This window comes from Hesperophylax consimilis, chromosome 8 (genome assembly GCF_061612785.1).
Source record: "Hesperophylax consimilis isolate HC1 chromosome 8, BYU_Hcon_1.0, whole genome shotgun sequence".
Classification (NCBI taxonomy): domain Eukaryota; kingdom Metazoa; phylum Arthropoda; class Insecta; order Trichoptera; family Limnephilidae; genus Hesperophylax; species Hesperophylax consimilis.
This window is the reverse complement of record NC_142843.1, coordinates 31,437,935-31,582,113: the sequence shown is the minus strand read 5'-3', so window position 1 is coordinate 31,582,113 and position 144,179 is coordinate 31,437,935. Positions and strand designations below refer to the sequence as shown.

Here is a 144,179-nt window from a genome sequence, read left to right as displayed (position 1 = left end):
CGACGCAGGCCTAATCATAAATACCAAAAAAACCAAATTGATGCACATACGAACTCCACACGCTTCAGTTCTGAATAAGCCTAAAATAATATCCCACAATTTTGCATGTATTCATCAAAACATTTTACAGAACTGCAAATGCGATAGTATTGAACTTGTTAATGACTATGTTTATTTGGGAGTGACTGTTGATTGCAACTTTAAATGGGACTTGCAAATAAACATAATTTGTTAAAGGCTGAGGGCGATAGTGGGTTAACTGTACAAATTGAAATGTTTCGTTCCTGTGAATATTTTAAAAATAATTTACCTATCATTTGCAGAATCTACTTTACGATATGGAATAACCACATGGGGACACTCTTGGAAAACTAACTTAAATTACCTACAATTAGTACAAAATTCTATGATTAAATTACTAGTTCCAAAACAGATATTTTCACAGAGGCGAAACATATCATTATTGTATCGGAACTTGACTGTCTTACCGATACAGGCTTTATTATGGCACAAAATATTGATTCAGCATATGTCTGACTCTGAATATAAGAGGAAAGTCGAACATGAACATAATACTAGATTCACAAAAAATGAAGGAATGCTTGTACCAAAACATAACAATAAATACGGACAGCGAACCCTGGAATACAACGTGCCCAAAATATACAACGTGTCACCAAGCAATATAAAAAAAAAATGCGAATTACCTCAGAGATTCAGATATATGCTGAAAACATGGCTACTAAGCAGAGATACTCTGTATTAGTAATACTTTTGATTGTGGCAGTGGTTGGTGATAAATATGATGTATAAGTTGTATTGTAATAAGTAATAATATTATGAAAATATGTTATATTGTAATTGAACTTGAACATCCTGTTGAAAAACTGCTTAATTGCGGTTTAATAGGATTGTACTTTGAAGAACAATAAAATAAAAAAATAAAAAAATAATATAAATAACCCTTGTCCTACACATTTGTGCCTGTTAGAATGATGATATTTCCACATTTGCTTTTTTCTGGTGATTTCGTTTTCATTCTACTTCAGACCATACTTCTAAGAACGTATCCGAAATTTCAGTCCATTCTTCAATGTAGATCTTGAAAAAACAGCTTTAAAAGTCCGAACCCAAGTCTGAAATTTTTGCAAGTAAGAATGATGATATTTCCACAATTTAAATCCGAAATTTCAGTCCATTCTTCAATGTAGATCATGAGAAAACAGCTTTAAAAGTCCGAACCCAAGTCTATCATTTGTACCCGTAAGAATGATGATATTTCCACAATTGATTTTTACTGATGATTTTGTTATCGATTCTACTTCAGACCATAATTCTAAGAACATATTCAAAATTTAAGTGCATTCGGCCTGTTAGATTCTGAGAAAACGGCTGTAAAAGTCCGAACCCAAGTCTTACATTTGTACCCGTAAGAATGATGATATTTCCACTTTTGCTTTTTTCTGATGAGTTTTTTTTTTATTCTACTTCTGACCACAATTCTATGAACGTATCCGAAATTTCAGTCCATTCGGCCCGGTAGATCTTTAGGAAACGGCTTTAAAAGTCCGAATCCATGTCCTACATTTGTGCCCGTAAAAATGATGATATTTCCAAAATTGATTTTTTCTGATGATCTTGTTTTTGATTCTACTTCAGATCATAATTCTAAGAACGTATCCGAAATTTCAGTCCGTTCGGCCAGTTAGATCCTGAGAAAAAGGCTTTAAAAGTCTGAACCCAAGTACTTCATTTGTGCCCGTTAGAGTGATGATATTTCTACATTTGCTTTTTTCTGATGATTTTGTTTCTGATTCTACTTCACATTATAATTTTATGATTGTATCCAAAATTTCAGTCTATTCGGCCCCGTAGATCCTGAGAAAACGGCTTTAAAAGTCCGAACCCAATTCTAGCATTTGTGCCCGTAAGAATAATGATATTTCTGCTTTTGCTTTTTTCTGATGATTTTTTTTGATTCTACTTCAGATTATAATTCTATGAACGTATCCAAAATTTCAGTATTTTGGCCAGGTAGATCCTGAGAGAACGGCTTTAAAAGTCCGAACCCAAGTCTTACATTTGTTCCCGTAAGAATGATGATATTTCCACTTTTGCTTTTTTCTGATGATTTTTTTTTTGATTCTACTTCAGACCATAATTCTATGAACGCATCCACAATTTCAGTCCATTCGGCCCGGTAGATCCTGAGAAAACGGCTTTAAAAGTCCGAACCCAAGTACTCATTTTATGCCCATTAGAATGATGATATTTCTACTTTTGCTTTTTTCTGATGATTTTTTTTTATTCTACTTCAGATTATAATTCTATGAACGTATCCAAAATTTCAGTATTTCGGCCAGGTAGATCCTGAGAGAACGGCTTTAAAAGTCCGAACCCAAGTCCTTCATTTGTGCCCGTAAGAATGATGATATTTCCACAATTGCTTTTTTCTGATGATTTTGTTATTGATTCAACTTCAGACCATTATTCTTAGAACGTATCCAAGATTTCAATCCCGGCCCGGTAGATTCTGAGAAAACGGCTCTTAAAGTCCGAACTAATTTAAGAGGAATATGAAAGCCAAAAATATTTTTGTTCTTTCAACTTCCAAAATAATAATCGAGCTACTCATATCGTTAAGATTATTTGTGTTGTCTGCGCGAGGCAAGGAGTTTTAAAATAATGAGAAGCGCCATTCATTAGGTCCCTGCAATAGGTAGAAAGCGCCCGGCAGGATCTCCTTATATTGATACTTGCCGCACACTCGCCAAAACCCTTTTTAACTTGTGGACGCATACTACCGTAGTTTTTGTTCAGCAGTCGTGAAAGCGCTGATTTTCAAATGCCCATAATTTTTCAACTAAAGTTGTGAATACTAAATATACTAAAGATACTAAAGGGATCACTGATTAATATAATTACACGGTATAATTTTTATTTTTAATGTTTTTGGCAGATATATTTGATTATATTGAATAATTATTAAAAATAACAAGAGAATTACTAAAATTATATATATTTTAATTATGTATAATAACACACTTCAAGCACAAAATCCAATTCGAGTAAATCGATTTTGTTTTAAACAGCTATTTCTTTTAAAATAATACATATATTTATTGAGATTTTCTATATATTTGTCACCATGCCCCAACTTTAAATTTTTTATTTGAAAATAAAGCCTATTTTTGTAATAAGACTCCATAAACTGAAGTTAATTTCAGTGTTTAGCCGTTTAGTGATGTATTTTATTATTTATTTTCTTTCTTCATTTTCGCATAAATCATTACAAAACAAACAAACACTTCCAGTGGAAGCATGTGTTATCCGTTTTACGGGCTTACATACAGTTTCCTTTTCATAAAATATCCTTCCACACAAAGGACAAAAAGTTGTAGAGTTGGTTCTGTTGGAACCCTTATAAAGAGATTGATATTAGTATAAACTTATCGCTAATGCAATGCTTTTCTCTCCATTCGAATAGGACCGGCGTAAGAGGTAAAACTACCCTTCCCGCCGGAAGTGTTAGTAGTATAATTTTTTTTAAAGAAAGGCAAACATTCCCTGATTACAAAAAACCTGACAATATTTGAAAATATAACTAACATTATTTATAAACTACCGTACAGTAAACGGAAAATGTTGCTTGTGTCATGACGGAGGACTTAGCAAGCCGAGGAATTGAACTCACGACGCCGGTGACCAGCTTGCCACATTTCCATTGTAATTTTTCATGGAAAAATGTGTTGCAAAACCCCTTTGCGCGTTTAAAAAAGAATGTATGATATTATATTTAAACGCAACTTATGCATATACTTTTATAAAACTTACTTTACACTTACTCTACACGCACTTTACCGAATTTGCGTACTTATATCATTATAAAATCTTTTTTAAATGCAATTTCAAAAAACAATGCAACAAAAAATCTCAGCATTAGAAATCATCGAGGAACTACTCATAACCATATCATATGAACTGATAATTTTTCACTCAATCTGTCAATTTGTGGATCGACACAAATTAATATTTTTTTTTAAATTCAGGAAAAACGATATAATAAATGAACGCTCACACTCTTGTCTGAGAAAAAAACAACTTCTATCTCTAATAGATACCGAGATAAAGACATAAAAATGCGAACAACTTGATTACACGTCTACGTTTGGTTTTTCGTGAATTTCAGCGCAACTTTATAAAAAAATACTAAAAATCTTTAGTCGAGCAGTGATTTTTAATGTTTTTTTACCTATTAGTTTTAAAATTGAAATTGAGATAGGTAGGTATAGTATTTTAAACTTTCCTGGAATTTATTATTATTTATAGAAATTTTATATCTTGAAATTAGTAATGCTGGCGCAATGACAATAGGTATATATACAAATTTGGCCAGCAAAATTTCGTCTAATTAAATAACTAGTTAATAAAAACTAAACAAAACCGTAAATTGGATTACACACCTATTGTACTGCTCTAACCCGAGTCCACATTTCCTGAGAATATTTTTTCGTTTTCTTAGCTTGCTCACATTTGGATATTTGTATTTGTTTTTACTCCCCATTTTCAATTTTGGACCTATAAAAACTCATTTTTAGTAATTATAAATACAAACGGAAAGCATTTTTCCATTAGAAATATATCATTAACTCAGGTAAACACGGAAATAAAACCGATTAACAAGTCGTATTTTGAGATTTTGAAAATGAATCTGTAAGTCCCCAGGGACTGGAATCAACCACGCTAACAACTGAAATCCCAATTTATCAGGACTGTTAGTTAACTGTTGTAATATCGTCCAATTTTAGGTAAATGCGTATGTGTCGACTTCTGTGCCACCAAAATGCTTTATCATCGACAACGAGTCTATCTACCGAGTTTCAGCTGGATTGGATTTTGGGTAGTTCATACATTCTATCAAGAAAACGAAAGTGAATTTCAAATAGATGTATTAAAAAAGTATAATATTTTGGTCACGAAAAATAATAAAATCAGAAAAAACACAAGCTTACCCTGACGGTTTGAGAACTAAAAATGCTCCCAGCTAAAATTTTGGTAACAGGAAAGAAACCGTTAAAAATACTGGCACAGATATGACAATTCAATACAATTTTTCACTCAAAAAATTATTGATGTAAGCGCCAAAGTGGATATTAATTTTTTATGAATAATTTAATAAAAACGCACAAAAAAGTTGACCAAGTCAAGTGGTAGCAAATAATCATAGCCATAAAAAAAGTATTTTTTATAATTTTATTTTTTTCTTATACGAGTTCATCGTAAACTCTTGAAAAAGAAAACTATTTAGGAGTTTACGCTTCTATTTTTCATGACGTAACTAACAATTTTATTTTAATTCTGATCAAGTCCAGCTATAGAAAAATTTTCAATGTATTCATCGTATATTTTTGGTATTTATAACCTTTACCAATTCGTAGTAAAGATTAATCTAAGTAGTGTTTCACTTATTTATTTCACCTTAAGCAGCCACGTTTTGCCAAATACATTGAACCGAAATTTTGGTAGCATTTTTATTTTTATATCTACATCTAATTGAATTTCACTTTTGTTTTCGGTAATATAAAAATAATAGTAGCTTTATTATAATGACATCCCCTCTGGGATCTCCCGTGCTGAGGATTTCATTAAAATTCTTTTGAAATTTAGTAGTACGGCTAGTATATAGTAATTATAAATATGTTCAAAAGTGTTCAACCACTCAAGTGATTTTCGGCATAATATGCCGAGTTTGCCAAACGTCTTGAGTGATCGCACGCCATAATATGCCATTTTGATTATATACAAAAGAGATAATTTAAATTAATTATCAATAATTTTAATTAATATTTAAAATAATTTAAATATTTACATATTTCATAGTTAATTTTAAAAAAATCGGTATTTAACAAACTCGCAACATCATGAACGCGTACTACTTAAACCGTTTACATTATATTTAATGTCATTTCTGCGTACAGTTTCTAACATTATGTATATTTCTTTATGACCTTGTATACTACAACTGGTAAGGATGTACAATTGTTACCACCCTTGCTATCATCAAAACCACATTTCCATTTTCTTCAAGATTGGGTTCGTCGGCTTATATTTTAGTGAAATGGTTCCCTGGACCGGTGAATATTTGGTTTGAGATCGTGACGAACTTTTGTAGCACAGATTTGCTCGTCCACTGCCATGCGAGCTTCCTGGGGTGTGGATGATTTTTTTTAAATTCAGTGCGTTTATAATTGAATTGAATTCGTTAATAATACTCTTGAATTCCAAATTTCGGTTCACATCTTTCTTTACGTCACCTTTCCTGGTACAACACTAGTTCTTGTATCTACATTCGTACTGTGATACACTGCTTCCTCTCCACCACATCATTTTCCAGGTTGTCATACCTATTCCATTCTAAAATCGTCATTCAAGACATAATCCTCGTCATCTTCATGCTCTTCAAACATTTCTAAAAACTCTAATGGCTCTTGTTGAGATGCTTCGTGTTGAGATGCTGACGAGAATCTTTGTTCATTTTAGGCATCTCCCATAAAAATCAACGTCTGTGTCTCTATTTGTTTTAGCGTTATGTGGAGATATAAATAACTATGATTTTTCGCAAATAAACGTAAAATTTTTCGATACAGTTAACATTATTGCAGAATAAGATTTACTACAAAAGAATAATACAGTAAATTTGCAACACTGTGTAGCATAATTAATGCAAATAGCATAACCGTAGCTAAGTTTTGTATGTTAATAATTATGGAAAATTACTTACCTTATGCTATAAAAAAATATTTTATTAAAAATGTCTTCTTTTCACTTGCTTTCGTTGTCACAACAATAACCCCACGCCATATTGGTAGAAATGGGAAATCGACAAATTCAAACACTGATTGTGTACATATTAGAGTTTTTAGCGGTAATTAATACCTACACATAGAAATGGGTTGTAGCAGTATTGAAACAGTTTGAAGTAGGTTTGTAGCAAATTTGCTACAAGGTGAAATAAAGTATTAAATATGTGTCACTTATTTAAAACAAACACAGTTATGGTGGATATATTTTATTGAGACCTATTGGGAAAATAAAGTAATCAAATTACAATATTTCAGCATTAAGTAATTCTAATATTTCAGAAGTTTAGCTTTAAATTTGTGGAAGTAATTTAACGCAATGAGTGACGCAAGAAAGCAATGCTTGGAATAGTTTTCTTGGAAACTGCTTCATTAATAGAGAATGAATTTATCAAACCGTCTGCTTTGGGTTTTCTTTGGAAGTTGAATCGTAAATCCTAACGCCACGTGCAAGTCAAATCCATTATACTCACAAAAACATTAAATTATGCATCGATGAATTGAATAAGTTATGACTTCATTTTGTCTCCCTTACTTCCCCATCTTTTGGCTTCCTGTGAATCGGGAGGGTTTTAATTGAGCGAAATACCTAAATATTCTAATCAGCCTAATGGCAATCCCCAGGTACGTATTATATCTTAATAATTAATTATTATGAACGAATTTTTTTATGAGTGTTTATGATTTTTTTTTAAATATGGTAAGAAAGTATTCGAAGATAAAAGATCTAATATTTATACGCTCGGAAATCTGCATTGTTGCATAATTAGTTGGTTTGTTATAATGATTAATTCACAGATCCAAAAACCAATCTTTCGAGAATAAAGCATATATTTTATACAAAGAAAAAAGAATAATCTATGTATTCTATACTTTTATTCCATCGTGAAGTGCGCCGTACCGCTCGCGTTATTGATACTTCCAACCAGATAGTTATGCAGTTTTTCTATGTTGAATACAAAACAGGGTATTATTTCCAGCCAGATTCCGCCTGCAGCTGCATCCATAACTTTATGAATTTATTGGCTTTTGAAAGTCTCGGGAGAATGTAATGAAAACATTAAGCACCATACATAATACATAATAAATAATAAGGCAGGTTTTGTTTAAACTGAAAAGAATACTTTTGGGAAACTTAGCGTATCAAATATTTAATTGCAATTTGGTTTGAAAATCTGTAGAATGTTTTACAAAATGCAGGCATACTCCATACAATAGGTAACGAATGCGGAGATGTGCCAGATATTTTTTAATAGCACAGAAATAATTTACAAAAAAGCATTTCACGTTTTATTTATACAGTTATTTGCTTACATTTTGTTTCCTTCAGTATAATTGTGAATTTTAGTTAATGAATCTTATAAATATGTTAATACTATATAATTATTTTAAATTATTTTTAAAAAGAGATTTATTCTGAGAATTAAATCAAAACATGATAAATAAATAAATAAAATATTTCGAATTTATTATACGCAATAACTATTTGCCTGAAACACCCGTACAAATTGAAAAATCTCCGGAGAAATTGTAGATGCCACCGATGGGAATTAAATCCGATGCCTTCTAATTATCTGTCAGCTTCTCTAACCATTAAGCTACGCCAGCTTATTTCAAACCCGTCAAATAATTAAATATGTGCAAAAAAATATTGCTTATTACATTGTATTCACCTGCCAAACCAACTTTATTTTTTATGAAAGGCTTTGTCAGTGTTGAATTTCCCACTAGATCGAATCGAGACATATTATTTATTGGTGAAATACTTTGACTTGTCAAATATTATTATTTTTTAAATGACAAGGTTTTATGCGCAACACAAAGGATATATTCTATTCATAAAAAATCTTGTCTTATCATTTAAAAAATAGAAATAATATACACATATTGATTTTGAACTGGTCGCAATCCTTTTAATTATATTAAAAAATAATTATTACAAAAAATACAATATTACCAAAATATCAAAACATAAAATAATAAAACCTACACGTAACACACAAAACCAATATAAAACACACATCACTCACAAATACAAAACATATAATATAATTTTTTTTCTTTACCAACATTATAAATATATTCTTTAATCGTATTATGTATATTTAATATATTCTTTTATGTATTATTATAGTATTTATATGTTTATATATTAGTATATGTTATCCCACGGATAAGCCATATATACATTCTAACCTATGAATAGTGGGTTTATATCGGATAAGTTAGCCGAGTTTTCTACCTTTTGCGAGTATTTATATGTTTATATATTAGTATATGTTATCCCACGGATAAGCTATCAAGAGCATAGTGAAAAACTCGGGCGTGGAGGACATTACATGTATACAATTTCTTGAACAGTACAAATACGTTTCGTTGAACAAAAAAACAACTTAATTTAACCGAGTTAATCCTGCATTGTAGGAGATTTCAACACCCTTTTTTTCCAAACGAAAATATATTGTTACGAAGCGCACATTATTTACGCTTTGTTATCATTATTAACGGTGTATTAACATTTTCAAGCTTATAGCCCATAATTTAGTTATAATTATTATGCTGGCAGCTGAAAATAGCCTTACAGAAAAAAATCATACATATTTCATGCTGTCAGGACTCACTTATTTTCTTTGTCTGTGGGACTCCTTGTTGTCTTTGGTAAGACACACAAACGAGTATTCGGTACAGTTAATTTTTCTAATATTTGGAGTTTCAAAAATCAAGCCAATAAAGTCAAAAATATATTTTAATCCCACCAACAGATAATATTCATTTAAGATTTGTGGTTTTCAAAGAACCAAGGAACATGAATGTATGAGAGTGTTTTGGTTGCCACATACGTTTTATAAGTTTTAACCGTCTTTTTAAAATGAGTAATAATTTTTGATTTTTCAATGTGACTCAATTCTTTATAAAAATATCAACCTGTTTTCGAAACAACAAAATTTTTCAGAATCTGCTTTGAATACCATGTAAATACCATTCAGTGTCATTTTCATCAATAGAAAAGCCAACGTTTTGTGTAGAAAAGAGACCAGAAACTGATACACCTTTCCGCTGTGAGATTATTCTTAAACATTTAATAAACTGTGATTTTTTTATTATAGAATAATGTATCTACGTCAATTAAACAACACTACCATTATATTAACAATGCTTTGAAAATCGTGTAAAGGCTGATGCATCAAATGTAATATGGAAAGAATTTTGTATAAAAATGCTAATACTCTTGTTGCCGGTAAAACTAATAGTAAATTATTTTCTATTGAGGAATAATATTACTAAAAAGATGGTTGGAATATTTGGCGGGCTTTTACGTGGTGGTTTGACATCACAAAAGGTGTTTCAGCAGGTTGCGAATTGTCACCGTGGTAATTAATCTTTAAATGGATAATAAATTGTATGCAAGAATTGAAAGAAGATCACCAATTTTGTTCCGTTAAAATGGTAAATACACACTCGTATTTCACTTCCATACTCAGATTTCAACTTCGAATGCGCCGTAATCATTTGAAAAACTTCTTAACAGCGTTAACGTTGAATACTTTGAATTTTATTCGTAACTTCATAACATTCCAAATAATACATAATTCTAGGAACCTAAATTTAATAACGGAGCTTTCATTATGAATAGACCAGAAATACATATATTACTGAAATGTGAGTTACTTTAGAATGTCTTTAGAAATTAAATTAATATTCAACAGAGCCACTGATTTTCAAAAAAAAAATTGTGGAAAAAAATCCGATGAACCGTAATGAAATATTCTTTACAGCCAAACTTTTAAATACAAAACAAAGGAATAAACATTCAGAATTTAATGAAAAAAGTTGTTTTAAAAGTTTACAATTCCAAATTTCTGAGATAAATTTGAGTTCATTAACTATAAAAAGTTCGGGAGTTTCACATCCAATAAGTAAAATATGTACATTTATTATACAAAATTTCTACATAAATTGTGCAATTTGGAATAAATATGCATCTAGCGTCCCATTCTCGCTGTTGGTTTTTTGTGCAAATAGAGTATTTTGATGGAAAACGATTTCACGCGATTATTGCGTTGTGGAAAAGCGCTTGTGGCCAGGAATTGGTTCCATTCGGAATTTTGCCTTTGGCGCTTTTTTACACGACGTTATTTCCTGGCCGGGCACATGATGCATTCATGATGCACTGCACGTATTATGACGTCATAAGTGTAAGTTTTCCCGCTGGGTGGCTGGCCACAAAGGAACTTCAGAGCCTAGTGCAAGTGCTAGTGCGGAGTGTAAGCTGCCCGCTACCCGCTACCCGCTACCCGCTACCCGCTACCCGCTACCCGCTACCCGCTACCCGCTACCCGCTACCCACTATGCGCTACACGTCTCACGCTACCGCGGGCAGACGATTCATTATTCAAGAGAAAAATACCAACAAAGAGAGCGGCGAGCGGTTGTGGTGTTGGCGTACTTAAATATTGATGACTTTCTTCAATAAGAGGGATGTGAGCCGCCTGCCTTCATTCACAGATTCATTAGCAGGACAATCTCGCCGCTAAACTGCGGCCCACAATGGGCTGAAAATCGCCTTTTATAGACATAGAGACTTGAATTTTCAAGGGTATTTTTTTTGGCTAGAAATGGATTCTATATGCTATAAAATTTCGTACGAATCAATTGCGTGTACAAATGAAGGAGTTATCATTTTTTAAAGAAAAATTTGTATGGCACTGACATTAAAAATGAGGATATCTCTGGAATCATAAGGTTGGCCATTCTATCCTTACACACAGATATACTACTATTTATTTGTATTTTTTGACATACTTCGTATTGTGGCGCAACTTGCGATTTAAAAAAAAAAATCCTCATGATGAAAAAAAAACTTTTTTATGTTGATGATACATTTTAATGCTTAAATGCTTTACATATGAGTATGCTTTGTCTAGTTTACAATATTTTATTTACACTGCAAGCCAAAACACCGTGCGCGGCCTTTCTTAGGCCCATACCTCTTATGGGTTTCCTTTACGTACCCATCTTGTGAATGTCCGTAATTAGAGTTTTTTTTTGTATTTTTTCATTGTTTTTCATAAAACTTTTTTAATTGTTTAGTGCAAATTTTGCTTTTTCCCTTAAAATGATAGTTTACAATGGTAAATGACCTGATTAACTGTATAAAAATGTATTTCTAAAAGCTCTATCGCGTATTCAATTAAACAAAGACAAATTTCCAATTCTTCGATTACGATGGCACATGGGCAGCTATATTTTATGCTACAAATTACGATGAAATAAAATTTTAATCAACGATCTGATAATATTATCTGACGGATTCTCCCTTCACCGCTCTATCACACTCGAAAGATCATTTTGAAAATACAGCGCCAAAGAAAGATTTAATACATAAACCAAGAGATGATTTCGTGGTATCAAAAACACTAACAGCCTTACTAAAAAACTTTATTCAATTGATAAACGTCCGTGTATGTGAAAACCTTACCTATTTATAAACTGGCTTATAATAGTTCATGGAAAGATATATATGCATTGCTTATCCAGCGAAAGTAGGTTGTTTATCTGGTGTGTAAAATTCATATAATAATTTCTCATAAAATTTTGCAATTTTTGTAAGGTAATTTAAATGTTCTCTTTTTTAAGATGTCGTAAAAAATACTACCATAGAAACTAAATAAAATAACCTTTTCGATTTTTGTACTTGAAATATAATTTTATATTAAAAAATTGAACTATTTCAATTTCAAACATGAAAAAAGTTGAAAAAAAGCTTACCACAGACATTTTTAATTTAAACTTGAAAATTTTCAGATAATAAAAATTTGAAAAAACACATTCCTTTTATTTAAGGAGTTGCAAAAAATATGTCACTGACAAAGTATAAGAGAGTAACAAAAAATCTGACATTTTGGATTAATAAACATATTTTGTATAATTTGGATCATTTAAAAAACATATGTATGAAATAACCTCGATTTTTCTGATAAAACGAAATGAAATTTAAAGCTTAAAATTATTAATGCTTAAACTGACGAAAAAATAATAAATATATAATACTATCCATATAGAGAAAGGCAAAATTGTAGATGGGGACGAGAGTATATTTAGAAATTTCCAAATTACTAGTATGAAAAGGGATGAGGTTTATAAGTATTTAGGATACCCACAATCAAATAGATTAGACCATAGTAGTATTAAAAATGATATTAGGATTAAATTTCAAACTAGGATCAGGAAAATTTTAAAATGCAATCTATCTGCTAAAAATTTAGTAAAAGCAATAAATACTTGGGCAATACCTCTATTAACGTACTCATTTGGCATAATTAAATGGTCTAATACAGATTTAGATAACTTAGAAAGATTAATTAGAACTACGCTAACAAAGTTTAATTGCCTTCATCCAAATTCATCTATAGAACGAGTTAATTTACCTAGAAATTTAGGAGGTAGAGGTATAGTCAAAATAACTTCTTTGAAACATAATCAGGTAGAAATGCTAAGAACTTTTTTCCATAGGAAAGCTCATAGCTCAGAAATGCACAAAATAATTTGCAATGCAGATATAAATATTACACCTTTAAATTTATACGATGAGAATGCCAACAGTTTTATAAATCCCAACTAGGAATTATTAGATTCCTGTTCAAATAAAATTTTACACGCAAAACACTTCAATTATCTCAACCAAACGTATGTTGACAAAATTTCGTCAAACAAATGGTTGAGTATTGGAGAGTTGAGCGCAGAAATAGAAGGATTTATGCTTGCAATTCAGGATAGAGTCATTAATACTAAAAATTATAGAAAGCATATAATCAACACCGTCCGAGTATACATTTAGGCACAGTCAAATTTTAAAAATAATTTACCAAAATTTGGTAATTAAACATAATTTGATTGACTGCCGTAATGTAGTACCATATTATGAATACGAACCAAATTCATTTTTAGAAAACGAATTTTATAAAATATATTATGATAAAACTATACTAACAGACCGAGCGATTAGTCATTATAGACCCGATATAGTTTTACATGACAAAATTAAAAAAATAACTTATATCATTGATCTCGCTATTCCAAATTCCTGTAATATTCAAAAATCTGTTAGTGAAAAAATAAGAAAATACACAGATTTAGGAAATGAAATAAAAAGAATTTGGCATTCTCAGACTATAAAAATATTACCATTCGTTATTTCGGCTACTGGCATTATACCTAGCTCTCTAATTAAAAATTTAGGGGTATTAGATCTATCAAAAAAATTATGTATAAAGATGCAAAAGTCGGTCATTTTGAATACATGTAGGATAACAAAAGATTTTTTAAATATTTATGCTGAGGGATCAGTAGGATTTATAGGCCCTGCTAGAAGTTCTACCGAGCCGAACCCTCTGATATGAAAATATCTGGAGTCGGTGAATTATTTTTCCATTTGATCTCTGGTGAGTTGACGTGTTGTTCTTGTATTGTTTTGTATTTATTTTGCTTATATAATGCACTTACATAATGTTGATTGACTAGATGATCATTTGTGGAAAAGTGAGTGGAAGGGTTAAGTTTTTCCTTTGGGGAAGATTTAACCCGGACAACTAAATCGGAAGTTAAAAATAATATAACATAAAATGGTCACACGAATAGAAATTACGAACGAAAACATGATTTGAAACACACATCTTAAATCAGAAATCAAACTGTCAAACTGCTGGGAGCAAACAAATGATTATATAAAAATTATTGTAAGCAGAGGCACATGGCATATTGCACTACAAAATCAATAACATTTGTAACGGACGTACTGCTCCGGGATCGGACGCGGTCACCCATGTTAAGATCGCCCATGATATACATCATCTATCTATTAAATATACTGCTAATTAAATATACTGCCGAAATATAAAATGTAAATGTATGTAAAATTATGTGAAATTGTAATGTAAAACCTAAGAAATTGTTATAATAAATGAGACGTCGGAGCTTGGCTAGAGGTATACGGGCAGAGAAGTATTGTGAGAGCTGGTAAAATCATAATCATATTTAATTCGGGCACGATTGTTAGAACCGTGCCAAAACGTAGTGGAAAGCCGTGCCGTGCGCCATGCACCGTCATAGCGTCACAAATGACCGGTGGTACGCCGTCATTACGTCCCACGGGCACGGTTCTGAGGATCGTGCCCAAACAAAGGAAGGCCGTGGTCACGTTCGACCACGGCCCGAAACTACCGGCCGAGCGGCGGTAGACGACCCGGCGGGGCGCCGCGATAGCGTCGCAAACACGGCTCACGGATTCCAGGAATCAAAGAGAAAGTGGGCCCGTGTGCGCGTCGTGCGCCCGCTGGCGGCTATAAAACGGGCAACAGGCCCTCAAAACGTCAACTCCCACCCCTAACCACCCCATTCACGCCGAAAACGGTCTCGTCTTCGACGATCAAGACAAAGCGGAGGCGTTCGCTGACAGTCTTGAAAATCAATTCAGCCCCAGCTTCAAACACGCCGATCTAGATCACATTGCAAATGTCAACCGCAAAATCAATAATGTTTTAAATAATCTCCCCAATACAAACATACATTTTACTACCCCAGCCGAGGTTATCCGCGCTATAAAAAGCCGGAAAAATAAAAAAACCCCGATGGCGTCACAAATTTCGCTCTTAAAGCCCTCCCCCAAAAAGGAATACTAGCGATAGTAAATCTAATCAACACAGCCCTCAGACTGCGCTATTTCCCGAAAAACTGGAAACACGCGCACGTCATTCTCATCCCAAAACCGGGAAAAGACCCCCTCTTCTGCGAAAATCACCGTCCAATCAGCCTTCTATCAAATATTGGTAAAATCTACGAACAGATCCTTTTGACACGGCTCCTCAAGCACATTGACGAGGTTTCAACGTTACCTGAAGAGCAACACGGCTTTAGGTCAAATCACTCCACCCTCCATCAACTCCTCAGAGTCTCCGAAATTATTATCGGAGGCTTCAATACCAAGCGATCAACTGGCGCCATTTTCCTGGACATAGCCAAAGCTTTCGATAAAGTATGGATAAACGGCCTGCTTCTCAAACTCCACGAAACAGGCATCGATCCCCAACTACTCGGTGCCTTCAAATCATTTCTACGCCAACGTACTTTTCAAGTAAAATACGGTGGCGCTCTTTCAATAAAACGTTTCATGACAGCAGGGATCCCGCAGGGCTCTCTGCTTTCTCCAATCCTCTTCAATGTCTACACCCACGACATTCCCCTCTCTGAAAATTCAAATTCTCACAAAGCTCTGTACGCAGATGATACCACAGTTATGGTTAGATACTGTTCACCCAGAACGATTACATACCGACTCCAAAAAACATAGACTCACTCCAAGATTGGTACGATAAATGGCGTATAGACGTGAATCCCTCAAAGAGCGTGGCCGTCTTTTTCTCTCGTAGAAAGGGCGGCCGGGCTCCGCGAGAGGAAATAACGATGTACGGCCAAACTATACCATGGCAAAAATCGGCCAAATATCTTGGAGTTACACTTGACAGACGACTCACATGGACAAAACACATAAATAACACTCTCACAAAAGCTAAAAAAACATCCAACGCCCTTTACCCGTTGCTTCACTCAAACTCAAAAACTTCCATACAAAACAAACTACTCATCTACAAAACACAAATACGCCCTATCATGTCATACGCCTCACCCATTTGGGGCACTGGAAACACAAAACGTCTTGCCTCATTCCAGAATGTCACACTTAGAAGATATACCAAAAGCCCTTGGTTTGTACGAAATAGCATTATTAATTCAGGTACGAAAATCCCCCATTTTAAACACATGTGGTAGAATTAGCCAAATCATTCTATGCAAAACTTCCTATGCACACACACCCAAGCATAGCATGTCTCGGGCGCTTAAGTCCCGACGACAAACCCACCTATCCATTCCCAGTCTCTATTACCTCCCCCCCTTGATGAGTGGACTCAAATAAAAAATTAAATTGCAACCAGATATTCAAAAAATATAGTATAAATTTTACAAACACATTAATTTAAAATAATATATAAAAATCATAATAAAAAAAATCTTTTACAAAAAAATATAAATAAAATAAAAAAATACCTACAGACAAAAAAAAAATAAAAATACAAAAAAAATAGTATTACAGTCCTATAAGTTGCTATAGGCAGCCCACTCATCGGGTAGAAAAAAACCATCCCCCAGGTACTTTACACCCTCAGTTCACGAGACATGGAGAAAATATTCCCCGAACCTCGCAAATGCACAATAGATACCAAAAAACGTCAGATCTCCAGCAACCGCCACCAGCTCTACACCGCTCTCTCTGCTCTGCCCTCTACCTAGCTCCGACTTCTGACTCTGCTCGCCTTCTTTCACTCTGACCCCCGCCTCACCCTGGACCACGGACTTGCCTACCCCTTCGGACCAGACTCGGGATCAGCTCAAGAACAAGCGACAAGCGATCGGACCAGCTCTACAGCGGCTACAGAGACGGCCCCGTTCTACCCCTCCACGCCACTGAAGGACGACGCCTTCCGCCTCCACAGATTGGGATCACCGGCCTCTTTACAGTCTTGTGTGTCAAACGATTACGTCTGATACAACATTATTATTAAACATTCCATTGTATAAACAAAAAGGTTCAATCATAGATTGATAGATTTGTTTGACAGTTTGATTTAAAATATGAAATATATTTTAAATCAAACTGTCAATATAAGTGACAGATGCGCTGAAGACTTGCAAAGCAAAGGAGGATTATTTCCTTTGCAATACCCGTTGCAGCGCAAACAGTTGGCCGTTAATTTGCTGGGCCTGGCATAACTGATTCTACAACTGTCTCTAGGTGAAACGTAAATCTTGATTCACGCAAATGCAGTGCCAAGTGCTACCAAGTCACGAATTCAGGGTGCCACACTGACCAGATTATTTTCAAGTTAGTATTAATGATTATAATACTCCATTATTCGCATGACGCCCCACTAAAATCGCGAAATTTCTGGTCATAAAATTTGTGATGATGAATGTCTGTACCACTTTGAAGACGGGAAACATTTCTGTTGCCATAAAAAAACCCGAGACTTTGAAAACGTTTTTAAGATTTGTGGCTACTTACCCTAAATACTTGGCGGCGGGTTTACTTTTGAACTAAAAGCAGGAAAACTTCAAACATGTCTCGGGGCTCGGAAAACGTAACAACTTTCACAAATTAACATTGAAGTATCTCACAGTAGTTAAAAATTTTACTCGTTTATCTCTGAGGATATTAATGTTGGGAGGAAGTTTTTTCATGCGTAAATTACCCAGTGGTTCGGCGGGCAGGTATTTTGAGGGCATGAATCAGTTTTATTATAGGCCATTTAAATAAATAAATGGTTGATAGAATATTTATCTGCGGTGTTTTTTTTAATATTGGGAATAGCTCTATAACTCTGGTAAAAGTTGTGGGTGTGTGTTGCGTTTCAAAGTATGAAAGGTATGCTATTTTTCCCCACAAACTCTATGAATGCCTGTTAACTCAATGTGATGAAATATATGAACAGAAACGCATGGATATGGAGATAAATAATATAGGATGCCGAACTTTCTTGAGTTTGCTAAAAAAATTGCAAATAACAAATGGCAGGGCAAATTGATTTTCAATAGCTCCTGAGATGAACGAGATAAACGGTGATTATAAAGTTCAGTGGTAATAAGTGTCAGCGAAAAGTTAGACATTGGTTAAAGTAAAATAGCAAGATTAAGGTGAAGTTGTTTTTGAAAGTTTTTGAAACTGCAAGCAATTTAAAAATTGTACCAAACATTTGCAACCGTAAACTGCAGCAACGACGGAAAACAAATCCACAATTATAGCCTCTCTGAAGAGGTCAAATTGTATCACTTCACCTGTTTCTAAAAATGAGTAATAGTCACACCCAAAGCTCTTGACTAGTTAAGTTAAAATAATAAATAATAATAAAATCATATTCTCAATTAAAACCCGTATCGTAGAATGTGTATAGGTGTGGCTGGCTCTTCGTAGGTACCTATCTGAAATAAAATAAATAATGCGACATCATAAAAAAAAGGATTTTCATTTCTTTTTTTTTCACGTCAGCCAAATATGACATATTTTATTACCTTTACCGAATAAAACCTTACCACAGTGAAAGTGAAACGGTACAGAGAAGAAGTGACTTGATTTATTGTGCTGTAAATGTCCCTGGAGCATACACAAAGTGTCACGTGGAACCTCCTGCAGGCTTCGTGAAGGATTTATGGCCGCTCTTTGACGCACCTTACCATCAGTGTCCCGGTTTCATCTTAAATTAGTAAAACATTTATTATTTTGATCTAGATTTATCATTTTACACTCGTATAGGAAAAGTTTTCAAAATTAAATGCAAGTATTAAAGCTATTAATCCTTTTAATTTAATATAATAAAGAAGGATTTACAAAACTTATGCACTTGCTGAGCCAAATACCCACCACTTGTCATCTATGAGCCTTATAAATATATATATATATATATATATTATATATTACCGTTTAATCGGTAAGGCACATTTAACCATATTTATGCATTGGATTTAGCCTTTGGTGGCTACCTAACTATCAGTGATAATAACATTGTTCCATGGTGTAGTATGGTGTACTGTAGCAGAAAGTTAGCAACGGAAAACACCATTACTCTGTGATTACATTATTTTTCAATATCGATAAACCCAATTCTTTCCCTTCGGGTATACTTCCTAAAAGGGGTTTGCGTTTGATGCGTTACGGATTCCCATGAAATACAAATCGTGTTCGATTATTTTTCCATAATTTATATACCAATGTATAATATAGATACCACGAAAAGGGGCTGAATGGTTATTTTAGTAGAATTTGTACAGAGAGAAAGCGTACTGGCGTGAGAGGTTAGCTCACCAAATGCCGAAAATATGTAAATGGAATCCTTTCAGACAAAACAAATCTGCCCCGAAAACGTTTTCATATTTCAGCTGACACTTGGAAAAAGTGGAATTTTTCTTTGTGTTTTATTATATAAATTGTAGGCTCGTTCCCAGCAACGCAATAGCCCTTCAGCAACGTTATGAAAAGATTCCTTTATAGCGTTCACTGCGATGTGCCGGAAGGGTAATTAATGCAGATTCCAAAGATTGACTCAAACATATCCCTTTATCGCAAGAAAGTTTTGGTTATTGCAGTTTGCAATAATGTAATAATATTTTGTACGTTTGTATACAAAATCCAGTTTTGCAGACAAAAGACATTTAAAAAAATCTGTTGATAAATCTTAAATATATCATAAATTATCACATTTTTTTCGCCCTCTGAAGGCACTATCAAACTGGAAGACTTAATTTATTTTTTTAAGTATATCACTATTTATTTAGCTATATTTTTAATATGGGAAGGTAAACTGTACATAATACTTATATAACTTTATATAAACTTCGACTGTAAAACACAAAGTTTCTTAAACTATAGTAATACATGTAAATATAATCAATAATAATTAATGAATGTTTTAAAAATGTTGTAATATTTTGTTTATTTGATTTTGATTGAATCTTCCTCCCTAGGGACTTGCTCTTAATTTCTGTGAACATTTCAAATGTCTTTTAAAACCTTTTTTTTGGTTTTTCTGAGAATAGAACCCTCCCTCCCTGTGGACTGGAGTAACCACGCTATCATTTAAGCCAAATCCCGATTGGATAGTATCAAGATTTATGCTTTCAGTTAAATGTGTGTTTGTGCCCCTGTGTTTGTGTGAGTGCCACCAAAAGTTTTAAGAATGCATTTTCATCACAACGAGTCTATCTGCCAAGTGTCAGCTCGATCAGATGTCGGGGAGTGGGAAAATCTCAATCAATCAATCACTAATTTATTCATTCATTCAAGAAAACGAAGGTGACATTCAAACAGATGTTATTAAAAAAAAATTATATTTTGATAAAGTTGCGGTTTTGGTATGTTTATTTATGTTTTATATAATAATATAGTAATATTTGGTTTTTGCCCTGAATTAGTTCCATATGGTATCGAAATTAAATGTAAAATATAGCATGCGAAGAAATTATGGTTTCATTTGAAAATCTTTCAAAAAGTTACTTGATTCCAAAAAATGATTTTAGATTGTGCCTAAATGAGCTAAGCTACATAATACTTTTTTAAATTTATTATTTATTGAATTTTATTTATTTTTTTTATTGTTGATACATTATTTTACAATATTTCATATTCTAATTCAGTAATGTTGGCCTCACTGGGTTGTTTACCCGTGCTGAGGCCCCCATTTTATAATATAAGAATTTATACATTTAAAAAAAGAAAAACAAAGATAAATTTAAACTAAAAATAAAGATTAAAAACTAAAATATAATTATCACACTAAAAGAAAAATATTAAAAGAGAATGTAAATCGGCATTTATAATGATTTATGTGTTTGTGCGTGTTGCGTGTTTTATATATTTTTTTGTGTTGCGTGTATATGTTTTATTCTTTTATGTTATAAAATTTTGGTAATATTGTCTTTTTGTTCTTTAATCCATTTTTTTTATTTTGTGTTTGAATTTATTTTTATTTTCCTCAATTTTTGTTTCAAGTGGAAGACTGTTGAATGCTTTAATAGCGTGGTATTTATGGTGTCTTTGTCCAAAGGTAGTGTTTACCGTCGGAGTTTATATGTTAGACATGTAAATGATAAAGGTTACATTTAACTGTATATATAATTATATTTTTACAATAAGCATAAAAACTTTTTTAAATACGTTCTTCAGACTTTCAGGAATTTCATCACACACTTTTTTGTTTTTTTTTAAATAATTTTTTAAATTATTTGTCATAGATAGACAAAGAAATATTAATATGTCACTTTCTAACTTACTACAATATATAAGCTATATAATATTAATACATAACAACAAATACCTAATTAACACGACTGTATTACTTACATTTACTTGTATTTCATGTAATCGCCCTCTAGAGCGTAAATAAATAATACAATAACAATAAAAATTTTACACAATATAAAAAAATATGACTTCTTATCTTAAAAATCCCTCTACATTCAAGTACTTATTTGACTATCGATTTTCAGGCAATCGGGAAGGAAATTGTAAATGCGCGTACTCTCATGGCCTATGCTTATCTTACCACTTCCAGTCTTTACTGTATTAGTGTACAATTTATTATGTTGTCTTGTATAGTTTTCTTGTACTTGTGACGTTTTTATAATTGTTGTGTTCATATAAGTCCATTTTGTATTTTTTTGATTAAGGCATATGTTATATTCGCACAATGTTCAATAAGTTCATTTCTTGGCATAGTTTTTCAATGGGGGTATCTAGGTTATAATTGAAAAGTTTTGTGTAACTTTATTCTGTATTATTTGTAAATCGTTAAACATTAAGCAGTTCTGTGCGGCAAACTAATTCTAAGTAAATTTCTAGTTTCATAATTTTTATAAAAAAATTGTGTGATTTTTACTAAAAACAATTTCACCCTTAAAGTAATTTGGCATTTGATTTTTAATAAATATATGTATAAAAATGAACACATTATTATGGCAGTATCTTTTTTAATGCAATCCAATCTGGTTATTTTCACGTTTGATTAATTTAAGTATATTTGCCTTTCCTTGGTACACATCTCATTGTTCTGTTATGTATAATTTCTTGTTCGTTTAAGTTTCCATTTTTGGCAAAATAATATAGTAGAGATTAAATCTAAATATGTAGAAACTATAGTTTAAGCAATTAGCTCTGTAATAATTATATTTAGTTTATTTTGTATTACAGAGCTAATTGCTATATATGTAGCAATTATAGTTTTAGCAATTAGCTCTGTAATAATTATATTCAGTTTATTTTGCTATAACACAGCTAATTGCTAAATATGTAGTAACTATAGTTTTAGCAATTAGCTCTGTAATAATTATATTCAAGTTATTTTTTAGTCTGCTAAGAAAAAATATATTGATACCTTCTTTATCATATATTCAAAATTGTGTTAGTGAAAGTTAGTTTTGAATCCAATATTATTCCTAGATATTTGAATTTATTTACCTTTTCAACTATTTCACCAATAAATTTCAAATTTACCACCATGTTAATACCTATTTCCATTTGTTTACGTTTAGTTTCAATTTATTTTCAGCCATTATATTTTGTAGGTCTTCATTAATTCTACTTATTGCGTCTATGTACTCTACACAATAAATGTCTAAATGTCTGCATTATTTAAAATCAAAATAAATAAATTTCAAGGAAGTTTACAAAACAGTTACGCAAACTGTCAAATTTATTCAAAATTACCCTTTGAACGACAATACCGTCGTTCTGTTTTCTACATTTTAATAAAACTCAACAATAGTAAGACAGGTACTGAAATAACGCCGAACCGCTGTCTGGTTGGTTCGAAATTTACCCACGTATACACAAAACTGTGCTCTTCGAAATAAATAATTGGCAGCCGGGAACAGAAGACAGAGAACAGGGAACAGTCAGCTTAGTTAGTAGAGTCACGTAAGTAATAATAACAAGAAAATTAATTGATTTAATTTTGTCTCGCGGTTTGGTGAATTTCCGTTGTTCACAATAGAATAATAAAAATTTAAAGTAAAGCGTAATTTAATATTTTCAATTATTTTCACTTTTACGAAATTATTGAAGAAGTTCCTTGGGGATCTATGTAAATATTAAATTTTTTATTTATTTATTTTGTACTATCCTAAATAATCAAGATTTTATACTTCTCCTCGTTGCCACATTAAGTACAGTTTGTTCGAATACGAACAACAACAAATAACTGTGTTAGATTTCTGAAATTAGTTAAATTGTTCCTTTTTTCAAAACATTCTTACATTATAAAATGGGAGAAACATTAAGTTATGTTTTCCTTTTTGTCAATTTAAATGGAAAATATTCGCCGATCGATGGAGTTCACCCCACCCCATGTTTGTATACCTCTATTCTCCCGGATAAACACCTCACAAAAACATTTCTTCACTTTTCGCTTTTTTGGCTTTCACGTTCTCCAAGCCAAGTTAATGTTTTTTTTATAAACAATAAAAAGTGAAACAGAGATTAAAAACTAGAAAGCATAAAAACGGATACCTAGTTGTTGGCATGAGTGTATTTCACATTTCACGATTAAATACGATATTTTTTTATTCCTTGTGAGTTTAAATGTTTGTCTGATCATTATCGCCAAATAATGTACATTTTTTTTTTTTTTTTTTTTAGTGAATACTTCACAAGAGTCCCAACTGCTCCCGTCTGGAGCCAGTGAGACTATGGCATCCCCAATTGGGGGATGTTGTGAGGCTGAAGGTAAGTGGGGAAGGGAAAGAGGAAGGTGGGGAAGTACCTGGCTATTCAGATCTAGTCACTTAACACGGCTAAAGCCATTTGGAGCAACGTTTCAATTCTGAATGGTGGTCTTACACCAGGGCGATACTGGTAGTATCTTCCACTCTGGAACGTGCCGCAAATATACTATATATTATTTTAATTAATTAATTGTGAAATAACACAAATTAATCAAATAAAATTTATTGGCGCACGCCGGGTTCGAACCCGCGACCTTCGGAATGGCAGTCCAATGCGTTACCACTGGACTATGCCGGCCGTCGTACATGTACATAAAGAAACAGAAAAGAAGCTAACATTTTAACAAATATTTTTAAGGCGTACTGTCTGACTATAAATACGTTTTCTTAAAATTATTTACTAACAACACTGCGGAGCGCCGAGTTAAAAAAAATTACTTATTAAACGTTAAATCGGAAGTATTATATTGATGTCTAATATTTATAAAGCTGCTTAAATACCCATAACCAACGATCAATTAATATTTATGTCCATAACGAACAGTTTAAAATGGTACACCGTTGAAGAATACCACTGACCAGGGGATGTTTTCTGACATACTGAGAATGGTGAACTGATCGAAGGGGTAGGATAGGGAGGGGGAGAAGAGTAAAGAAACGTTGGAAGCATATGTGCGTGATACACGCTCATTCCAATTTTACTGGTTTATTTCAGAATGTTTATCTTATTTATTATAAGTGAATCTTGCTATTTAATTACGAGAAAATAGGATGTATTCTACCACGAAATGACACGAGTTCGATGATGTTATAAGGTTAGAAAATGATTAAGGGATATGCACTTTCACGGTTTGATACATAATGTATTAAGTTCGCAAAATTAACGATGTAATATCCCACGCTCATTAAGCGCACAACACACGAGAGCGAACGCAAATAATGAAACAAATACAGGGTAGAATGTCATTATTCGTGTGATTATTTATTACACCTCCATGGAAACGCATGTTCAAAGAGTTGGTTTTCCTCGGAATTCATATCTTCCGCGTAAAAAGCACCTTATGATATCTGTAATGAATCGCGATTCCGTTTTTCGCTTGGAGAGAGTAGAGAATACGAAAATTAATATCCCCGACTTATAAATATATTATAATTAATCATACTGATTTCGGCTGTCGGTGACATAAGTAAGTTGGTTAGAAATATTCCTGCGTAATGCGTAAAATTACTGAAATTTAAATAATTTTTAATTGAAAATTGAAACTATTTATCATATGAGTCAAGCCATAAAGTAAGTACTAGCAAGATTAATTTCACTATTAAATAATTCTTTATTATAATGTGTATTCCTTTATATTTAACACATTATGACTTAATAGAGCGAAGATTCGTAACTGAGGTAACGTGCATGATTTTAGTGAATTAGGTCGAATGGACATTCTTTAGCGGGCCGATATATGGCTATTTCATTAATACGCGCAAATTCTTTGAATGAATATCCTTTTCATAAGTGGTTCTTTTGTTCGATTGGTATTAATTATTATTTCTTTTAAGTAAGACAAACATTCTCGGGTTACAAATAACCTGACAATATTTGAAAATCTCCTACTTTCACCATAGTAAGCTGAAAATGCTTGAGTTGTAATGGAGGACTTATTCAGCCGAGGAACTGAACACACGACACCTGGGTGGAACCTAAACGCGATGTCAACTCAGCCATCGACCAGTCGAATAATATGTCTTGTATTTTTATAATGTCATTGAGTAGGTAATTCTTACTTAACCCTTTAAGCTAATTTGTTCTACTTTTGGGAACAACTCATATGTTGTCTCATAGAAATCTTTGTATCTCTCTTACTGTAGTTGTGAGAAATATGATCTAAGCGGTGTTAGATAAAGGAAACACTACACTTTATCTTGAATTGTAGAAATTAACCATAGAAGACTTAAAATTTGCATCTTTATGGAACCAAATGTTCTGAACGCAACTTCAAAAATATTTGAAACTTCGTGAATTTTTAATTTCATTCAAAATTGTAATTTTTCAAAATCATATTTTTATTTATATAAATCCAATTTAAAAGCGTTATTTATTACCTTTTTAAAACTGTTGTTATTTTTTGGAAATATTCTGGCCTTCTGTCAAAATATGGCAAAGACTTGAGGAGTTAATAATATTTTCAGATTCAAAACTTTACTTGCTGCCAATAAATAAAGTGTTATTGTTATTACAATGATTTTTCATTTTCAATAATGTGTTTTTAGATCCTAGGTATGTAATAATATTATTAACTATTAACCCCTTTTATGCCAGCAGATTTTCGTCCCGAGAAAATATAGTATTTTACTTATTTATTTATTGTTATTAAGTTTAATTTGTAGAACTCCATTTTATTTTTTTATTTTTTATATATACAATAATATTATTATTGGGTTTATAAAAACAGTTTATTTTTAAACAAGTTCTGCTGTGTAATTATTATTACGCGTGACAGCTGTTTCGCCCTCTGAAGGCATTATCAAACTGTACAGTTTGATAATGCCTTCAGAGGGCGAAACAGCTGTCACGCGTAATAATAATTACACAGCAGAACTTGTTTAAAAATAAACTGTTTTTATAAACCCAATAATAATATTATTGTATATATAAAAAATAAAAAAATAGTATTTTACATATATACTCGAAGACAGGAGCCCACCTGCCGCCAACCCAAATATAATTTAAGAAGAAAATAAAAAAAAGTAGCAAAGAAAAGAATTGGGTAGGTGAATTTCCCCTTTGGCATTAAATAAGGATGAATAAAACATTTGCGTTTGATCTTTAAAACCAGCAAATAATGCTCAGCGGCCGCACCGCCCATAGTTTCTTCTCTGGTAGACTTTTAACGTTTTTTTGTTTTTTTGTGATATTTTTCTTGATTAACATCCATAATATTTTTGATGTAGATAAATGTTAAAAAATAAAGTATATTTGGGTAAAATAAACTATATAAAAATATTATATGCGTTATAAAATATGTTAATACAATGATTAAAAAAAAAACAAAATAAAGAAAGAAAAACAACAAAATGAAAATGAGAAAAATATAATCATAATCAGCGTTTATTGCTTTACATATTTAAACTAAACAACAAATATTAAACATATAAAAAATAAAATAAAAACAATTTGAAATAATTTCTCCTCGTAAAAAGTAAAAAGTGAAAGTCCTCTCCTGGAGTAAAAAGATGTAAATAAATTTATATGCACATTTTGAAAATAATAATAAGATAGCTATGGCAATTCAACTCATTATCAAAGAGCTGTCCCATCGTGAATATGTGTTATATCTAGCCTAGTAGCGAACAATTAAACGTTTACCCCAAAAACTAGTTCCTTCAGAGTTACTGAAGTGAAAATAAATGAAAAAAAAAAGTTATATTTATTTTTGCTTGTTGAATATTGTCAACTATCATGATGTGTCCTAGACAACCGTGCCAGACGTAAAATATATAACAACTAATCTTTTCGATTGTATAACAAATAATTGTATAATGTCGTGTATGCATGGGAGCTTTTGAAAAAAATAATGCGACATTTCCAACAACGTAAAATTTGTTAACATGAAAATATGAACTTAGCAGATTGGTACGTACTTTCGGGTTCTTATTTTCTGTTTTGTTTATCGGAAAACCGTTTCGATGCGCAGAGCGTAGCCTTTATTTTATTTTTATGCATAAGCGTTGGATTATTTCAATATGAAAATATTGATCATGCTTCTGTAGCAAAACACCAATATACTGTGGAAAAGAACAAACACAAAATCTTCAAGTTAAATTCTAAAAACTTCGGCACTCTTCACTCGCAATCAATATCATGTAAAGTGTTGAGAAATGTATGATTAAATCAAAAAAGACTTGAGATGGAAGTTTTTTTTTAGATTTATATTTCTTTTGGAATATTATTTAAATATCTTACAAATTAACGTCTTAGCCGACCGAATGAGATAAGAAATATAGATGTTCATTGTAAGCCGTAATATCTCATTTTTATGTATAAAAATCACGTGTCACTGTGTTCGGACCCAATAGGTGGCGCTGTTATCGAAATCTAACTTTTTGTTTTTTTCAACGTATTTTGTGTTTTTTTTCAGCTTTTCATCCAAAAATATAAACAACCACAAATTTTAACATCTCTACACCCCCTCACCCCTCTCAATATTTTTAATGCGATATTAAAGATTTTTATGTGAACAAAGGGTCGTAATTCATTTTCAAAATGTGCAAGTTTTATCTATTCATATTGGTAAAAGACTGGCTAACAAAAAATATTGTTCACCAGATTGCACTGAATTCAATTTTAATTTTAATTTAATGTAGCGCGGTTCAATATTTTTTTAGCTAATTACATTTGGATTTAAGAAATTTTAACAATTATAACAATTAAATATGAGTTGAATAAAAAAAGAAAAAAATGCACAAATGGATATATAGTGTTTTCTATGGATCGTATTGGTACGGCAATCTGTCACACTGTGACAGACGTATATGAATATACGGTACCGGTCGCTTTTTTACTATCGTTCTGATCAATAATCACAAACTGCTGAAATGATCGATATCAAATGAAACGTCAAAACAATATCTACGATAGATATGACGATAATTCCGCCATGTATTCTGTGTATGTCAAATGCGTAAAATATCCAACAGATAAAAGACGGCATACATAAAATGCGGTCTACATAGAAAGTGGTCTGTGGTAGGACAACGTCTGCCCGGGCCCACTATATCATATCATTTAAAAGAGGAAATAAACAATACATATCTAAATAAAAATGTATTAAAATGATTATATTAGCAAAGTTGCCTTGTCGATTAATTTGGGGATTTGTTGTTTAAATAATATTATATGTAGTATATTAAAATTATATTAATGGAGGACTGAACGCAGTTGGCGATAACAAAAATTTGTCCTAAGAAGCGAAGATAGCAGTCCACAATGGAGTGCTGGTACCTACCCTGATGTATGAAAAGGATGAAAGTAAACTGAATGCTGTTGAAATGAGATCCCTGAGGCGTATTTGTGGTAAAACCATGATATGTGATCGTGTGAGGAATTTGGAGATCCGTAAAGAGTGCAAGGCTGGTGTAAGCGTAACGAGTAAGATTAAGAAAGGGACGCTTAGATGGCTTGGGCATGTAGAGCGAATGAGCAAAGAAATTAGTGTAAGGAGGATATTTGATGCAAACGCGAATGGTAGCAGAAGTCGGGGACGCCCGAGGAAGACATGGCACGATCAAGTGAATCAGATACTCGAGTCGGGCCATGTCTTGACAATAATAGAAGAGTCTTGAGTCAGAATAATAGAAGAGTGTGTATGAGACGATGTATGAATGTGAATGAGGCAAGAAGTGTGTACCAAGACCGAGTTGTTAGGCGGTCCATCCTCTCTGCCTACCCCGCGGGAAAACGGCTTGATGGTTAGTTATTTAGTTAGTTAAAATTATAATTCTATTTTGTAATCCTTTAACGTAGTTTTAATCGCTAGTGTGTAGAGTCGGTAAATGTCTTATTTATAACGCATTTTTTCCAACAAAAGATTTGTATCACTATGGATTTCATGTTTGAATGATAATATTTTTATTTTATTTTAGTTATTTCTATCATTAATCCTTTATAACTTGCATTAAATTACATTTCATCTTGCTTGATGTGGTTTTTACAATCTATTTTGAAATTATTAATTGAAGTTAGTTCTTCCGGTTTCTGGCTACGCATTATAATAATAATAATAAGAAGAATTTATTCAAGAATGTATGCAGGGGTATTGCAATGCAATACATTCAATATTTGAAATAATATACATAATAAGTAATAAAAATAATAATAATTATAATATTTCAACCCTTTGTATTAATCCTATATTACTAATAAACATGATTTGTTCCCAATTCCTTATCACGTTCTTTGGTTTCTTGGCGGTAAAAAATCTAATCAATTAAAACGGGTGTCACTTAATATTTAACCTTTAAAAATATCTTGCTTTCTCTGCACTAGAATTTGAAGAAAATTATTAAATATAAAAACATCGTAGATAAATATATAATCACAATAATACTTTCCTAGCGAACAGAGTCTTGAAGTACGTTTTTCGGATTACCCAACGAGGGGGAATTATTTTTATTTCGGTTCAGTAACAAAAAAATAAAGGAAAATGTCAGTGTCTACCCAACCGTTTCAGTTGCGAGAAGTTACTTTTTTGCAATGCAACAAGGGGTGGCCAATTAAATGGTTTTTGCCAGTCAATAGTGACTTATTTGTGTTCCATAAACTTTCTCGAAATATTCCTTAGCCAGCGTTTTAAGAAGCGAGTCGTCAGAAATGGATTATATAATAGAACCAAAGCATCGGTATAAGGATTATATAGCAATTTCGAGTAACGAATTTTCATGATGTATAAAAGAAGTAATGTCTAACTATAACCATCAAGTTATTTCCCTAAAAGGGTTGGCAAATAGAGTTTAACAATACACTACTTTATTTTGGTATACCTTTATTTACATTAGCTCCAGTTGAAAATAGTTTTCCTCGGGGCCTATGTCATCTTTGGGAATGCTGTGTTGGGGGTATCTTAAATGAAAAGAAGAAAAGGAAATAGGTATGAAGCGTTGGTAGGAATCTGGGGGACAGTAGGTCCAGGAACGACGGATGTATGAATCCATCTCTCTCACTGTGGCGCAAGGTGATGGGTCGAGAGAGTTCTGTTGGAGAAGTCAAATGGTTTCCCTTAACCAATTTCTCCCGATCCGGCTCGCCACGCAGTAAGTGGGCTGACAAATCTGACGCCGAGACCTAGAGATACCTCACCCCCTGCTAAGTCACCAAATTGTAGGCAAATGTTTTAGAAATTCACTCAATAGCACTATTCCTCTTGTCATGCTATGAGTAATGTGTTAGAACTTCTGTTCTGCCGTGTGGTATCTTGAACAGAATCGTGGTGACGACTACTGCCCTAAATTTTCAGGCAAGTAGTTTTTTACGTTTTAGGGAAAATCAAATATTCTCATGTTATTCCAACAAAATACCATACAAGAAAAGGTCATATTGCATATTTCACACTTTTCTACTATGTTTTTTTTTAACTCTGGTGAAGCCGGGGGTAGATCTTCTATAATTTGATAATTTAAATGGTTTATTATCTTCTGATATCCCAAAAAAGTCTCTGAACGCCACCACATATATAAAATATATGTATGTGTACATTTATAACGCCACAATACGTGCAGCAATTATTTCATCATCGATGATATAACACCTGAAAATGTTTAATTTAAGGACGAGTTTCTCAACCCTGACAACCGAAAGCCCAAGGCAAGCCCGGCCAGAGAAAGGGTAGTTCCGGAGCAGGTATTCGCTGCTTTTTTCGTTAATTAATTGCAAACGACAGCATGGAGGCTGCTCTAACTGATTTCGGACAATTTGCCGGAGATTTACGACGGCAACCAATTATTATTGTTTTCGCCCGTAGCAGTAAATGAAAAGTATAAAAATAATCTGACGTGATCATTATTGTTTTTTTTTTGGCCAGATTGCTTTTCAGACGACAGTTGTCACTATTTTTATATCAAAATCTCCACGATACTTGTTAAATGAAATTCATCAATTATTGTAAATCGGGGTTGTATTGTGTATCAAAGTTTTGTTTATTTCGGTCTAATGAACCTTTGACGAAAAAAAATCTGCAAAGTCAAAAACTATAATCAATATAGTTACCAAAAAATATCAAGTGTGAGAATGGCGTACGACAGGTAGGTAGTTTTAGCGGGTTTTAGGTAGCTGTTTTCCATCAAATTCCCTTGACATTGAAACCATTCAACACGCAATTTAATCTAAATTTAAATGCTTCTAAGTCGGGAACACCTTTCTTCTGAGTGAAGAAAGGTGTTGCCTGTTAGCGAAAAAAACCTGCATTTAAATACCGGTCGCTATCATATCCATTTGTCTTGTATATGACCACTACAATATTTTAAATGTGTTATTAGAGATAATAAAGAAATTTTTGAATTAGTTAATACTACCCCTGCTTACATAAAGATCAAATACCTTTGATTTAATAAGTTGTATTTTTCAGTAGTTAATGTAATAAATGATTTACTTGTAGTACACATTTCAGAAACAAAACTTGTAATAAAAAACGTCTTGAGCCCTGCCGCAGACGCGATTAAACGCGCGTGCCGCAATCTCCCTCCAGGACGCTGTGTTGTAAGATGTGTTATGAGTGATACGAAATGAGAGTGGGAGGAGAATGTGTCAGTGTCCCAGCGAGTAACTGGATCAGTTATTCTATTACGTTTCACTTAAATAAAGTCAGGAACCCGCTGGGGGAAATGACAAATCGTTTTTCTTACTAGCTACTCGGAAAACCACTCCAGAAAACATACAATTATTGTGATATCTAGGAAAAAAGGTTAACATTGATTTAGAAAGGTATATAAATAATTAAAATAACTTGATGATTGACATGTAAAATTGACCTAGAGAAGCTGCATGGCACATGATGGAAGCATTTTTGGGTGGTGAAAACAGTAAGATTACTTAAGCCTAAAAAATATCAGCTCAGTTTATCGTTCAACAGAATTTTCGTAGATTTTCCGGGTGGCACGACCTACTTGAATGGATGTTTATATTGAATTCCATTGTTGCCGAATTCCGAATCCTGCCAGGACTAAAAATGTCACATACACGGCTTTTCAAGGAATGTTTCCCAAGGCTTAAGAGATCTGAATATCATTGTGTATACTTATTACAGAATTTTAGGCCTTTCGATTATTATGTTCTGAGTGGCCTCGTTGTGGAATTTAATGGATTTTACGAGAACAGTCTTTTGAACATTTTGAATGGTATGGCATTAGTATGGTATGGCATTGGTATGGTATTAGTAGTTTCTTAAAACAATATGAGTGATGGTTTGAATGGTATGGTATTAGTAGTATCTTAAATCAATATGAGTGATGGTTTGAATGGTATGGCATTGGTATGGTTTAAAAGCGATGGTTTAAAATCCTTCAAGCCTTTTGCTATTCAATAATAACTATAATTATTGATTTTTTTTTTTTTTATAGTGAATACCTCACAAGAGTCCCAACTGCTCCCGTCTGGAGCCAGTGAGACTATGGCATCCCCAATTGGGGGATGTTGTGAGGCTGAAGGTAAGTGGGGAAGGGAAAGAGGAAGGTGGGGAAGTACCTGGCTATTCAGATCTAGTCACTAAACACGGCTAAAGCCATTTGGAGCAACGTTTCAATTCTGAATGGTGGTCTTACACCAGGGCGATACTGGTAGTATCTTCCACTCTGGAACGTGCCGCAAATATACTATATATTATTTTAATTAATTAATTGTGAAATAACACAAATTAATCAGATAAAATTTATTTGCGCACGCCGGGTTCGAACCCGCGACCTTCGGAATGGCAGTCCAATGCGTTACCACTGGACTATGCCGGCCGTCTTTATGATTAATAGATTTTATGTTTAGTTTATTGAGAGCCACGAATATTTTTTTCATAATTGTGGAAGCCTGCAATGTTATTTTTTATTAAATCACGTGATGCTATGATACCAATTTTGTAAAAGTCGATTAGAATAATTTTCTGTTAAAATAATATATTATAGCTTGTCTAAATTTTTAGCAAGCAATTCCGATTTTGAAAAAAAACTATTGAGTTAAATCCAAAGGATATCCGAGTTCTAGAATTCATTTAACCGGAGCTACAGACGCCCTACCAAAATTAGTATTTTTGAAATTGTACTCTAGAGCTTTTTTAATACCGATGTTTTTTTTAAATATTTCTGTTACTAACAAAACTATTTTGTAAGTTTTCAATTATTAAATTATAATTAAGTCGCAATCTGAGCAACACGCTGCACAATTTGAGAAGCGGGTATGGATACCGCCGCCCCGTGAACAATTTATTGGAAAACGAACACCTCTGCCATAGGTCACCCCAAGTGGTTCGCCGCGTTTGGTGACCAGGGGTGCCCGGGTTCATGGGGTGAGGTTTGTATAGGTCTTGGTGGCGGATGCATTTTTCCACCTACTGCTTGGCGGGCCGGATCTGGAGAGACTGGTGAGGGAGACCTTTTGACCTTTCTAGTCAGACTCTCTTGACCAATCATTTTGCACCGCAGTGGGAGAGATGGATCCATACGTCCGTCACTCCTGAACACATTGATCCCCAGATTCCTACCCAACCCTTATAGCTTTTCCTTCCCAGAACTTCTCCTCTCCTTCCTTCCTCTTAAAAGAACCTCCACACAGCATACCCAAAGATGACATAGACCATGAGGGAAAAAATCCTTAGGGCGTCCTGTGTGGAGCTAATGTAAAAAAATAGTAATCCAAGCGCCTAGAGTCTTAAGAGAAACTCATTGTAACGAAATTTTTCATCGTTTTTCATTGCATCTGTTAACTAAAACAATCGGTAATAGGGAACATAATTTGTAATATTTTTTGTATTACTTCGTGAATATCATCTTCTCGGTTTTCTGTCTATGTTTTTACGATGAAACCAAATCGTGTTTCGGTTAATTCGTTTTTGCGAATCACCCTTCTCCATGGGAGTGCCCACTACCTCCCTACTTCTTACCCGTTCGAGCTCACAGGGACCATAAAGTTCAATCAGAATCGCATTAGCCTACTTTTAGAGAAAGGGTGTATCGTAAATGTTTGTTCTTCCTGGTCAAATGCTCGTGTCATTGAAGGTAGAATGATAATATTTATGAGGTAAAACTTTCCTATAATTAATTTTATACAACAGTGTAATGTGTCTCTTCGATGTGGAGTTTTAATGTAAAGATTAAAATTTCCATGCGATAACCATACTTTTTTTGGTTTTTTTTAGTAAATAATGTCCCCTTGGAGACATATATTATAACCTTTTTAGGATTGCAGAATTCGTGGAATTATAGTTAGTGGACGGGAAAGTACCGTTTCTGTATCATTCTTTTTCATGCTTATAACGCATAACGTTTGAAACAAATCAGAAAACTTTTGTATTTTTAAATATCGACACTAAAATTTTCATAAAAATTAACGAAACCCATAAGAAAATATAAAAAGAGTTCAGCACAAATTTCTTGGGTACGTAAATTTTAAGCTCAGAATTCCAATTGAATACATTAATTATGTCGGTTTGATGCATCAATTGGATCTAATAACATTGTCTGATAGGAGATCATTATGCCAGACCTGGCGTATTAGACAGAGTCATTAATAACTTAATTGACAGTCCTGCCATCATTGCCACTATTAAATTCCATATGCCGACTAGAACTTAATTGACAGTCCTTCCATCAATGTCACTATTAAATTCCATGTGCAGACTAGGAATTCAAAACAAAATATAACATTATTATCCAATACATACACAACAAACTATCAGACACACTCACTAACTAATAGGATGCATGATCTAGGCAAAAAGTATGGGGGTACTATTGATATATTGATTACATCAATGATTGATTGACTCCATTTATAGAACTTTGTTGAATCCTACAAATTAAAGTAACGTTGGTAACGTAGTTTTAGCCATTTGTATCATATATAGTATTCTCCTAGTTTCTATATTATTTTATGTTATTGTTACATCTTACTAATATTGTTATGTGTTATGTAATTTTCGATAGCTCGCTAGGTATATTTTGTTAAAATCCATGTAAAAGCCGCGCTGGGTGTAAAACCAAATAAAACGAAATAAATATTTGTATTGAAGGCCATTGGACCACGTGATTTAAAGCAACTCCGTTGTTGGTAGAAATCTGATAGTTATTTTTCGGAATAACTTTATTGAGTAAAACCTCAAATTGTAATATTTAAATATTGAAGACAATATTAGTGATTTCTAAACGAAAATCTGAAACAGAAAAATCAGAAAAGGATACGGTTACATCTAGGACTCGAACCCAGGACCCTTGTCTTTCCGTGACACTGCTCTACCAACTGAGCTAATGGAACCCTATCTATATTATTCGAAGTATGATACAGTTAAAAGTGACCGAAGGGAACACTCAACACGGCGGCCGTCAATTACACTGTGCTCACTATTTTTCAATATTTTGGCCGAAACGTCGCTAGGCCTGGCAGGAGTTCAATATATCAAATGGTAAAAAAAACTAACCCACAATACTTACAATACTAGAACTTACGATCAAACTGAATATTACTCAGTTTTGTAGGTATGTAAAAAAAATGAATAAAAAATCTGATAGCTATTCTAGACAAGAGATTTTCAGATAAGAATTTCCCCACAATATTTTCTTATCCATGGGAGGAGGGGGGTAGCTAGAGAATTTCGGAAAAAAATCCTCAGAATATTTTTAAAATTTAAAATTCAAATTTGCCATTTCCGCATGAGGCCCGATTGCTTTCCACACGGCTCACTTGGCTAAATAAAATAATATTATTAATTACAAGAAATTTTATGATGATATGCAAAAAATGGAGTTCGACGTATTCAACGGTTTCTGTTCTATTATGTAAGAGGGTTTAGCAGAAAAACAGCCGCTCAAAATAATAATCTTTTTAACATATTCTAACCGCGAGACCTTAATTGTAGTAATTTGTTTACCCTCGCAGAGCTGCGCTTTTTTAGTGCATTTTGCATGCAATATTCATCAACCTAGCACTTGAAAGCTTGTGTAAGTAGAAACATGAGATAACTTTTATAAAATTTAATTTATAAAATATTTTAAACTTCTGTCGATTTAACTTTCGCAAGCTTAATTATATTTCTAACCAATAACATGACATTAATCTTTGAGAGTGAAGCATGAGTTAATATACTAATTTTTGCTTTCACTAGCAGTCTCTTCAACGGTTAAATTTAGCAAAGAAAAAGTTCTTACTTAACTTAAGCCCTCAGTTTTTTTTCTGTGTCACAAGACTATTGCGGTGTCATAATTTACACTTTTTAACCTTTTTACGTATACGCCATACAGACAGCTTAGCATAAAGTTTATGCCATAATTTTATTAAGAAATATGGGTACGACGAAACAACATGGAGAAAATTTACTAATATAAAAGATGGTTAATTTTATAAAAATATGCCAAATAATATTTTTCCTGTTAAAAACGGGACAGGAGGCTTATGACGAATGATTCGACAAATTTCATAACAAATCAGTTCTTGAAAATAATAATATTTTCGCATTTCTTCAATTATATTTATTCGAACAAAGCCACCTGCGTGAACACGTGTTCAGATATATTCTGAATGACAAATATTTTACTAGAAAATGCTCATGCCGTCATATTTTTAACAGTATCTTGATAAAAACGCCGTACTTATTTTTCTCCGTGTAGAAAATAATATTTTTTGTGAGCTTTCCATTTAAAAAAAATTGTTTATGATTTCACAAAAATTATGATAGTTGGTAATATTTTGTTAGTTAAATAAGTATAGGTACGTTAAAATCCCTAAAGCCTCTGCCATTTGAATTTATGAGAAATTTCAGAATACAGAAATTTCGCATTACATATTTGATTCAAGATAAAATCACTGTTTTTGAAATTATTTCCAAATATAATATTTTTCGTGAAAGCAGATGAGAGACTGCCTCGGGTTTTCATATTACAAATCGATAGGTGGAAATAATAAATTCCAATTTTGGACGCAAAAAAATATAAACTTTTTAATGTCGATTACCGATGGCGAACTATAATAATAATAATTTGCCTAATTTATATGGCGCCGTTTTCATGAAAAATCACCTCAAGGGTACTGAAATTACTACTAATTACTACTCTTCACTGAACTAAAAAATCACAGTCATAATAAAAGTTAATATCACTTAATTTTTTTTCGTTCAATATATAAATATTTACTAAAAAATGTGCCAACCTTGACAAATATTTTTCAAAAACGTTGCTTCATAGAATTATTTATTTTTTTTTGGGAGCATTCATGATATTTTTTAATACAAACTGAAAGCTCGGTATTCTGTGCTTAAATTATATTCCTCACCATAGTAAAAAATGAGATAGTAAAACTTTTATGAGACCGTATCAGGCCGGGGAATATATTTCCCAAAAAGACTCTACGGTTGTTTGTTGTCCAGGGGGTTAACATGACAATACTTTGGCAATATTATTTCTATTGGCATAGAGCAAATACTCGGTTAAACACGATCTACACCTACCTACCCTAGAAGTGGTAAAATTATATTATAAAATCTCTGATGAAGTGTATCCATAAGGAGCGCTTACCATGTCCTAATATTACAGATGTTGATTATTTTCCACAGATTCTTATTCTTTTCCTTCTTGCTCAATCATCGTTTATTATCATATATTAATCTATTATCGCACGTGTTAATGGAGCTGTGAGCAACGAAGCAATTAGTTATTACCTTTTGTTATGTGTAGCCTTTTAATTCAGCAAGTCACTAATGAATTCCTAATTACCCTACCCGACGAATACATCCCAAATGCCTGCAGTAAAAATATAGTCTTTCTTCGGTGAAATTTGATGATGAAGATTTTACGGAAGTTTTCAAAAAGTTAGTTGAAGAAATAAGTGAATAGAGATGACGTGATGGATGGTAAAATCGACTGCTGAATTTGGAGGATGTAGAGAAAAGGTCCCCAGACTTTTTTTCCCGTAGACCACGTTCGTTTTTTCTGTTTTCGTAATATTGATTTTTTGACCGAAGTTTTGAGAATTTTCCTACAATTTTACCTCTTCGTCAACATTTAAGAAATTTCCTATTTATCAAACCACTGTTGTACTTTGAAAACTATTCCATATGAATCCACAAAAATGTGACATTTCCAAAAATTGTGTCTTGAATGAGATTCACTCCATTTACATCTCATCCACCTTCATTTTTTTTCATTAACATGGACCCCCTGCAGGTCGAAATCGACCCCTGGGGGTCGATAGTCGAAATGGACTAGGAGTGGATAATTAAATGGTTCGACATTTAAATATTTGGTTAGCAAGAGAAAAAACATCTATTCAATGATTTTTAACCGAATCTTTTCAATCCGAATGTTTCGTTTGAGAGTTGTTAATATTGTCTTCGACGATTAAATATTACGATTTGAAGTTTTACGAAATAAGTTATTCCACTATAAAAATATAATGATTCCTGATTCACGCAGCTATATTTATAATCGTTCCGAGTCGTGTTACTGATGGAATAATATTGTAAAATAAGTGTTATTATGCAGCGTGTTTGGATAACTACTATACTATGCAATCTTGTCTTCCAAAATATAAGCACGTACTTCAGATCGAAGGGAGAATAGGGGACCACAATCGAAAATGCATGACCAAAAGCAGTCCCCGAGAGTAAACTCATTAATAAACTTACCACCTCTTCATTGAAATAGTTTTCGCAGTCAGTTTTAATATTCACCAACTTCTATCAGATTTACCCTTCTGAGGTGAATGTTTTTTTTAATTATTCAAAGTCGTTCTGAACAAAACGCTTTTCTCGAAGCACTTAAAACTTTCAATAACGCCAGAACTCTGTTTCTTATTCGAGCGGAAAGTTTTTGCTTGTGCTTAATTAATAATATAATGAAGTGAATTTTTAAAGTTCCGTGGAGAAAACAAACATAATGCACGCGGCTTCACACTCCATTCGCTTTTTCATTCCAATTAATGAAGTTTTAAGTACTTCTTCGGGATTTTACTTTCGGATAATATTCGAGTTTACTGAAGTTCTTTAAAAATATGTTTACGAGGAAAATAATAACCCTTCTACTGTGAAATTACGGGAAGGTTTAACATTAAAAATACCCAGAATCTGATCCCCTTTAAAAAAGGATTGTATTATTGAAATAATAGAAGGACAGATTATTTGGCATGTGCGTAATCCCCTTTACGTAGATTTAAACGTAAGTTACATATAAGTAAGTAATGTAAGTTATATGTATATATCTCCCTTAGACTAATTAAAATAAGACGTTCTCTTTTCAACTTTAAAAGCATCCATTTGTGGCACATACTCCTTGTCTCATTCACATTCATACATCGTATCATACATACCCTTTTGTTATTCCAATTCTTGGCCCGACTTAAGTATCTGGTTCACTCGACTGAGAAAAGTACATTTAAAAAAATAAAACTGTTGAAATTATCCCAATGTTTTCTTCACTGGCAAGACTACAGTAAATACCTTTCTCATGTGCCGTCAAAAGCCAGGGGAACCATATCGCCACCTGGTTGGGCAGTGTTGTTAAGGTGGGAGCTCTTGGAAGCAGTTTATTAATGTGGGTCTTGACTCTTCAATGTTCGGGTTATTAAAACAGATATCGGTAGCTCGTTCCACATGCGAGCCAACTTACGCAAAAATCAGTCGAAGAAACGACACGTTTTCTTGAAGCCAACATAAAATTTTAACGGGAATTCTGCTCGTGTCCATCGAGTTTCGCGTACTCAGCGCTGCACATGGAATCAATGATGCCAGCTCTTTTGAGCAGGCTCTATCGAAATACCTCATACTGCAATGGCAATCGGTCTGTTAACTATGGATTGTAAATCAGACGAACCGTCCTTCTTCGCTCAGAATCAAGTAGATTAATCGAGGATGTTGGGGCTCCAGCCGAGAGGTGGCTCCCGAAATTCAATTATTGGTTAGCATCTGGCTACTATTGAAGAATCTACTCGCCCTGTACAAGACGCCCAGATTCTCAGAAGTCAGACTTACCTCACTTGAAAGTTTTGAAATTAAAATAAGCTAAACGAATGCAAGATATTTATTATTGAAGTACCTTGTAGTTAAAACAAAGTAATTTATTAACATGAAATATAACGAGATGGTTTTTTTTATCCAGATTAAAATGAATGTCAGGAAAAAAAGGGGTAGAGTGAGTTTTTAGGGTTGTAGGAGGTTGTGGATTCCATCAATATTTAACTTCTACCAAGTTGATAAAAAAAACTAATACTACTTACTACTCAAAATACTTCATACAGAACATAAAAGAGAATAATATAACCCATTACTTCAAATAAACAATAGCTTTGTCAAGTTATTAATTAAAGTTAAATTTATAAAATTATTTGATTGTTCCCTGATATTTTTATAGCCCTTAGCAATAATTATTCGGAATCTCTTCCCTTCTAAATAGCAATAATCCCTTCTAAATAGCAATAATTATTCGGAATTTGCTAACCTTCTAATTGAATTCAACCATTCATTTGACATAAATACTGGTTTTAAAATTTTACACACTAATGTTAGTGGTTTTCAGTTAGACCTTTTAGAAATATTAGAAATTAGGAAAAATGTCAATAGAAATTTAAATATTATTAAAAATAAACTAATTTTGTGAATAACCCTGTCTTAAACATATTTCCATTGTAATTTTTTGTCTTTGATCTTCTAAGCATCTCCCCTTTCCACCTCTCACCCCTCCCCTCAACCCCCCCCCCACACTACTTCCATTTCTACCCACACCTGTCTCTATATACTTGACAATTTAGTTTTTAGTACATTAATTGTCCTGATGAAGAGAACATCGTTCTCGAAACATGTTGACTTTATAAAAAAAAATAAAGATTATCGTGGTAAAAACAAAGTGTTTTAATTATTTTATTAATATTATTATAAATTTAAATATATATTTTTTTTATCTGTATATATTAATACATATATAATAACGACAGTTTATTTACTGTTCCTGTTGAAGCTGGACAGTAATAAACTCCTACCTCCTTACTCATGATAGATACTACGGAGGGATAAGAACATGTCAGTAGAAAAGGTTACATCACGAGCATGAGTACTTCGTATACCGGCCGTAACACCGCAGTATTAGTGGCTGACAGATTTTCAAACCACCCGACCCCCAGGATTAGGGACGTATTACTATCGTATTAGTTTGTTAACAATCTGGTTGATTTGACAAATGCCCATCGGTCGCGCAATTAAAATGTAAAAAAGCAGTAATACCCATTGGCAGCACTATCAGAAGAATATTTTAAGGAAAGGAAATACGGAACCCATAGTCAAAATTGGCCAAATTTATATGCAAACCCCCTAAATTCGAACTTGGCTATTATAGGGTTTGTGGATTTCTCTTCTTCTTTGTGGAACTCTAATAAAATAAAAACTTATGCTGGTAGAACCCAGAATATTCATAACATATTATTAAAGTGCATAACAACTGCAAAACTGAATGATTTTAGTCAACGCAATAAATATTTAACTTAACAGATGGTAATTCATAAGTTATATTTCTGTTAACATTATGTTTGCATTAATTTAATAACGGGGAGGCTTGAATTTCCACTTTAATCAGACAGTTTACTTCAAAACGGCGGAACTCCAAATAAACTGCAAAGTCAAAATAGTAAAGTTTGGTTCCAACACTCGGTTAACCGGCTGCTTCTTCCCAACAACCCACACAAGTCCGGGGACTTGGTCTGCTTTCATAGTAACTCTCATAGTAGTAATAATAACTCTCCTTCTGTCTGTTGGCCAACTTCGTATTCCAACTGCACCATCTATTAGCGCATTCGTCTTGACCAACTAACTGCTGGATGCGCCGTAAAGGTTCGGTATGGCCGAACACTAAAGTGGCCTCTGGGATTGCTGTTTTTTTGTTTCAGCAAGTTCTGCAAATATGTACTTATTGAGAATGTAATACTACACTTTTGGGAGAAATTCCAAACCTTTTGTACAAAATAAATAATGTTATTTAGATATTTCATTTATTTCCGAAAGCATTGTGATATAAATAAAAATGTTAATGTTTATTTGTTCAAATTCTTACATCTCCGAAGGTTCTTCATCGATTGGTTTCAAATTTTGACACAAGGTTGCATTCAAATGTGCGTGTATTTTTATACACCAATATTATATAGATGTCACCTGTGATAGGTAGAAACAAGTTTTTTTTTAAACCGCTATCTGTAAGTGGACGTAAAAGGAAAACGCTCTCTTGTTTATATATCAGCACAGACAGACGGAGCCACAGCAAAGCATAATAATTTTAAAAAGCGTGACATTATCAATTTACCAACACGAATCCATTGTTGGTTATTCTAATATTTTATCGGTAGAAGGCGTCGAGATATACCAGGAAGGCATTGCATCAAGTTAACCAAACGCTTGTGTCGGGTCATGGCAATATTTATTAGAAGACTGAGCATGAGAATTAAAAAAATATGTATGTAAAAGGAAACCTAGGAGCATAGGCCAAGACAGATATGTGTTCCATCTTCTCTGCCAAATGCCGCAGTGAAATAGTGTGATTGTTAGTTAGTTCATTATTATCAATAGACAAAAAAAAAAATTGATTCATAGACATATGAATATTAGTAGACCTGCCCTAAGTGATTAAAAGCGTATTATCCCCACTCCCCATACCGGTTCCATTGGAGCCGGCTGGGCTCGCGTATGGCCTCAAGTGATATTTGAAAACGTGACGTCATCATTATTGTGCGAACTATGGTCGAGGCATCATCGGTTCATTTTAGGAAATAACACGGCAAAATGTTGACTTGTGCTATGAAAACTTGTAAAAATAGATGTGAAAAAGAGAATAAACCCAATTGTCGTATTACATTCCATATATACCTAAGCATTATTTTACTTTATTTTAAGCATATTCACATCGTATAATATGGATCAGTTGTAGAAACATATACTATCACATCGAGAAACGTATGGACGCGAAACACAAAGCTGGTTGGTTGCTGGGAAGTAAATTATGAACATTTATAAAAGTGTCTTAACTAAATACTTAAACGAAATATTCTACTCTGAAAATAGAAGAAATTTTTTTCCGAATTTGGACTTCGCAAATTTGTTCATAACGTGGCGAGTAATTTGCGCTCCCATGTAAAAATGTCTATTCATTCAAAAGCAGATTTTACTTTTAAGAACTAAATGGTGATATTATAATGCGAGATGCCTATTTACTGTCAGATTGATTTATTGACGAATCACAGTCAGCTTTACCCCCTTCGTTCTTCAACAGTTGATTTTACCCCTCGCAATTATCTTCTCGTCTATTAATTCCCATGTCTGTGATTTGATTTCAACATTAAAAAATACGAGTATAATCAAATTTTTGTCATATTTAAAAGAAAATCTATGCGTTATCTAATTGAGTAGAAATATGAGTTCATAAAATTTGATCTTCAAGATCTAAGTATTACGAGATCTGGTTGCCTTGTAAAAGTTATGGTCCTGACCCAACTATAATAAGTTACGTAAAATGCCCTTACTATCCAGTTATTTTGCAAGGGTTTCTTTTCATTTCGAATAGAGCACATTCCAGCATAACACTCCCGAGCGGAAAACATTTATTTTTCATCGAGCCTTCAATAAAAAAAATATTTCAATTCTACAATATTCCACAGTCCATTCATATCTTAGCACGTCCCAGCATCCCCTTTTCCAAAGAATGCTCCTCATGGCTCATGGCGCTTCCGGGGAGAATTTCCACTGAAAATTGAAATTCTCCATAGAGCTCTGAGGCGCATTTCGTGAATAGGTTTTTTTTCATGATCCGTGACATGAAACTGTCGAGCGTTTTGTAGGGAATGTATATTTTAGAGCTGTTTAGAGAGAGTTACGAAATCCAGAAAAGGGTGCGAATATGAACACTCAACAAAGTGGAATTCTCTAGCTTGATTTTAGATGTATCCTCCAAAATTATTATAATATATCTATTTTAAATTCATATCCTCATTTTTTTATTACTTCTTAATCAAATTCTTGAAATCCATATTTTCTCTTCTTACCTAAAGTTTAACCAGGAAAAATATCAACTTTCATTTTCTCAAATCATCTTACATTTTCCACACAATGTTGTGTTCATTAATACTGTTGATGTTTGATTGTGCCTAACAAAAAATAAAGAAAGAAATAGCGAATTATATGTCAAAATACTTGGAAAAATCTTTGGATCTAAGCTAGAAAATGGATTATAAGGAATCAAAATAAACCAACTCGGAAATGTAATGAGCATGAAAAAATCGTATTAATTCTATATATTCTATAAACTTCGATGGTATTAAATATTACATAGTATACTCGTATTTGCGGCGCAGAGGCAGAGTTAGATACTCTGAGTATCGCCCTGGTGTAAAACCACCATTCAGAATTGAAACGGTGCTTTGAAATTACTTTGCCCGTGTTTAGCCAGCTACTTCTCGACCTTCTTATTTCCATCTCTTTTCCCTCCCCACTACTTTCAGTCTCACGACATACCTCCATCGAGAATGCTATAGTCTCACTGGCTGCAGACGGTTGGGAGCACTTGGGACTCTTGTGCAGTTTAACATTTAAAAAAATCTATAATATATCTTAAATCACGTGGAACCGTATTCTTAAACGCTAATCGCCGAAACTGCCCAACCGATTTCAATGAAATTTTGTGAATGTGTATGGTTGGTTCCAGCATGAAATAAAAGATATAACCCAGTAGGTGGTGTTGTTAGGAGATCTAAAAATAAAAAAATTCAACGATTTTTTTTCTTCAGATTTTCTTCCTAAAATACATACAACCACAAATTTTAATTTCCCCACATAAAAGGTTGCCTGTTGGTGTCTGTTATCTGTTGGTCGTCTGCCCGGGACCACTAGTATTATGTAGACGTCACCTGTGACATAGATAAAAACATGCTTTTTTTAAAAAAACAGCGCCGTGTGTTGGACGTAGAAGCAACATGCTCTATTGTTTCTCTATCTGCACAGACAGACTGAGCCACAGTAATGCGTGGTACAGCTTGTATATATTTATTTTTGTCCCTACAACTTTCCCAACGACGGTATAATAAAACTGATTGTTTACCTTATTCGTCGTACACAAAAATTTATTTTTTTCAAATAAAACGACGCTAAATTTAATTATGCACATTTTGAAAACAATGATAAGATAGTTTAACTCACAATCAGAGCAGTTTAACTCACAATCACAGGACTGTGCCAACATGAACATAAACATCGATATTTTTCATTTGTCCTTAGGTCAGTTTAATAAATTCATATCAGAGAAATATAAATTAAATTGTTAATTACTAACCCTCTACCCCTGCAGTGCGTAAGATATATAAGTTATTTTCTTATTTTCATTATGTTGTTCTCATATTTTTCTTTTTATTTATGATTTTTTCTGAATGTTATATGATTTTTACGTGAAGACGTTACTGGTTCATGCGTATCTATAACTGTTGATCCCAATAAAATAAAATAAAAATAAAAAAAATAATATGTTTTATATTTAGCCTGGTCGAACAAATCAAAAGCTTACCTCCTAAAACCTTCCTAATTCCAATTACAAATGTAAGTGCATTATATTATTATCAGTCGATACGCTTTAATTTATGGCTATGTCTTGATGATAGATAACCCGCGCATCGCACTGAACCGTTCCAAACTAGCATTTAAATAATTCAATTGAGCAGTCAACAGGAGAAAATAAAGGTGGAAATCAAATGATTTTATTATTATGAATTGCGTTTGAAAACTCGAGCTGTGTTATTGATTAAAAATTATTCCTCGCACCATGCATTTTCTTGCTAATTTATAAAAAAAGGAAAACGAATATTCTATCGTTCAAAAATCACTTCATACATTTCTTTGACCCTTTGCTGCAAACGTAAGCAGCTACTTTGGATACTAAATACTTCCTCTCTTCTCGATGTTCGCCGCTCGCCGGGCTGCCCGGATCGCGGCACGTTCACCGCCACGAGATAATAACTGAGAACTTCGCTTTGTCATTACGTTTTTTGACAAATTTTAACGTATTTACGAGAAGTACTTATAAGGTAACTGACAATAGCTCTTCCCCATCAGCCCCTGTATTGAGTACATGTGAGTGTAAGTGAGTTAAGGATAATGCAATTGTTTGTGACAGTAGGTACAATTCCCTTGAAACAGTCGCAATATTTGAGCTGAATATTCTCTAACTTTATTGAGCCGTTTGCCACTGACTTCCAAAGAAGAGAATAAATTCAATGTTAGCGTTGTTGGACGAGTGAGAAGTTTCGATCGAGGAAAATAAAAGGTACCATCTTATTTACAGAGGTGTTCCGTGATAATAATATTTCATTAGTACCTATGTGGGTAATCCGATGAGAACGACTTTAGTTGCGATGACGAAACTACTTGAAAAGTCTCGATTATGAGCAAAATCAAAAGCAAAAAATTGTGGAGATGATTAAAAAAGCGTCTTCTTTATGATTCGTAGGTGAAAAAAATATTTTTAAATGAATAATGTCAGAAATTACCTATTTTAAAATAGCAAATATTACCAAAATACCCAGAATTCGTAGAAAATTCTTCTGCCTAGGGATAGGTAAGGTAAGAACGAGGTAGGAAATCTGGAGGTAAGAACTCGTCAATAAACAGTTCGCTGAACTGCTTTGACGATTCTGAATTTATTGACAATCGACATTTTCAACGTCACTTGCAGAAAGTTCAGCAAATACGAGTATCTTTTGACGCATGTCACAAAATAGTAAAACTGCTAACATAACATTTTCTACTAACATATAACTCAAATTTATAATCATCTCCGCAATAAATTGCTGTCTTACCGTTTTACGGAGAACATGAAAAATAAATGAAAAAAACATTTTATATATATTTTTAAATAATTTGATCAAACCTTACACATATTAATAACAAAAATGACAGAGCTTTATTTTTCCAAAATACTGTGATTATCTTTATCTAGAAATGGAGATCCCAGTCAGATCTTTCGTGGTAAAAAAATGGTTAAGAATAATCGAAAAAGGTGAATATATGTATGTGAATAAAATATATCCATAATATACATATATATATATACATCCGTATGTGTGGTAAAACCATGTATGATCGTGTGAGATATGTGGAGATCTGCAGAGAGTGCGATAAAAAGTGAAGTAAACGAAATGAGTAAGATCAAGAAAGGGACGCTTAGATGGTTTGGGCATGCAGGGCGAATGAGCGAAGAAAGGAGTGTAAGGAGAATATATGATACACATGTGAATGGTAGCAGAAGTCGGGGACACCCGAGGAAGACATGGCACGACCAAGTGAATCAGATACTTGAGTCGGGCCATGTCAAGAGTCAGAATAATAGAAGAGTATGTATGAGACGATGTTTGAATGTGAACGAGGAAGGAGTGTGTGCCAAGACCGAGTTGTTTGGCGGTCCGTCCTCTCTGCCTACCCCTTCGGAGAAACGGCGCGATGGTTTGTTAGTTAGTTAGTTAGAAAAAAGGTGAAACCATTTACCTACCAAGTTTATAATTCAAATCATAAAAAAACAATCGTCATTTTTCAATTCATTTCAATATTCTCGCCTAGTTTCTGGCCGCTTTCTGAAAAAGGGGGTGTGCAAACAGCGCCAAACTGCTGACAGATATTGCGAATTATATTTCAAACCTAATCAATTTTCCTTTTTGTTTAGTGTATAGATCACAATGTTTTAATAATTTAATGTACTTCTGTCGATCTTTTTATCCAGTAATTTTATAATAATCACTTCCCATGGACTGCACTGCATCTTCCTGAAATAATTTCATACTTCGTAGGTACCCACAACTTTTATCTCCCACCACTAAGTTCTCCATGTACCGACAAACACTTGCGGTATTGTACTTGATGTATTGTACTGCCATGTTTGTGCCAATGTTGTCGGAAGTCAGTGATACGTAGCACCGCTTCAATAGCATTAATGTACCTATTATGTTTGATCCTTGCACAGGTAAAACTCAAACTACTCTCAGAAAAGCAGCTTGGTATTGGTTCGATAACGGCTAATGGTTAACGGATTTTCCAAAACCCAGATACGTCGCCACGGAGAAACCATCACCCACAATCTAACTAATGTTTAACTGTATGTATGTTTTAAGTAGTTATTATGAGCAAAATCGAAATGATACGGAAAATATAAAATATTCGCATACCATTCATAATTAATCTTTCGGACCCAAAATGATTTTTTTCTCAAAACCCACAAAATAGTCGAATATTTTGAATAATTTTTCTTCGACAATATGTAATAATAATAATAATACTTGGATGACTTGTATAGCGCCGTTTTTGGGCAAAAACACCTCAAGGGTGCTGAACAAGCTTATAATACATTTCTACAGTGATCTATGTTATTACTTAACTATTTATGGAGAAAATATACAGTACAATACTTACCTGGTAGGTCACTTGAGATTAACACTTAATTAACATTATCTAATTGTTTATTGGCGAAATTTAGATACAGGATTTAGAACTTAATTGAAAAATTTAATATAACTGGACTTTCTCTTAGGATTGGTATATTTAATTTAAGGGTACGACAGCTTAAAAAGGTAAGTTTTTAGTTTAGACCTGAATTCTGTTGGACTTGTTATGGATCTTAGTTCCGGAGGGAGTTTATTCCAAGCCTTCGGCCCAGATACTCCGAAAGCGCAATCACCAAACTTAGTATTTGGCTTGCGCATAGGTTCTATCAGTCTGCCTACAGCTGATGATGTTGCTGATCTAAGAGTTGACTGCCTCAGACCAGTGTTTTCCGGGAAGCATGGTTCAGAGATGTAGGGTGGGGCCATTTCATTGATGGATTTCAACACCATCCAGCACAGTTTGTACTGGATTCTTTCAGGGCACTTGAGCCAGTGAAGGTTACGAAGGTGTTCTGAAATGTGCGGATATTTTGAAACCCCGGTTATGAGCCGTGCTGCTGCATTAAACACTGATTGAAGTTTGTCAATTTGATATTTTGGAAGGCTGGCATAAATGCCGTTGCAGTAATCGAGACGTGAGACTACGTAAGAGTTGATAAGTAGTTTTGTTGCTTCTGAAGGAAGGTTTCTTCGGACAGACTTCAGTTGTATTATTGACATATTGATTATTTCCATCAGCGTTCCCATCCCAACCATCACCCATAATCAGCCAACGCTATTTATTTACCGCATTATTTGTGCTTTACGTTTGCTGTTTAAAAACTTTTGAGTGAGATATCCCTGTACTTATTAAAATTACGATGTAATTATCCTCTTTCGTAAGCGTCCTAAAGTGATCGGAGATGTCGTATTGAGACTGGATCCATTATTCAATGTTCATATATCCAGGTTCTCAAAACTTATGTATTGTAAAATATAAGTATGTGCTTCTAAATTCCCTTCTCTCCAGTGTATCCGTCTCTAAACATTTTTGCCACAAATCCGCTTAGTTGGAACACGTTGCGTATAAAGCTTACATTATAATAAATACCAAACCGTTAAAAAGGCTAACAAAACACATAGTACATCGTACTTTTAATAAGTGTAGGGATATCTTACACACATGTTTTTAAGTAGCAAACGTCGCACAAAAATGCTATAGAAAAATCGTTGTCTGCAATAAGTATTGTTTTGATGGTAGTTTTCACTGTATTCTCTTTGCTTTCTGCTTTCGCATATCAATAAAAAATTGATACTACAAAATCATCCACATTCATGGGTACTAACCCCTTGTTCTAAAATTAGAGGCAATCTGGAAAAGCAAATTGAAAGATTACGAACAGGAAAGAAACAAACAAATCGCAAACACATCAATTTGAAAATTGCAAAGTTGGCAAAACAATATCGGTATTGCAAAACAAATAACTCGCAAGACTCACATCCTGTTCTACCTGAGAGGAATGAAAGGAATGATATGAAAAGTTTTCTCGCAGCACAAGCGCTCGTCCGAGTTAAACTCCTTCAGCATTCCCTCTCCCTCTACATCGTTCACTTTTGCGTTTTCGTTAGATCGATTCCTTCTTGCTCCTTTCGCATCTCCTCATTTTCGCAGTTTCAAATTTCTCAAATCGTGTGTGAAGAGACAATCTCTTCTAAGCCAGTAGAAAGAAATCAGAAATACACTGTGTGATTGTTAGACCTCGGAATAGTCATTACCAAAAAAATATCACAATAAATAGAATTACTTTTACCAACTGTCTTTGCAATTGAGAAATATGAAATATACAACTTTTTTTCTTGCCGTTATATGGGTATTTTTAAACTTTTGTTGAACTGACATTCGCTAGCTGGAAAGAGATCTTCCAAAATAATCACAACAAAAAAACTCTGCAAACATCATGGTCCAGTGATTAAGCTGCTCATCATTTGCAGCTTTTTGATACTTCAGTACATAGATAATCTATTTTAAAGTTATATTTTGATAACTGTTTAGCATGTATTCTAAATTTGATGTGAATGTTAGTTTTGAATTCAATATTACACCAAGGTAATTGATTTCATTTACTTTTTCAAATTTTTCATGAAATTGTCAAATTTAACCTTGTGTTATGCCTTTTATTGCCTAATGCCATATATTGTGTTTGGTACACGTTCAGTTTCAATTATTGTGGTATGTATTTACGTCCCGCCGAATTCAAGCAATGAAGTATACAGGTGCCATAGTGAGTAAGTGGAACTTAAATTAAAAGGGAATCCTAATGCAACATTTCTGTTTGCAGGTGATTATAATCTTCCAAATGTGAACTGGGCGGACAGTGATAATACTATCAGTGTTAGTGATTCTGAACGTATTATTCTAGACATGATATTATCCCTGAGTTTGAATCAGGCAAATATTATACCAAATATAAATAATCGCATTCTAGACTTATGTTCTTCAAACTAGAGTCACTGAAGTAATAAAGAGTGGTAATTGAAGGAAGTAGTGAACCGCTTGTACCCATTGGTGCGTATAATCCTCCTCTCGAAGTTATTATTTCTAATGTACATGTTTATACTTGTAAGTTGTAAGAAAGTCTTTCAGTTACCAACATTTTTTCCATGTTGATTATGAGTAAGTTTGTAATTATCTTCACTCATATGATTGGTCATTGGTCATTGGATAAAAACTTTTTATAAACATTCAAATTTTCTATTCACTTTATATCAGGGGAAAGATGTTGTAAAGTTTTGTAGCAAAATAATTTTTTTTTTGTCCGCATCTGGTTTTATGACCCGGAATATTTATTATGTCATTGTGATTTGACCTTGTTTGATGAATACGCGGTATTGTAGAGGATTCAGTATTTTTGAATACTTCCAATGGTATATTTTTAGAATATACCTATTTGTTGTACAATTGGTAAATCAAAACTATTGAAAAATTCAATCGAAGGCGTTCTTATGGGTACTTTCAGTATGGTCTTTATGAATCATTTTCGAATTGTGTTCAGGTTATGTACGTACTTAGATACAGCAGATACCGATCCTATCATTTCATATTCAATACGTGAATGATATAAAGCGTAATAGATTTTTTTCAAATCCTTTTTATTCACCATATTTTTTAGATTTTTAAAGAAATATATAAGTTTTTCCGTGATACTTTTGATATGTAGGTTCCATCTAAGATTTTCATCAGTAGACCTCAGATATTTTCATCAATAGACCCCAGATATTTGCATCAATAGACCACAGATATTTTATGCTTTGTGATTTTTCTATAATTGGGCATTGACATAAACATATTTCTATGGCATTCGTGTAATTTTAGTTCGAGTGATTTTACTGGTTGGCCCTTAAGTTCATTGAAAATGTTATATATTTGCTTATATTTACGGTAGGTAAGTGAGTTAATTTTTTTTTTTTTTAAAAAGAAAGTCAAACATTCCCAGGTTAAGAATAACCTGACAATATTTGAAAATCTCCTACTACCACCACAGTAAGCTGAAAATGTTGCTTGTGTTGTGATGGGGGACTTAGCCAGCCGAGGAATTGAACACACTACGCTTGGGTGGGACCCAAACGCGATGTCAACTCGGCCACCGATATTTTCAGCCAATTTTGAAGTGTACTAAGCCCCTGTTCCAATTAAGATAAAAATTTATAACTAAACAAAATATACTTAAAAAAAAACCTTACCTATACTAACCTAACCTAACCTATAATAATCTAACCTAACCTAACCTTAACTAATCTATGATAACGTGACCTAACATAACCTATGCTTACCTAACGTAACCTATGCTTACCTAACCTAACCTAATATATACTAATCTAACCTATAATAGCCTAACCTATTAAAAAAAATTAATAAACATACCTTAATACCTTTATTTAATTTGGTTTCCGTCAAAATAGTTCCTACCCAATGTGTATAAAGTAAATGGTAATAACATCTCTTCTAGCCACTCGTATAGTATCAGGAATACCAACATAAGAAAATGTCATCAACAGAAATTATTTTGACTTTGTCGTCCCACACAATCCCATATAACTAAAGCGAATGTCCATTTTACGTAATTAAAAAATAAATGCTAAAATTAAAAATGCGAATTCCGAGTTTCCTTTTATAGTAATTAAGATAAATCAAAAGGTTTTATTTAAACAAAAATCGTATTAAGCGTGGCCAGCGATCACGAATAATAACAAATGGACTCGGAAATGGAGATGTTGTGGAAATTCTCATTTTGAAACCAGAAAAGCTTCGAATACGGGGCAACATATAAGCCTAGTTTTAGAGCTATCCAGAAGGATTTATATATTTAGGATCAAATAAAATTCTCCCAGTCAGAAACAAATTATGAAACAAGTGGAGTCATTAAGGGTTCACACCTTGGTCCAATATTGTTTATTTTGTTTATAAATGATATTTCATAATATTTCGTGTTTATTTTACTTTTTGCTGATTACCTCAAAATTTTAGAATAGTTCAAAATAGTCACCATTGTAATATTCTTCAATAAATTATTAATTTGGTGCAATGAAAACAGACATTACTTATCTCAAAATTTCGAATAGTCAGATTTTTGCCAATAAAAAATCCAGTGATATTTAATTACAACATTGATAATAATACTCTTGAGACATTAATACAAATTAAAGACTAAGAAATCACTTTTCAATCAAATGATTATTTTCTTAACCACATAACGGAAATCTACGGGCTTACAAATGTTGTGATTTATAACAAGGTTAACTAGAAATTTCAAACATATTAATTGTATTAAACTGTTATATTTTGCCTTTGTTAGAAGTCAAATTGAGTACAATACTCCCGTCTGGAACCCACACTACAATATTCATGTTCAAGCTATTGAAAGAACACATAATATTTTTTTACGTTTTCTATGTTTTAAAATGGGTATCCCATCAATTTTGTTGAACTAAAACGCAATTTAACTTCAATTGTAAATTGTTATCTACATAGATAGAAGTGGGGATTTATTTCAGTGAAGAAATTCTGGTTACTACTAAACTATCATATACTCGTATATTCCTCATCGCCCAGAAAACTTTTGGAGGGAAATAATTATACCGAGTCAGTGAACATATTTAAATTATCACTTAACAAATACAAAAGATTGTTACTGAGACAGTTTAGTTATGTATTATAAATATGGTTCCATGATAAATCAACCTAGTGACAATTCAACACACTTTTAAGAAGTGATATGAAGTCATTATAAACGATGAAAAAAAAAATTTAAACCCAACCTAACCTAACCTACTTAACCCAGTTAATAAAGTTTTTGTTACATCACTTTAAATGACTTTATATAACTTTTTAAAGATGTGATGAATTATCATTTTGATGATTTATCCTGTCACTTATAAATATATACTGAATTAATATATATTTTTAACTATTCATATGTGAAAACCCCTAAAAAGGGTGTTAATAAATACGTCCGTCACTCCTGGACACAACAACCCCCAAATTCCCACCCACCCATCATACCCTTTCCTTCCCAGAACTTTCTCTATTTCCTTTCCCTAAAAAGACCCTCCACACCGCATCCCCAAAGATAACATAGACTTTTTAACTGTATAAAGTAAGTATCTACCTAAATACTTTTAAAAATAATTAATTATATCCTAATTGTATATATAAATATGTTACATTTATCTAAGCTTACGTTTGTACGAAATGCGCCCTCATAATTTGGAATCGATTGCACATGTTAAGAAAAATATCACATTAAAAACCTTATTTGGAAATCCAAACAAGGGATTGAGTAAAGTATCTACCCGACATAATACAGATTTTACCTGTGGTGTTTGCAAATGAGGAGCGTGTACTTAAATTGTACATGTGTTTATTCGGGAACAGCAACAGAATTATTACAAAAGAGCACGAAACATGCATTCATCCTTTTATATAACATCTGCGAGCATTCCCTCTTGCTTGCACGCTATATTCTGAAGTGCAGAGATTACAACCAGACAGCAATTTTTATTATACAGGGTTTTCCAATAAGAGTTGTTATTTTGATATTCAATCGTAAAAGATCAATGGTTTCATTGCTTGAAAGTAAACGTTGTCCAGATCAATACCATCCAATTCCGGCCATAAAAAATCATTAATCATCTCTCGATAGCGCAATCCATTCACCGTAACTGTTGCTCCAGCCTCATTTTCGAAAAAGTAAGGTCCAATGACTCCGCCGGACCATAAACCGCACCAAACAGCCAAGCTTTGAGGATAGAGAGTGTAATGATCTGCCCTTTCTACTTCAAACTTTTCCTTCTCTTCTTTCTACGATACATTTTTCCTTAAGTCCCGTAGGTAACTTTTCCATAAGGCTTTGGTTATATATATATCCGGGGTAGGAAGGTCCTCCCTGCCGCCTTTTCTTTATTACACACCCCTTCAAGTGTGTACATCCTAGTTTGTCTACGTGACGTACGACCTTGAACGTACTCATTTCACGTGACGGTTCAGTATAAAAAGGCTTCACCGAACGTTGTGTTGGGTTTTTGTTTCTCGGTTTAGAAACCTAGTTATTTATGTTTTGTGTGGTATCCCTTGGTTCTTTTGAGATAGAGTGAGTTGAATCCATTACCGCTGTTTTTCAAAACCATTTTATAAACCTTATCTTCTAAGTCGCCTGCTCACCCCCCCCTAGCTACTCGATTCTACCTATCGTAGGGTAATGTGAATATAATAAAGTGTTAGATTTTATATATGTGATATACATACGATAAATTTATGGTGTTAGTTGTCGGCGCCATCCATGTATATATTTTGGGAGGGGAAGGAGAGGAAAGGAAATGAATTTTTTTCAAGTTAAGATTGGCTCCTCCGCTTACCAAACAAAACTGATGGATGATAATTTGAGCAAGGCGATCGATATCTGCGTGTCTGGATATCACAACCGGCCGGGTCTCCCCTTGTTCCAAATCGGCAACCTTCACGCCAGAATAAAGAAAAGCAGGTCTCTTCACCAATTTCAGAATTGCCCCAATCTCAAACACCTCCAGGATAACCTACTTTACTGAGTGTAGAAGGGGAAAGCCATGACATCCCTTGTCACGAATCTAGTCGCGAAAGTGTGACACGTAAGGTCCTAAGTTACGAGCCACCTCTAGAAAACATTGTAACTCCCACGTCGTCGGGGATTTACATCCCTTTCTAGGTCAATACATATATAACACACGACGATCTTGTCGACATTTTGCCCGCTTATTAACGATAGGTTGTGTGCCTACCCATTCAGCCAATTATCATGTGAGATATATGTAAGGTCTACTCGATATGCCAAATTTGGGATGAGGACTGTCTGTATTTTAATATTTGGTTCCAGTATTTATTTTATGAGGTTACTAGCATCCTCGTGTATTAGGTATGGGTAACTTCTACTGAATACCTATCCTCTCAGGTAAGGTATAAACGGATAATTGGTTTGATGTTTTGCATTTAATTTAAAGAGGCTGCCTACCTCTCGAAAGATACCTGTTGAGAAAAGTTGTTCGGTTGGTAGTTTTATTTCGGAGATTACCATCTCCCTCTTTCGACTTTAGATTTGTTTTCGTGCATCCCAATTCGTAACTTAGAAAGTCAAACAATAGATGAAAAGTATTAAATTAGAAAAGTCAAATAACAGAAGAAAAGTTTTCATTTTGTTCCGTCTGGTTGCATCCGAACGCTTTCAATTTGGGACGGCATACGCCAGCAAAACTTCCCCTTTGACTGACTGTACTCCGCGCCTCTCGGCCTATATATGAAAAGGTCGTTGACTCGTCTCTCGCTCACAGCAGATTGACAATGCGTCTAGCGTATCCCTTCTTATGGGAAGATTATTTGGGTTGCAGGCGTTGCAAACTCGGTTCCTATACCTCGGTTGTATCCTATTATTAAAAGGATCCTCTGAAATTTAATAAATAATATAAAAAAACTCACCCTGTTAGTCACCTCCAAATCCTCGTGTTAAACTTACCTGGTTACACTATATAGCTAAATCACTTTAATTTTCGACCTCCTCCCTACGCTTATAAAAGGGTAATTAAATATTCCTGTAAATAAAATTGTACCCCCCTAATCTGTTAGGATTCGAACCCACAGTTAATAATCTATTTGATTCTCTGGTTTTCGGTCTCCGTGGATAGAATGCCATCTCGCCAAATCAATAACTTAGCCCGATTTAACACTTCCTGCCTTTAAGTACATTCACTCTATTTTAAAACGCAATCAATATTTTTATTATTTTCATGTTTTTAAGACAAGCAATCTAGTTCGAACTGTATACGAAATCACGTTTTAAATCAACACAACTTTATAACACAATCGCGATTGCACAACACCCGGCGTCCCTGAGGTGGGTTTTTACAAAACGGCGCTCTACAAGTTATCCAATTATTATTATTGTCATTATTATTAATTGTTTTCCCACTGAGTCGAATCACTTTCACTTCACACAAACACCGGATCAATAATCTTTCACTTTAATTCAATATTCCGCAATATTCTCTAATACCATTTGAATTCAATAATTAACTGCAATTTCAAACAACACTTCTGATTTGTATCCCTTTCTCGGGGCTGTCAATCCACCCAAGTTCCAAACTCGACTGTCCTCCGGTCTCTCCTTTCCCGTGGGAATCTGTTTACTCAAGGCCTGTCTGTCAATAAATCTTCCGTCGTTGTTTAAACAAAAAATTTTTAGAGCACGTTATTTTATTATTTATCGTTTATTTTTGTGGATGTCCAAAACATCACAAGAGGCTTTTCAACAATAACTCTTGGGTTTTACGAGCCCCAGATGCGACAATTTTGCTTGTTGACGAAGCCACCGAGGTGGAAATGGGCCTCATCACTCAAGATGATTTGCATTTGATTCACTCAAGTGAATTTTAATAATTTCAATGCGTTGTTGAAGCGTGTATCGTTCCATTTTTATTAATGGCGTAGTTTCTACTTGTCAAATGTCAAAAAATGACAGCATCAAAAGTAACATTTACCGAAATTGCGGGTTATTCAAAATAACACCTCTTATTGGAAAACCCTGTATAACTAGCTGACGTGTACCCGGCGTTGTTCGGGGTTACGAATGGTTAGAGTAAAGTTTTGGGATTGTGAATTCTAGTGTACCTTAAAACTGGATCTATTTTTAAGGTGGGGATAAAATTATTCTAAAAAGTTGAAAGTTAACTTTTATAAATATTTTTTCACTTGTTCGTGCCACGTCTTCCTTGAGCGTGCCCGACTTCTATCATGCATACCACATTGGTATTGCTTGCACTCTCTAAACACCCCTGACAATAATAAGAAGTAACTTTGAAATATTCAGCGAAATCGGTTCAGTAGTTTTTGAGTCTATTGGAGATAAACAAACACACACCTTTGTAAATATAGAATGATAACAAAAATATTGAGAATAAGAATTCAGACTGTCCCCTACTAATGTAAAATATTTTTTAATACTGTCGAAACAAAATTTCTCAGTTTTCATGTTGGCAAATCAAGTGTATGTAATATGTTTGACATCTAGCGGTAGAAAAACCAAGCTGTTTCATTCACGAGTGCGCCTCTGCTAGAATTGTCACTCCTAAAAAAGAGAAGGATCGAATCTTATTTCATTTTGGTTCTGCTTCTGTACGCCAGGGCGGAGCGGTTTAGTATGGTGAAAATTTGTTCTCGTAATATCGAATTTGTCATACGCGGGATGTATGCTCTATCATCAATCAAGAACATAAAATAAAAATAAAATGTTCGTTTGTTCAAAATCTTTAATTTCCATTTACTTTATTTTTTTACCGATTGGTTTGAAATGTTGACACAACGCAACGTTGCATTTGAAAACGCGTGTGTTTTTGTGACAAATATTTTTTTTTAACGGCGCTATCTGTTGGACGCAAAGTAACACAATTGTTTGTATATCTGCACAGACAGACTGAGCCACAGCAACGCGTGGCGTTGTACAGCTAGTTTTAAATAAAATATAAAACTTTACATTAATATTTGGTACTCCACAACCGAAAGAATTTTAAATTTTTTAATATTGAAAATCCTTCAACAAAATCAATACCGTTTACGGAACCCAATATCTTCATTGTATTAAATTAATAAAACCATAATTAATTAGTAACATTCATCAAAGACCTTGGATTTATTTTAGACAGAAAACTTACAAGTTTTGATCGTTACTGCGACTCAATTTTCAATAAGGCCATGCAAATGTTAGGTTTCGTAATATTACGTAACACAAGTATTTTTCGTAATGTTTAGGCAATGAAGGCATTATTTTGTGTTACTGCTCCAGCAGGAAAATGCGTCTCCCACTTATACTTGGGACTTACACCGTTTGGTGAAAAAAAAGGAAGTTTCTTAGGTATATTTAATATTTGTTAGGACAACTGGTGATTGCTGTCTGTTATAAGTGGAGCAGTCCGCTGTGGGCGCCAACTTATTAAGGCGCCAAGGATCCAAGCCGATGATACTGCATAACACATAACACAGCGCCCTCGGGGTTTTACTAGCGCCAGGCGCCGTTTGGCTCAGGGGCGGCCCGCCTGTCCCTGTGCGACCGGTACACCGGAGCAGTGGCGTAGCTAGGTAACCAAGGGCCCTGGGGCAAATTAAAAAAATGGGGCCCCACTGCTATGTAAACTGATTAGGTTTTATCATATAAAAATATGAAATATACAGACACTTTAATAATGCTAAGCTACTTAAGCTCTTTTTTGTGCACTGCAGACTGCAGGGCAGGTAATAAAAATATTAAACAGTAATAACATAAATTACAATTAATACTTGGTGTAGGTTTGGCTAATAAAACGAAATAGAGAAGATTCAAGGGCTTATTATATAAAGGTCGGGCCTACCAACTGACAAAATAACAATTATATTTACAATTTTTTTCTAGCTTTAGTTTTCGCAAAAGTATCAATGACTTCGTTTAAATCCAGGCTTGATGCGGTTTTGTTTTCAATTGCTATTAGCGATAAATGTCGGAGTCGAGTTTGGCCCATCTTAATTCTTGAATAATTTTTTATTATTTTTAATTTGCTAAATGATCTTTCAGCTGCTGCAGAAGTAACAGGAATTGTAAAGAATAATAACATTGCTGTAAATACTTCCGTTAGGTCGCATTCTAGCACTCCATATTTGCTCATTATTTCCTCACATAATTGGTGAACAGTCCATGCTTGAGTTAGTTGAGGTAAAACTAGATGGTAAATATTAATAAATTGAAGTGAAAAACTAGGGCCTATTATATCTGAATATTTTCTTTGGAATTCGTCACACTTTTGTAATAAAGTTGCTTCATCAACATGTAATAAAAATGTTGGTGTTAGAAAATCGAATATATGACAGACTGCACTCATACCAATAAAACGTGTATCTAATTGAGATATTACTGTGTCTAGTACATTATTGAAAATCTCAATTTTAAATATTTTTTCTCGGTTTGGAAATCGATGATCAGCAGCTAATTCATCAAAATGTTTTTAAACCTTTTTTTTGCCTTTTTTCTTGAAAATGGGTATCAATACCATATTTTCTTGCAGTTTCACTGGCTTTGCACTTGAATAATTAGAAATCATTTCTATAAATGTGCAACTTTGCTTTGGTCTCTGCTAAAACTTTACTCGCTTCGCCCAAATTGATGTCGCATTTTTGTAAAGTTTTGGATGCATAATTGATGTCGTTCAATACACTGTGCATGAATTCGCAAAGCAACACGCACTCGAAATTTAGTACTCTCTGCTTCACTACGCTCATCTTTATTAGGACTCTTTAGAACTATTTCTGATAATGCTTTGATAATATCAAAATAACGAAGGTTTATAGCAGATATCGTATTGACCCTACTGGACCATCTAGTCGGATTTAGTTTTTTTAGAGTGGTGTCCGATTCGCCAGTGAATTTTGGCAGTAGATCCCAACGTTTGATGCTGTTTCCTGAATTTAGCTGAATTTAGGGGAATTCCCTAGGCATAACTTTTGAATTTCTCTCAACTTAGTTATCATGATTAAAGTGGGGTTGCAAGTTGCAACCTGTCATATTTATTTTGAAAATGGGATAAATTTCCAAAAGTTCAGTTTGATCGAGATTTCTGGTAAGGATTCGAGGGCCCCCTGAGCTTGAGGGCCCCGGGGCACTGCCCCGCGTAGCCCCTAGGTAGCTACGCCGCTGCACCGGAGGACACTGATTTATTATGACTTGGAACACAAGCTCTGAGGATGGGTAGGAGGTTGGAATTAAATCTACCGGTATTCATGGCAACCTAATTGTCTCTTCTTTCCTCTTCTTTTCTCTTCTCGCTTTGTCTTCAATCTTCTGGGTTCTTCCTTGAATATTTTAGTCTCTCCTACTGTGATTGAAATCTATTCTGTTAAAAAACATTAATGCCTATTCTAAAACTACTACTAATTTCTACCCGGAAAACGATTTATGATATTATTATATTTAAAATGTTAAATGTTAAAAATATTTGTGTACCTGTAAATATACTGGACTCTACCATCTTTTCCAGTGTGACAACCAAGGGTTACAACTTTCTACCTTAAGCTGAGAAATTAAATAGAAAGGAAACAAAATAAGACAAGTTGCCATTTTGTCCATTCCTTAGAATGCACGTTAAAACAAATACGACAGGGTCAGGGTCAAAAAACCGTCGGAAACAATGGAAAAAACTTTTGGAAAAACATGATAACAAGTGCGAACAAGAATCAAGTATTTAACAAGAATAGAAAGGGCGCAACATAATACTATTATAGTCACAAATAGTTTCATGCACTTTATTTTGAACTTTAAAACTGTATGGTGTACGGACAAGGCTAGTGAGCATTATTGGATATTTAGAACTGCATATTGCAAACTGCACGGCACATACGCACACCGCTCGAGATGATTTGCGGCGGCCATTAATGCAGTGCCGCCATTAATGCAGTCACTAGATACGTCACAATATCAGATGCAGGTCTATGTTGATTAAACACCGGCTATTTCATTTAGTTGCTGAAGCCCACGCTGTGCTGCTGATGAGAATGCATTACTGTCTGCCTGCACTGAACAGAATTAATTTAGGGGACAGCCACCCTATGTTGCCACCAAACTAATTATTGCGGACACTCTACGTCACAATATACGGAAAATAATGCCCAGGCTTGAGAGAGCTTCATAAAAGTACATCGTCTTCCACAAATAAAATTAAATATAAGGAAAAAAAAACTTTCATGGCAGAGCGGTGAACCCCTTTGTTATAACCTTTGACCTAGAGCTCCCAAGGTCTCGGCTTCAAACCCTGGGATGGTGTGCAAAAGCGCCGGCCTTGAGCCAAACCAACCACATATAAATCATAAAATACCAACTAAAAATCAATTGATTCCTTTCGTACGTTTAATTGAAAGTATGTCAAAGTTCGAATATAATTAAATAAAATCTCGATGAACTCGTTAGAATTACCATGATACTTGAAAAAAACGGATTTTGCATATTCCAAAAATATATTTTGTTTAAAAGATATGAGAAATGCTGCCAAATGCGTCCAATAGAATCCAACCAACGCGCACGACGCGCGACGTTTGAACAAAATAGTTACATCACTCTTTTACCCTTAGAAAAGACAACATGGCTTCTAAATACGCAAATAAGATCAGATATTTGCGATTTTTGTTATTCTGTCTGGAATCGTTCCGGGTTCCGAGTTTTGGGTTCCGGGTTCCTGGTGGATGGCACTGTATTTAATAAACAACGTTGCATCATTTTGCAATTATTTTTTATGTTTATGTTTCAAACTTATTTGTTTACATTGTATATTTCATTATTAACTTTTTTCTCGCACACAAAGGGGAGTTTGCTGGTGCAAGCGATGTCGTTGAGGAGTTTAGTCATTGTCAGGGAGCCGCAGTGCTCGTTGTTCCCGTAGTTGTCCGGCTGGCCCGGGGACCACAAGTTGAAGCCGGACTCCTCGGGCGTCTTCCCTGTAACAACGCCCATATCAACATTCTTTTTAATTTATGGATTATATGCTGAACAAATGCTTAAGATTAGGTTCTATTATACTTATATTTTATTCGCAAAATTCATTCAACATTCAACACTCCACCAGATGTGGACATTTTCTACTATTCCTTAAATTTAGATTTTATAAATCTGAAACCGCACAAGACTGCCAACTGTTCCCAACCGTCTAGTGCCAGCGAGACTTTGGCATCTTCAATTAGAGTATGTTGTGAGGATGAATGTAGTGGGAAGGGGAAGGAGATGGAAAAGAGGAAGTATTTGGCTATTCCTATCTGGTCACTACACACGGTTAAAGACATTTCAAGAAATGTTTCAATTCTGAATGGCGGTCTTACACCAGGGCAATACTGAGAGTATCTTTCACTCTGGAACGTGCCTAATTGTCAAATAGACACAAATAAATCCAATAAATATACTTGCGCAAGTTGCTATTTCAACCCACCACCTCCGGCTTGCGAGTCGAGAGCTTCATCCCTCGACCATAGATATAAATAAAAAATCAATCTGGGTGAATCAGTTTCTCGATGTCATTGACAAAAAAAAATCATCTAAGCTTGATACAGACATTTTATACATATACATATTTTTACTGTTTTCACTGTTCTTACGGTTTATTTGTTCTATTATTTTTCTTTTGTTTTTCTTTACATTGTAGTGTATACATCGAACGGGTATCATAGGGGTACGTGTGCGTAATTTTTTGTTTGTAAATTTAGTTGATTATTACTGCATTGACTTGGCAAGATGAAGTTAAACCTTACAGAATTGACTTGCCACGATGAAGTTTATTATTATGCCAAGATGAAAATCGAGCGATTTGGTTTTCATAAAATTTCAAATTTCAAATATTTAAAACGCATTTCAAATTTAGAAAAAAAGTCTGCTTGCTAAAGTTTCTGGTGGTGTAGCACTACACATACATCAAATCCAATTTTAAAACTGTCACACATTTAGGTAAGTAAGAAAAGTATTGTAAATCAAGTATATTGTTCAATTGTAAGCTCGAATATTAATTGTCCAAAAATATTTTTTCTTAATGAATTGCAAATACTATTCTGATAACAACACCGCATTCCACCGTGAAAATTCACTAATTCCCACTTTCCAATATGTCGACTTCATTGCCCAACAAATGAAAATGGGTAATTAGTAAAATTGTTGTTGTTTTTTGAGAATGCCACACAAGAGGCCCAACTTCTCCCACTGTCCAGTGCCGGTGCATTTAGGACTACGGCATCTCCAATTGGAATATGTTTTTATGCTGAATGGAGCGTGGAGGAGAACGAGATTAGGAAGAGAAAGGTTGGAAATTATATCCGGCGTTTCGGATCTGAACACGGCCAAATTCATTTCACGATAATCTTCACTAATAATAGGTAAATAATAAGGAACTCTAAGGTGAAAAATAATTTGACATAAAAAAATATATTCATATAGCTCGTCAAACGCCGATTGTATAAGTTTTATTACTTATACGAGGATTTAACATTTTTTGCCATCAGAAATCTGAGAATCTTATACAAAGCGTGGTGTCATCTCTTTCTAACACCACTTCAATCATATATCTCACCGTAATAAAATATAAAATAGAACGACCATGTTATAAGTTCGTCTCTCTTCTTCTTGTGTCATCACAAGACTTCCTGTGACGTCACATGTGTTTTAGCAGGTATTGAAAAATTAAAAATTAGAATATTGAAACAAACCATAAAAGCAAAAATAAATATTGATTAAATGATTTGAAATAAAAAAAGTTAGAACGTCATGATTAATAAAAAAAATGCACTGGAGTTCCATATTGTTCCTAATAATCTAATTAATGTTCTGAAACCCATTTTAAACATCATTGAAACATACTGTTCTCAATTCAGTACAATACGGATATTTTTCGTTCCGTTAATTCGATCGGTTCAAATTTTTTATTTAGATTTAGCATTATAGTATTTATTTATTTAGATACTAAAAATAAATTTACTGAATGACTATGACTGTCCAACTGAATTGATAGGTATTGACAATCGAAATGATAGGTTAAGTTTATTTGAAGTAGGTAATATAACACAAATACCTACATAACAATAATTTCGTATCATTGGAGAAATTACTTTTTACTTAACATTAAATTAATAACATTGTGGAAATATTCAATTATGTGTCATAATATATGTGTAAGAATAATTATTTTAGAACTTTCGGAACCTTGGAAAGCACATTTATATTTAAAATTTATTTTTGTTTATTCTAGCGGTACATTTTTTTTTATTCTAGTGGATGGTGCAATAATACCAAGTAAATACAGGATTTACCAATAAGAGGTATTATTTTATTATGTATATGAATTAAATTTTTATTAATTTTAATATACATAAACACACACTTGCCACAAACTACACATAACTTCTTATCACTTCTTTTATTTTATTATGTATTTAAATTAAAAATGACAGCTTCAAAAGTAACATCTACCGAAATAGCGGGCTATTCAAAATAACACCTCTTATTGGAAAACCCTATAGTTGCTTGGGGCTGTGCAAGTAAAGAATATATTGACACACTGTTTTAAGCTCAGCAGAACTTAATTTTTGATATTTTTTCATGATTTAAAAACCAAGTAAATATAGACGGATACAGAGAATTTTTTTGGTACACACCACCTCACTCGGCTGAGCCTGATCCGAGGAGGCAGAAAATTAATTAATTAATTACTCAGTATGTACTAATACAAACAACACAAACTATATTTTATTTAAGTCACTGCTGACTATCTATAAATACATTAACATCTCACAAAAAATACACACGCTTTGCACTCAAGCCCTGCAGATATCAGATTCTGTGTAATGACTAGGTAATTGTATATCTCTCTTTCCGGAATAAATAATAATACATAATTGGAAGAGTATTAACTAGTAGCTAATTTTAATTACTTACCATCGACTGTCTTATATTCTCCAGGAATTATCAAGTCGTTGAATCCAATGTGAATGTATTTTTTGTTGATTGTTTCCTTCGCAGGACGTAGGTTAAAAAGGTTAATGCAGAGTTCAGCTTCTTCAGCACTATTTATGATAACAAGTTGGGCTTGTTCAGAGGTGCAAGTATTGAAAGCATCGTGCCACGTTTTCGGCTTCGTGTGTAATTTGTGGCAATAATCTCCCATCGAAGGATATTTTTTGTAATCTGAAAGAAATATGATGCTTAATTTACTGAAGCAAAGTATGCGGTTTTAATATTGCAATTCTGCCTTAAAGAAAAGACACGCATTAAGTCTTAAGTCACACATTATAACTAATGCAATAAGTTATGGTTATACCCATCCAGAAATTAGCTACACTTGAATAAAGAAATGACAGATGTCACAATATATCAGTACCATTGGCACTTTTCGTAGGATATGTAAAAAATACGTGAAAAAAATAATGTTTTGTATGAGTAATATTATACGAAGGTAATAGTCACCTAAAGCAAACTTAAAAAGTAAAACCTCCAATTGTAATATTCATTTATTGAAGACAATATTAGCGATTATTAAACGAAAATTTGAATCGGAACAATAAGAAAAAGATATTAATCGCTAATATTGTCTTCAATAATTCGATCTGTATTTTTAACTGTATATTGTAAACCAATGTAACTTTAATTCTTGAACTGTATTTTAAATTTATTTTTTTCTTGTATTTTATATATTTTCCTACTTGACTAATGTAAAAATTTGCACACATCTAAATAAATATTCAAAATCAAACATAACCTTTCACAATCATGAAGTTTTTGAAATTACGTCCGGATCTCCAATTAAAAACCGACAGAAACCAAAGTTTTTTGTTAAAAAAATACTGAATTCGAATTTGTATTCCAAAGGAACACTGCAATGCCATATACAGAGTGTCCGGGGGTAAAGTGCGCTAACTTCCGGAGGTGATTCTACATGATGGTAGAAGTAAAAGAGATAAATAACCTTTTTCGAAATTCCCATAATAATATTAATAATATTTGGAGGATTTGTATAGCGCCGTTTTAGCGCGAAATCACCCTATTGTTCATTTTCCTATGAAAACATACATTTTCGTAGAAGAATATTTATTTTCCCACACAAACAATTATTTTTTTTACCTAAAAACTACCTTAAAATATTCAAATTTCGAAAAATAGTTACTTATTTTTTTTATTTCCAAAATCATTTAAATCACCCCCCGAAGTTAGCGCACTTTACCCAAGGACACCCTTCGAGATTTTTTTTGAAGTGAAACTTCTTTACGCGCGTTATGCATTTTCGAGGACCGGAGTAAAACCGACTCATGACCGTCACGAAAAACCGTGATCATTTCGCTATCGGAGCCTAGCTAATATTATATACCTAGTTTAGGTCACTCTCCAAACTTAGCTTCGCGGTCTAGAGGCAGAGCGCCCGACTGTCGTCGTGAAGAACCGAGGTTCGATCCCCGCTTTAACTATTTTTTTTTTTCTTTTTGTGATTTTTTTAATACGAGGAAAAGTGATAAAATGCTCTCGTGCTGCGACTTTTAGATATTTTGACCATATGATATTTCGGTCGAAATATAGCTAACAAATCGAGCCGGTAGAGTCGCTCGGAATTTTGATTAATTATTTTTATTTTGAATCATTAAAATTACTAATCAAGGCCGATTACGCAACTAATTTCCCTCGCAGACGTGCGTGACAAGTTTTTTTAGTAAAAAACACAGCTGTAAGTGAGTTTTTCAAAATTTGGAAATGTTTTTCAATATTTTTTTGTTTCTCATACAGGTATGAGACTGTTAAAACACGATAGATCTTTTCCAAAACGGACAAATATACGGAAATATTTTGAAAAACGACAGATATGACTTCACACTGCCGATATATCTTCGATTCGACCCTATATAAAGCGTTAACGAGACGTTATGTGATATTATTCATTTGCCCTGTTTTAAAACGAAAATTTGCGCGGGACAAATCAATTGAGGAGTACACGTTGTATAGGCGGTTCTCGTCGCGCGAGATACCTCTACTCGCGGTCTAGAGGCAGAGCGTTCGACACTCGTTATGCAGGACCCGGGTTCAAATCCCATATTTTTATAACTTTTAATTTTTTTATCACATGCTTTTTATAAATATGTCAATAGACAGAAAAAAAGAGAGAATGAAATGAAAAGAGAGAGAGAAGAATACTAAAAGTTTCACTTCCGTCGTGCGTAGGCTTGCCACACACTGTATTTTTTTTTTTACTAATATCATTACTTAGAGTAAAATGATTTATATGAGCCCGTGTGTAAGTATTCTGATGTAGTGCTAATAACACATTACCTTTATCGTACGTCCCACACTCGCAATTATAAGAGAGAGCGCTGCGGTCCGCCTTGCAGATGAACCTGTCGACGGTGTCGCAGTTCAAGTCCGTGTAGACGCCGGTGCGAGCCATCCTGACGCAGTCCCGGGCCGTGCCCCCCTGGTGGTAGCTGGGATGGTTCATGTACACGTTTGTCACAGGAAGCCCTATACAAAGAAACACTCGATTTATTATTCCATGTGCATTTGTTCATCCAATGAAAAACTTTTAGTGTGATAACAAAGCATATTTATTTTATTCCATTACTTATTTAGGGTGGGACCAGTTTCGCTTTGCTAGGTACATCAGGGTACTTTTCAAGGTTAAACATTAATGCAAAATTGATAAATGAGCCCGTAAAGCAGTTTACTTTGTTTTATGCTTAAGTCTTGCAACGACACTTTTGACAGGATTTGAGCAATAAATTCTGACAGACAGAATTGCAAGGCTATTGAGAAAGGAAAGTATCAAGACTGTCTGAGGTCTGCAAAGACTAAGTTTGCTCTGGAAACAGATGGAGTGTATAAACTCAGCTGTTCCGGATGTGACAAAGTCTATGTAGGCCAGACAGAGCGGACTATTTCCAAAAGGATTTCAGAAAACTTCAGAGCTTGTAAACTCGGCCACCCTGACAAATCGGCAATTGCCGAGCATTTGATTGACACCGGGCATTACTTTGGATTTGTTCCTGAAGTCCTGGGGAGACCCAAAACTTATAGAGCACGGCTGATTACGGAGGCCATTGAAATTCACAAAAATCTCGTAAATATTAATAGAGACGATGGAGATAAGCTCAATAGTTCTTGGTATCCGGTAATTGACGGCTACACCAGAGCTTAACGAAGAAAACCATTTTGATAAATAAATAAAAAAAATAACGTTAATGATAGCTCAGAGGGTTGGAGCTGGCAACACATCCTCATACATAAGCTCACATTTCACCACAACCTCAGATAACACATCTGCTCTGATGATGGACTCTGCAATACTGTCCGAAACGTTGGCTAAAGAAGGAGTTAGCGCAACACGGCATAACACCATAAAAACAACAAAAATAACTTTGTTATCTTTTTATATTGTAGGGAACTTGCATATATATTTATACTAGGCATCGGAATTCGATGGGGAGTTGTAATTTATTTATTTATTTATTAACGGACATCGTCCAAATTACAAAATAATAACACGAATACAGTAAAATGATAAATACAGGAGTAGACAAAGGTACATGAAAGCAAAGACATAAGGCAGATATAATATAAGAAAATAAAGTGATAAGTCGAATCAAGTCAAGACTACGCCGTGGGTCAGGACCACAGGACACTTATAATATTCCGTCACTTGTTTAGCGACTGGCAAAAATCATTCAGACTTATCCCAAAAAAGTTAAGGTTTTGACTTGAGTTGACCATTCTACACATTTTGGACAATGGTGAATAATATCCATAATTTGTCGAATGATGGTTGAGGAAGGGCAGTTCCTTATTTCTGAGTCTGTGCGAGGGGATATTGAAGGGAATGAGTTGCAGTAGAGCAGGTGAATCAATAATACCATTTTTAATTTTGAAGAAGCAAATGAGGTCATTTCTTTCCCGACGGACTTCCAAAGGATAATGCGTAATTAGGTACTCTTGCTGTGCTATTTTTGCAAATTTCAATTTAACTGACCAATTATTTTTTTATAACGATGATTAGATTAAATTAATGAAAAATATTCCTCCAAGGAATGGGTTCTTTTAAGTGGAAAACAAAAGCAATCATTCTCCTACCTTCAGCAGTCATATAATTCCTTTCGGCATAGAGGTCGTGGATGCCTAACCATACGTTGGCTGTGTTGTTGCCCATGAAGGTCAGCAGAACGTTCATCTCGTCCTCCGAGGCCGGCACCGCGAGCGTCGCACCTTCAAGGGAGCACGTCATCACGGCTTCTCTCCATCGCAGAATTTCTGTGTGTTCCTTGTAAAACATCTTCGTCACTTTAGAGTAGGTGTAATCATTTCGGAAAAATGGGTCCGACTCCTCCTTTGGTGGAACTAAAAAAGAAATTCATCTGAGCACATTATTTATTTGTATGCACATCCAAACGCCACAATCAGTTATAATAATATTGCATTTACTATTTGTTTTAAATGTTTACAGAAATTGGAAAAAGATCGGGAAAATGAAGATAACACCTAGATCTGGGTATAATAGTATGATCCTAGGATATACTGACAGATTTTACTGCTCCAGAACGAGTTGTTAATCTTCTATCATTTTAACGAGTGTATAGTAAGGCGTATTTTTTTCCTTTTTGATGAATATATCATAATAAGTAATAAAAATAATAGTTTTGATTCTTACCTTGTTTGGCCAAAGCTGTGACGCCGACACAAATACACAAACATAATACGCTCCAAGACATGATGTTTGTTCTTCACGACAAAAGTTGAATTCAATAAGATAATAAGATTGACGCGAATTTTGTGCACATATTTATGAAGCATATCTCCAGTGGCGCCGAACCGAGAAACATTATCTACTATATGTATTGAAAAAATTACGAAATAACTTTACATATTTAGCTTATCTTACGGCCTTAGGACTCCAGACTAGGCACAGGACAATACGTTAACAATGATTCACAAGCTTAAAAATAACATAATTTCTTTATTATTTTGTTTATTGTAGTCAACTTTTATTTGTAGAACTCCATTTTAGTGTTGGCTTTTTCTTTTAAATATTCAATAATATTGTTATTAAATTTACAAAAATGAGTTTATTTTTAAACAAGTTCTGCTACGTGGTAATTATTACGCGTGACAGCTGTTTCGCCCTTTCAAAGCACTATCAAACTGTGGTGATGCCACCTACAGACGGTATATTTATATTATTTTCATAAAATAAAAACATGCTTTCTAATTATCAGCAAACTAATATTATGTACCATGAAAATATAATTTTCCTACGAGAAGTTGCGATATTTGAGGGTTCCCAAAATAAAACGTATGTGCACAAAAGCAGCGGTTTATATAAAAGACAAAACAATATGATTGCCTAAGAAAAGCCTTAATAAAGGAAGCCACAAGTCTTGGCACTTTTCGTGCCGTCTGTTTTTTGCCACTTACGTGAAAAAATGTAATTGTATAAATATATATTTCCTTTACAATTTTTATTTTGTCCCACGGATCGGTAAGCAATCGACACAAACCGAGTGCAGTAAGAACCTGTGCAGAAAATTAAGATCGTTGTAGAAAGGTAACGGTCCGCAGCGCAGTTCAGTGTGGAACTTTTTTGCGCAGGGTCTTACAGCATTTGGTCTATGTTGATTGCTTATCGACCCTTGGGACGACGGGCTAACCATATTTCTTCAGGTATTTTTGTTTTGTCAATATTTGTTTTTCGTTCTTGCATGAATAAAATGCATGCACCTCGATAAAGATTCAAAATAAACAAACAAATAAATTACCGTACAGAGCCGGTTGAATCGACGTACCCAATACCTGCGCCAGGCTCTCTGAAATGCAATTTCGTTGTTTGATTGTGTGAATTTTCGGTCACAATTTTTAGAAAATTTAAGCCGTTGACTGATATCATTATAACATTTTTTGTTAACTGTTTGAATAAGAAAGGGGGCAGAATTTTTCAATTACAGGTGGCACTACATAATACGGTAGAGAGACGGTATGATTGATTTGTCCATGGCGTCTTAAGAAATGGTCTTATTGAGTCGTCAATGACAAAATAATAATTATATGCATTTACACATTTGAGGCAATCTGACATCATTAAAAAAATAAAAATAATTTTATTTTAAAATTGTAAGGTTATATATAGCCATCAATGAAATATATATCATCTAAGAAGAAGAAAATACAAATAAAATTGAAAGAAATATGATACAGAACAAGACACAGATAAATAAAAAGGTCACGGTCTCAACTAGGAATTGAACCCAGGATCTTCATAAATATTTGCTCAAAAGGTTAAAGCTTGTTGTAACTGAATGATTTTTGTGAAGGTAAACGTACAAAATGTTATCCATCGCCGTCAAAAAGCTCCAAGGTTATCTGTTGCTGATTATTCAGCGAATCTGTTATACTGACCTATCATGTCAGTAAAACACATTAAATCAACACTAAAAATATATTTTTACGACACCGGGGTTTCCCGTGAGATATATTTCATAAATACTCATATATGTTTTCAATAAATTAAATTCATCAAATTTAAGTAGTATTATAATAACTGTTCATATTTATTTATTTATTCAGTTGGCCCAAAGGATTTTTTTCTCAGGGCCTGTGTCATCTTTGAGGATGAAGTGTGGTGGGTAGTTTTAGGGAAAGGAAGGAGAGAAAGTTCTGGGAAGGAAAAATGTATGAGGGATGTGTACAAATCTGGGTATGGAATGTGTGTAAGTGCAAGCGAGATAGCATGTTTGCGAGAAGCAATAAAAGAGGATAGGCCCTCTTTTAATTGTTACTACAGCTCCCCCAAAAATACCAGCACAAGATCACAAATGATTACTGTGTGTGATTGGTTTATTTATGGTTACTACCTTCACACGCCACAATAAAGGCACGACAATACTCCATACAATACACTGACCTTATTAACTTGTGCAAAACATTGTTTTGAGAAAGTATAATCTCATGATTTGGAAAATGGCTGAAATTAGATTATTTGATCTTTCAGAGATGACGTTGCATTTACCGCCCAAACTTATGTGACGAGCTGTCACGTCAGTCGCGGACAAACTTGCTGATGTCATTGCATTTAACTTACATCAAATGGATAGTAATTTATGAATGCCGATAAGGTTTTTTTTCTATAAATTCCGCTGCATGCAAAGGCTTTTAAAAAAAAACACAACACTTCATATCAACTTAATTATCGAATGCAGACAACTATTTAAGTCGGGAGATTAAGTAAAAATGAACAAAGTAGGTTTTTACGGTCCGGTTTGGGTTATTTTAATGATTTGTGCGTATTTCCTCACCTACGTTTTTGTTTAAAGGCATTATAGTAGAAAATCATAGAATGTTGATAGTTATTATAACCATGGTTGCCAATGCATATGTTCTAAAATACCCACAATACAAATTCCCCACAAGTTCCTTTACCTCTAAAATTAAACAAAATTTCATGTTAGTTAGCATTTATTTTTTATTATCTAGTCATTTTAGGATTTTCTTTTCTTTCAGGCTTAAAAAATAAATTTGTTAAAAGTTTTTGCTGCCTAAGCAAACGAAATTAAAGTTTGTTCTTAGTTGTAATTGTTAACATTATGGTTGGATAGCTAGGAAATTCTATCGTAATCGGTATTAGTTACGTCAGTTCTCATATTGTAGATCCAAGCATTTTACCCACCTCAGATAATACCCAATCGTTTTAAATTCTCAGAAATTCCCCGCAATCTGGGGATATTTCGACGAATTCGCACCTTGTTTCTTACCAGCTGGCTTTATTTTGAAAATGATTTTGCTATTTGATAAGTAGAACACCGTTGGGACTTTAGATAACATGTGAGCATTCTAATACGAATCTTATTATAATAATTTGCGATGCGATTTTGACCTTGATGGTTCGAAAAGTGTATAAAAAAAACAAGATTAAACGAAAATGCACAGTGGCTTTTTTCTTAAACGAAAAAAAAATTATGCAAGTGGCCTATTGAGGTTTATAAAATTTCAAACAATTCAAGTTATATACCGTTATTTTCTTACTTGTTACAACTGGGTTATTGACATCTAGCGGTGGAAAAACAAAGTTATTCCGTTCGCGAATAAAACTCAAATCTTCTGAAATCTGATCAAATCTTATTTAATTTTGGTTCTGCTTGTGTACGCTAGGGCGGAGCGGTCTAGTATGGTGAAAATTTCTTTTCGTAATATCGAATTTGTCGTACGCGGGATAGGTGCTCTGTCATGTAAAATATTTAAAATATGTTTTAAAATTTAGTACTCCCCCAACCACTTTGAATTTTGATAAGAATATTGCACATACCTAGCCTTTAGCAAAATATAGAAGACAGACTTGTTAGCTGATGTGAAATAAACAATAATTCCTAAACGTTAAAAATGTATCCTAGTGTCTTTTTACCGTTCCAATATCTACATCGTATTCTATTAATGAAAGCCAAATTTTATTAGTAACATTCTTCAAAGACCTAGGAGTTATTTTCGACAAAAAACACAGACATTTTCAGTAAGGCAATGCAAAATTTTGGTTTCATAGTATTACGTAACACAAGGAGTGAGTGGTTTATTTATGGCTAGAACTTTTCATAAAGTTTAGGCAATGAAACTATTTTACTGTTCTATGCATATTCCTACTGCTGAAACAAACATCGAGGCAGGAATATGCATTTCCTGTATATTTATGCCTAAAACTTACACCGCTAGGATAAAGTACAAAGGAAGTTTCTTAGATATGTTCAATAAATGTTAGGACAACCGGTGATTGTGATGTCTGTTATATACATTACGAGACTCCTGTCTCCAGGGCTCTTCCGTGCAGGCGCAATTGGAGGAGTCAGTTCTGGGCCAAGGCGCACAAGAAGCCAAGGATTCAAGGCGCTGATAATACCTAACACATAACATAGCGCCTTCGAGGTTTTACTGGCGCCAGGCGCCCTTTGGCTCAGGGACGGCAATGCCTGTACCGGTTCGACAAGTTTACCAGAGGGCACTGATTTAGTACGATTTAGAACACATGTTCTGAGGATGGGAAGGAGGTTGGAATTAAATCGACCGGTATACATGGCAACCCAATTGTTTCTGCTTTCTTAATATTTTCTCTTCTCGTCTTGGTTTTTCTTGCGGAGTCTTGAATCTTCTGGGTTCTTCCTAGAATATTTCAGTCTCTCCTACTGTGATTGATATCTATTCTGTAACAAACCATTATTGCCTAATCTAAAACTACTACTTTCTACCCAGAAAACGGTTAGTGATATTATTATACTTTTTAAATTACTGAATTAATTCATTGACAGACGTTGTTAAATGTTAAAAACATCTGTGTCCCCTCTAAATCTACTGGACTCCACCATCTTTTTTACTGTGACAACCAAGGGTTACAACTTTCTACCCTAATCCGAACAGTTAAATAGAAAGCAAACAAAATAAGACAAGTTTCGATTTTGTTTGTTCCTTAATGCAAGTTAAAACAAATACAAGGAGTGTCAGGGTCAAAACACCGTTGGTAATCAACGGAAAAACTTTTAAAAAACATGATGTCAAGTGCGAACAAGTATCAAGTGTTTAACAATTATAGAAAGTGCGCAACATAATACGATTATAGTCACAAATAGTAACTTGCACTTTATTTTGAATTTTAAAACTGTATGGTCTATGGACAAGGCGGGTGAGCATTATTGGATATTTAGCACTGCATAATTCCGAGTACATGCATACTTCCCGGCACATACCGACACCGCTCGAGATGATTTGCTGCGGTCATCAATGCAGTGCCGCTATTAATGCAGTCACTAGGTACGTCACAATAACGGAAGCAGGTCTATGTTGATTAAACACCGACTATTTCATTTAGTTACTGAAGCCCACGCTGTGCTGCTGATGAGAATGCATTACTGTCTGCCTGCACTGAACAGATTTTATTTAGAAGACAGCCACCCTATGTTGCCACCAAACTAATTATTGCGGACGCTCCACGTCCCAATATAAGGAAAATAATGCCCAGGCTTGAGAGTGCTTCATAAATGTTCATCGTCTTCCACAACTTAAATTAAGTACAAGTAAAAAAAAACTTTCATGGTAGAGTAGTGAACCCCTTTGTAAGAACCTTTGGCCTAGAGCTCCCAAGGTCTTGAGGTCTCGGCTTCAAACCCTGGGATGGTGCGCAAAGGGCCGGCCTTGAGCCAAACGGCGCCCAGTGCGAGTAAAATTTTGGAGCCCCTTATCAAAACCAGTACCAACCACAAAGAGATCATAAAAGACTAAAAATCAATTGAATCCGTTCTTACGTTTAATTAAAAGTATGTCGAAGTTCGAATATTATTAAATAGAATCTCGATGAACTCGTTAGAATTACCTTGATACTTAAAAAACGGATTTGACATATTCCAAAAATATATTTTGTTTAATATATATGAGAAATGCTAACAAATGTGTCCAATAGAATCCGCGACGCGCGACGCTTGAACAAAATAGTTACATCAATCTTATCCTAGGAAAAGACAACACGGCTTCTAAATACGCAAATAAGATCAGATATTTGCTTTTTTTGGTATTCTGTCGGGAATCGTTCCGGGTTCCGAGTTTCGTGTTCCGGGTTCCGAGTTTCGTGTTCCGGGTTCCGGGTGGATGGCGCTGGGAAAATAACTTCGAGGGTTGACTAAAATATCTTTTAAATTATATACTTGTTTCATTGTATTATATATTGTAAACATCATTTTGAAAATATATTTTTTTAATTTTTATGTTTCAAACTTATGTGCTTACACTGTAGATTTCATTATTAACTTTTTTCTCGCACACAAAGACAAATTTTCTGGTGCAAGCGATGTCGTTGAGGAGTTTAGTCATGGTCAGGCAGCCGCAGTGCTCGTTGTTCCCGTAGTTGTCTGGCTGGCCCGGGGACCACAAGTTGAAGCCGGACTCCTCGGGCGTCTTCCCTGTAACAACGCCCATATCAACATTCTTTTTAAATTTATTGATTATATCCCAAAAAAATGCTTAAGATTATGTTGTATTATAATTATATTCTATTGGCAAAATTCATTAATGGAACAAACCATTCAATACCCCACGAGATGAAGACATTTTTAATGATAACTCTTAACCAACCCACGAGAAAATGTGTAGATTTTAGACTTCGGGAACCCAAAATAATCTCCATTTTAAAGGTTTTAAGATTTTTAATGAATTACCGAGAGATGTTAAAGAAGCTAAAAGCCTTGCTGCTTCTCGTGGGTTATGCCTAAATACTATAAAGAATACGTTTTGGATGTATTGTAAAGTGTCCTTAATGTAATAGAAATAGTTAAAAAGGTTTATTCTAGATAGAAAAATATAATTTTATAACAATCAACATTTTATTTGAATTTATGGATTATATCCCGAACAAATACTTAAGATTAGGTTCTATTAAAATTATATTAAATTCATTAATGGGACGTAGCAAAACATTCAACATAGTGATATTATGGCATCCCCAATTGGGGTATGTTGTTAGGCTGAAGTGGAAAGGGGGATAGGAAGGGAAGGGAAGGAAAGGAAAGGGAAGGGAAGGGAAGGGAAGGGAAGGGAAGGGAAGGGAAGGGAAGGGAAGGGAAGGGAAGGGAAGGGAAGGGAAGGGAAGGGAAGGGAAGGGAAGGGAAGGGAAGGGAAGGGAAGGGAAGGGACATAGTCACTTAACACGGTCAAAGCCATTTTAAGAAACGTTTCAATTCTGAATGGCGGTCTTACACCAGGACAATACTGAGAGTATATTCCACTCTGCAACATGCCGAAAACATACAGTGTATAATTTCTAATCAGTTAATTGTCAAATAGACACAAATTAATCAAATAAAATATACTTGTGCAAGTTGGGATTTCAACCCGCCACCTCCGGCCTGCTAGTCGAGAGCCTTATCCCTCGACCATCGTTATACATATAAAATCAAACTGGGTGAATCTGTTTTTCGATGCCATTGATTAAAATTCATCTTAGCTTGATACTAATTTTTTTCTATTTTCACAGTTCTTCTGGTTTATTTGTTCCATGGTTCATGTTTTTATATTGTTCATGTTTACATTTTTGTGTATTCATCGAAAAAATATCAATATATTTACTTAATTAATGGAATTTAATTGGTTTATCACAATTATAGTGTTTTTACATTGTAATTATCTGTAACTGTTCGATTCCGGAAAATATAAATAAAATTAAAATTCCATTGATAGGTTTCAGATGACGGTCTGACTTGTCATTATTTATCAAACTAGTTGTTACCTGTTAAGTATTAAGGAATTGACTTGCCAAGATTAAGTCAAATATTTCAGAATTGACTTGCACGGTGAAGTTAAATATTATGGATGACTTACCAAGATGAAAAATTGAGTTGCTAAGATGATGTTCAATATTACGGAATTGACTTGTTATGATGAAAATCGAGAGATTTAGTTTTCGCAGAATCAAAACATAATACACATTTCAAATTCAGAAAAAAATTCTGGATGCTAAATTTTCTGGTGGTTTTGCGCAACACATCAATACATATTTTAAACCTGTCACAAACGTGGGTAAGTAAAATATATTTTTTTATTTCTTCATATGAAGCGGTTACTTTGTGATGTGACATTATAATTTAAAATTAAACAATAACTTTGTAAACATCACTTATAGGTGATGTATAAGTGATGTTTACAAAGTTATTGTTTAATTTTATATTTTTTTAATTAATTGCAAGTACTATTTTGAGTAAGAATACCACATTCAAACGTGAAAATGCACTAATTCTAACGATCCAATATCTAGACTTCATTGCCCAACAGATGAATATGGGTAAATAATAAAATTGTTGCTGTTTTATGAGAATACCGCACAAGAGGCCCAACTGGGATTTGGGACTACGGCATCCCCAATTAGTATATGTTGTGAGGTTGAATGGAGCGGTGAGGGGAAGGAGATCACGAGGAGAAAGGTTGGGAATTATGACCAGCTTTTCTGATCTGATCACCAAACACGGCTAAATTCATTTCACGAATTTCTTCACCAATGATAGGTAAACAATTGGCACTTTGAATAAAATTTTAAAACTAACTATAAAAACAAAAATAAATATTCTGATATGAAATAAAAAAAGTTCCTTATTGTGTCTAATAATCTAATAAATGTTCTGAAAAACGTCATAAAAATCATTGAAATATACTGTCCTCAATTCAGTACAACACGATTATTTTTTATTTCGTTAAGTCGATCGGTTCAAATTACAATAATATTCAAGTCACATATATTTCTTGTTTGCGTGTTGGCATAAAGAATATTTTCCGAAGTTAATATATAAATTATCGGAAAGTGGAACCTCGTATGAATAACATTAATATTAACATTAGATCTCACCGGAAATAACGAAGAAAACGTTATTTATTTATACATTGAAAAATATTAAATTATTTGCTGATTATATTTATGGCCTTAGACCAAAGGTTATTGAGAATATTTACATACATAATTGTTATATTCAAATATTGTTAAGATAATGTCTCTGTAAAAGGTGCGAAAAAGATCACCTTTTGTGTGCATTTGGCCATGTTTGTTATGACCACGTCTTTCTTAATACTGGAAAACCTTCATGTAATATATTCAAAGAACTTTATGAACCTGAATTGGCTTTATGAACCTTGGAAAGCAAATTCGTTTGCCTTTTTTTTATTCTAACGGAACTGGGTGGATGGTTCAATACCGCGTAAATAATAGCTTGGGGCTGTGAAATTAAAGAATATGTTTACACGCTGTTTAAGCTCAGAGGAACCTCTTTCTTTATAATCTTTTTATGATTAAAAAACCAAGTAAACATAGATAGATACAGATACTTTTTTGGTACACACCACTCACTTGGCTAAACCTGTCCCGAAGCGGCAGAAAATTAATAAATGAAATACTTAGTAGGTACCAAAACAAACAACAATATTAAAAAAAAATTCAGTGCTGACTATCAATAAATACATTAACACCTTACAAAACATACACACGCTTTGCACTTAAACCCTACAGATATCAGACTCTTTGTGTGATGACTAGGTAATTGTAAATCTCTCTTATTGGAATAAATAATAAAAAACATTTGGAAGAGTATTAACTAGTAGTTAATACTAATTACTTACCATCGACTGTCTTATATTCTCCAGTAATTATCAAGTCGTTGAATCCAATGAAAATGCATTCCTTGTTGATGGTTTCCTTCGCAGGATATTGGTTAAAAAGCTTAATGCAGAGTTCAGCTTCTTCAGCACTATTTATGATGACGAGTTGTGCTTGTTCGGAGGTGCAAGTTTTGAAAGCATCGTGCCACATTTTCGGCTTCGTGTGTAATTTATGGCAATAATCCCCCATCGATGGATATTTTTTGTAATCTGAAAGAAATATGATACTTGATTTACAGAATTAAAGTATGCCGTTTTAATATTGAGACTCTTCCATAAAGCAAAAACAAGCATTGAGTCTTAAGTCACACATTATAAATTATAACTAATGCCATAAGTTATAATTGTAAAGTTACCCACTCAGAACGGACTCGCAATAATAAAAAATCCTGATTAAAGTCTCTTCCACTGCAATACATAGTAAACCCGTTTACTTATGCTGGAGCCTGTAAACAGCCCCGAACAAGGCGGGCATTCTGACCTTAGATCTAAGCATATAATGTGAACTGAAAAACAGTAGCAACAAACGAAGAGAATTGTGGATACCAAGCTATAAATTAGCTACACTTGAATAAAGCAATGACAGATGGCACAATTCATCAATCAGTACCATTAGCACCTTTCGTAGCATATGTGCTATATAAGTCAGAACAGAATTACGATTTGTATGAGTAATAGTATACGAAGGTACTAGTCACCTTAAACGAAATTAATGAGTCAACCTCCAATTGTAATATTAATTTATTGAACACAATATTAGCGATTCTTAAACGAAAATTGTAACATTCAATTGAACAGAAAAATGTACGGATGTACTTCTTTCGCATCGTATCTTTTTCTGATTTTTATCTTTCAAATTTTTGTTTAAGAATCGCTAATATTGTGTTCAATAATTCAACCTATGTTCTTTAATGGTATATTGTAAACCTATGTAACTTTCATTCTTGATCAGATTTTTTTTTGTATTTTATAAATCTTACTACTTGATGGATGCAAAAATTTGCACACATCTAAATAAATATTCAAAATCAAACAAAACTTTCACAAACATGAAGTTTTGAAAGTACGTCTGGATCTCCAAGTAGAACCCAACGGAAACCAAATTCTTAGTGAATTTCAGATTTTTGAAATTTAAAAATATGTTCATGCAACCAAACTTATTTCGAATTAATTTTCCAAAGGAACACTGCAATGCCATATACAGAGTGTCCGGGGGGTAAAGTGCACTGACTTTGGGAGGTGATTCTACATGATTGTAGAATTAGAAAAGAAAAATAATTTTTACCAACCTTCCGATGTTCATTCTCCTAAATAAACATATTTTTTAGTAGAAGAATATTAATTTTCCCATTCAGACAATTATTTTTTTTACCTAAAACTACCATAAATAATCTTAAAAACTTACGTATTTTTTTACTTATAAAATCATTTAGAATCACCACCGAATTTAGCACACTTTACCCCCGGACACCCGTCGAGAAAAAAAAATGTAATTTGAAAATTTGTGTTGTGCGTTTTAGAAAGGATTAAGCAATTCGTTGCTCTTTTAAATATATAGAGGCAATACTATCCTTGAGAAATTAAGAAAAGATATTTTGTGATTTATAATAAATAAACTAAAACGAAAAAATAAATATATATCATTGTGCTGAACCACCGATTCTACATGATATATTGCCTATATCATTACTCATAGTAAAATTATTCATATGAGCCCGTGTGATCGTTGGTTAAGCATTCAGTTGCAGTGTTAATAACACTTTACCTTTGTCGTAGGTTCCACACTCGGTATTATAAGTGAGAGCGCTGAGGTCCGCCTTGCAGATGAACCTGTCGACGGTTTCGCAGGTCAAATCCGTGTAGACACCGGTGCGAGCCATCCTGACGCAGTCCCGGGCCGTGCCCCCATTGTGGTAGCTGGGATGGTTCATGTATACGTTTGTCGCAGGAAGCCCTATCCAAAGAAACACTCGATTTATTATTTATGCGCATTTGTTCATCCAATGAAAAACTTTTAGTGTGAAAACAAAGCATATTTATATTATTCCAGTACTTATTTAACCGTTGGGGTGCCAATCGTCGATTTTCGTCGATTCGTGTTTTAACGAAGATTGCCGATCGTCGATTTCCGTCGATTGCGTCAGTCGTGTTCTGATTCGCGCGTACGTCTGTACGTAATATTCTCATTTTTTCGAAACGCCTGGACTTCGGGATCCTCCTCGGCGTGATTCTAAACCTATATTCTTTAATAAAACACCGAAAAAATCATCGAAATCCTTGAAAATTCAAAGAATTTATGGGGTTTTAAAAAAATATATAGTTTCATAAAAAAATAATGTTTTTTTGGTGGCATTTTACAAGCAACTGTATGAATTTTTTTGGCACTCAAACGGTTAAGACAGGACCGATTTCGACTTGCTACTTAATCTTATATCGTTACACTCATGCAGAATTGATTAATGAGCCAGTGGAGCAGTTGGGATTTCTTTGTTTTATGCTGCCACTCTAGCGAATATAAATTCGAAATTAGAACATGGAAATCGACAGATAAATTATTTTACACCTAATTGTAGCAGAGCTAAAAATATTTACCATTTATTTCGTCATAATAATGAATCATATTCATTTTCACGCGTTACTTTTTCGTTAATTTTGTCTGACGGGCAAACAATTAACGAACGGCGTTAACGATACCAAACAAGAAAACAAAATCAAGATTTGTTGTTGTTGTTGTTTTCAAATAATATATATATAAATGTTGCAGCTTTTTTCATAGATGTAGTACATAGTACATAATAGAATATGGTTAGTGACTAAGCAGTTTCAAAAAATATTACATGTCATATATATAATATTCTGATTGGGCTACGAGCTACGAAACGAGTGATCTAATTATCGGTTCAATGATAACTCCTCAAAATGACAATTCAACACACCTTTAAAAGATGATGTAAAGTCATTAAAATTGATGAAACAAAAATTAGGTTTAATAGTTACATATTTAACCAATTTAACCTAGTTTTTGTTTCATCACTTTTCATAACTTTATAACACTTTTTATAGGTGTGTTGAATTGGCATTTTGATGAGTTATCCGGTCACCCTAATTATTGATGCTATTAAATGGAAAACAGAAGCTAATTCTCCTACCTTCAGCAGTCATATAAATTGTCTCTGCGTAGAGGTCGTGGATGCCTAACCATACGTTGGGTGTGTTGTTGCCCATGAAGGTCAGCAGAACGTTCATCTCGTCCTCCGAGGCCGGCACCGCGAGCGCCGCACCCTCGAGGGAGCACGCCATTACGGCATCTCTCCACCGCAGCAACTCCGTGTGTTCCTTGTAAAACATCTTCGACACTTTAGAGTAGGTGTAATCATTTCGGAAAAATGGGTCCGGCTCCTCCTTTGGTGGGACTAAAAAAGAAATTCATATGAGTAATTTTTTTTATTTGTATGCATATGAAAACGCACAGAATCAGTTATAATATTACATCTATTATTATATTCAAATGTCCACGACAATTCCAAGAAGATCCGCAAAAAGAAGATAATAACTCGATCTGAGAATAATATTATGATCCTAGAGGATATACTGACAGATTTTACTGCTTCAGAACGAGTTGTTAATCTTTTAAATTTTTTACGAGTTTATGTTTTTTTTTTCATTGAATATAATATCTGTTACCGGCCATATTTTATATTAAATGCCATCCCGAACTTTGCAGATTTTCTGCGCGCCAATACTCGGTCCTCGAGTAATGTTCGGGATGGGCAGAGCATGAAACTGTCGCCAAGGCATGGGCACACAAAGGATTACAGGTTCTACTGATTGTAGTGAAATGAAAGCAGTAGTTTTGTTTTTGCACATTATAAAACATGGAGAATATATTTAAGTAAACATGTTACATATTATGACTCGGCACTTACCCCCAGGGATCAAAAATTGGTTCTTAATTCTATCTAAAACTGATTAACCACTTAATTACGGAAAGTGAGCGGGGAGCTTCCATACGGCCGGCGGTGGTCTGTCCCAGACAGATCGAGCTGGCACCATCAGGGCTTTGGTCCAGGAGACGGGTCCAGCGTCTCCGACAAGGTGGCTGATAAGCGGTTCTGGAGCGTATCGGGTCTATCGTTTATGTAACATTAATGGAGCGAATCCATCCATTGAGCTGATCGGCAGATTACTTGAGCGGGTGCCGTCCGGGCTTGTGATTTTATTATCCGTATCTTATTAAGAAAAATACGGCTTGTATCGCGCCACTTGAGGTGAATGCTTCATTTCCCGGAGTCCGCGGAATAACGATTTGCAAGGGATCGCGTATATAAACTTCAGTAGAACATTATTTGTGATCTTCACGAACACACACACGGTCATCCATTATACGGACGTTTATTTAATAGAGCCTGCACCGACTTGGTTTTTGTAAAAAAGAACCGAATAACCCGCATCAGGAATACTGATGTACACTTTTTTAATACGATCGCCCATCCAGGGTAAAAATGAATTATAATCTAATTGACTGTGCGATCATTACACGGCCGTCCCGCTCGTGTAACAATTCCAGAGTACCCAGCGAAAGGAAACGGAAACAAACAATAGACTGCCCGGCGGTCTATTTGTTGCCAGACCGTGCTCTCTATAATTTTAATCAAAATTAATGCTATGAATGGTACTTGTTCTGAAGAGGTGTTTTAAATAATTACTTTTAAATAAGACTTAACACCGCTTCATAACATTACCCCCCGCGCCACACAAATGTTTGTCCCCAAACATTAATACAACTCTAAAAAAAAACTACAACTGCAATAACTAAGCTTGAAAAGATCCTCTGGGTTTCTAAAAAAACAATCAACAATTATACATGAGCATCATAATTTGTAAGATAAGTAAGGAATAAGACAAAATCTACGATTTGGATAGCAAAACTTATGATGAATGGGTGTGCCGCAGCTTCAATCGCACCCATCGAGCGTGCAGCCGGATGGTTGAGCCTGCGATTCATCCATTCTAGAACTTAAAGATAACTTAAGATTAATGTAACTTAATTACAAATTTTAGAAGATATTACGTGAACGGAGTCTGCAAGCACCCACAGTATCGGAATACCGGGTGATGATAAATTGACGATTGTCGAAGACTGCCGTTAGCGTTACATCTGTGACGGAAAATATTCTTAAACAAAATTGTAGGTAAACCTGTAGGTATATAAAAAAATATTATTGTTCTTCTCAACACATCTAAACAACTTAAGCGTTAAAGCTTCACTGGCCCTTTAATAGGGCGATAAGCCACTCAGGCAACACTTTTTTTTTAGGGAGGTAAACCAACCCTCACTTTTCACTGAGTCTACTTCTCCGTTGGAGATAAAACACACTTCGAAGAAATTCTATCTACTCTACCTGACCTGGTTATTGGGTAAGTCTTTCGAAGAGAATTTATACAATAAGACAAAATAATCATCCTTGGAAAGCATTATTTCGTAATAGTAGAAAAAACTTTTAACCTTTACACACACGCAGGTGTGTAAGGTGGTTTAATCGAGTGGAACTGTCAACAACCAATCTTATAGATGTGGTGCAATTAGTAGTAGTATACATCCATTGTTGTAAATGGAGTCATTGGTCGAAGATTGTATACATCCATTGTTGTAAATGGAGCCATTGGTCGAAAATTGTATACATCCATTGTTGTAAATGGTGCAATTGGTAGAAAATTGTATTATTGTACTAATTTATAGATAAAACTTACTTTTACTAAATATAACTAAAGTTATAGAAGGAATTTAAGGAAAAGACATATGCTGAACCAGCTCTTATAATTGTATCATTTATTACTATGAAATTATTAAACAAAATATCAAGAGTACTAACATAAGTATACCATTTCCAAACATGACAAGATAATTATAATAAACTAAACAAAAATATATTTGGTAAAATTCAATTCTTAATAATAAAATTTTAAAAACTGCTTAGAAAACAAAGATGTACTGGACCGGTACATCTTCACTTTCTAAGTAACGGGCGAACGTATACAATATGCACATAAGTATATATTAAGAAACCTAGAATATACGGGGATAGTGGGAAAGTATCACCGTGCATTCCAAGATTTGGGCAGTTTATATATCCCATGCTACCTAACTTTCACTTGTTTAGTCAAAGCCATATTTCACGTCGTTTTTTTTTTTTTTTTTTTAATTATTGTCTTATAAGCTTATCTGAACAACATCATTGTCGTGTAACAAACTCGAGTAGGATACTAGAGTGTTATACTAAATTTATTATGTTTCTTTCTATTATTTACCGATTATACTAACCATTTTACGTAATTTCTATATTTTCTAAAAGAAAATTAACTAGGACAGGACTAAGGACTGTCATAATGCTGGGTCGCTCCAACTCGGGTGATCAAGCCGCTTTGTGCTCCCGTGCATTGAAAAATATTTGAAATATTAATTAATTGAGAGTACTTGGTAGGGTGGCCAGACCCACCAAAGCACTATCAGAAACATATTAATCCGGTATATTTTCTGACTTGACGATGTCTTTCACGTGAAAGTTACCAGTTTCCTTACCTTTGAGGTCTGCTAATGTATAGATTAAGTCTGATTTTTTCTTCACGACTATATTTTGCACAAAGCGTGGAGCTAGTTTCTGTGCAAAGTAATTTAAAGCGTTTGATTGGACGAAATTTCTACGCCAAACCCTGTCTCCGACTTGAAAACTAACATGTTTTCTCCGCAGGTTATAATGGTTTGCTCCTTTTTGGTAAGCTTTTAGTAAAGCATCTGAGACTTGCTCATAAACTGATGACAGTTCTTCTAATTTTTGTGCGTAGGTTCTCTGACTAGTACAATTTTGTGAATTAGATTCCGTATCAGCTATAGGGTTACGATGCAAATCACCGTCTAATATTTGCTCCCGACCATGCATTAGAAAATAAGGTGTAAAACCCGTAGCGCAATTTACGGAATTGTTCATAGCTGATTGTATTTGTGGTAAAAATTTTGACCAATTACGGTGGTCTGATTCAACTAATATCGATAATGCGGTGCCCAAAGTTTGGTTATATCTCTCTACCACATTATTTTGAGGGGTATAATAAGAGTTATAAAACGGAGGAGGTATATTATAATTATTTAATAAGTCCTTAAATTCTTTGGATACAAACTGACGGCCGTTATCACAAACAATGGTGCGCGGTACGCCATGTACAAGAAAGATACATTCTTCTAAACTCTTCACAATGCTTCGCGCGGTACCTTTGCGCAACGGGAACAGCCAGGTAAACTTTGAAAAAACATCGACACAGGATAAAATAACGGTAAAACCAGAGTAACTTCTCGGTAATGGACCTACCAAATCCAACGATAACATTTGCATTGGACGTGTAACTTTTTTTGGATGTGATGAAATACCGTTAGGTGAGGCCGTACTGATTTTGTGGGCCTTACAGACCGTACAGCGATTTACAAATTGTTTAATGTCTCTGTACATATTTGGCCAAAAATACCGTAATTGTGCTTTTTTATAAGTTTTAAAAACGCCGGGGTGACAAGATCGAATAGACTCGTGAACACTACTTAAAATGTCTAATCTTTTTTCTTGAGGAATTACTTTTTTCCACGCAGTGTCTTCACACAGTGCTAAACGAGTTTTCGTGTGACGAAATAGTTCGTTTTCCCGAATTTGGAAGTTCTGAAAACGTTGGGGAAATTCTTGACAACCCTTCCAAATATTTTGATACCACTCATCTTGAATATTTCCTGAATCTATAATGGAGATTTCGGCAAGATCCATTCGCGAAAGGACATCTGGGACTATGTGTTGAGTACCTTTACGATGGATTACGTCAAACGAGAATTGGGATAGGCGTGAACTCCAACGCGCGAGACGACCGCTGGGGTTGGACAGAGAACCTAACCATTTTAGGCTTGAGTGGTCGGTTACAACTGTAAAATGAGTTCCTTCAATGTATGGTCTAAAGTGTGTAACGGAGTCTAGTACGGCTAAAAGTTCGCGCTCAGTTATTCCATAATTACGTTCGTGAACGTTTAAGCATCTCGAAAAATAAGCAATAGGGTGCTCCTGTCCATCTATAGTTTGAATTAATACCCCCCCAATGCCTACGGAGCTTGCGTCACAGTGTATAGCGAAGGGTTTCGAAAAATCTGGACAACTTAAGACTGGGGCAGAAGTAAGTGCTTGCTTTAGTGCAATAAATGCGGATTCAGCTTCCGGTGACCATTTAAAATTACTAATTCCCTTATTTGAACCAGTAATACTTGTTAAAGGAGCTGCAATGCTTGAAAATCCCTTGATAAACCGTCTAAAGTAACCGCACAGGCCAACAAATGCCCGAATTTGTTTAGCATTTTTCGGTATAGGAAAATCTTTAATACTATCTATCTTACTTGGATCAGTGCGAAGTCCCTGGGAATCCACCATATAGCCCAAGTATTTAAGCTCGGCTTTACAAAATTCTGACTTTTTTAAGTTAATGGTGAGACCCGCGTCTCGTAGACGTTCGTACACCCGATTTAACAAGTTTAAATGTGATTTCAAGTCTTCCGATACTAATATAAGGTCATCTAAATAGCAAAAAACATTATCATCGAAATCAGGTCCAAACAATGCATCCGCTAGTCTTTGTAATTCGCTAGGAGCATTTTTCAAACCAAACGGCATGCGAGTGAACTCAAAGAGGCCCCGCCCAGGAACAACAAATGCTGTCTTTTCACATGATTTTTTGTCCAAGGCTATTTGCCAAAATGCCTTGGAGAGGTCAATCGAGGAAACATATCTGGCACCGCCCAGTTTATCTAGGATACGCGCAATATAGGGAAGAGGGTAACTATCACGTACCGTGACGTTATTAATTTTTCGAGAATCAAGGCAGAATCTAGCTGTTCCGTCTTTTTTTGTTACAATTATTACTGGACTGGACCATGGTGAACGAGAAGGTTGAATAACCCCTAATTTTAGCATTTCATCAACTTCTGTTTCTAATTGTTTCTGCCGTGCGGGTGAAAGAGGGTAATACCGCTGTTTGATGGGTGGTCCTGTTGTAATTATTTTGTGTTTAACTAAGTGTGTTAGACCTAACCCCTTTTTTTCAAAAGAAATTGACTCGAATTTTTTAACTATTTCAGAGAGTTCCCTGTTCTCTTCAATAGTTAGGGATGAGGCTGGCCGAATAGCCCGCAACCCACTAATATTTCCTTCCGAAACAGGAAGAGTAGCTTTCGAAAACAGTTCCGGTGCGATGTGGAACTCCTTCCAAAAGTTAACTCCTAGAATAATTGAAGGCGACAATGTCGGGATGACGTAGAAAAGAATTTCCTTTGTGGATGATTTATACGTGACCGGCAATGACATTGTCCCTAAGACTGGTTGGTTTGAACCGTCCGCTGTATAAACACTAAACTTAACTTTAACTAACTTAATACCTAATTCCTTAAAAATTTTATAACTATTGCCTCCTAGACATGACAATGAAGCGCCGCTGTCTAGCATTCCACTGTAGAAATTATTTATAATATGTACATAAGTATAAGGACGGTTATCATTTTCAATAGCCATCTCCCGTGGCAGCGGGCCCACTGTTCCGGTTGATGGGGATGAAAGAAATTTATCAACTATTCGGAGCCAACTCTCCCACTCGCTTTTCCTCTGCGCCAAGGACGGCTTGTAGCAAGAGAGACTCCGACCTAGTTTTTTGACTTTTTATGAGCTTTGTCATTGATAGCTCCCACTTTAGGATTGTTAGACCTTGAATTTTTCTTCCTGCAATCTTCTATAACGTGTCCCGATAGTTTACAATATGAACAGAATGGTTTATTGTAAAACGTTCTAGAATTTTCGTGTTCAGTTTTTATATATGTGTTAGAAGTAGAAGAAGACGGTTTATTGTATTTATAATTATTATCTCTGTTTCCAAGACTAACTTTAGTATAGTTGTTGGAATAATTGTTGTTATTTGGTTTTCTGTACTGATTTTGGTTATAACCTTGGTGTCTATGCATATTATTATTATTAAAATTAGGTGTTTGTCTAGCAGTACTATCAAATTTCTCCGGTTTATTAGTGACAGGTAAGTCTACTTTTGGTTGAGAAACGTTGAAAGATACGAAATCATCCGACAGTGATGCATAAGATTCCAAGTTGCCTGCATGAGTAGTCAATTGCTCGAATGTCGATATATCTCTTGAGACTAGTAAATTTGTATACATAGGCAATAAAGCTTTTTTTGCCAACCGCAAAAGTTCTAATTCCGGTAGTTTAGCTTCAAGCATATTGTTTAATGACTTCATTCTGAGAGTGAATTCTAGCACTGACATACCTTTAGGTTGTGTCATGTTAAATAGTTTTACCTTAAGATCTGTTTGAAGGTCGTTTGCTTCAAATTGTCTTATCAAAAGTTTTGAAAGATCGTCCCATTTCAAATCCTGAGTGTAAATAGACCTGAACCACAGGAGTGCTAAACCTTCTAAAAGATCAGGAAAAACGCGTACAAGATGATCCTGGTTAAAATTTTTTGTCCTACATTTCTCCTCAATTAATAGTAAGAATTCCCTTACACTACTTTTTCCGTCATATTTCAGTTTCCAACCGTCTACGTTATTTGAGTGTGAGTCCCTATAAATAATCTTCGTTTGTTTAATTATGTGGGCTTTCTTAATGGTTGTGTCGTCTAATTCAGAATCCGATGATTCAGAATTCACTTCACTTATAGCAGGTATTTTAATCTCTTTATTATAAGCGCGCGCCTGTAAACGTAACTCATGAGAAGTCGACGATGGATCAATATTCCTGTCTTTAAGTTCTTTAATGAGAACCTCCTTCGAAGCCCCATTGATATTTGGTATTGGTATTGGTGAAGACATGATTACGTTCTTTGATGTTCAGATAGAAAGAAAGAAGTAAAAGAAGAGAAAAATAAATATTTAATTTTTTTTGTTTATAAAACAAAAGAAACTCTTCATTGACGGCTGTAGTATCATTAGACGTAATATTAGCTCAACTTCTATTGTACAATTGTGAAAAAAAACAAAAAAAAATTGTTAAAAAAAATATGCTCCACCCTAATGAGAATTGCGAAAAATGGACCACCCTATTATATTGTGAAACGTTATTAAACGTCGGCCTAATGTAATTGTCAATCAAAGATATCATTTAATTTGGGCGAAAAAAAATGACGTAGGTATGTATATAAATAATATTGAGTGTTTGTTGACTTACGAGTAATTAAAACGCATATCGATTGTAATGTGGACTTACAATTTGTATTGTAGAACGCCGACATAAATGTTTTTAATATTATGTATATTAGCGTAAAAATCTAATAATATTATAAAACGCAAATATGCCTTGATCAAACAAGTGAATGACATCGTAAAATAATCGTAAATAATTATGAATTAGACAGTTTGACATAACCTCCCATATAATCATCTTGTTTACCAATTAGTGTTGACATAAAATTTGACAGCTACAAAAGCATAGATAAATCATAGATTTCATGAAAGATGAAAGTTTACGCAAGATTTTACCATAGAATAACGCAAATTATGAATTATCGTTACAAGAATACTGAGTGTATTTGAGGTTATGAAACAATATTCAAATCACTTGACATATGTGATACAATATTATGTCAATTAATCATGAAACATTTCACCAAAATCAGCACAACATGCAATCACCACGAGCCAAAACACGTTGAGGCGCCAATTGTTACCGGCCATATTTTATATTAAATGCCATCCCGAACTTTGCAGATTTTCTGCGCGCCAATACTCGGTCCTCGAGTAATGTTCGGGATGGGCAGAGCATGAAACTGTCGCCAAGGCATGGGCACACAAAGGATTACAGGTTCTACTGATTGTAGTGAAATGAAAGCAGTAGTTTTGTTTTTGCACATTATAAAACATGGAGAATATATTTAAGTAAACATGTTACATATTATGACTCGGCACTTACCCCCAGGGATCAAAAATTGGTTCTTAATTCTATCTAAAACTGATTCACCTCGTATGCCGGGCCCGCATATGCGCGGCCCATACAAATTTAAAAAAAAAAAAAAAAAAAAAAATTTATATGCGATTTTAACCCTAATGTACAAAGAATTTGTATGGAGAACAAGGTCTTAATCGCTTGAGCTATTCTCGTTCTTTACGCATCATATTTCAGAAACACTTGAAGCTTCTTCCACATCTAATTTTAAATTTTTCTGTGGGATGCCAACTCAACCAAAAATAACGGTCAAAGCAGGTCAAAGTGAAACATCGCGGTTCTATTTTAAAGTGCCAAAACGAAGTAATTTATCAATAAAACGTAAGTAATGTTTTTTTTATACATAGTTTATTGTTCACGGCATGTGTTTCGGTAAATTTAAAATACGAAAACTCAAAATAACCGACAAAATATTACGTCAAAGTATACGCCATGTCTTCGTGATAAAAATGTTCGTTTTATTTCTAGCTATGTTCCATCATATATTGTGTGATTTGCTTTGTTTCGTATCTCATTTTGCAGATAAATCAATTGAGAACATATATCACAGCCTTTGATTTGTCCATATTTAGTTAATATTTTACAAAAAATAATATTCTAATGTCCTCCGCGCTAAAAAAGTGTCCGAGAAATTTTTTGACGTTTCTCCATCAATATTCACGTAAATATTGCCTAATCTTATAAGGATTGTACATTATTATGTAAAGAAAACTACTGAGATTGTGTATAAAAGCCCTAGTTTCGTCAATATTTAGTTAATATTTTTTAATTAAATAAATACGAGACATCGGAAACCTGCACAAATACACGTGAACTGTTTATATGTATGTGTGAGAGGCCATCTTGAAATCATATCCGCGCCTGCGTAAAACGCACTTCGATCTGCGCGCGCAAATATGAACGATTTTTACAAATTCAAATTTTGTATGGGAGCTACAGGGTTCTTACAAAATACATGATTTATTAGAAATATTTATTTCTAATAATATTTATTAGAAATATTATTTTTTATTTATAAAAATGGTAATAAATATCACAAAATTAGATCAGTTATATAGGGTGTGCAAAAAAGTACTAACAAACTTTTTTTTTGTTTAGGTATAAAATATTTATTCGCGTATTGATTTTTTTTCTTTTCTTTCTGTCTATAGGAAACCGACCACGTCGTTGCGGAGTTCTACGGATTCACTGATAGCGAGGATGAATCCCTCGCCGGTGATGTAGAACTTCCGTCAATGGTGGAAATGGATGTTATGGATGGAGGATGAGTTGGAGCCTTTGGAGGAGGGGGAGGAGGAGAATCCAGAGGAGCAGACCTTCACCTGGTCCGAGGATTTCTCCACCTTCACGGGTCAGCGTGAGCATTATGCCGTCCTACAGCCTGGCCCATCACCCGACGTGTTCCCTCCGACAGTCGCTACATCTCCATATGACGTCTTCTTATGTGTTGTTGTTTATGGTTTTGGTTATTTGTTGAATGTGTGTTATCATTTGTTACTTGGATTTTGTTATCTGTGATTGTAATTTGGTACTGGTTGTTGTTATTTATGGTTTTAATTATTTATTGAATGGGTGTATTTGTGCATTATTTGAATAAAAATGTTTACTGAAACAAGTGCATTGTGCATCTTTGCATTGTTTGAATTTTCGTTTCCATTCATTGTATCTTCCACTTTTGAGGAGGACAGAAACAGTGTCTAAAAATTTGAATATTATAATAATAAATTTATGTATGTGAAAAATGATTTTTTTCGCAGTCTCTCGACCAAAGATTAAAAAAACGTGTTTCATGTACCTGTTCTAAAACTGAAATAAATATGATGAAATTTTTTTCTTATTTATTTTTGAACCACACAGTATCTGAATTTAAAAAACGCATTTAAATAAATAAATAAATATTAATAAAAAAAATATTAGAAAATTTTATTTTTATTCCCCGAGTCATGATTTTTTTGTCACCCTGTTCTTTCAAACACATCTGTATACATGGGCTGGCCGCCATTGAATTCAGAGCAATGCAAAAAGATCGCGAATTCTTCTAAGGTAAACTCTTACTTCTTTCATTATTTTTGATATAAATTGATTGTGGACATAATAGATTTGAGGTATCATCAGAAAGATAGTTTTATCTACATTATTTTGATGTAATTTTTATAATATTTCACCCAAGAAAAGTGATGAAAATTTACTTCGTAAGAAATGTCAAAATTTTTACGTCCTAATGAATAGTTTTATTATTAGCATTATTTATTTACAGGTTTCTTGTACAAAATAATATTATTAGTAACAACAGTTGTATAAACTACCGAAATCTGGAAGAATTGTTATCATATACTTATAAAATACGACACAAAAAAATTTTAAGTGGACACTTGACGTTTGATTTTTTTTTTGAATAAATGAAAATATTTTACATTTTCAAAGAAGTGTCAATGGCATTACTTCTTCGAAAAAACCTTTGGATTATTTTTTTTCACGAGGGGTGTCTATTCAGGTTTGTGTAGAAATAAAAAAATCAGTTAATTTTCTTATGAATATATTTTTTTTACATTTGTTTGCCGAATGGGAAAATTTTTACACATTTTTTTTGTTAAAGTTAGCTATTCTGGGAAAACTTGTAACAATATTATCATGTAATATATATGAATAATAAGATACATTATCTGATAAACAGAAAACAATCGCAAAATAAACAATTTCTTTGTTTTTAAACGGATGTTTGACCAAAAGGCAGGAGAGTAATTTGCGCGCGGTTTTTTTCAAAAAAGCTTGGAATTTCCGAGCATACAACAGGTTAACCACTTAATTACGGAAAGTGAGCGGGGAGCTTCCATACGGCCGGCGGTGGTCTGTCCCAGACAGATCGAGCTGGCACCATCAGGGCTTTGGTCCAGGAGACGGGTCCAGCGTCTCCGACAAGGTGGCTGATAAGCGGTTCTGGAGCGTATCGGGTCTATCGTTTATGTAACATTAATGGAGCGAATCCATCCATTGAGCTGATCGGCAGATTACTTGAGCGGGTGCCGTCCGGGCTTGTGATTTTATTATCCGTATCTTATTAAGAAAAATACGGCTTGTATCGCGCCACTTGAGGTGAATGCTTCATTTCCCGGAGTCCGCGGAATAACGATTTGCAAGGGATCGCGTATATAAACTTCAGTAGAACATTATTTGTGATCTTCACGAACACACACACGGTCATCCATTATACGGACGTTTATTTAATAGAGCCTGCACCGACTTGGTTTTTGTAAAAAAGAACCGAATAACCCGCATCAGGAATACTGATGTACACTTTTTTAATACGATCGCCCATCCAGGGTAAAAATGAATTATAATCTAATTGACTGTGCGATCATTACACGGCCGTCCCGCTCGTGTAACAATTCCAGAGTACCCAGCGAAAGGAAACGGAAACAAACAATAGACTGCCCGGCGGTCTATTTGTTGCCAGACCGTGCTCTCTATAATTTTAATCAAAATTAATGCTATGAATGGTACTTGTTCTGAAGAGGTGTTTTAAATAATTACTTTTAAATAAGACTTAACACCGCTTCATAACATATCTTATATGTTTAAAGTAAATATGCCGTATATTCTTACCTTGTTTGGCGAAAGCTGTGACACATACACAAATACACAAACATAATACGCTCCAAGACATGATGTTTGTTCGTCAGGACAAAAGTTGAATTCAATATTGGAATAAGATTGACGCGAATGTTATGCACATATTTATGGAGCATCTCTCCAGTGGCGCCGAACCAAGAAACATTAAAAAAATGAGTATTAAAACAACTCAATACTTTACATATGTTACTTATCTCAGTACCTTATGACTACAGACAAGGCACAAGAAATCACCATTTTGATTAATATTTATAACGAATTGGTGTACATTATGAATACCAAAAAATATGCTTTAGATAAATTGAATGTTTTCCTATCGTTTCGCTTGAGTAGAATGCAAATAAAAAATAAATTACTCAGTAAGAAATATTAATATAAACTACCAAAAAATATATTTTTCAATAGAAATGTATGAACGCATACAGGAAACAACTTTAAAAAAAAACAGTATTATAGCTAAGATTATCTGTGACAGTTTCACTTGATTAACTTTTTTGCGGTGTTATGAGTAAAATACGAATAAAAAATTGAATTAGGTACTCAATAAAAAATAAAAGTACGTTATTAAAAAAAACATTTTTTCAATAGAAATATATGGACGCATAAAAGAAACAACTTAATAATATATATTATAGCTAAGATTATCTGTGACAGTTTCACTTGATTAACTTTTTTGCTGTGTTATAAAATTATAAGAAAAAAATAAAGTAGGTATCTAGTTTCTCAAGCAATTTTAATGCCTATTACCTACAATATAAGGTATACCAAGAATACACACATTTTTAGCTTGTAGCTTCCACTTATAATGGATCCACAAGCTTAACAATAAAATGCTACAATTTTTATTTTATTTTTATTGTTATCTAGTTCAATTTGTAGAACTCTATTTTAATTATACGTACTTATAAAAACAGTTTATTTGTAAACAAGTTCTGCTGTGTTGTTATTATTATGCGTGAGTCAGCTGTTTCGCCCTCGTGAGCACTATTAAACTGTGGTGAAGCCACTCACAGATGGAATATTTATATTATTTTGCAATGAAAAGTAAATAGATTTAATTTATATTACCTACGCCATTATTAGTTTTCAAGTAAATATCGGAAAATATTAACACTAAAATGGGTAATAATCATGATTAACATATTTTAAATTATAAAGAATAAGAAGATAATAACCATTAATAATTTCCGATATATAGGTGCGTATATGAAAATAATATTTGAAAATAAAGTCTGCAAGTGGCATCATCACAGTTTGATAATACCTTCAGGGGGCGAAACAGCTGTCACGCGTAATAATAATTACACACCAGAACTTGTATAAAAACAAACTGTTTTTTGTAAATTTACTAATAATATTTTTGAATAAATTAAGAAACCCCCAAAAACATGCTTCCTAATTACCCGTACACTAATATTATTTACCATGAGAATGTTTACAATTATTCAACGAGAAGTTGCGAGATTTTAGGCTTCCCAAAAAGTCTTGGCACTTTTCGTAGACTGTGTACCATTTACGTGAAAAAAAATTGATTTTATTAATATATATTTACTTACTACCAATTTTAGCCCGTTGACCCACGGATCAGTGTGGAATTTTTCTTCGCAGGGTATTACAGCATTTAGTTTATGTTGATTGCTTACCGACCCTCGAGACGACGGGCTAATAGTATTTCTTCAAATGTAGTTTTATTATGTTTATTATGTGTTTTTGCTTCTAGTTGTACGAAAAAACGCATGCATCTAAATAAAAATTAAAAAAACAAACAAATAAATGACCGTACAAAGGCGGTTAAATATATGTACCTACCCAAAACCTGCGCCAGGCTCTGAGCTGCACTTTCGTTTGCTTGATTGTGTGAATTTTCGGTAACAATTTTCAGAAAATTTAAGCCGCTGACTGATATCATTATAACACTTTTTGTTTATCGTACGCTTCAATGGAATGGTCATTTTTTTGTTACCTGTTTAAATGAGAAATGGGGCAGAATTTTTCAATTACGGGGGGCACTACGTAATAGTTACATCGTCGGTATGGTTGATTTGGCCACGGTGTCAAGAAATGTTCTTACTGAGTAGTCATAGACAAAATAATACTTATATATGCATATATATTTGCAATCCGACATCGATAAACAAATATAAATGTTTTATTTATTTTATTTACTTTTCAGGTTATACCCATCAATGTAATATATCATAAGAAGAAGATAATACAAATAAATCTGAACGAAACATGAAATAGAACAAGACAGAGATAAATAAAAAAGGTAACGGTCTCAACTAGGAATCGAACTCAAGATCTTCATAAGTATTTGCTCAAAAGGTTAAAGCTTATTGTAACTGAATGATTTTTGTGAAAGTAAACATAAAAAAAATGTTATTCATCGCTGTCAAAAAGCCCCAAGGTTATCTGTTGCTGATAACTTCCCCGATTCTGTTATACTGACCTCTAATGTCAACACAACACATTAAATCTACACAAAAAAACATTTTCACGATACAGGGGTTTTCCGTCAGATATTAATAATGATAATAATAATTTTTATTCCAGGATGTGGGGAGCTTAAACTGCAATGAAATGTTCTTCTAAAAGTCTTGGCAATTTCCTCCGTGTGTGTGGACCCATCAGTTTGGCTAGCGATTCGAGTTTTGGTTTGAACAGGTTATTGCTTTTCTTCCAGAATTGGGCGAACTGCTTTGTGTCAAGAGATTTTACGATATCATGCATCTTTGTTTGTTTTAGAGCTATTTGAACTCCTTCCTTTTTCTTTCATCCTCAAGGAGACCAAGTAATGGTCTCCGATTTTTTTTCCACTTTGATATACGAGTATTACAAATACTCATATAGGTATAAAATCAAGTAATATTTATAATTGTGCAAATTTTTAATTTATTCAGAAGGCCCAGAGGATTTTTCCTAAGTACCGATTTTATCTTTGGGGATGCTCTGTGGAGGGTATTTTAGGGAAAGGAAGGAGAGAAAGTTCTGGGAAGGAAAAAGGTATGAGGGGTATGTAGGAATCTGGGGCGGGGGTCATTGTGTCCAGGAAAGACGGACGTATGAATCTATTTCTCCTACTGCAGTGCAAACCGATGGGGCACTCGATCGAGAATCGCACTCAAACCTCGCTCATGAACCCAAGCATCCCTGCTAAGACACTAAACGAAACAAACCACTTGGGGTGACATATGGCAATGCTGTTGGTTTTCCAATAAATGGTTCCCAGGGGGCGGTACAATCAATAAATTAGTTATTTCTTATAAAAAAATACCAAATATGTGCGGATTTGTGATATGTATTTTAAATTTTAGTTATCGCAGGTTCATATTTTTAGGTATCAGGGTCATATTTTTTAGGGATCACGGTCATTTTTTGTCACTCTCACTGTATAGTTACCACGACACCCTATTTGCGTATTTTGCAAGCAATGATTAAAGACAGGTCCATGCATTTTTGCAAGCAGATTATTTTGACACAGTGTGGAACTATTATTCGAAAGTTAAAAATCTGTTATGGTATAATTATGTAGCTAGTAAGGCAGCCACGTAGGGACCATTTAATTTGTCAATGAGTGTTGGTGTTGCATTTGCTGTAAATAATAGACTGTTAAACAACACCTTTTAATTTTGTTTTTCAAGTGTGAAATAAATTAAATTAAAAGCATTAAGAATCTGACCCGGTCTGGCGGCAATGGTTTGTTTTGTGCCGCTATTTTGGTCTTGATTTAATCTTTACTAAATAAAGTTTAGAGTCAACATTTATAACGACAAGAAAAGGGACGGAAATGATGAAAAAACCTTTATTAAGAAAAAATATTTATATTTAAATCAATTAATTGTTACAGAATCAATTCATTTATTCAATTATGTATACTAGTGAGATAATGAAGGTTACACAGAAAATTTGAAAATATTGAAATAATTTTTTTTTTAGTAATAAAATAAATAAATCCGATTATTTACCTTGTGACGTCACAACGTCAAATAACCCGTCTCGGTATATTTTTTATAAAATTCCTGGCTGATTTTAATTTTAAATATAGCATTACTGTATTCCGTTGCTTTTGACATTTAAGTAAATATATTTTACATTTGACATTACGTGACATGTATGACATACATCGTGAGTGGCTTATTTATGTTGACCTTATTAACATATTAACTTCACTTGTGCAAAAGTTGTTTTGAGTAAGTATAATCTTATGATTTGAAAAATTACTGAAATAAGATGATTTGATTTTTCAGAGATGACGCTGCATTTACCGCCCAAACTTGTGTTAGGAGCTGTCACGTCAGTCGCGGACAGTCGCGGACAAACTTGTGTTAGGAGCTGTCACGTCAGTCGCGGACAGTCGCGGACAAACTTGTGTTAGGAGCTGTCACGTCAGTCGCGGACAGTCGCGGACAAACTTGCCCATGTCATTGCATTTAACTTACATTCGATTAAAAGGATAGTAATTTATGAACGCCGTTAAGGTTTTTTCCTATGAATTCCGCTGCTTGCAAAGGCCGTTTAAAAAAACAACACTTAACTTAATCATTGAATGGAGACAACTATTTAAGTCGGGGGTTTAAAAGTAAACATGAAAAAATAGGTTTTTAGTGTTCAGTTAGTATAGTTTTTTCTTACTTGCAATTGTTAACATTAATTTTCAATATGGTTGGATAACTAGTAAACTCTATCGTAATCGGTATTAGTTACCTCAGTTCCCATATTGTGGAATTCTTGAATTTTACCCACATCACAAAATACCCAATCAGTTTAAATTCTCAGCAATTTCCCGCAATCTGGGGATATTCCCACGAATTGTTCCGTACCTTCTGGTTTTTTTTCAAATGATTTTTGGATATTTAATCAGTGGAACGCAGTTGGGTCTCTGGATAACATTCGAGTTTTCTAATATGATCCTTTTTGACCGCGATTTTGACCTTAATACTTCGAAAAAATGTATGACAAACAAAATCAGCAACGTTTGGGCTAGTACCAAATTTTAACATGGTAAATTTTTTCAGCTCTAATAAATTATTTATTTTATTTTATTTATTTGATATTATAGAACCAAACAGTACATGAGTTACAGTGATGAAACAATTTACAGGAATTAGATATTTCATGTTGGGTACCTATGATGTTTCCTTGAAATGTCTTGAAAAGTGGTATGTATATTCCTTAATTACCAATTGACGTGTGTAGTACATAGATGTTATTATATCTCATCTTTCCGGCTTATAAAAATATGGTCCGATTTCGCGGATAGAAATTTTCAAAAAATTGAAATGGTTTCAAAAATACGATTAAAAAAAATTGATCATTTCTCAATACAAAAAAAAAAATTAAATGCAAGTGGCCTATATTACGTTTTAAAAATTTCAAACAATTCAAGTTACTTTATACTTGGAACTACTGCGTGATTGACATCTAGCGGTGAAAAAACAAAGTTATTCCGTTCGCCAATACGCCTATGCTAAAACTCTCTCGGATAGAATCTTATTTAATTTTGGTTCTGCTTGTGTACGCTAGAGCGGAGCGGTCTAGTATGAAGAAAATTAGTTTTCGTAATATCGAATTAGTCGTACACGGGATTTATGCTCTGTCATGTAAAGTATTTAAAATATGTATTTATATTTAGTAATCCACAACCACTTTGAATTTTGATAAAAATATGGAACACACTTACCCTTCAGCAAAATATAGAATACAGACTTTCTAGCTGATGCGAAATAAACAATAATTCCTAAACGTTATAAAATGTTTCCACATATTGTTTTACCGTTCACGGAATCCAATATCTACATCGTATTCAATTAATGATAGCCAAATTTTATAAGTAACATTCATCAAAGATCTAGGAGTTATTTTGGACTGTAAACTTACATTTTTTGATCGTCACTGCGACTTAATTTTCAGAAAGGCTATACAAAATTTAGGTTACGTAATATTACACAAGGAATGAGTGATTTATTTATTTGGACTTTTCGTATTATTTAGGCAATTAAACTATTTAACTGCTCCCTTGTGACATCGCAGCCATATCATGTATACTTATACTTGTAAATTACACCGCTAGGAGAAAGTACAAAGGAAGTTTCTTAGGTATGTTCAATAAATGGTGATGGACAACCGGTGATTGTGATGTCTGTTATATACATTACAATACTCCTGTCTCCAGGGTCCTTCTGTGCAGGCGCAATTGGAGCAGTCCGCTCTGGGCGCCGCACAGTGGGCTGAAAATCGCCTTTCATAGACATAGAGACTTGAATTTTCAAGGGTATTTTTTTGGCTAGAAATGGATTCTGCTGATCATTACTATGATATAAAATTTTGTACGAAGCAATTGGGTGTACAAATGAAGGAGTTATCATTTTTTTAAGAAAAAATTGTATGGCACTGACATTAAAAATGAGGTTATCTCTGGAATCATAAGGTTGACCATTATAACCTTACACACAGATATACTACTATTTATTTGTATTTTTTTGACATACTTCGTATTGTGGCGAAACTTGTGATTTTTTTTTTAATCCTCAAAGTTGAAAAAGAACTTTTTTATGTTGATGATTCATTTTAATGCTTAAATGCTTTTATAGCATATTAAATTTAGCATTATAGCATATGAAATTTTATAGCATAGTAATGATCAGCAGAATCCATTTCTAGCCAAAAAAAATACCCTTGAAAATTCAAGTCTCTATGTCTATGAAAGGCGATTTTCAGCCCACTGTGCGCCAACTTACCACGGCGCCAAGGAGCCATGAATGCAAGGCGCTGATAATACCTAACACATAACACAGCGCCCTTGAGGTTTTACTAGCGCCAAGCGCCGTTTGGCTCATGGTCGGCCCCGCTTTTCCCGATGCGACCGGCACACCAGAGGGCACTGATTTATTTGGACTTGGAACACATGCTCAGAGGATGGGAAGGAGGTTGGAGTTAAATCAACCGGTATACATAGCAACCTAGCAGAAAAAAACAACGAACTCTAAAATTTAATAGCAGAGCGGTGAAGCCCTTGTTGGAACCTTAGGCCCAGAGCTCCCAAGGTCTCTGTTATGGAGCGCGCAGGGTCGGCGCTGAGCCAAACGGCGCTTGGTGCGAGTAAAATTTTCAGTTCGCCCTCTTGTCAAAACTAGTATTGTCAATTAAATAGAATCTCGACGAACCTGATAGAAGTACGGCGATCCTAAAAAAAACGGAATTTTCATATTCCGAATATATGATATATGGTTTAAAAGATCCTTTGTTTTAGGGACAAAAAATGCTTCCAAATGTGTCCAATAGAATCTAAAGGATGCGACACGACGCGTGACGTTTGAATTTTTACTCTACGAAAAGACAACATGGCTTCAAAATTACGTAAAGAAGACATTCAAGTATTTGCGATTTAAAAAAACATATTTTATAATAAACCGCACAAGAGTCCCAACTGTTCCGAACCATCTGGAGCCAGTTAGACTATGACATCCCCAATTAGGGTATGTTGTAAGGCTAAATGTAGTGGGGAGGGGAAGGAGAAAAATAAGTTGAGGATGTGCTTGGCTATTCAGATCTGATCACTAAACACGGCCAAAACCATTTCAAGCAACGTTTCAATTCTGAATGGTGGTCTTACACCAGGGCGATACTCAGAGTATCTTCTACTTGGGAAAGTGCTGCAAATATAATTATTATATATTATTTTAACTGAGTAATTTGTGAAATAACACAAATTAAAAAATATATATTTCTAGAGCCTTTCCCTCGAATACGGAGGCCGTCCATTAAAAAGTAGAAATCGATAGAAACATTTATTTATGTGTTAGGGTGGCAGATTTGCATTTCGTATTTTTTAACGATTTATAGCTAAGCGAATTATTCGATTTATTACGTAATAAATGTATGTCAATTTCACCGTTAGCGAGAAGGGCAGTCATATTAAAATGAAGAATAAAACGGAGAGTCTATTCAAATTGTACATTACCAGTAACTGTTAAACAAAACAAACAAAGTTATTACTTTTTTAATGAATTTATGAGTAAAACCTCAACATTCCAAAAAAATATATTCAACCTAGACTTGCAGAAAAGTCAATAGATGCCCCACATAAAAAAAAGGATATGTTTATCCAAGACACAACTGTCTGTGTTTAGTTTACCTACCTTGATTATGTATATATATATATATATAAATGTTTACCAAATTATTTTTAGTGTTTTGGATTATGTACAAAAAGAGAAGTAAGTTACTCGTATCTGTAGAATTCTCAATATCATCCATAAGTTTTATTCCTAATATACATAACCATTGTATTACTTAATCATTTTTTGACACCATCGGTTTGTAATATTGCATCACCAATATCATTTGTAGAACTCCATTAGTTTAAAACATGGAACTAGGATTTCCATACTTTTTGGTTTAAAAAAAAGTAATATATTATTTTTAACAATAAATATTTTTATCTACATAAATTAAAAGAAGTATTTAAAACGGTTAACCTTCAAATATTTACAAAACAGCCTATAATTATATTTAGTATTGTAATAAAAATGATCAGCAAGTTTTTATATGATAACATATATGTTAACGAACAAGCATGATTATAATCATGCTTGTTCGTTAACATTTCATAATTATCCCTATTATATACAGTGTACCCGATGCTATCCGGTACGTACCCGATAAATTTTAACCAGTGATTCGTTGAAAATATTTTGCTGTGCGATGATATTTTTTCAAATTATTATTTTTTTCTATTATTCGTCGTCTCTTATCACACTGCTTAATATCACGACGGGTTTAAATGATTCGCTCTCTGTCTCTTCGATTACCGTGTTCGAGTTGCTGGAACGAGATGGGCTTATCGGCTGCTCAGTTGTGACGTGATTAAATTATTTTTTCTTCTTATTAATTGAAAATAGATATATCGTTGGACCTGCATTTTTACTCCAAATATTCTCAGGAATCACTGGTTAAAATCCTCCGGTTTAATCATCCTAACGTGCCTTTACACCCTGCATATAATGTGGTAATTAATTAATGGGTCAGTTATCAAACTGCACAGTTTGATAATGCCTTCAGAAGGCGAAACAGCTGTCACGCGTAATAATAACTACACAGCAGAACTCGTTTAAAAATAAACTGTTTTTATAAACCCAATAACAATATTATTGAATATATAAAAAATAAAAAAATCAATGTAGTTAATCACCTGGATAATATTTTTTTTTTATGTGCACAAGGCATGGGCAGCATGGATACTGCAAACATTCTTTTTTATTAAAGTAATTATTGTAGTTGTTAATTAAGTATTAGTTCGGTAAATGATGATTCAAAGCTTGCAAATAATTTTCTTTATATTCAAACTAAAATACTATGCTCTCCGGAATAATATTAAAACTTTGTTGGTCACCAATAAATTAAATCAATAACAGAGATAATATCAACAATTCTCAATGAAAATATGAACCAAGCACACGGTATATAAAAAGGTAACAGTCGCAAGTGGGATTGTATGTTTCATCATTTCATTGAGAGATGTTGATATAATTTTCGTCAATGATTAAATATTATAATGAGGTTTATAAGCTTCAAAAAGTTATACCCTAATACAATTGAACAACTAAAATTTCTTTAAATTTTATTCTCAGCAAATTTGACAAGACTTTCCGTAGAAGTTCTTTAAAATAACCATCAATATGTTTTGAGACTTGCCGTAGAAGCTCTTGGTCTGTCGGGAATCATTCTGGGTTCTGGATTCTTGCTGGATGGAGCTGGGAGAATATCTTCAAGGGTTGGCTGACATATCTTTTAAATCGTGTACTTGTTTCTTTATTTAATAAATAACGTGGCATAATTTTTCAAATATTTTTTTAATTTTTAAGTTTGAAACTTATGTGTTTACACTGTAGATTTCATCGTTAATTTTTTTCTCGCACACGAAGAGGAGTTTTGTGTTGCATGGGACGACGCTGAGGAGTTTGGTCATAGTCAGGGAGCCACAGTTTTGGTAGTTCTGGCCCGGGGACCACAAGTTGAAGCCGGACTCCTCGGGCGTCTTCCCTGTAACAACGCCAATATCATTATATTTTTCATTTATGGACTATATCCTGAACAAATGATGAAGCTTATGTTCTATTACAATTATATTCTCTTCGCAAAATTCATTAATGGGACGTGTTAAAATATTCAACATTCCACGAGATGTCATTTTCTTTAGTTGTGATTTTTTTTAAATGTGAAGCAGTATGGCATACCCAATTGGGGTATTTTTGAGGCTGATGGTAGTGAGGAGGGGAAGTAGTTGGGGAAGAGGAAGGTGGGTAGGTATTTGTCTATTCTGATTTGGTCACCAAACACGGTCAAAGCCATTTCAAGCAACGTTTCAATTCTGAATGGCAGTCTTACACCAGGGCGTATGAGAGGGCGTAGCTTCCACTCTGGGAAGTGCCGCAAATATACTCTTTATTATTTTGTATTGGTAAATTGTGAAATAATACATAAAAATCAAATAAAATTGAAGGGATTTGAACCCGTGACCTCCGGCTTGCTACTTTCACTGTTCTGATTGTACAAATATCGATGAGTACCTATGTATAATTTGGTTATTTAATGGAACTTAATTGGTGTATCATATTTGGAGTGATTTTACACGGTAATTATCTTATAAATAACTGTTCGATTCCTGAAAATAATATAAAATATATTTTATCAATAAATAATATTTTGGTGACGACTAGGTATTTGTAAATCTCTCCTGTGGGAAGAAATAATAATGGAAACGAATTAGATAGAAGCAAATTCCTTACCATCGATTGTTTTGTATTCTCCAGTAATTATCAAGTCGTTGAATCCAACGTGAATGTTTCCCTTCGGATCATACTGGGTGAAAAGGTCAACGCAGAGTTCAGCTTCTTCAGCACTATTGATGATGACGAGTTGGGCTTGTTCGGCATCGCAAGTTTTGAAAGCATCGTGCCACATTTTCGGCTTCTTGTGTAGTTTGTGGCAGTAATCCCCCATCGATGGATATTTTTTGTAATCTGAAAGAAATATGATAATTGATTTACTGACGCAAAGTCTGACGTTTTAAGTTACACATTTTAACCAACGAAATAAATAAAGTATTAAAAAGTTTTTTCCACCGTAACACACGATAAATGTTTAATGCGTGTAAATAGCCCCGAACAACTTTCTACCCTTAGAAGTAAGTGATGCCTTCCTTCAAATAGAAAGGCTCGTTCACATCTATATACAGGGTTTTCCAATAAGAGGTGTTATTTTGATATTCAATCGTAAAAGATCAATGGTTTCGTTGCCTGTGTGGCGTAAAAGTAAACGTTGTCCAGATCAATACCATCCAATTCCGGTCATAAAAAATCATTAATCATCTCTCGATAGCGATCCATTCACCGTAACTATTGCTCTAGCCTCATTTTCGAAAAAGTAAGGTCCAATGACTCCGCCGGACCATAAACCGCACCAAACAGTCACACGTTAAGGATAGAGAGGCTTTTCAACAATAACGCTAGGGTTTTTCGAGCCCCAGATGCGACAATTTTACTTGTTGACGAAGCCACCGAGGTGGAAATCTTCATCACTCAAGATGATTTTCGTTTGATTCACTCAAGTGAATTTTAATTATTTCAATTCGTTGTTGAAGCGTGTATCGTTCCATTTTTATTAATGGCGTAGTTTATACTTGCCAAATGTCAAAAAATGACAGCTTCAAAAGTAACATCTACCGAAATGGCGGACTATTCAAAATAACACCTCTTATTGGAAAACCTGTAGTTGGCAGATCAATCCATTACAACCATGGGTACCTTTTACAATTATGAAGGATTTTTTAAAGTAAATCTCGATCACCAACTAGACCATACGGAAATCAAATTCACGAAATTCATGCAACAATAACGATTTTGACTTTTGAAGTTCTTTGTCCAAAGGAACGCTGCAATGCGATATATTATCAATTTCAACAAGGACAACATATGTGAGTGCTCCTTTAACTACATAGAGGCATGAAACAATCCTTATAACAAAGATATTTTGTGATTTATAATAAACTAACCCAAAAATATATATAGCTCATGCGTTCGTTGGCTTAGTATTCACACTTTACCTTTATAGTAGGTACCACACTCGCTATTATAAGTGAAAGCACTGCGGTCCGCCTTGCAGATGAACCTGTCGACACCGTCGCAGTTCATGTCCGTATAGACGCCGGTGCGAGCCATCTTCACGCAATCCCGGGTCACGCCCCCATTGTGATGGCCCTGGTGGTTCATGTACACCTCTGTCGCAGGAAGCCCTGTCCAAAGAGATACTCGATTTATATTTCCATGTGTCTTTGTTCATTTAATGAAAAACTTCTAGTCTGAAAACTGAGCACATTTAATTTATTCCAATGCCTTTTCCAAGACTGGTCCGGTTTTGCCTTACGACGTACATCTTATGACCTCTTGGTCACGGTTCAACAATCACACAGATTCGATCAATATTTTATGATATGCCTAAACTAAAGTGTACCGGTATGAACGATTATTGAACTATTTGCTAGCTGTGCTTACTCCCCTGGCTTATACCTAGCCTCCGAGAATTGTTCATTTTGTTTTCACCTTTGAAAGCTTACCCATAAGCTACATCTTTTAGAAATGGTTTTTACATCAACTGCTGGGAATTTGCGTGGTGACTGCGAATAGATTTTTTGTTTTGTTCTGCCACTTTAACGAATATAAATTCCAAATTAGAACATAGAAATCGATAGAAAGATTATTTTACATTAGGATAGCAGAGCTACATTTAAGATTTTTAAACGATTAATGCTTTGATTCGATTTAATCATATTCATCATCGCACACAGCACTTTACTTCGTTGTGAATTTGGTATGAACGGTACACAAACAACGAACGATACCAAACAACGAAACAAAATGAATATGCTCCAATATCGATAGTTTTTTTGGAATAATAGTACATAAGTACCTAGGTCTATAATATAAAGTTCTTAAGATAACAATAGAAGTTTATATAATATAACATTCCAAATAGGATAATTATGGGATATGGTACAAGAGATCTAATTAGTTTAACACTGCGGTGAAATCCGTTTAGTTAGATATGATAGAATTAGAACGTTAGGAGCATGGACCAAGTATTTCAAATCATGGTGTGTACCTTTATATTGTAAGAAACTTTAATTTACAATTAGGTTTTCGAAGCGAGAAAACGGTTTTCGATGGCGAGTTGTAGTAAAAAATTTAACTTAAGTGGTGTAATTTTTAAATTGAAATTAGGTGTGAGAGGGCTAACCTATTATTATATATGATTAGATGAAATGATGTGATTCATTCCTCCAAGGAATTGATGCTATTAAATGGAAAACAGAAGCTAATTCTCCTACCTTCAGCGGTCATATAATGCATCTCGGCATAGAGGTCGTGGATGCCTAACCATACATTGTGTGTGTTGTTGCCCATGAAGGTCAGTATAACGTTCATCTCGTCCTCCGAGGCCGGCACCGCGAGCGTGGCACCCTCAAGGGAGCACGCCATCACGGCATCTTTCCATCGCAGTATTTCCGAGTGTTCCTTGTAAAACTTCTTCGACACTTTAGAGTAGGTGTAATCATTTCGGAAAAATGGGTCCGGATCCTCATTTGGTGGGACTAAGAAAGAAATTCATCTGAGTACATTATATATTTGTATGCAAATCCAAACGCACATAAACAGTTATATAATATTACATTTACTATTTGTTTTAAATGTTCACAGCAATTGGTAGAAGATAGGGAAAAGGAAGATAACACCTCAACGTGAGTATAATATTATGATCCTAGGATATACCGACAGATTTTACTGCTCCTAATAAGTAATACAAATAATATAATTTTGATTCTTACCTTGTTTGGCAAAAGCTGTGACGCACACACAAATACACAAACATAATACGCTCCAAGACATGATGTTTGTTCTTCACGACAAAAATTGAATTTAATATAAGAATAAGTGACGCAAATGTAATGCACATATTTACGAACCATCTCTCCAGTGGCGCCGAACCAAGAAACATTATCTACTATACGTATTGAAAAAATTACAAAGTAACATTAAAATCTTTAGCTTGTCTCAGGACCTTGTCCTTGTCCAGCTGGGCATATGAAAATTCGTTTTAGCTTAAAAATAACATATTCCTATATTTTATTTGTTTTATTGTTTTCAGGTTTAATTTGTAGAACGCCATTTTAATTTTTGGTTTATCTTTTATATAGTCAATAATATTGGCATTATTTACAAATGTGCGTTTATTTTTACATACGGTCTGCTGTGTAATTATTATTATGCGTGATAGCTGTTTCGCTCTCTGAAGGCATTATCAAACTGTAGTTAAGCCACTTACAGACGGTATATTTATATTATTTTCATATAATAAAATGTTTTCTAATTATCTGCAAACTAATATTATGTACTATAAAAATGTTTACAATTATCAAAAAGGTAACAAGGTCCCAAAATAAAACATAAGCACTCAAAACAGCTTAAAATATAAAAGACAAAGCTTTATAATAACTTACGAAAATCCTTAAAAGAAGCCACAAGTCTTGGCACTTTTCGTAGACTATGTGACATTAAAAAAACGTGATTGTTTAAATATACCAAAGAACGGGGTACCCCACTAAGGACACTTTCTTTCTAATAAATGTCAAAAATTATTAAAAAAAAAAATATATATATGTATATATATTTAATAACTTATTACTTTTATACCATTTCTAGCCCGTTGTCCGACGGATCGGTAAGCAATCGACACAAACCGGGTGCCGTAAGAATCTGCGCAGAAAATTAAGATCTTTATAGTGAGCAGGGCAGTTTTGTGTGGAACCTTTCTTGACAGGGTCAGCATTTGGTTTATGTCGATTGCTTGCCAACCCTTGGGACGACGGGTTAACCGTATTTCTTCAAATGTATTTTTATTATGTATTATATGTGTTTTTCCCACTAGTTGTATGAAAAAATGCATGCGTCTAAATGAAGATTGAAAAACAAATAAGTGACCGTACGAGGGCGGTTTAATCGATGTACGCGATACCTGCCCCAGGCTTTGAAATGCACTCTCGTTTGCTTGATGGTGTGAATTTTTGACAGCAATTTTTAGAAAATTTAAGCCACTGACTGATATCATTATAACACTTTTTGTTTATCGTACACTTCAGTAGCATGCTCATTTTTTGTTATCTGTTTGAATAAGAAATGGGGCATTTTTCAATTACGGGGAACACTACATATTAGTTACAGACATAGACGGTATGGTTAATTTGTCCATGGTATCTTAAGAAAGGATCTTATTGGGTCGTCATAGACAAAGTAATAATTATATGTATTCATGTTTGAGGCAATCCGACATCAAAAAACATGTTTTCTTTTTATAACTTTTCAAGGTTATACTTATCAATGTAATATATAATTGAATAAGGAGATAATACAAATAAATCTGAACGAATCTTCTAAGTATATTTTAACTGAATGATTTTTGTGAATATAAACGTATAAAATGTTATCCATCGCTGTCAAAAAGCCCCAAGGTTATCTGTTGCTGATTATTCCCCGAATCTGTTATACTGACCCCTCATGTCAATACAACACATTAAATCTACACTAAAAAACATTTTCACGACACCGGGGTTTCCTGTGAGATGTTAATATTTTACCAATACTCATATAGGTTTACAATAAACCAATATTGATCAAATTTTCGTAGCATTATAATAATTGTGAATATTTTTTCATGAGACCTAGAGGATATGTCATCTTTTGGGATGCTATATGGAAAATATTTTTAGGTAAAGGAAGGAGGGGAAGTTCTTGGAAGGAAAAAAAGCATGAGGGGTGTGTATGAATCTGAACATCCTGGCATCCATAACAGGGGTTCCTGACATCTATTGAGGGAGACCTATTATTGATCTCCATCAGCCGGTACCTTGCGATCCGGCCCGCTACGCAGTAGGTGGTAAAACGCAACCGCCGCCAAGACCCAAATCTTACCCATGAACCCAGGCATCCCTGATAAGTAACCAAACGTAGCAAACCACTTGGAGTGCCCTATGGCAGAGGTGTTGGTTATCAAATAAATAGTTCCCGGGGCGGCCGTACCCATACCCGCCTCCCAAATTGCTAAAATCAATAAATTAGTGTATTCTTGTATACGTAAGTACTAATAAAAAAAACAAATACGTAGGGATTTTTGACAGGTATTTTAAATTTTATGTATCGGAGGTTCATATTTTTAGGTATCGGAGTCATATTTTTAGGAATAAGGGTTATATTTTTTATAATTTTTTTTAATGATAAACTAATGTTTATAAGACAAGGTTTAATGCATATCATAAAAGATAATAAATCATTATAAGCAATAATTAGTCGCCTGAAATATCAATACAAATTGATAATATCTCCCGAGTAAAAATAAATGCCGCCAACGGGAATTGAACCCGTGCCTTCTGATGTCCGGTCAGGTGCTCTGAAACCACGGAGCTGACATAGCTGTAGAATTTGTATGTTATATTTCAGGCGACTAATTATTGCTTATAATTATTTATACTTTTTAGGTATCAGGGTCATATTTTTTAGGCATCAGGGTAATTTTTTTTCACTCTCACTGATTACTTTCTGCAACATCGTATTTTGCAAGCAATGATTATGGACGGGTCCATAGATCAACATTTTTGCAAACAGATATTATGATATTTTGACACATTTTGGAACTATTCGTATGTTAATACGAATAGAATAAATCTGTTATCGTATAATTATGTAGCTAGTAATGCAGCCGCGTAGGGACCACTTTAATTGACGATGTGTGTTGATATTACATTTGCTGTAGACTGTTAAAAAACTGCTTAATTTACCTTTTCACGTGTGAATTGAATTAAATTAAACACATTTAGAATTACGGGTATAGGAAAAACAAAGCCGTGACACGGTCTTGCGGCAATGGTTTATTTGTTGTTTCGCTGTTTCGTTCTTTATTTTATTTTCAATAAATAAAAGTTAAGAATCAACATTTATAACGGCCAAAAAAGGATGGAAATAGTGAAGAAAACATTTATACAGAAAAAATATTTATATTTACATAAATTTATTTTACAGAATCAATTAATTCAATCACCTATGAATACTAGTGAGAGAATGAAGCAAAAATAACACGAAACAACACCAAGGACGGGTTGTTTCACAAAATTTGTACAATTCGTCAAATTTCATTCAGTTAATTTTCAAGTTATGTGAATGTTCTATTCATGTTCTGTTATTATATCGTCACGGGAGAGTTGATTCGCAAAACTGCTATAGTAACAGAACTTGAATAGAACATTCGCAGAACTTGAAAATTACAAAACCTTCCTAAAACTTTTTCCGATTTGATTTGGACTAATCCGTCTTATAACTTCCGGTTTTCTTAATCTCGATTGGTTTTCCCTTACGCTCATATCCCTGCAGCATCATCTTGGAGGCTCTTATTAGGGGAGACTCAAATGTCAATGAGAAAAAAATCGAGAATGCAAAACTTACGACCACTGCTCCAAGTCCGAACATAACCTGAAATCATATTAATAAAAATAAAATGCTCAAGTTTTTATTTTTACTTCACGCTAATTTAGGTTATTATGACAAATATATATAAACAAATGCACACCCTAATTTAAGAGACACACATTGCGTATTAGGTATGTCTGAATTAAGAACTATTATTTAACATTAGGAAGATGAGAATAAAAAAAATCACGATACGTTTGCTGTAAAATAACAAAAAATATTAATAAAAGAGATTAATTACAATTAATTATAAAACAAACAAAAGAAATGAGATATGCAGAACTATTGATTGAATTATCAGAAAATAGTTAAAATTGATTAATAATGTATTAGAGGTTTGCGTATTTTTATTAGTGACAGAATAACTCATCAATCTAACAATTCGATGCGCCTTTGAAAAGTGATAAAAATTGTGGAAAGTGAATAAACAAAAACTAGATTAAATAAGTTACGTTGGTTAGGTATATATGTTAGTTTTTTAATCGCTTTTAATGAATATGTATCACTTTTTAAATGTGTGTTGAATTATTATTAACATTGTTGAATCAATTCGCGATTTTTAGTACTGATGCCGTGTGATAATTAAATATAATAATTGAAAAACGTAGCTACGCGCCCAGTAACTTCTTACTGTGGGAAAATAGGGGACTGAGGGCGAGGGTTCCAAACTAGTTAGATACTATCGGTGTAAACAGAAATGCACATATTGCACATCTCTAAAATGATTTTATTTTGGATACTAAACCAATGAATGTAGAAAATGGTGACATTTGTTGAAATATGGAATATGGTTTCGCAGCCGGCCTCGGTTGAGGAGGTAGTTCAGTAGTTGGATACACCACTTGTGGGACAGGAAACTGTCCACGGCTCCTGAAATAGGGAATGCATGGTGTATGCACTTACCGTAGCGGATATTGCCGTCTCGCGGCCGGCCTCCAGGAATGACAAGGTGAGAATGATGAGCACAGGGTTGGTGAGGTAGTTGCAGTAAGTCACCCTTGCCAGCGGGATCCATCACTTTTGGGACAGGAAACTGTCCACGGCTCCTGAAATAGTGAATGCATGGTGTATGTACTTACCGTAGCGGGTATTGCCGTCTCGCGGCCGGCCTCCAGGAATGACAAGGTGAGAATGATGAGCACATGGTTGGTGAGGTAGTTACAGTAAGTCACCCTTGCCAGCGGGATCCACCACTTTTGGGACAGGAAACTGTCCACGGCTCCTGAAATAGGGAATGCATGGTGTATGCACTTACCGTAGTGGGTATTGCCGTCTCGCGGCCGGCCTCCAGGAATGACAAGGTGAGAATGATGAGCACAGGGTTGGTGAGGTAGTTGCAGTAAGTCACCCTTGCCAGCGGGATCCACCACTTTTGGGACAGGAAACTGTCCACGGCTCCTGAAATAGGGAATGCATGGTGTATGCACTTACCGTAGCGGGTATTGCCGTCTCGCGGCCGGCCTCCAGGAATGACAAGGTGAGAATGATGAGCACAGGGTTGGTGAGGTAGTTGCAGTAAGTCACCCTTGCCAGCGGGATCCACCACTTTTGGGACAGGAAACTGTCCACGGCTCCTGAAATAGGGAATGCATGGTGTATGCACTTACCGTAGCGGGTATTGCCGTCTCGCGGCCGGCCTCCAGGAATGACAAGGTGAGAATGATGAGCACAGGGTTGGTGAGGTAGTTGCAGTAAGTCACCCTTGCCAGCGGGATCCACCACTTTTGTGACAGGAAACTGTCCACGGCTCCTGAAATAGGGAATGCATGGTGTATGCACTTACGTAAGTCACCCTTGCCAGTGGGATCCACCACTTTTGGGACAGGAAACGGGCAACGGCTCCTGAAATAGGCCACCTTCATATTATAATAAGATTCGATTGCATAAAACCGTTCAAATCACTGAAGAAACATGAAAAAACAAATTTTATTTTATTTATTTAAACGCCCATTGGGCTTTTACATACATTGTTATTAGTGTTATTACATTAACTATGTGACATTTAAAAGTTTTCGTTCATATATAAATAAAATAGTTATTATATCTGTAGTACATAAATGTTTTACAAATAATACAGAATACCATTATGGAGAACAGTTTTTTTTTTTTTTTTTACTTAGAAAAATAAATGGATTGTAATTAATCAGCATTTATAGGGACTTAAAATCATATTCGAATTGTTATTTAAATTACAATATTCATTTTTAAAGTTAAAACATATATATTAAAGTTAAAAAGTCATAAAAGAAAAGAGTGAAAAAACAGAAGCTAAAAAATGGGTTTTTCACTATGGAGTGGATAAGTCATACATTTCAGCAAAGTGTTTATGTAGATTTCGTTTAAGCACTGCTACGGAATCTCTAAATATATCAACAACATTACCAAATTTATTACCAAAATTTTGTATTCGATTTAACGATATGTGCGCTTAATAATTAGATTTGAAATTGTCACAGAAAAAGGTGAAATTTTGTCTCGCATTTTTGGAAGGTACAAATAATTTTATTGTGGCAAGAATTTCAGGGCTGTCGATTCTATAATTAATAATTTTATTGTGGCAAGAATTTCAGGGCTGTCGATTCTATAATTAATAATTTTATTTAGTAGAACAAGGTCGGAGATAATTCGCCTATCTGACAGCGTAATCAAATTTAGTTGATGCATGAGTTGGATATAATTTATATTTTGGATTGGAATATTCAGTTTAAAGTTAATAAATCTTAAAAATTTGTGTTGTACCCTTTCAATATTGTTGGAATGTACTTTATAAAACGGGGACCAAATAGGCGAATTATACTCTACTTGACTTCTTACTAAAGATGTGTACAGTATGTTCAAACATTCTAGTGACTTGAAGTCACATGCGGTTCTACATATAAAACCAAGCATTTTTAGGGCTTTATTTGTGATTTCATTTATATGCGGATTGAATGTTAACTGTTCATCAAATATAACACCCAAGTCCCTGATTTGAGTGACAGCTGTCAATTTTACATTATTAAGCGAATATTCATAAATTGTATGATTTCGTATTTTACAAAAACGAATGACCTGACATTTTTTAATATTAAGAAACAGAGAGTTGATGATGCACCAACGATATAGTTTATTTAAATTAAGTTGCAAAGTATAACAATCGTCTAGACTGCGTATTGTTTTATATATTTTCAAATCATCTGCGAAAAGAAGAACTTCTACATCTTTAAATATGCTAACAATATCATTAATAAATAACAAAAAAAGAATTGGTCCCAGGTGAGACCCCTGAGGGACCCCACTTGTGGCTTCGAAAATGTAAGATTCCACAGATTTTATTTTGACACATAGCTCTCTTTTACCAAGATAACTATCAATCCAACTTAACAGATTACCCTTGATACCCAACATATTTAATTTTTGTACAAGGATATGTCGCCTAACTTTGTCAAAAGCTTTGGAAAAATCAGTATATATTGAATCCACTTGATGCTTCAAGGCAAGAGAATCAGTTATGTAATTTTCGTATATGATCAAGTTACTTAGGGTGGATTTACCTGTGATAAAGCCATGCTGGTTGGGTACAATAATATTATTAATTTGTTTACATATTACATCTAGGACTAACGATTCAAATAGTTTGGGAATAGCGGACAATATACATATTGGTCTGTAGTTTGATATATCGCTTTTATCTCCCTTTTTATGAATAGGCGTAAGATAGCTTTTCTTCCACTGTTTTGGAAAACACCCTGACGACAAAGACTTATTAAATAGTAAAAATAATGGATAAGTCAAACTGCGAACACTAGATTTTAAATATATTGGAGGGAAACCATCCGGTCCAGCGGATTTATTAGTATCTAATGCTTTTATAGCCTTTTCTATAGCGTTTATTTCAATAAAACAATGGTTTAGGTTAAGTGATTCTTCAAGTGATATATCATTTGGGATTTCATTATCAGTAATATTATCATCATAAACACTTTTGAATAAATCTGCAAAAAGATTGACAATGCCTTCGGTATTATCCGGACAATTGTTATTCAGATACATAATATTTGGTAAACTACAATCATTTTTTCGCTGAGCATTAGAAAAGTTCCACAATTTTTTGAACCTCCATTTCTATTAAACTAATATAATCATTATAACATTTTTTAGACAATTCTTTGCACTGCTTTCTTATGTTAGTAAACATTATATAATAATTGACGTTTCTAGATTGCTTATATATTCGGTGAGTTTGTTTTTTAGTATAAATCAATTATCAGAGTGGAAGATACTACCAGTATCGCCCTGGTGTAAGACCACCATTCAGAATCGAAACGTTGCTCCAAATGGCTTTAGCCGTGTTTAGTGACTAGATCTGAATAGCCAGGTACTTCCCCACCTTCCTCTTTCCCTTCCCCACTTACCTTCAGCCTCACAACATCCCCCAATTGGGGATGCCATAGTCTCACTGGCTCCAGACGGGAGCAGTTGGGACTCTTGTGAGGTATTCACTATAAAAAAAAAAAAAATTCTTTTAATTCTTTTGAAACCCATGTAGGGTAAAGGGATGCAATAAAATTAACTTTTGGAACATGACGTTCTTTTGAAGTGTTTAGGATTGAATAAAATTGTTGGACTTGATTCACAATATTGTTTTCATCTTCTAGAAATGACCAGTCTATATGGTCAAGATAATCAATTATATTTGGGTAGTCAGCTTTTTTAAAATTGTACGATGAAGTTTTTAATTTCTGCAATTTTCTAGACTCATTTGTGATAATAATATCTAACGCCGGATGGTGTTGGTCTAAAGGTAACAACAATTCATCCGATTGTTCTACCACTGTCCTTAAGTCACTAAAAAATACTAGGTCAAGCATTCGGTTATAAGAATTATGCACTTTATTTAACTGTTTTAGGCCTAGGAAAAAAGACATATCAAGCATTTCCTTAGATTTGACACATTGCACTTCTGTTTCTTTAATAATCACTTCATTGTTCTTATCGAAAGACCAGTCAATTTCCGGAAGATTGTAGTCGCCTACAATTATAAATTTGGCTTTAGGATATTTATATTTTAGTGTTTCTACATCCTCGATGTGGTTGTTGTATATTTGCAGATCTGACATTGGTGGAATATAAGTACAAGCGATAATGATTTTTGTGGATGAAATATTTAGCATTACAAACATCTGTTCAACGCTTTTGTGTTTAACTGGCAATTTTTTAGATGAAATGTTTTTAGATATGCACACCATTACACCTCCTCCTTTTGATTTGTTGCTTGTAATGGGGTTATGGTCAAGACGATAGATGTTGTATTTATTGAGACCTAATTCCGATGAATTGATGCCCTCATTTAACCATGTTTCTGTTAATAACAAAATATCATGTGGGAATGTGGGAGAAGTTATTTTGAGATGTTGTAATTTGGTTCTCATTCCGCGAACATTTTGGTAGTACCCAAACAATTTTAGGTGCTGTTTAAGTTTTTTGGCACGTTTTTTATTATTTTTGGAACAGAGTTTATGTACTTAATTGTTATGTTTGTTTCCCCATCCGCTTTTCTCGTTTCAAACTCTTTCCAAACATCCGTCATTTGTTTCCTTTGCAGCTCCGTGAGATCTTGTTTAACTTTGATGCCATTTTTCAGTTTATATTTATTTATGATTATTTGCTTAGCTTGATATGAATCTTGGAGTTCTACTTTTATGGGTCTGATCTTGTCAGTTTTTCTTACGCCAAGCCTATATATTTTAGAAATATTTATCTGTAATGTATCATCGATAATTTTTAACGTTGAACATACTTTGTTGTTGTCATCAGATATCCTGTTGGTTTGATTCTCGTCTCTATTTTCAGGTACGTTCAGCAGAATTAGATTTTTCGAACGTAAATTCCTTTCTGTTATCTCGGTAATTGCGTCACATATTTCCATTGAAGTAGATTGAGTAGTTCCAGTTATTGCAGGTTGGTTATTAATAATATTTTTGTATGCGGATAGTTCACCCTCCATAGTCCCCATTTTCACTGCCATCTGTCCCGCGACGCCCAGTAACTCGGTAGTTTTTGGCATTATTTTTGCAAGTTGTTCTTTATTGAACTTATTAGATGAGTCGGTAATTATTAAATGTATTTGGTTAATAATTTCCTGAGCCTTCGCCATACATTGATTAGCATCCATTTTTAGTTTAGAGGTTCGTAATATTAAGTTAGGAAGTGAGTGATGACCCTGCACCCTGCACACTCAACTGCGTATCGCGTAGCGAGTTGCAAGTGTCCGGAGTGTTTCTGCGCTGCTTGCACTTACGGGTGATAGTGACCTACTATGATGTCGCACCGCTCACACGCACTGGAATCAGTAATGTCTGATAATATTTTATAGAATTTAGTGAATAACCGATTGATACGTTTGGATCACTACGATTATGGTATAATTATATTTCACAGTGTTTAGAGGGATTTTTATAATGTGATTCACACAACCAATTGTTTAAATGATGCTTATAATAACTATTTTAACTGAAATTCGCAAGACAAATTCAAACGTTACTTGTCACTTTTAATATGTGTGTAATACACATATATATATGTGTGTAATTAAGAACTTTCTTCTTTTGAAAATTGAATTGACCTTGAAGCCTAGTATGTATATAATATTATTTTATTAACTCTACACAGGTCCTTAGGACCCAATAAAGTATTTTAGATTTTTATTATTTTAAATAAATGCATACATTCCCTGGCAACGAATACTCTGACACTATATGAATTCGTTTACTTCCATAACAATGGATATAACGAAAATTGAAAAATGTTGCTTGTTGCTTGTTGCTTGTTGAATGATGGAGGACATAGCTAGCAGAGGGCTAACACGCGACGGTGGGAACTCGACGCATTTGTCCACTCATCTTACATTCCCGTAAAAAAACAGTGAGGTTTCATGGCTATCCACTTTGTATTTGTTTTAAATAAAGAGATGTTTCATTTACGTAAAATTTACACCACTGCAATGGCACACAAATGTGTGTTTTTGAGGAATCCCTTTAACTAACAACCTACATTTGTAAACGTTCTAACACAAATTTTTATATACATATGGAACAAAGTATATTTTTTCCAACAATAAATCATAATTCGGATATAATATAATATTATCACGGATCTAAAACCGGAAAAAATATTGTGTCAAAGTTTGTTCGAGGTTTCATCACATGAAATGTTTTTTTGTTCTTTTTGAATGTTTGAAAAATATTATACCAATTAATGGGGTTTTGTATTTTCAGTACACAATATAATGGAAATTTCAAAAATCCTTACTTAAGATCAATATGTAAATTGCATTTTGGTTTCAGTGAGAAAGTTTAAGAGACTTTGCAAACTTCAGGGCGGTCGCGAGTTTTTGCTACCTCAAAGCAAAGGATTTTATATACTTAATATCAAATTTTTATACTATTTCTTTTAATTATCTCTTTCCAAAAATAGGTACAATTTACCTCCATGCCCCGCCGCACTGGCCATCAGGAACCACGTGGCCGCCAGGGACCACGCGGGCCGGGAGAGCGTCATGTACAGCATGCTTCCGATAGGCGAGTAGTTCCTGTCAGCTTTAGCAAACAGCAATGCAACCATGGTGGTTATCGACACACGCCAACATATCCTTATCGTCATCTGAAATACATATTCATTAGGTACGGTGTATTTACAAGGTAACAATTTTTATACAGAAATACTGTAGAAACCGCCTCCCTATGCGAGATCTGAGTATTACTTAGTTTGAATTATGTTTACAATCTAAAATCTCTGGATTATAATATTTTGTCATCAAATTTAATAACTAACTTGCCTATGCTTACGAAGAATAAGACCCACGTATATCGTGCGGTGCTCCAAAGTCTTCCCACTGCCGGACGATAGCCCTGACATGAAGACATGGCAATGCTTTGTTTTATCTCAAGAATTAGACCCGAGTACGTCGTGTGGTGCTCCGAAGTCTTCCCGTTGCTGGACGATAGCCCTGACATGAAGACATGGCAATGCTTTATTTTATCCAAAGAATAAGACTCGCATATGTCCTGCGGTGCTCCGAAGTCTTCACGTTGCCGGACGATAGCCCTGACATGAAGACATGGCAATACTTTATTTTATCGCAAGAATAGGACTCGATTATTTCATGCGGTGCTCCGCAGTCTTCCCATTGCCGGACGATAGCCCTAACACGGAGACATGGCTATGCTTTATTACCTCCCAAGAATAGGACCCACTTATGTCCTGCGGTGCTCCAAAGTCTTCCAGCGCCGGATGATAGCTCTCAACATGAACACTTGGCTATGCTTTATATTTTTCTATAATATTTTTTACACGAATAAGAAACAGAGATGGCAGTGAAAGGAGAGGATATATAAATAGTGAGCAATGAAAATATACATATAATATAAAAAGTTCAGATGGAAGACAATTACAAGTGTTACAAGACAATTAAAATTACAACACACGAAGAAGGTTTAAAGGGCTTATGTATCTTCCAGAATGCGACTATTACATATTGCTCAGTAAAATTTAACCTTCAGGCCAGTTCTCACAATTCGTATTTTTAAAGATAGTGTAGCTTCCCACATTTGCAGATTCGACCCTACAATAAAACAATTCTTTGGCCTGGTATTTTTATAAACATATTGTCTTGTTTGTATCATTTATGATTTAAGAATTCATTTTATTTCAAGCAGCGGCAGCTTTCAAATAGGGCTGTTCGCTTTATATTTTATGATCACCCTAGTTAAACCATTATGCCTAAAAATATTTGCCAATACCTTTCCCACCCCTGTCCCAAAGTAATAAAAACCCCAAATAAAGTTTCATCTCCCTTAAAATAATTCCTTTAAAATATTTGTATTGTTTAAGTCACGTTTGTATCATTAAGAATAGTTAAGTGCATTTTATTTATGTTAAGAATGTTGTTTGCCAACGAGCGGGTGGAACATCTTTATTTTGGTAAAATGTCCTTCAGAATTTAGTTTAAATACAGATACCTCCCAGAAAAAGAACAGTATTGCAGTGTTGCTATAACTGGTAGGTACATGTGTACCTAGGCAGTCAGTCGTGAGATAATTACTAGGTTTATGTAAACCTAGGGAAAACTGAAGAATAAAGGAAACTAGACCTTTATTTCTTTCAGTTTAAGTTTTAGCAGAGGAAAATAAGATCCTCTGCAATTATATTGTGAATTAATAAATTTATATGTCAAGAAGAAGAAGTGTTTTCCTGCATTCCATCTGACGGCGTGTTCTCGTACCACGATAGCAGAAACAGCTTACAAATTACACATTACTTATCGACTGTCGAAATTCATTTAGGCTAATACACCAAAAAATTCAATGCTTTGACTTGACGCTGAGTTTACAAGTCTCGACATTCTGGATAAAGGAGAATGGTAACCATAATTAGTGGAATGTTGATTGAGGAACAGCAATGAATTATTTCGGAGTCTACGGGAAGGGACTTTAAACTGTATGAGCCACAACAAAGCAGGTGTGTCAGTAATACCGTTGAAAATTTTGAATATGCAAATGAGATCAGAATTCTTTCTACGCTTTTCCAAAGAAGAAATGTTTAAAGTTTGTTCAATTTCATAATATGAGTACTCGCCTCTTTCAAGTTCCATCCTCGAAGCAATTCCTCGTAGGAAGCGATGTTGTACGGATTCGATGTGACAAATATGGACAGCATAGAAAGAAGACCAAATGACACTGGCATATTCAAAGTGAGGGCGAACCACCTAGCAGTAAAGAGTTTTAAGTTTACTTGTATGTTTAAAGTCAGAGGTTATTTTATGAATGAAGCCGAGTAGCTTAAGTGATTTGTTGACTATGTTGTTAATGTGGAAAGAAATTTTTCAGTCTATCTACATGCGGAAACATTTTTTTACGTTTAGGAATTATTGTTTATTTCACATCAGCTAGCAAATCCGTCTTCCATATTTTGGTGAAAGATAAGTGTGTTCAATATTTTTATCAAAATTCACAAATCATTCTGTTGTGTGAGTACTAACTATTAATATATTTTTCTAATATACAATTTTATTTAAAAATTGCTGTAAACTAGCGGCTCAGTTTGTCTGTACAGATAGAGAAACAATATCGCGTGTTTCTTTTGCTTCCAACAGATGGCGCTGTTTAAAAAAACATATTTATACAAGAAATGCGCTGTTTTTACAAAAAAAACCTGTGAGATCTATTTAATATATGTACAAAAACGCACGCATATTAGAATGCAACGTTGTGTCAAAAGTTCAAAGAAATCGATGAAGAACATTCGGAGATTTAGGTAATATTTTGCGAAACGAAAATTAACATTTTTATTTACACGAGACTGTACCAGTGATCTTAATTCGGCAAAAGCGACATTCAATAATTGAAATATGGTCTCGTGAATGATCACATTCCCATGAATACCCAGGAGTTTTGCATTACTACGACGAAAACCACGAGTGATAATAATGTTAATTAATTTATTTAAGTTTTTAATCCAGCAGGGCTTCGAGGATAGTGCACTACTAGCCTGCAACATTACATGATATATGTAAAATTAAAGGATCGTCCTTCAGGGACGACTCCTCAAAAAAATGCACGGCTGACATAGGATTTCAAAAGATATTAAGAGAAATTAAAGTAGTTGAGATTGAGAAAGGGACACTTAGATGGCTTTGGCATCTACAGCTACAGCGGATGTACTCATAAATTAGTGTAAAAGGATTATAATATGACGTTGACGTAAATGGTATAAGAAGTCAAGGACCCCCGAGGAAGACATGGCATGATCAAGCAAACCAAATTCCGCAGTCGATTCATGTCAAAAGTCAAAATAACAGAAGAATGTGTATGAGGACGATGTATGAATGTGAATGAAGCAAGAAGTGTGTGCCGAGAAAGAGTTGTGTGGCGGTCTAGCCTCTCTGTTACCCCTTCGAGTCAATTGTTAGTTAATTTTTATTTTTACCTTCTGAAGCGGTAATTTTCCTTTAAAATGCTGAAGTAAATATCCGCCTGTCAAGCCGATGATATAGCCACTTAGTCGACACCATATAGGACTGTAAAACACCTCAAAATTTTTCCACATGCTATCCGCGCTAAAAATAAATAAAAAACATTGCATAATTAAAAAAAAAACATGTGAATTGAACTGGCGCTCCTACGGCTATTCATATTTGGTAACAAAACTATATTTCGGTTCTAAACGGCTAGCAAGGACACGGTATTACGCGTGTTGTGTGTTGGACAGGACATAGTACGATACATTTATTTTATTTATTGACGGCCCGTAGAACAAAATATAAATCGTAATTTATGTATTATTATGCGAAAACATAATAATACATCAATAAACCTAATACATATTGGTAGATACAATTATAAATATCCGAAATTAATCATCTTACAAATTTAGTACAGAAATAAATATTGGTTTCTTACCCAACTAAATATATGTATACAAATAGAACATCGAGGTGCCATTCTCCCCTGAGACGAGGGGTTTAAAAATCAAACCGTGAAAAAAAAAAGTTATTTTTATATCTAAATACAGCGTCAACTACGCTACCAATTAAGCCAAATCCCGATTGGATGATATTTATTTCGTTTGTACTATTGTAAATTTTTATTATGTAATCCTTTCCAAACCATGGGAAATGCGTGTGTATGGGTGTGTATTTATGAGAATGCAATGTTATCTACAGCGAGTTTCAGATATCGGGAAGTGGGGTAATTTTCAATTCATTCAATCGTTTATATTTTCATTCATTCAAGAAAACGAAGGTGAAATTCACATACATGTATTTAAAAGTTTTCGTATTGCGTTTATGAATAAAACTATCAACATAAAATGTTATTAGCGGTCAGGCGGTAACCGGATTTTTTCATTACACAGCTCTACCAAAGAGGCATGTTGCCAATAAAATACTAGCAAACTATAAAAACTTACTATGGTACAAAGTTCATATCGTTTGTCAGATGTGCTAGGTAAATACTAGTTGACAAGACAAGGCCTCCAAAAATTCCCACAGCCAGTTTGAAGTGCCTGTAATAAAAATAAAGAAAATATTGTGATACTTAGAAGTGGTTGACCATTAGACTGCAGACCTAACACTAGATTGTCGTATAGTGACAAAACATGTTTTTAATTAACACATTATTTATTTTGAAAACTGTTTGTTTGAATAGAATAACATAAGAACCGAAAGTCAATACCTAAAAGTAAAAGAAACAATCTTGTTTCGGTCAAAACGTCCTTAGGACGGGTTTTCAGGGAAATAGAACAATTCTTCAAATTTCAAAGTTTATTTTCAAGTTCTGTGAAAGTTATCTTCTAGTTTTGTTATTATTTCAATTATGTCAAGTAACTGCCCTATAATGATATAATAACAGAACTTTAATAGGACTTTTACAGAAGCCGAAAATGAACGTTGAAATTTGATGAATTGTTCAAATTCCATGAAACAAAAATTAATAGGATTATGAATAAACAGTACCAATGTTCTCTCAATGACTTTTTAGTTATTATAAACACTTAAAGCACGTTTGATTGCTAGAAATACTTAATAAGAAAGACAATTTTTTCAAACCTATGATCAATTAATTTACCAAAACTTTACAAAATCATTCAAATTTATTAAATATTTAAACATAATGTTGATCGTGTAAAATTACCTCATAGCATGTTTTTACCCAACTAAGACTCAAAATTTCGTAAAAAATTGAAAAAATTCCAAATCTTTAGAAATGGATAACATAGAATTTACGACATAAAAAAAACATTAACTATTCTAGGACCACTTATTACGCACTTAGTGAATAGACTTATTACATAAGGTAAAATGCATGATGACCTTAAATGTGCTACTATTTGACCAGTATATAAAGGAGGAAAGCATTCAGAAAATGGAATCTTAGGAGCAATTGGAATCAGAGGAAACGTAGTGATTTTTTTTTAAATATTTTTTTTTTCTAAAAGAGTGGGAGAAAAAAAAATTGTACTGGTGTCTCTCAGGGATCAATTTTGGAACCGACGCTTTATGTTATATTTGGATTAGAACAATTTACGGAGCGCCTGTCATCTGTCAAGGTGACGGAACCATTCAAATAAATGATATTTTGCGGCAGTATCCCAATTGATCTGATCCCCTCTATGAGGAAGATTATAGCGTAGTGTGGCACCTCAGCACATAATACGTGTGGGCCAGGCCCAAATTATGCGTTATGCGTATAGCGTAATGTGTCTAAGGCTTTACTGTGGGACTAAATACACTCAGCATATATCTGACTCTGAATATAAGAGAAAAGTGGAATATGATCACAACACTGTTATTTATGTTCTTAAAGAAAGACGGCCGGCGTGGTCTAGTGGTATACGCTTTTGACTACAGATCGGGAGGTCGCGGGTTCGAACCCGGCGTGCGCAAATAAATTTTATTTGATTAATTTGTGTTATTTCACAATTAATTAATTTAAAATAATATATAGTATATTTGCGGCACGTTCCAGAGTGGAAGATACTCTCAGTATCGCCCTGGTGTAAGACCACCATTCAGAATTGAAACGTTGCTTGAAATGGCTTTAGCCGTGTTTGGTGACCAGATCTGAATAGCCAGGTACTTCCCCACCTTCCTCCTCCCCATCTCCCTCCCTTCCACAATACCCTCAGCCTCACAACATACCCCAATTGGGGATGCCATAGTCTCACTGGCTCCAGACGGGAGCAGTTGGGACTCTTGTGCGGTAATACTGTAAAAAAAAAAAAAAAAAACATGCTTTTTCCAAAACATAACAATAACGTGTCCAAAATATTCAACATGTTACTAATTAATGTCAAAAATTGCTAATTACTAAATAGATTCAGAAAAAACATGGCCTCTAAGAAGAGCTACTTATAATACTCAATAGTCACTTTCAATCAATAGTTGTGGTTAGCGTGTAGATTTAATATCATTTTAGATTGTGTGCGTCAATAATAATTTTATGTATATATATTTACATTGTAATTGAATATTTATTACAGATCCTGTTGGCAAACTGATTCATTATAGTTTAACGGGATAATACTTTGCAGAACAATAAATATAACATTATTACGGTTCTTTCAAACCGCATTTAAAGTTACAATTGTGAATTTGAAAAAGACATAGAAATTTAAAAATATTAGTTTGTTACCACGACTCAAACCCGGGACCCTGCATTGTGTGTAACGTCTGGAGAAGATTTCAAAAACGATTATGTTTTTTATTAGTATTTGTTTTTTTTCCAACATAAACTATCAAGTAATGTATAATGGAAAAAAAATAGTTTATCTTGGTTTTTGTTTTTTAATATTAGTGAATATTTATTGGATTAACATTCACACAAAAATATTCATTTTCTAAGCTAGAAGTCTGTTTTCTTACGCCCTGAAACGATGAGCTACGCATCATCAAATTCGCACATTTTTTATCTGTAGGAACGAGTATTGGCAAACGATTTAAAAACTGATATGCCAGGTTTTGTGAATCTGAGAATCAAATGCGCAACAGATTAATGTGTTGCCATTGTATTTATATTTTCCCCGCTGTTTATTAAATTAATGATATAAGAGGAATGGGTGGTGCTAACCAAATTTACTGTCTAAAGTCGGTAGATCTCTTCTAGATGTGGCAGTGAAATGTCAACAGGTATTAATTAAATTTTAATTAATAATTGCAGGAAGTATTTTTTAAATGCTTACGAAGTTGACAGCACAAGGAGGCACATACTGACGATGAACATCTGCATGTCCGTGCACACGAACCAGCTCCATGTCATGCACATCTCCTTCTTGGGGAACAGATTGTTGATGAAGAGGAGGTTCCTCCACCAGAACTCCTCGCAGTAGACGTCGTTCCTCTCAGTGCTCCACAGAATGGTCTCGCGGTATCTCCACTTGGCCGTGAACTCAGCGACACCGATGGCGACTGCATAGGCTGGAACTAATCTGAATACAAAGTTAAAGTATCTACAGTCCAGGAGTCAACGTATTTTGAACGCATGCAAGCACTTGTGCAATATGTTAAAAAAACTCAAATATTGGGCGGTGACTTTGAAAACAGAGTATTTAAATACCTTATAAATCTTCGTAAAATTCCCGGGAGTAATAAAGAACTTCTCTTCAACGCGGAGTCCTTTCCTCCCGCTGTTCTTTTTTCCATATCCAAGAACGTGTAACCCAATAGAAAACCACTGAAAATCATTAGTTTCTTCCGTTAAAACCGTATACATGTGATGCCTTAAAAAAAAACCTTGAAAAAGCTAACGGGTTAATGAAAACCTCGACAATAAGGATTTTAATTTAATTCGGTCTTATTACAAAAATATGCTGTTAAACAAAAGATGTATCGTTCAGAATTCTGTGAGTTTTGCACTCCATCCGGCCAGCCTAGTGTGCACCCACAGGGACTGAATCTTATAAAGATATTATATATTTTTTAATAAATATTTAAATTAAATAGTTTTTAGTACCTCATTGTTATAAAAGTTTCCACAAAATAGGTGGCGTTAACAAATATTTGCATGTATGTGTAACCAGTTAAGTAGAAGCTAAAGCCTCTATCGTGGGTGATGTCCGCAGAGTAGAACGCCACGCGGTTCACTATAATCCAGCTCTCCATTAGAACTCTGAAAATAAATACTTGCTTCAGAACTCAGTTAATCATTTGGGTGCGATATATTGATGTTCATCAAACTAACCAAATCAAGACGTGTCGGAATCGGTTATTTATATTATAAATTAATACATGTATGTAAATTTATTGAAATTTTGCCTATCCAAAACTAAAAAATACAAATAATTGGACGAGTCGCTTGAATTAATTGACCTTAAATAGTCGGAAGAATGAATAAGATTATATATTTTTTTATTAATCGACGAGATTTACCGTGAATTGTTACGTATTTGTGTAAACGTCCAGACCAGATTGTATCAATAAATCGTTTAGGGTACAATCGCCTTTTGTGAATTTCAATCTTGATTTTTTAAGAAATGAAACTATTTTTTGACGAATTTCAACTCGGCCCAGCAGGCGATATTTGGTTTGGCTTCATCTAATTTAGTAAAGTTCCTAGTAGTAGTAATAGTTTTGGCACTTTTTTATGCAAAAAATTATTTTTCACACAATCCATGAATGTGAATATAGAAGCCGTAATTATTTCTCTCGCTGTTGACAGTTTAGTAGGCGGAAGCTAGTGTTAAATTCTACGAACATCGCCATCATCTATGAAGGTGGCTGGGACTTATTTTTGATGTGCGCGTCAAAATAAGATGTGATTTATGAGAGTATTATGCAGTAGAATGGATGAAAGTCAATTTCGGACGTTTTTACGTGTGAGCAAACACTGCATCGGATCATAGAGGGCACCACTTCCGTTGGTTTCAGTCCGAGGTACGAAGTATTTAATCCTTTCAATACCAGAGTTCCTCCTGCGGAACATGAAAATAAATAATATCTCTTGATTTTATCAAATATTTTTATATTAAAAGTATTTTGCGTATCGCTTGTGAAGGATATTCCTCAAGCGCGTCTATTTTTATTCTATGTTGCAACATTTATTCCAGTGACAAATACTGTAAATATAATTACAGATTCCCGTTTTGGCTTTTTTGCTTGGACTGGATTCATTATCATTATTTTATCTTTCAATATCTTTTATTATTTTATCTTTCATTTTTATCAATGTAATTTTTTTTTTTAAATCTAATCAATTGTTTTTGAGATATACATTTCATTACTAATAAAAAATTACCCTTTAAGACCTAATATTAATAAAAATCAAATTAGAAAAAACTAAATCACTGAACAAAAACGAATTACATTCCAAATTTTTTCAAATAATTATTTAAGGCGTTATCAAGCTTAAAATGTGTTCTATATTTAGAAATAAAAGTTCGGTACTGAAAGGGTTAGGCGTAATAATACCGTGAGTTACAAAGCTAGATACTTCTACTCACAATCGAGGCATGAGGTCTTATGGAGTTACATTTTTTTTAAATTTTTTATTTATTAATTTTTATTATTTTTTTATTTCAATTTACATAGTAAGAACATATTTCAAATAAAAGTTAACATGATTTCCTTTACAAGAGTCAAAAACTCGTATGTAAAGGGAAAAAAATAAAAAATTAACATACATAAGAATAGAATAATGATAGAAAAAAATGATAAAAACATATCAAGTGAAGAGATTTTTGTTTTTTTTAAATAATAATATATAATGTAATATAGTGAGATGTCATCGTCATTCTAATTCTCTAAATTATTTAAGGTAGTGAAGTTTATTTTATTTTTGAATTTATTATAGTCCGGTTCTAACCTTATTTCTGTCGTTGAAAGTCTTTGAAAAGTTGTGAGGTTGGGTAGTCTGATGTTTTGTTTATTAAAATTTTTATTAACAGCCTTTGAGTGATTTCCAGCGGTAAAAGTGATGATTTGTAAGCTCCCCCCTATGCAACGATACCATACTGTATTATTGAATAAGAGCGTAGTAAATATTTTTAAGAATTTTTAAGTTAAGTATATTTCTTAGACTAATAAATATGTAAATGAGTTTTCTTAATCTATTTATGATATTGTTTATGTGAGTTTTCCACTTAAGGTTACTATCTATTATTACACCTAAATATTTCATTTCATTTTTATTTGCTATGCATAAACAGTCATTATTTTGGCAAGTAAATTTTTTTAATGTAATAATAATTAGTAGGTAGGTATTGAAATAGTCCAAGAAACAGTTGTTAAATAATTCCATTGGCAAATGCTTATGATGGAAATGGAAAAGCATAAAATCTGAGTAATAATATAACTGTACCTAATCTAAAAACCATTTAATATAATATTTATAATTACGTAAAATTATACAATGAAATAACACTCTTACCGAAGTCCGAAAAATGGCATACACATTTTGTCGTCTTCTTTGATATCTGTATCAAACAATAATTCGGTGTTACTTTTATAACTAAAGCAGAGGAGTAGCTTTTTGTAAACGGGATAGTTTTCTTGCGTTTTCTTCAATAAAACAATGTCATTGATATAATTTTCTTGTTGGACTCCATCTCCTGAAAATAAACACAGCTTACAAAATATTATTGTCACTGGCCGATTTCAATATCGAACGCCATGTCAGGTATAATTTTATAACAAACCATTTTTAGATATTTCTGCTGTCGAATTCCCAACGTTTTGTTTGACTGTGTCTTCATCCATAACTGGCTTACTAGATATTTGGATATCATAAACCGTTCCCAAAATGCATAAAGCAATCGTCAGTGAAATAGCAAATCTACAAAATAAATCTTATTTTTATTACTTTAGGAAAAATTCCGTAACAAGATATTTTAAAATATAATATTGTTTTAAAAAATGAATTAGTTAAAATATAAAGTTTGAGAAACTGCAAAACATTGGCTTTAAATATGGTGATTTTATGGTTCATTTAAATAATCGAAAGGAGTGTTTGGAATTAATTATGCATATTTTTTTTCCGGAAAGACACCAACACATATTATGAAATAATTTAGACATAAGGTTTCCACTAAGAGATTTACATAAAGATATGTTTAAGTGACTTGCAAAAAATTTAAGAGGGTTTTTTTGGGGATTATTTATTTATTAGAGATTTGAAAGAAAATTACTGACGAGATTAATTATTTTAAATGTTAAACTTTCAAATTTTTAAGATATGTTAAACCAGTGCTCCGCAACCTTTTCTCACCTACGACACACCAAATTTCTTCCTAGAATTCCGCGGCACACCAAAAGCTTAAATATATAGATATTAAATTGATACACAAATTTTACAATAATTTCTTGTTTTTTATTTGAAAAGTATACATACGTACAAATAAATATAACATATTTATTTTTACGCAATCTTAACAATTATTATAAAATAATAATAAATTAATGAGCGATTAATTGTTAAATTAACCTGCGCTTGTTTCAATGAACACAAAAGTTTTATATTCGGCTCGATTTTTGACAGCGCAACCCGAAGTTCTTGGTCAAGACCTTTTAAGCATGACCGCTTATCATTTTTAATTAATACAAGCGTTGAAAAATTTTGCTCACATAAATATGTCGTTGAAAATGGAAGTAGTGTTAAGAATGCTTTGGCGGAAATGTGAGGATATTCTTTTTTAACGTAAATCCAGAAAACATCTAATTGATCTTCGGAGAAGTGAAGTTTTAATGTGATGTCATTATTTAAATCTGTAAATTCCACTCAAATTTGCAGAGGCAGTGCTTCCGTAGAATTTATTGCATTGGTTGCAAAAGGATTTCGAATCCAATCGTATTATTCCGTATTAATGGAATGAAAATATTGACCAAATTTCTGCTGAAGCATACTTAAATGATGTTGGGCCAGATCCACAGTTTTCAATTGTACTAACCTTGATCCTTTGGGCTAACTTTGGTACTAACTCTGTGATGTTTTGAATATCCACAAAAATAAACGATAAATAATAAACGAACGTGCTCAAAAAAAAATTTTTTGTTTAGACAACGACGGAAGATTTATTGACAGACAGGCCTGGAGTAAACAGATTCCCACGGGAAAGGAGAGACCGGAGGGACAGTCAGTTCTTGAACGTGGGTACGTTGGGAGCTCCAAGAAATGAATTCAAATCAGAAGTGTTGTGTGAAATTGCAGTTGATTAGTGAATTCAAATAGTGTTAGAAAGCTTTGTTGTATATTGAATTAAAGTGAAATATTATTGAACTAGTGGTTGTGTAAAGTGAAAGTGGTTGGACTCAGTGAGAAAACAATTAATAATAATGACAATAATAACAATTGGATAATTTGTAGAGCGCCGTTTTGTGAAAGATCACCCCAGGGGCGCTAAGGGTTGGGCGATCGCGATTATAATATAAAATGTGTTAAATTAAACGTGATTTCGTAAATGTGTAGTTCAAACTAAATTACTTGTCTTAAAAACATGATAATAATAATAATAATGATTGAGTTTTTAAAACATAGTGAACGTATATAAAGGCAGCAAGTTTTAATCGGTCTAGGGAGGAATTGATTTGGCGAGATCTATCCACGGAGACCGAAAACCAGAGGATCAAACAAATTATAAACTCGGGTTCGAATCCCAACAGAGATTAGGGAGGTACAATTGTATTTACAGAATTATTTAATTACCCTTTTATAGGCGTAGGGAGGAGGTCGAAAATTAAAGTGATTTAGCTATATAGTGTAACCAGGTAAGTTTCACACGAGGATTTGGAGGTGACTAACAGGGTGAGTTTTTTTATATTATTTATTAAATTTCAGAGGACCCTTTTAATAATAGGATACAACCGAGGTACAGGAACCGAGTTTGCAACGCCTGCGACCCAAATAATCTTCCCATAAGAAGGAATACGCTAGACGCATTGTCAATCAGCTGTGAGTGAGAGACAGGCCAATGACCTTTTCATATATAGGCCGAGAGGCGCGGTGTACAGTCAGTCAAAGGGGAAGTTTTGCTAGCGTATGCCCTCCCGAATTGAAAGCGATCGGATGCAACCAGACGGAACAAAATGAAAACTTTTCTTCTGTTATTTGACTTTCTAATTTAATACTTTTCATCTATTGTTTGACTTTCTAAGTTACGAATTGGGATGCACAAAAACAAATCTAAAGTCAAAAGAGGGAGATGGTAATCTCCGAAATAAAACTACCAACCGAACAACTTTTCTCAACAGGTACCTTTCGAGAGGTAGGCAGCCTCTTTAAATTAAATGCAAAAATCAAACCAATTATCCGTTTATACCTACCTGAGAGGATAGGTATTCAGTAGGAGTTACCCATACCTAATACACGAGGATGCTAGTAACCTCATAAAATAATTACTAGAACCGAATATTAAAATACAGACAGTCCTCATCCTAAATTTGGCATATCGAGTAGACCTTACATATATCTCACATGATAATTGGCTGAATGGGTAGGCACACAACCTATCGTTAATAAGCAGGCAAAATGTCGACAAGATCGTCGTGTGTTATCTATGTATTGACCTAGAAAGGGATGTAAATCCCCGACGGCGTGGGAGTTACAACGTTTTCTAGAGGTGGCACGTAACTTAGGACCTTACGTGTCACATTTTCGCGACTAGATTCGTGATAAAGGGATGTTATGGTTTTCCCCTTCTACACTCAGTAAAGTAGATTATCCTGGAGGTGTTTGAGATTGGGGCAATTCTGAAATTGGTGAAGAGACCTGGTTTTCTTTATTCTGGCGTGAAGGTTGCCGATTTGGAACAAGGGGAGACCCGGCCGGTTGTGATATCCAGACACGCAGATATCGATTGCCTTGTTCGAATTATCATCCATCAGTTTTGTTTGGTAAGCGGAGGAGCCAGTCTTAACTTGAAAAAATTCATTTCCTTTCCTCTCCTTCCCCTCCCAAAATATATACATGGATGGCGCCGACAACTAACACCATAAATTTATCGTATGTATATCACATATATAAAATCTAACACTTTATTATACTCACATAACCCTATGACAGGTAGAATCACGTAGCTAGTTGGGGGAGCAGGCGACTTAGAAGATAGGGTTTATGAAATGGTTTTAAAACACAGCGGTAATGGATTCAACTCACTCTATCTCAAAAGAACCGAGGGGTACCACACATACATACATAACTAGGATTCTAAACCGAGAAACAAAAAACCAACACAACGTTCGGTGAAGCCTTTTTATACTTACCCGTCACGTGAAATGAGTACGTTCAAGGTCGTACGTCACGTAGACAATCTAGGATGTACACACTTGAAGGGGTGTGTAATAAATAGAGGAGCAAAGGCTTGAAAGACGGAAGGGAGGAATTTTCCATCCCTGCGAACACATATTCAAAGCCTTATGGAAAAGCTACCTATGGGACTTTAATGAAAAATTATCGTAGAAAGAAGAGAAGGAAGAATTTGAAGTAGAAAGGGCAGATCATTACAACTCTTTCTGCCGAAGTTCGTTATTAAGTTCATTCAAATGCTCGAATGTATCAGCCATGTATGTATGCAAGTTTGGCTATCCAGTAATTGTCATCGAGGTGCTGATATAGTTTGGGCATATTTTGATTTAAAAGAAACTCACACACCTCGTGACGAAGCTCAAACAATCTAGCCAAAACTTTGCCTCGGGATAGCCAACGAATTTCGGTATAAAACAATAAGGATTCATATTCGGCTCCCATTTCTGCACAGAGTATTCCAAAGATTCGCGAGTTTAGGGCTCTTGATTTAATTGTGTTTACGATTTTAATGCATTCATTCATCGTGTTCAAAAGTTCCTCCGGTAAATTTTTGACCATCAATGCTTCTCGATGTATGCAGCAGTGTGTAAATTGTAACGTTGGATTTTTTCGTTTTGCACAAGAGACAAAACCCTTTTTATTACCCGTCATTGCCGCAGCGCCATCCGTGCAAACAGCAATGCAATTGCTCAAATCATCGGTTACTTGAAATCATCAGTTACTTGAAAAAATTCTTCACCGGTAGTTCACTCTGGGAACCTCCTTACAAAATAAATAATGTTCTTTAATAAAGTCCTCGTCAACGAAAAGTACAATAGCTATCAACTGTGCTTTATTTTTAATATCGGTTGTTTCGTTGATCTGAAGTGCAAATTTTTCAGCCAATAACAGTTTTCTAATCAGTGTTTCTAATATATTGTGAATACACGTCTTTTAACGGTATCTGCAGACAGTGAAAAATAGACAATATTATGAAAAATATTTTGTCATTGTGTATTAAATACATAATGAAATATTGTAAAATGTCAAATACATTGAATTTGACCGCGGCACACCTGTGACCGTCTCACGGCACACCAGTGTGCCGCGGCACACCGGTTGAGGAGCACTGTGTTAAACGATTGATAAATATAACATTATTTTACAAAAATCTTACACAAATAAAATAAATCTCCGTGAAACCATCCACGAATAATCATCATCTATTTTCTTGACGTTCTCCATCTTCAGGGTTGTGTTATAAACAGTCTGGAAGAATAGAACGTTGGAATCGAAGTACTCCTGTAGAAGATCGGCAACCTCCGCTTCGGAACATGATGCCGGTAGGCAGAGGCCTAGAGTAATTCTGTACTATAAACACAAAAACATTTCATTAAAAGCAAACAAAGGATACCCGACGTTATTCGGGGCTGCGAATGATTTGGAGGATAGTTTTGAGGTCGTGAATTCTAGTAGGATGTAGTTTTAAAGTAGAAATAATAATCATATCAAGAATTACAAAAAAGTGTTTGATCATCTTGTTAGTACCATGCCTTCATCGGGCGTTAACGACTTTTTGTACTATTCACTTCTAAGTCATACAATATCCTTCTTCGTTCATCACGTACGTCTCATTTTACCAAAAATGAATTGTTTGATTCATTTCTCCCTCAGCCGTCCCCAAATTTTTCAACCATGCGATTCATACAGTTTCATGAATTATGCCACTTTGATAACGTTAAAAAACGTTTTATCATTTATTTCTATCCATTTTATCGAAATTAATTCAACTTTGCATCACATTTCAGTACCAAGATAATGCGTAATAATGAAACATCCGTACACTGTTTCAAGCAAATACGGAGAAATATACCTAATAATACAAGATTGCTATGTGGCAGTTCTTCCGACCATTGCAGATTCGAGTGGTAATTGAAAGAAAATATAATGGGGAGCTTTCGAATATAAAAAAAATACTTTCTAACTATTCTATAAAAAAAGTAATTGTTTAATTATCATCAAGTAGGAAGGAGAAATTGGCAAAATTCGGGTACTTTGCTTTTCGTTCCAGAGTGGAGCATCCGTCCCCACTTCTTCAAGTCTCCCGAAATTCATTGTTATAAATTTCATAGTTACCTCTCCTTCGAAGTTATTAGGCATCATCATCGTAGAGTCGTGGAAGAAGTAGGCCCCGTAGTACGCCACGGGGAAGGGCGGCCGTGAGGAGGGGAGGGACAGGGCCTCGCCCCGCGGACTCGGCGACATAGGGGCGCGCAATGAGGAACCTGCGGCGTTGCATTGCAGCTTGGAGCCCAGCCAGTAAGTGTTACCCCAGAACAGCTTGGAGGTGGGCTCGCCAGATGCGTCCATCACTGGAGAGGTGTGAATTATTTGAGTATCGGTTTCCATCTCCGATATAATAGCATTTATTAATTATCTCCCTGACCGCAATGATCCACGTATTGAATTTAGTTGGCGAGATTATGTAAAGTATGGTTGATTACAGCTGCAGAAAAAAAAACTGCTTCAGGGGACTGCATATTTTGATGGACTTTAAAATACCCCTACTGATTTCCCCTTAACGTGGTCAGAATTATTTTTCTACGTCTGTAGTCCAATAATATATTAGTATCTGAATACTGCAGCAGGCCTTCGACAATGTTTTCAGAAAGAGGTTTGCCTTCCCACGAGGTACCGCGCACGCACATTGTTTCACTGGTCTCAAGGATAGTTAAGCCAACTGTATCAGCTCTATCCTTTTTGGCATATTTTAGCATTAGCTGTAAATGTACACGATGGTTGTTAGAACATTTCAGTAAATTTTTTAATTTAAAAAAAACCAAATTTTCTTGTTTTTTATTGTTTTACGCTGTTTTGGTAATTGTTATTCAATACTGATTTGATTATTAATTCGGTAAAATTCATGTTATTAAAAAAATACTAACCCTTTTTTTAATGTTGTTGTTATAAAATATTACATGCTAAAATAAATAAAAGTCTTAACATTAAACAACAATATTAACCAGAATAAAATTAAACAATAGTAAGTTAATACTACTATAACTACTTTACCACACAATTTAAGACAAAATTATTCTATAGAGCCTTAAAATATACATAAGGCAAACATTAAATTTACAGCTATACAATCATACGAGAACGAGAGACATAATAACTAAAATATAAAAAATATGGGCATTCAAATTCACCAAATGTTGAATGCGAGAATTCCGAAAAAATTCAGAAATATGCAAAACTATTAATATTTATATCATTTTTCGATTAACGGTTTTTATGTTAGGAATAATAAAGTATAAGTAAGTTATCATGGTAAATAACAACATCAAAACCTTACATCTAAATTATAGCTTGCATTAATATTTTTTATAAATAGAGTGAACCTAAAGTATAACAAATTATTATAAGCAATAATTAGTCGCCAGATATATCCATACAAATTGAAAATATTTACCGAGTAAAAATAAATGCTGCCAACGGGAATTGAACCCACACCTTCTGATATCTGCTCAGGTGCTCTGGACCACTGAACTACGTCGAATTATTTCCAACACGCCAAATAATTCAATATGTACTAGTACTTCAATCACCAATTACTGCTAATTATATTTTTTTCACCTGTAAACAACAAACTATATTTTTGTAGGTTAGGCTTTGTCAGTGCTAAATTTCCCACTAGATAGCGTCGAGAAATATTAAATCTTCATTTGTTGGTGAAATATTTTGACTTGTCAAATATATATATTTTTTAATGATTAACTAATATTTTTATAAATTATTACCTAAGTATTCAAAATTTTCCAGGAATAAATGATGTGTGTTAACAGTAAACATATGTTTGAAAGTGGAAAACTTCTCTCAGCATCCCAGTGGTACCAGAAAAGCAAATGAAATCATCATCAGATATTTTTAATTTTTCTTTGATTAGAATCGCAGAAGTAAAATTGAAATTCCCAGCCTTCGCCCGAAATTATAAAAAAATAGCTGATCTTCCCAGTGCAAAGACATATGTAAATCGTCTTGTTTTGTATCGGTCTTTTTTATTATAAAAGAAAGATAGAAGATAAATAGATAGAAACAATAAATATAATATAATATTGTGGTATAAGTTGTAAGTATGTTATAATTATCTGAACATACATATGTTGCAATTTATTTTGTTGTATATTAACTTTAGGTATCTCAAAAGTTCACAATATTTTGATTTCTGATGGTTTTTTTATGAAACTTAAATATATCAAAATGTGTATACAACTGTTGAAATTTTTTATATACTGAATTAGTTACAAGCACTAGCTACTTACGTTTCATAGCCCAAATATCTCTGTTTCGTATTCCTTGTTGTGCATCAGCCAGTTGCTCCAGGCACACGCTTCCTTCTCTGCCAGCTGCTGTGAGAGCCAACCCGTAGTACACCGAGCTCCTCCGCAAGCCTTCATCCCCACTGAGCGCACAACCGTGTGACAATAATAGCACCAACACTGCACCACACGCCAACAGTTTGCTTGAATTCATCTAGTCCGAATATAATGACTGACTAAAAGATCTAATATAAAAAAAACATTTCATAGAAATCGAGGAAAACACTTAAAGCAACCAGCAAGGCCGGGCGACTGTTCTATGCCTTAACAGCGACCAGGAATTTATAGCTTGCTGAGTATGTTTCATTTCGCTTTTTGTAAAAATAAATCACTTTTTGAACACCTCCAAAACAATAAATTTATAAGCGAACGTAGCCATTAATTAATAGATTACGTCATAGTTTTGGGTACAGTTTTTTGTTTGTTTGTTTTTAACTCCACTTAGGTGAAGGCTCCGAAGGAAATTAATTCCCTTAAGGCCTGTGTCATACTTGGGGATGCTGCGTAGAGAATTTGTCAGTTACATTTATTGTAAATTGTTATTTTTTGTTGTGAATTGTTATGAGGCTGGATGAAATGGGAGCAAAAGGAAAAGAGTTGCTCTTTTAAAAAAATACTACAAACACAATAAACGTTTATACAAACGATAAAGTTTAAAATCGGTTAATGGTGGTCTTATACTAGGAAACTAATATCTTGCTCCCTAGAACGTGCAATATTAGTATACCAATTTCAAACATCAATTTTGAGATTAATAATAACTTTTCTTACAAACGTTTTGCCAAATTATTCATTAATGAGCATTTTAGCCATGTAGGATATTTATAAGTTTAAAAAAAGACTACAATAAGCTCACATTTGCTTTTAACTTGCAGTGAGCTTTTCAAGTTCAAATATATTTAAAATAATATTATTCATTCCCTCAAGCCTTTCTTTCATCGACAAACTCCTCCATATCTCAATTGATTCCTGCCTGGAAATATTATTATACATTCCCTGAAGCCTTTCTTTCATCGACAAATTCTTCCATGTCATGATCAATTCCTGCTTAGAAATATTATTATACATTCCCTGAAGCCTTTCTTTCATCGACAAATTCCTCTATGTCACGATCAATTCCTGCCTGGAAATATTATTATTCATTCCTTGAAGCCTTTCTTTCATCGACAAATTCCTCCATGACACGATCAATTCCTGCTTACAAATATTATTATACATTCCCCAAAGCCTTTCCTTCATCGACAAATTCCTCTATGTCACGATCAATTTCTGCCTGGAAATATTATTACACATTCCCTGAAGCCTTTCTTTTATCGACAAATTCCTCTATGTCACGATCAATTCCTGCTTGGAAACATTATTATTCATTCCCTGAAGCCTTTCTTTCATCGACAAATTCCTCTATGTCACGATCAATTCCTGCTTGGAAACATTATTATTCATTCCCTGAAGCCTTTCTTTCATCGACAAATTCCTCTATGTCACGATCAATTCCTGCTTGGAAACATTATTATTCATTCCCTGAAGCCTTTTTTTCATCGACAAATTCCTCCATGTCGCGATCAATTCCTATTTGAAAATATTATTATACATTCCCTGAAGCCTTTCTTTCATCGACAAATTCCTCTATGTCACGATCAATTCCTGCTTGGAAACATTATTATTCATTCCCTGAAGCCTTTCTTTCATCGACAAATTCCTCTATGTCACGATCAATTCCTGCTTGGAAACATTATTATTCATTCCCTGAAGCCTTTCTTTCATCGACAAATTCCTCAATGTCACGATCAATTCCTGCTTGGAAACATTATTATTCATTCCCTGAAGCCTTTCTTTTATCGACAAATTCCTCCATGTCGCGATCAATTCCTATTTGAAAATATTATTATACATTCCCTGAAGCCTTTCTTTCATCGACAAATTCCTCTATGTCACGATTAATTCCTGCTTGGAAACATTATTATTCATTCCCTGAAGCCTTTCTTTCATCGACAAATTCCTCTATGTCACGATCAATTCCTGCTTGGAAACATTATTATTCATTCCCTGAAACCTTTCTTTCATCGACAAATTCCTCCATGTCGCGATCAATTCCTATTTGAAAATATTTTTATACATTCCCTGAAGCCTTTCTTTCATCGACAAATTCCTCTATGTCACGATCAATTCCTGCTTGGAAACATTATTATTCATTCCCTGAAGCCTTTTTTTCATCGACAAATTCCTCTATGTCGCGATCAATTTCTGCTTGGAAACATTATTATTCATTCCCTGAAGCCTTTCTTTCATCGACAAATTCCTCTATGTCACGATCAATTCCTGCTTGGAAACATTATTATTCATTCCCTGAAGCCTTTCTTTCATCGACAAATCCTCCATGTCGCGATCAATTCCTATTTGAAAATATTATTATACATTCCCTGAAGCCTTTCTTTCATCGACAAATTCCTCTATGTCACGATCAATTCCTGCTTGGAAACATTATTATTCATTCCCTGAAGCCTTTCTTTCATCGACAAATTCCTCTATGTCACGATCAATTCCTGCTTGGAAACATTATTATTCATTCCCTGAAGCCTTTCTTTCATCGACAAATTCCTCTATGTCACGATCAATTCCTGCTTGGAAACATTATTATTCATTCCCTGAAGCCTTTCTTTTATCGACAAATTCCTCCATGTCGCGATCAATTCCTATTTGAAAATATTATTATACATTCCCTGAAGCCTTTCTTTCATCGACAAATTCCTCTATGTCACGATTAATTCCTGCTTGGAAACATTATTATTCATTCCCTGAAGCCTTTCTTTCATCGACAAATTCCTCTATGTCACGATCAATTCCTGCTTGGAAACATTATTATTCATTCCCTGAAACCTTTCTTTCATCGACAAATTCCTCCATGTCGCGATCAATTCCTATTTGAAAATATTTTTATACATTCCCTGAAGCCTTTCTTTCATCGACAAATTCCTCTATGTCACGATCAATTCCTGCTTGGAAACATTATTATTCATTCCCTGAAGCCTTTTTTTCATCGACAAATTCCTCTATGTCGCGATCAATTCCTGCTTGGAAACATTATTATTCATTCCCTGAAGCCTTTCTTTCATCGACAAATTCCTCCATGTCACGATCAATTCGTGCCTGGAAATCTCCCAAGTGGTGCCTGTATAATAACAAAACTATTTTGATGCAAAATATCTAAACTGATTTGAATGGAAACATTATATATTTAAAAAATGAATTTATTAGTGCGATCTTTATATAATCTCCAAAATAAATTCTCAATAACTTGGACATTTAAAAAACTATACTGCATACCTTTATTTATTTATTTTCACATATACGGCACAACATGTGCCATTCACATACTAAATTACAGAGAATAGTACAGCAACATAAGGAATGCAACAATATAAATGTAAGTATAACGGTATAATCAGTAAATAGTAGTAAGGTTAAAAGTATGAAAAAAAGAGACATAAATAAAATATGAGTAGCAATCTGTAGTATAGTATTAAGTCAAAGTAAGACATTATATGTAATAATCTACAATAAAGAAGTATAAGCAAGAATGAAGTGCTTATAAAATGTCTGAAAGGCAATAAGAGTTTGTAAAAAATAAAAAATAAAAATTTAGAAAGGTATGAACTATTAGAAAATGAAAAGAATAAAATATATATCTACTATTATAATATGAAAAGGAAACAAAAGTAATAAATGGGAGAATCGCGTGTATAATAATAATGTGCAACACTGCTTGACAGTCCGATAAAGTTTTACATAGTACCTATGATGACTATATTTAGCACATTAGCATAGTACCTATGACGACTTTATTTAGCCTAGTTAAGAGCACAGCGGATTGGAGCCCAGCCAGTATGTGTTGCCCCAGAACAGTTTGAAGGTGGGGATGCCGGATGCGTCCACCACTGGAGATAGGGTTGCCAAATGCTCCAGATAAAAAAACCGAACATTTTTTATCATAGGGTCCCTCCTTTGATTTTTTTTGGTACAATTTGTCGGAAATCAAAGGGTTCTTCGATAATCATAAACCCCTTTGGTTTTGGCAAAAAAAAACAGGGAAAATTTCTCAGGGTGAACACAATGAAACATTTAGTAAACATTAAAACGGTATACTTTTCTTTATGCCAATCAATTATATCTTACGGTATAATAGTCTGGGGAGGATGCTCTAACACGATATTAGATCAATTAATTAAAGCTCAAAAATTGATAATGCGGACTATTTACAAAGTACACTATATTCACCCCACGAAAGACTTATTTA

At 34.0% G+C, this 144,179-nt stretch overlaps 3 protein-coding genes across 4 annotated transcripts; all 3 read right to left on the bottom strand.

Moving 5' to 3' along the window:
- Window positions 1–63,094: 63,094 nt before the first annotated feature.
- On the bottom strand, window positions 63,095–110,269 carry LOC149421887 (macrophage mannose receptor 1-like). The gene is made up of 15 exons (XM_089634330.1): window positions 110,070–110,269; window positions 109,572–109,835; window positions 108,291–108,479; window positions 106,975–107,208; window positions 106,071–106,228; window positions 105,168–105,180; window positions 83,687–83,950; window positions 82,303–82,491; window positions 80,499–80,747; window positions 77,130–77,302; window positions 71,876–71,891; window positions 70,455–70,718; window positions 68,664–68,852; window positions 66,288–66,536; window positions 63,095–63,313 (listed from the first exon to the last, which is right to left on the bottom strand). The coding sequence occupies exons 1-15, from the start codon at window positions 110,128–110,130 to the stop codon at window positions 63,129–63,131; spliced, it is 2,697 nt and encodes an 898-aa protein (XP_089490456.1). The 5' UTR covers window positions 110,131–110,269; the 3' UTR covers window positions 63,095–63,128.
- Window positions 110,270–110,396: 127 nt separating this feature from the next.
- LOC149421886 (nose resistant to fluoxetine protein 6-like) lies at window positions 110,397–122,237 on the bottom strand. The gene is made up of 4 exons (XM_089634125.1): window positions 121,224–122,237; window positions 115,577–115,599; window positions 115,189–115,484; window positions 110,397–113,760 (listed from the first exon to the last, which is right to left on the bottom strand). Exons 1-3 carry the CDS (start codon window positions 121,396–121,398, stop codon window positions 115,278–115,280), a joined length of 405 nt encoding a protein of 134 aa, XP_089490251.1. The 5' UTR covers window positions 121,399–122,237; the 3' UTR covers window positions 110,397–113,760; window positions 115,189–115,277.
- Window positions 122,238–123,036: 799 nt separating this feature from the next.
- On the bottom strand, window positions 123,037–140,126 carry LOC149421885 (nose resistant to fluoxetine protein 6-like). Of its 2 annotated transcripts, XM_089634588.1 has the most exons (11): window positions 139,829–139,936; window positions 138,979–139,142; window positions 137,643–137,878; window positions 136,684–136,877; window positions 131,926–132,062; window positions 131,658–131,838; window positions 129,246–129,401; window positions 128,850–128,966; window positions 128,476–128,721; window positions 125,704–125,799; window positions 123,037–124,852 (listed from the first exon to the last, which is right to left on the bottom strand). In XM_089634588.1, the coding sequence occupies exons 3-11, from the start codon at window positions 137,874–137,876 to the stop codon at window positions 124,702–124,704; spliced, it is 1,512 nt and encodes a 503-aa protein (XP_089490714.1). In that variant the 5' UTR covers window positions 137,877–137,878; window positions 138,979–139,142; window positions 139,829–139,936; the 3' UTR covers window positions 123,037–124,701. The 2 variants fall into 2 exon arrangements, with proteins under 2 accessions (XP_089490714.1, XP_089490713.1); XM_089634587.1 differs by lacking the exon at window positions 138,979–139,142 and having other exon boundaries at window positions 139,829–140,126.
- Window positions 140,127–144,179: the final 4,053 nt, after the last annotated feature.

Coding starts and splice junctions, on each gene's coding strand:
- LOC149421887 (XM_089634330.1), bottom strand. CDS start 110,130: ATGTCTTGGAGCGTATTATGTTTGTGTATTTGTGTGTGCGTCACAGCT. Junction 106,229..106,974: donor AGAATACAAAACAATCGATG/GTAAGGAATTTG, acceptor GCGTTGTTACAG/GGAAGACGCCCGAGGAGTCC. Junction 82,492..83,686: donor AATTTATATGACTGCTGAAG/GTAGGAGAATTA, acceptor TTCTTTGGATAG/GGCTTCCTGCGACAAACGTA.
- LOC149421886 (XM_089634125.1), bottom strand. CDS start 121,398: ATGACGATAAGGATATGTTGGCGTGTGTCGATAACCACCATGGTTGCA. Junction 115,600..121,223: donor CAGTGCGGCGGGGCATGGAG/GTAAATTGTACC, acceptor GGCCTATTTCAG/GAGCCGTTGCCCGTTTCCTG. Junction 115,485..115,576: donor CCGTTGCCCGTTTCCTGTCC/CAAAAGTGGTGG, acceptor AGTTTCCTGTCA/CAAAAGTGGTGGATCCCGCT.
- LOC149421885 (XM_089634587.1), bottom strand. CDS start 140,039: ATGAATTCAAGCAAACTGTTGGCGTGTGGTGCAGTGTTGGTGCTATTA. Junction 132,063..136,683: donor CGGAGATTTATTTTATTTGT/GTAAGATTTTTG, acceptor TTTATTTTGTAG/ATTTGCTATTTCACTGACGA. Junction 128,967..129,245: donor GAAACTTTTATAACAATGAG/GTACTAAAAACT, acceptor AATGATTTTCAG/TGGTTTTCTATTGGGTTACA.